Below are 144,179 nucleotides of genomic sequence, written 5' to 3'. Positions count from 1 at the left end.
GTATGGTTACCAAGGGGGTGCTGATTTGACTTATCAGGCACAGGTCTCTGTCTCTCTGTCTCTGTCTGACTCCCTTTCCCTCTCCCTTCCCCCACCTGTGTGTGTGTGTGTGTGTGTGTGTGTGTGTGTGTCTGTCTGTCTGTCTATCTGTCTCTCTCGGTCTTTCTCTGTCTTTCTGTCAGCCTCGCTCTCTCTCTGTCTTTCTCTCTCTTGGTATTTTACTACTTCAGCTAGGTTTTCCTGCGTTCTGCCTAGAACTTGACTGGCAGTTGATAGGGATGGTTGGCTCCTTCTCTACAGGAGTTGTCTCCTTGAATGATGGCTGTGAGGACAGAACTGGAAGTAAGGCAGGTGCTGTCACTCCCAGGGTTATTTTGCCTTTCTGGAGTGAGCAACAGAGACAAAGACAGCAAGACATAACTCCACGGAAGCCTAGGAGAATTGGGGAGAGAATGAATGCCAGGGGAGATCAGTTCTTGAAAAATCATTAAAATGTTCATGCCAAAAAGTATTTGACACCCCATCCAGAAGCTGCAGTCAGTTTGGTGTACATCTCTTATAATGAAAGGCTGGGTTCTGTGTTTATAACAGGGATTTTGTCCATCCTTTGAAATGATCAGGACTGGAATAGGGCCAAGATGTGCCTACATGGAACCAGGACAGAACCAAGGGGCAGAAACAGAGGGAGGATCTGTCTGTTATAGCAATTAGAGCTGACATTTATATAGGTAGCATTTTATGATTGAAATGCCTTTTGTATGTATTCTCTCAGCCCTGAATATGCAGCTGGGGAGCACAGCATACTCACACCAATCATCTCATGATTAAATGTCTAGCAAAACATCTGCTGGGTGCATTAGGGCAGTTGATATGCAAACCAGCCAATCAATTCATCTCAGGTGGTGACATGTAAGGGTTCCTATTGACTTTAATTCATTTGGGCCAACATCATCCCATTGATTATTATAAATTTTTCTCCTGGGTGAATAGTCAATTAGCTGCCAATTTATTATAACAATTGTTCACATTTCCATTCAACCCTTAAGGTTTATATCCTGTGTTCCTCACAGTCCCTGTAGAGTAGGTTTTGGGAGATTTGGAAATGGAACTGTGATTTAATTGGTATTCGTGACTCCCAGTCTGGAAATTTCATTTACAAATGCAAATCTGTACCCACTCTACAACTCATAGATTGGGAGAATTGCCTATTATACGGAGAGATTAAGTGATTTGTCCAGGAGCATAAAGCCAGGATGTATCAAAAGTAGGATTCAAACTCATATCTCCCTCACTCTACAGATGGCTTTCTACTCACTTCATCATGTTTCCTTCAAATATGCTTGCACATATAATCACAGTACCTATGGAGTTTTTCTGAATGGTACATTGCCTTTTTTTTTTCTTTTAAATGTACTGATGTTTTTCTGGCAGATTGAGATTACTATCATAGAAACCCAGAGTTGGGAAAAATCCCAGATGTCACATAGTGCAAAAAAGGATGGAACACACATCCCTTCTTCAATATTCTGACAAGTGATCATTCAAACTCTATTTCAGAATCTTAAGTAGATTCTGGATCTACTTATTACTAGATTATGAATCTTCTTAGATAGTAGATTTCCATCAATGGAGAAATAACTACAGGTTATGGAAGCTTTTATGCAGCTCTAACTAGGAGGGTTCTCTACCTTATGTTATCAAAATCTGTCTCTGAGTGATTTCCACCCATTGTTGTAGATTCTGTTATCTCTGCCCAAGTAGAATAAATGGAATCCCCTTCTTCATGATAGCTTTTCTGGTGTTTGAAGATAGCTATTGAATTATCTTTAAACTTCTCTTTTATAAAAATATTTTCATTTCTTCTAGTCTCATTTCTTCTTTGCCCTCTTCCTCCTCCTCCTCTTCAGTTGTCATTATCATATAGCCTGTTAGTAGAATCATCCCAAAGATGCTTCCAATGAATCTACAGAAGATCAAAAGGGCAGCTAGGTGGGGCAATGGAAAGAGTTCCTGCTCTGCAGTCAGGAGGACCTGGATTGAAATCTGGCCTAAGACATTTCCTAGCTGTGTGATGCTAGGCAAGTCACTTAATCCTATTTTCCTTTTTCCTCATCTATAAAAAAAAAATGAGCTAGAGAGGGAAATGGCAAACCACCTTAGCATCTTTTCCAAAAACACCCCAAATGGAATCACAGAGAATCAGACATGACTGAAACTATAACTCAAAATTCATATTCAATTACACATGACAATCACATCTTCTACCTGTGCAATAATTTGCCATGCATGAAACATTTAAGTATATTTGTAGAATGGTAGCTTGTCCTAGGATCATTTCTATCAAAATCCCATGAGGATAATACCTGACATTTATAGTAAATTTTCAAAATATATTATTTCATTTGATCCTCTTGTTAACTTTGTAAAAATCAGCACTCCTAGAACATAGTCTTTTTGTTCAGCACTCCTAGTACATAGCCTTTTTGTCAGAAAGCCTGTCTTGTCCTTTGATGCTCTCTCTTCCTTTTCTGCTTGTTGACATCATCCAGGTATAAGCTATGGAAATCAATGTCCAGCACTCCCCAAAACTGCCATTAGTATCACTGATAAATCACTCATAGAACAAATGGATTTTCCCAGGAAAGAGCACAAAAATGACTCATTTCAGAGTATATAGATAGTTAAGAGTTGCCACCTTTCTTGTACTGGGACATTCTCTCTCAGAACCTGAATGGTTTCCATGATCTACAATGCTGCCTTGAATTGGATCTAAGCAAGAAAGCTGGACTTACCTACTTACCAGAAGGGCATGGAGTCATGACAGCATTTACTCAAGAGCTCTTCTCCCTTGTTGTTACCCCAGTAAATTAATCTCATTGCTGTCAGTGTCTCTTGTTCCTAGAAGGTTTCTTGGGTCTTCTCTATTCCTCATCTACCAAATGGTGCTTGTTACTATATTTCTGCAACAGCTATACTATGACATAATTGCTTTGGAACTCCAGCTGACTATGTTCTTTCCCTTTTCTACCTTTAAGGCACTGACTGCTCCTGGCCCATTTCAATCTTTTTTTGTTTTATGATGAATCTTGTAGCCTCATGCATCATGTGAAAGGCCTCCTCAGAGATCCATGAGAACAACCCTTTCTTGTATCTCTCAAATAGATCTCTGTTTTCTGCTTGTAGGGTGGTCATGCTATGTCTATTCTACTTAGCTCTTTCTTTTTTCCAACACCTGAGGAATGTAAATTCTGCTTAAGTCAACCTCTCTCACTAAACCATTTGGGATTAGAAGAGGTCCTCTCCCTTTCTTTGCAATCATCTTCTGAGGCAGCTGGACTTGGTTATGCAAACTACTTCCAGACTGTTCTTCAAAATGGAAGAGAGAAAGGTGGGGTTCAGAGCAAAAGGACCAGTACCTCACTATAAAGATTAATATCCCCACTTTACAGAAGGAGAAAATGAGGCTCAAATAGCTTAATGATTTTTCTAAGATCGTATAGCTAGTTGGAAGAACAAGTACTGGAATAAGATGCACTGACTTCAAATTCTATTGCCCTTGTTACTATTCAGTATAGATTTTCTTGTGAGGATATCCCAGATAGAGAGCAATAGGAATGAGATTAGGAATGGGCATTCTCATTATCCAGTGAGGAGACATTGGTCATACTAGAGCATAGGATATTGAGGGACCTATGTGGGTACACAGAGAACTAGCAAATCAATTTACATTTTTTAAAACCATGTACAGAAGATAGAAACAAGGGAAAGTAATGGAAGATGACTATGAAAGCATGACATGTTCCAGTGAGAATAGTAACAGGAATGTTTCACCTACGGAACAGATGGAAAACTTTATGTTCTTTAAGACACAGCAGCCAAGCAGATGTTAATGTACCTTCATTATTGATTTACTTGGCAAACATTAAGTTTTATAAACATTTAAAGCTGTTATTAGGTTATTAGTGCATGTAACCAGTTCATCATATTTTTGATCATATATTTCCTTAGTGACATCCTTTATTCTATTTCCTTATAGTTCTTTATTTGTCCTATGTGATGCCTGTTCATATTCTCCATGCATATATCTATTTCCCACAGGAGACTATTGAATTCTAGAGTTTGTAGCTTGTTTACAATAAAGAAGTGTATATTTTACAAAAGTGATCACCATATTATAGAGGAAATTCAAGGCACATTCTGAATGGAAGGGGATTTCCCAATAGATGATAAAGTCCTTGAGATTCTCTTCTTGGAGGAACATCTTGTGCTAATTGCATAAAGCCCCCAAATAGTGCAGAATCTTTTAGATGAAATCACTACTGAAAAAGAGTTTGACCTAGACATTCACACAGGAAATCTTATATGGATGTAGAATAATTCTTATTCAGATTCTGATTGCCTTATATGAAGAAGTTAAAGAACTGGGTCAGGCACTTCATATAGATAAGTTTAGTTCTTGACTAAAGAGTACCAAAAGAGTGAACCACAGTGATTTGGAGAAATTTCAAAGATTCTTTAATAACCGCAAACTTAAAATATATATCCATCTTTAAAAATCCTCATGATTGACATATTTTATTTTTATATTTCCTACATTTCCCCCTGTATCCTTTCCTCATGCCTCCAAAACCATCCCATTTGACAAGGATTTTTCTTAAGGAAGAGAGGAAAAAAATCAGCAAAATCAATAAACATTAAAAAAAAAAATCTAATGTTATATGCAAAGTTCCACATTTGTGGGCATCTATGCTACAAAGAAGCTAGAAAAGATGTCAACTCAACATTTTTTTCTGGGCCCAAGACTGGTCTTTATTATTTTGCATTATTTTCAATTTTCTTGGGAGTTGATGTTCTTCTCATTTATATTAGTGTCATCATTGTATATATATATATATCATTTCCCTGACTCTGCTTAATTCACTTTTACTCAGTTCATAAAAGTATTTTTATTCTTCCCTGTATTTATTATTTTAAATTTCTTTTAATATAGTAATATTCCATTCTTTCCTATGATGCAATTTGTCTAAACATTCCCTAATTGGTGGACATCTACTTTATTTCCAGTTTGCTACCACAAACTTTTTAAAATGTTGCTATGAATCTTTTGGCACTTATAATCTCTTTCTTTTTTCAATGACTTCCAAGCATATACTTAGCTTTGGTATTTCCAAGATCAAAGTTAGGGTCAGTTTTTAAATACAAATATGCCAATGGTCAGCACCAAACAATAATACAATTAGTGGTTTCTGAAATGGCTAAAAGATTTTACTCAAAGAGAAGTCATTAATGGAAAAAAAGTTTTTTTCAACTATGGGCTTCTGAGTTTGATTTTTGAATCCTAGCAAAATTTTAGAATCCATTAATAAAAAGATCATTAGTGAACATCTAGGAAAAGGTTGAGGGAGTATGGAGTCCTTGTAAGGTTCATCATCAACAGGTCATGAGAGACTAACATCATTCTGTATTTTGACAATATTAGTAAACTGATAAATGAGGGGAATGGTACAGACTTTGGTTTGTCTAATTTTAACAAAGCATTTGACAAGTGTTTGATGATATGCTTATGAATTATATCTTATAAACTTAAATAAAAGATTGAGATAATGGATTTAATGAATAAAACAAATAGGGGGATTTGAAATTGGATGAATAGCTCCAAAAAAAGAGTCATGAATGGGTCAGTGTTAATCTAGAAGGTCTCTGGTGGAATGCCCAAGGAATCTGTGCTTGGCTTTCTACTTCTAAACATTATTTATCAGTGACTTAGACAAAGGCAAAGATCTTGTGCTTATCAATTTTGCAGCTCATACAAAACTAAGAGCTAGAGCCAACATACCGGGTAACAGAGTTTGGACTCAGGATGCTCTTGACACATTAGAACATTATATATAATTTAATAAGATTGCATTTACATTTAAAATCTAATTAATGAGTTTTAAAATGTGCAAATACAGAATGAAGAAGGTGAGAGTGTGGTAGACAGGAGTTTAAAAAGTTTTGGGAATTTCAGTGGACTATAAACTCTGTTTAATTCAACAGTGTAATATGGCATTCCCCCCCCAAAAAAAAAAGTAAAATTATCTTAATCTCTGCATTAATAGAGACATTATAGCTACCCCACTCTCATAATGCCATATTTTTGAAAGACATTGATAAAACAGGTCATTGTATTCAGCTTGTGCCACATTTTACTAAGAATGTAGAAGTAAGGGTCAGTAGCCTAGTACAGAAATTCTTAAAGATTTCTTAATCACAACCCTTTTTCACCAGAGGCATTTTTATGTGAAGTTGGTTGTATTAGCACATAAAATAGGTATACAAATCAAAAATTTACTTATAATAAATCATTAAAAATATAAAACAATTCTTTGGTTAACATATAATTTTATCATTTATTAAATATGAAAACAAATTCACATACTAATGAGATGGATGCACTTCTTTTTTTTACATAAAAATTAAATCTGGGCAAAATGTTTCATCTTTTACTTTTGCCAAATTTTTCATGACCCCCACATTCAGTTACATCACCCCATATGGGATTTCGACCATAGTTTAAGAAGCTTTCACCTAGTGGACCCAGTGTCAGGAAGATCTGAGATCAATCTCTTCTCAGACCCTTACTAGCTCTCTGACCCTGGACAAGTATCAGTCTCAGTTTCTTCATCTGTAAACTAGGGATAATAATGGCACCCTCTTCCTAGGATTGTTGTGAGGCTCAAAGGTGGTAATTTTTGTAAAGTGCTTTTGCAAACTTTAAAGCATTATATAAATGTTTTATCATCATCCTCATCTAGAAAGTATTCAGAAAGGAGCAACTAAAATGGTGCAGTGTCTCAACAGCAAAATTTGGAGTTGTGCTTTAATCCAAGAAATAAAAGTTATTTCCTCTAAATACACAGAAATACTGTATGTTCTCTAAAACAAGGCTTCTTAAACTTTTTTCCACTTGTGACCTCTTTTTCCCCCAGAAATTTTTACATAATGCTGGCTATATAGTTATAGAAAATAAGTATACAAATCAAATATATGGTGATAGTAAATCTTTCACAAACACCACTTTCAGTTACCCATATATGACCCAAAGTTAAAGAAGCTTTGTTGTAAGTCAATTGGAGATATAATCAAGGAAAGAAGACCACGGTATGAAACTGGTTCTGAATTTAGTAACTGTGATCCTGGGCAAGTCACTTATATTCTTCATGCTGAAGTTTTTTCATCTTTAAAATGAAAGTCATAATATAACTACCAAATTTGAGGATTAAATGAGATGATCTATGGCAATTATGACAATGATGATGACTCCACATTGTCAATAATCTCCAGAAGAGAGATTCACTTTAAAATTCTTCACAGATACAAGCTCTTATATTTTTATCTATCTTGTCTATAAGGTGAGTTGGAGGACAGATGAGAAGAGCTGACTTCCCTCTCTCAGGGCGGATTATGGAGGAAACAGAACACAGGGCTGAGTATTCTCTTGGCTCCAAACCCTGAAGACTCCCATTGATTCCATTCCTGAGATCTAGCAGCAGTCCAACCTAATTTAGCCTAATGCCGCCCATCTTGTAACTTCTGAGAAAAAGGCAAGCCCTCCTTATCCATCCTCTTTATCTACCTAATGTTTTAAACTCTTGTTATTATTCAGTCACTTGGTTCTGGGATCCAGACTGCGTCAGGAATGGGCGGTGGTTACTTGGTTCCTGGAAGTAAGAGATCAGAATATACAGCTGATTCATGACAATCCCCCATTGAGGATACTCCCTTTGCATCTCTAACCTAGAGCATGGGGCTCAGAGATCTAGACTTACAATCATCAAGTTCAATCTTGAGGGACAACTACAGAAATCAGAACTCTGGCTTGTTTTATCTTTGCTCTAGGAAATTCCCTTTTCTGGCTCAGATATAACTTGTGTTTAGTTCCCTACAGATGAAAGTAAAAGCATCCATGAGTATTGCATTGCCCATTCGACAGAATAAGAGATATTTTTGGTAGAAGATGGCTTTGACTTGATCTCACAGAGATACCTAAGTGACTTTGATGTTGTTGTTACTGTTTGTTCTTTGGTGGAGCAATGACATAAAGGAGTGATATCTTGACTATAAATTGGATTTAAGTGAGGGAGGATTATGCAAAATCTACTCTGGAGCCATCCAAGTCCAGTGGCAAGACTTATATTAGGATAACTGCTAATGGCCTCGGATGCAATGAAAGATCATGCTCTTAATAAACTAGTTCTCCATTTGTCTGAGGCAACACTCATTCAGTAGCTAAAGGCTAGCTAAGAATAGTGATCAAGTGACATATAAATAAGCCTTGTAATTCCTTCTTTCCTCTCCTTTCCAGAGTCTTACATTGATCCCTAGATCATTATTGACATCCTAAGGTTTGGCTTTTGTTTGGAAGGGCAAGTGAAATTAGAATTGCTAAAAAGGAATCCTCCTTGCTTTCTCATTCCTTCTATACTACTTGAAAAACTATGTCTGGTGATGCAGTGGATAAATTACAGGGCCTGGGGGAAAAAAGACTTGAGTTCAGAGCCAGCATCAGATATGTTCTTGCTGTGTGTCCCTAGATAAGTCACTTAATCCTGTTTGCCTCAAGTGCTCATCTATAAAATGAGCTGAAGAACAAAATGGCCAATCACTCTAGTGTCTGCCAAGAAAGCCCAGATTGGGTCATGGAGAGTCAGGCAGGACTGCACACAACAAATTATATCTAAATTTGTTTTCTGCTTCTCCAACATTGGAGGACGTATGTTTGGCATTCTTCCTAAGAGTCTGGTGTTGCTTAGAGAGTATCTTCTCTTGCTAAAAGGCTTAATTAATCCTTAAATTTTTGAAATTGGGATTGCTGAGGAAAGGGGGATTTCTGCTCTCCCTGTCACATAGAGCTGTGCTATGGAGAAAATGCACCAGGATATCCCAAGGAAAATCATTTCCTCAAGGTTTAGATATGTATCACATTATTAAGTAAAAGAAGAATCACTTTCCTAACCAAGGAATCCCTAGAACGATGCTAGTGATTTGCAGAGATCATGAGATAAACAAGACAGGTAGGGCAGGAGGTCCTTGGAGCTTTAAGGGATCTCCATCACTTCTTCACAAGTCTCAGACTAGTCCAACCCAACCCAAATCTTTACTGAGCTCATGACTATAAGGAAGGGACTTTTTAAATGGGTAGAGCAGTGCTCTCTGACCAAGCCAAAACACAAAATCAGACCAAGCCTTCCCTAAGCCTCTGAAGGATTGCCTGAGTTTAGCCTGAGTGAGGAGCAGGGCAGCACCCCCGAAGCAATCTGAGACCACCCCATCCCCAACAGACCCAGCCTGGCTGAGAGAGCAATCCCAAGGGACTCTGGATGAGAGAAAGACCCTCAGCAAAATTCAGCCTGAGCAGTCCCTGAAAATTCCTGGGAGCCCAGGAGTAGTCTCAAGTCTAAAGGGATAAGAACCCCAAAGAGATTTACAGAAGAGAGAGAACCTAGAGCATTGTGATAAGAAGAGCCTGGGAGTAGAAAAACCCAAAACAACTTCAAACTTGGAGCCTAGTTTGGACCACTTTATTCAAGACTAGGCTACCCTAGTCATTTGTGGATTTTGACTCAAATTTCTCCCACCATGAGCAAACTAAGGATAATTCCAAATACCATGAGCAAATACTGCTATGACCCCTACAAAATGTCAAGATAAAACCTCAGGGGGGAAAATGTATTTTTGTCATAGGGACATTACAATATTGGAGGAAATGAAACAAGACCATATAGAATGGAAAAGCTAGGAAGAAAAATAATGATGAGGAAAAATTGACATCTTTGAACTGATGGTGGAAAATCTTATTCTAAATATTTTAATTAGAATGGGCCAGACAGAAAGCAATGACTCATGAAGAAATATGGAAAACAAAACCAAAAAAAAAAAAAAAAAAGGAAGAAAATCTTAAAAAAATTAATTTGTCCTGAAAAACAGATCAAGGAGAAACAATTCAAGAATTATCAGACTACTTAAAAATGATGAAAAAAGATATGGATATTCCACTTCAGGAAATTATAACTAAAAATTATTCAGAATTTTTAGAACTAGAGGGAAAAGTGAATATAGGAAAAATAATCTACCAATCATCTTTTGAAGGAAAACCCCAAATTAAAACTCTCAGGAGCATCATAGCCAAAACCCACGGTTTCCAGGCCAAACAAAAATACTGCAAAGAGTCAAAAAGAATGAATTCAAATTCCAAGGTACCACAAGTATTACTCAAGACTCAACAGCTGCCACTTTAAAAGAGAGAAGAATGTGATATTACAAAAATAAAGAAGGATAAATTGTTTTTTTGGGGGACCATGTATATAGCACTTATTATCAGCTAATTACTGTGCTGAGCACTTTACAATTATTATCTAATTTCACCTTCACAACAACTTTGGGAACTAGGTGCTATAATTATCCCTATTTTACAAAAAAAAAAAAAAAAAAATTGAGGCAAACAGGAATTATGTGACTCACCCAGGATTGTGCAGCTAGTAAGTACCCAAGGCTGGATTTGAATTTAGGACTTCCTGACTCCAACCCAGACACTCTTATCTATTGCACCACCTTGTTGTCTATAGGCAAAAAAAAAAAAAAAAAAAAAAAAAAAAAGACTTTTAGAATGGTCTTAGAATAGAGGATTTCCAAGCATTCCTGAGGGAAAAAGCAGAATTGAAGAGACATTTTGAAATGGAAGTAAATAAAGCTTCCAAAAGAAACATAAAAAGGACACATATCTAATCGGAAAGGAGTGTGTGTATTGTTTACATATCACTAGGAGAATAAAACAAAAAAGTCCTTTTAGAGATGGAGAGAAGCTAAGCAATTTGTATGAGTGTCACACAACTAGTGTCTCTGATTTTCTTGATTCCAGTCCATTTTATCCATCATGACATTATGCTATCTAGCTGCTCTAGATGAACTTTAATATCTCAGGAAATAATTGAAAAGAATGAAATATTTCATAGAACGAGTTTCTCTTTAGATAGTACATTTTGTATTTCTGTATTTTGATTAATATTTCATTCTGTTCCATAGATGAAACAGACATGACCAACAAGAGAACAGTTAATAAAAATGTCTTTGAGTATGTAAACCCTTGGGTTTAGCTGAGGGACATCAGCATAGGTATTTGTAAGTTGACCACAATTTGGTGGCTGATTGGTATCTTGAAGCCTCTTAGAAGAGGATCTTTTCCCACAAATTCATCAGAAAGTCATTGACAAGGCCTTGCTAGTTCCTCAAGTTCCACATAGTATGAAATTCAGATATTGCAATCAGTTAATTAAAAACTCCTTTGCTAATTAACACAGTCACATTTACAAATGCATGAAAGATTAACAACAAGCTTTCCAATCAATTGATCCTCCAGTGGGTCCAGGTTCATGATAATAGTAAAAATTCACATTTATATAGAACCTTTTAACAAAGCTTTTATAGGTACTTTCAAATTTGATCCAACAAATTCTATGAGATGGGCAGTACAAACATTATTTTTCCTATTTTATAAATGAGTAAAATGAAACTCACTTTTCCCAAATTTATATAGTGAATTGTCTCTGATGAGACTTGAAGATAGAGTGGGATGAGGGAAATAACCTTGGTCTATGTTCTATCTCCAACTCTACATCTCAAATAATCTAGACCTTTGTGACCTTGGGAAAAATTACTTCCCTTTTCTAGGCCTCTTTCTTTCTCTCTGTGAAATAAGGGGTTCGACTAAATGATCTCTCGTGTCCCTTCCAACTCTGAAATGTTCTTGTTCTAAAAGTAAACAGTGGGAAATAAAGAACCTGGCTGATTCTTGATTTAGGAAAGCATGGTGTACCACACAGAATCCTGGACTTAGAGCCTGAGGAATGTGATTCGCATGCTGGCGGTGCATGCTAAGTGAGTCACCTTCCCACCTGGGATTCATTTTCTTCCTCCAAAAGGAAAGGTATTATAAAGTCTCTCCTTGCTCTGTAAAGTTATGAAATTTGGGTTGTTCTCTACATTCTTCTTCCTGGGGATAGGAATATATTTATCCCAAGTCTTATTGGTCTGAAAAAGGGATTGGTAAGAAGAAAACAAGTCATTGTAACATTATTTTGGGAAAAAAAATACCAAGAAGGTGTGATGGAAAGATTACTCAAAAATGTTTCATTTTGCAATATTCTCTTCACAGAATTTCAGATTTTCCCTTGAAGAGAATCTTAGACTCATTGTCCATGATTTGATGGGACAAAGATTATCTTTGTCCTTTCGGGAAGACTTTCCCAGCTATCCCAGATAATGATGAGTGCAATCCAGTTTTTTTTTTTTTTTTTTTTTTTTTCCAGAGAAGATTCCTTAATGTCCCTTGGGAGCCCATCCCAATTTAAAAATGACCCTTTCTGGCATAGTTTCATTATTCCCACTCATCCTGGACTGTTTTCACCCATGGAATTCAACTCTAATTATCTTGTCCCTGAAACACAACCAAAACCCACTGTGGTTGGGAAAATATGGTACCTTAACACTTTTTGGGGGAGGGGGCAGGAATTAGAGATCTGGCATTATGATTGGATTCTGGAAAATTGTCATTCATCTTCCTTCCTTGTCGGGTTACACTCCTGAGTGTCTAGACTTTCTCTATTACGCCTTTCATCATTTACCTTCTTTTAAACTTTATTTTATATATTGTCTTCCATTGTTAGAATGTAAGTTCCCTGAGGTCACGGACTATCTTGTTTTTTGCTTATATTTGCATTCCCAGTGCTTAACAAGAACCTGGAACCTAGTAATTGCCTAATAAATGTTTCCTGATTCAATTCAAGAAGCATTGCCAGTGAAGTCCTTGGATTTTCTAGAGGTGAGAAACCCCCAAGATTATTGGGCTATTTTGTGCCATATGCAATTTTTTGAGTATAGAATTACACAAAGATTAAAAAAAAGATACTGTCCATACTTTCAACTACCCAGACAGAGAAATACATGGTAAAGAGTGATGGGGGCAAAAGAAAGGTAAACAAAGTGTTTTTAGAAATTTTTGAGAAAGGAAGGCATATTTTCATTTGGGTACTTGAAGGGAATCAAAGGAAGGTTCATGGATGAAGTGATATCTGAGTTGCTTGTGAAAGAAGATAAAAATTCTGGAAGCTCAAGTTGATGAAGATGTTTATTTTATGTATTTATTTTTTTTCTGAGGCTGGGGTTAAGTGACTTGCCCAGGGTCACACAGCTAGGAAGTGTTAAAACCGTCTGAGACCAGATTTGAAATCTGGTCCTTCTGAATTCAAGGCTGGTGCTCTATTCACTCCGCCACCTAGCTGCCCCAAAGATGTTTATTTTAAATCTAAATAGGATAATCTATATAAATGCACCGAGGTAAGAGACACCATGTGCATTTTGAGGGACTGCTAGTAGTCACATTTAGCTAGAATAAAACGCATATGAGGAGGAATGTGAAATAAGATTAGAAAATAGGTTAGAGCCAGATTAAGAAAGAATTCAAACAAAGAGTCTGTATATTTTTCAAGAGGCAATTGGTAGTCATGGAAGGATTTAGGGATAGGAAATAAGATTTATGGAAAAGTGCATTAAGATTATTTTTGTAGCAAAGTGAAAAATGGACTGAGTAGATCAGAGCCTGGAGGTAGGAAGAACAAATAGAAACCAATTACATAATCTGGGTGGGAGGTAATAAACAGTTGAACTGGAGTGGTGGCTGTGTGAATGGAGAAAAGGGAGGGAGGTAGATGTGTGGAGAGAAGGATTTTCCCTGTGGAGGTAGAATCAATAAACTTTGCAAATTGGATATGGGGGTGTTAAATAGAAGGAAAAGCAAGAGATGATTTCAAGATCTTGGGCTTGAGTAACTAGAATGATTCTGTAAACAACAGGAATTGAGTCCCTAGGAGTAAGGACAAGTTTTGGTGGGACATGATGAGTTCAGTCTTGCTCATGTTAAATTTAGATGCCAGAAGGACAGTGAGATGGAGATGTATAGTAGGGAGTTGGAAGTTGAATTCAGAATGAAAGATTAAAGTTGGATTTATGATCTGGAGAGGATGAAATCATCAGATATAAAGGAGAGAGAGACAGAAAGAGAGAGAAAGAGACAGAGAAATAGAGAGAGAGAGAGAGACAGAAAGAGATAGAGAGAGAGAAAGAGAGAGAGAGACAGAGAGAGACAGAGACAGAGAGAGACAGAGAGACAGAGACAGAGAGACAGAGAAACAGAGAGAGAGAAAGCGAACGGTATTGGGGGATTGGGCATAGGACTTTAGGGGACTTGCTTAAAGGACACGAAGACCCAGCAAAGAAAACTAAGAAAATGGGTTCATTCAGGAGGAAATCTAATAGTGAACACTATCCTAGGAATTAGAGAATGGGTGAATATTCAGGAGGAAAGGAATAGTGTTAAATGCTGTAGAAAGATTAAAGAGGATAGAATTGAGAAAAGGCCATTTATTGAATTTATCCATTTAGAAGTTATTGTGATCTTATGGAGAATTTTTTTTTTCATTTAACTGATATAAGATATTAGATGATAAGGCAGTGAGGAATAAGTGGATAATGAGAAAGTGGAGATAGAAAGAAATAGACAACTCTTTCTCAGATCTTGTCAGTGAAAGGAGGCAGAACTATAGGATAATCATTTGGAAGTTTGGCAGGAAGAAGAAAGAGAAAAGCTTTTGTTTGTTTTACTTAAGGATGGAAGAGTCTTAAGCATGCTTTTAGGCAGTGGGGTAAGAGCTAGTAAATCGGGAGAGATTAAAGATAAGAGGAGACAGAAAAGACAGAGAAATAGGAGAGACAAAAACATAAGAGGGATAAAGAAAGAGGGAGGGAGAGAGAAGTAGACAGAAGGAAGGGAGAAAAGAGGGACAGAGGAGAGAGACAGAGAGATAGAAAGAGAAAAAGATACAGACACAGACACAAAGAGAAGGCAAAGACAGAGACAAAGACACTGAAAGAAAGGAGAAGGGATGGAGGAAAAGAGAGAGAGAGAGAGAGAGAGAGAGAGAGAGAGAGAGAGAGAGAGAGAGAGAGAGAGAGAGAGAGAGAGAGAGAGAATGCTAAGAAGGAGAAGGGTGAGGGAGAGACAGACAGAGAGACAGAAAATATGAGTGGATAGGGCAAGCTCTCAAAAGACATGGGAGAAGAAAAGAATGATGGAAAAGTAAAGAAGATGAGAGGCATGAAGACATTTTAGTTTTAAGGGATGGTGAGGAGATGAGAAAGGTAAAGATGTGAGGGAGCTCATGTATCTGGTCTCCTTAAAATCATGTTAGGAAAGAAAAGTACAGAGGTAGAAATTAGGGGTTACAATTCTTACCGTCCAACAAGAAAATTGGATTTACACACATATATTGTATCTAGGTTATATTGTAACACATGTAAATGGGATTGCCTGTCATCTAAGGGAGGGAGTGGAGGGAGGGAGGGGAAAATTTGGAAAAATGAATACAAGGGATAATGCTATTTAAAAAATTACTCATGCATATATACTGTCAAAAATTATAATTATAAAATTAATTTTTAAAATTTTTTTAAAAATTGAGGATTAAAGAAAAGTGAGTTTTGGAACATCTGCTGTCCAGAGCATTCTGGGGTTTAATCAGAGATGATCAGTGGATTGTTATATAGCTCTGAAGACCGCTGTACACAACATAACATAATTACACTACAGCTATTATATACTATTTCAGGATTCCTGTAGTAGCATTCAAGGACGGAATTAGAGTAGAGCAGGAAGATAAAAGCTGTCACTCAGAATTGAATAGGTTAGAGTGAAGAACCAAATTTAGGATTTCTTTAGTGTGAGGAACTTCCAAGGTTGAATTCCCACTGCCAAGGTAGGCTGGCATTTTCTCCACAAATTATAGTCTTGAAGAGCTTCCTAGAGCATTGAGAGTTTAAATGACTTGTCCACATTCACACCATCAGAATTTCCCTAGCCTTCCCAAAAGTTCTTTTCTCTTCTCTGTCCTATCTGATAGAAAAATGGGTGCGGCTGTTTAGTCATGTCTGACTCTCTGTGACCCCTTGGACTACAGCATTGGAATATTCTCTGTGAGGCTTTCCTAGCAAAGGTACTGCAGTGATTAATCTCCAGTTGATTAAGATAAACAAGTTAAGTGACTGGAACAGGGTCACATAGCTAGGAAGTGTTTGAGATTGGGTTTGAAGTCAGGTCTTCCTGACTCCAGACCCAGTGCTATATTCATTGAGTTTCCTAACTGTCTCCTCTTGGGTACATATGGATTAATGTTTCTGTTCTCTATTTTAATTTACTCAAAAATCTGTAACCAATGTATTGAGTCCTTGTTCTTACACTTAATTAGCTATGTGACTATGATCAATAATTAAAATATTCCCGAATATCAAAAACATCCATTTTTGCCCAGAGCCTTATAGTCAGGAGATGTGAGATCAGGTCTTCCTAAGTCCAGTTAAACTTTCTGTCCTGTACCTATGCACTTTGACTTGTCCCCACTCCCCCCAAAACCCTGAAATCTGTCCCTCCTCATTTCCATCTCTAGGCTTTCTTCAAGTCCCAGCTAAAAATCCTCACCTGCAAGAAGTCTTTCTCAGTCCCTCTTAATGCTAATGCCTTCTCTCTATTGATGATCTCAATTTATCCTGCATATATCTTGTTTGTACTCAGCTGTTTGTATGTTATCCCTCCCCTCCCCATTAGACTGAGAGCTTCTTGTGAGGAAGGGCTGACTTTTGTTGTTATTTATTATCCCTGGCACTTAGCACAGTGCCTGGCACATAGTAGGGACTTCATAAATGGTTGTTGATTGACAATAATAACAATGAAAACAACACTGATGACAATGATTCTTAGATCAATCTCTGCCCCAGAGGGCAGACAATGTAACAGTTTTCCTTCCTCTCCATAATCAAGTCACTGGGAAAATACTTAATTGTGATAGACTGAGACCTTACACAAATAAAAACTAACTTAACCAAGGGAAAGAGCCAGAATCAATTCCTTTGTTTTTAAACACCATAGTGTGAATGAGGAAACATGCTATCATTGCATGATAACTGGACTGGGAACAGGTTTTTGCCTGTAAACATCTAATAACCCTGGTTCAAGGAGGGAAGGAAGGAATTTGGCCTTTGGGTGGCCACAGCCAAACAAACCAGGTTAGAAAAAGGAGAGTCAGGAATCAAAACTAAAACAATCAATGAAATCAATTAATCAAAATTAAGCAGAAGTTTAATTTCAAAGTGAGAAAAATGCTTGCAACAGAAATTCTCTTGAGAAGTAGGGTTTGTGGCTTGTAGCAGGGATAGGGTTTTTAATGCATGAAAACTACAAAAGATAGGACCACAAAACAGTCATCCTTAGCTCTTGAGTAAAGGCAGGTGTACACATGCAGGTCTTTTAGGGATAAATAGATGTTTTGGGGTCCTCTGGGAACAGTCTTTTAATTTATTAGATTCATAGATCCTTGTGATTGTCTCAAGTCTTAAGGGTCATTGAGCCTCCTGATCATTCAGTAGGATACAGAACTAGAATTAGCATGGGGGTATAAGAGTGCAACACCTGGTTAAGTGCACTCAGTAGGTAGAGCACAGGAATTGTTCAGCATCAGCAAGTGTGACTGATCACTTTCTGCTACAGCATGTTGGCTAAAGCTCCAGCTCTCAGGCCAGGATCTTCTAGGAAACAGGAATAAGCAGTCAAATCATAAATCCCTGTTCTGGAGTTTTTCTGTAGCTAAGATCATTCAGAGATTGAGTGCAAAGAATTGTTGTTATGTCAAGCTCAGGGCACAGTTTGCTCGCTAGATCTTAGATCTGGAAAATAGTTTTTTCTGGAAGGAAGGTAGGAAGGAAGGAAGGAAGGAAGGAAGGAAGGAAGGAAGGAAGGACGGAAGGAAGGAAGGAAGGAAGGAAGGAAGGAAGGAAGGAAGGAAGGAAGGAAGGAAGGAAGGAAGGAAGGAAGGAAGGAAGGAAGGAGGGAAGGAGGGAAGGAGGGAAGGAAGGAAGGAGGGAAGGAGGGAAGGAGGGAAGGAGGGAGGGAGGGAAGGAGGGAGGGAAAGAAGGAAGGAAGGAAGGAAGGAAGCTTACATTCTTTAAAGGTAAATCTGCATTATCATTTTCTTGATCACATTCTTAAATTAAGCCCTTATTTGTTGCAGGTTTGTTTATTTCTGGATGAGTAAACACTCACCTAACAATCAACTCCTGCAACCCAGTCCAAATGGGCTCTAGCACCCCTTCCTGGAGAAACTGAATTTGAAGCCAAGTTTTATTATATAATTTTAAATAGCTCACTTTTCTTTCCTGAGCTTTAGTTTTCTTTTTTTGTCCAATGGTGAAGTTGAACTAGATGATGTGAAAAGCTTCTTCCAGCTCCCTGGGGTCCTAAGTGTCCTTTCTTTACAAGACCCTGTACTTTGTTGAAGGTAAATCACATTTGCAAAATGTGAGTATCCAAACTTTTTATTCCTGTCTGGTGAGAGTCCCCTTGTCTGTCTCCAGACATAATATATATTTTAAAAGTTTTTCAGAGCCTAATATTGTTTTCACCAGCACCAATACAATACTCTATGGCAATCTTTCCACTTCTTCTTGGCTTCCAGGATCACCTGGGAAATTTTAAAGAGCCAAGACTGATCCACACCCAATTGGACCACACCCAAGTCTCCTAAAGGAAACCCAATATATTGAGAACAAATCCTATCAATAATCAAGTATTTCAGAACATAAGAGAGCTTTGTGCTTAAGATTATACCTTCTTTTAAAAATAGTAGAAATTGAATTTTAATTTGAAAGTAATATTTGCCTCCTTGTGAGTTTCAGCATAAGAATTTAAAACTAAATTTAAAACTAAAATAACCATTTTAAAATGACTGCAAGTAGCAAAGAACAGGAGGGGAGGAATACTGGATTGGAAATTAGGAGTCCACCTTTGTTACTTAACTGGTTGTGTAACTCAGGGGAATTTTTCCTTCTCCCAACCTCATGTGAGAAATGGGAAGATGTTACTGGTATTCCTTTCCTTAAATAGAATTGGTGTGAGAATGAAATGTCACCATGATTATAAAACATTATTGCACAAAAATGACATTTAAATGTAAGCTTTTATGTGTGTGAACCCCTGGGGAGTAGAGATTATCTCATTCTTTGTACTTAATTTCCAGTATCTGACACATAGTTGCTTAGTAAATGCTAGTTGATTAATAATAATAGCAAACATCTATAGAGACTTTACAAAATGCTTTATAAACCTCACCTCATTTTATACTCACAATGTTGAGAGGTAGGTCCTAGGATGATTTCCCTTTTACAGAAGAGTAAACTGAGGCAGAGGTTAACTGATTGATGAATGCTACAGGATTGAACAAATCACTTTTTAAAAATCTGGGCTTCAACTTCCTTCTCTAGAAATAATGAAGTTGGGCTGAATGAGCTCTAAGATCTTTTCCAATTAGGCCATTCTATGACTTCACAATGATGACCCTAATTTTACCTCAATATGCTTGAAAATTTTTAAATATGACTTTTCTGCTTGAATCCAATGTTATATCTTTTTAAAAAAATTTTTCCTAAAAATATGTTTTCAATTAAAATGCATTTTCAGAATCTGTTGTCTGAACATGCTGAACTTTTTAATTAAGGTTGAAAGTTTGCCCTGTGACCTCCTTGGGCAAATTTTCCTGTTAAAGCAGTTGAAGGATGATTAGTTTTTCCAAAGCTCAATATTGCCTCCTTGTGGTATTCAAGTGAGGATTCAGCTCCTCTAAGCAGATGGGAGCTTCTCATTCAGGTTTTTGAAAGGAAAACTGAACTCTGACTTCTTTTTAGCTCTTTCTGTCTTAAATTCTCTCTGTGAAGAGCAAACATACAAACAAATAATAAATCATGTTTCCAGAACAAGTCAGTTATTCTGCTCTCCACTGGCACTGGCTAAGTCCTGTTTTCTCAGAAAAAGGTATTAAAAATTTGCCACAATTAAGAGCCTTTAAAAAGGGAAGGGTTGGGGAAATAGTTTTAGCACAAGCACTTTGGAACTGGAAGGAACCTTAGAACATGGATTTCCAGAGCTCAAAGACCCACAGGTTAGGATCTTACCCATTTTTAGAATCACATATTTCAATCTGGAAGGGACCTTAGAGGACCATTTTACAAACCCATGACTGGCCTAAGGTTATAAAGGTAGGAAATCTCTTCTAGTTCTGAGTCTATAGTTGTACACCTTCTGTCCCCAACAATTTTACAAATTGGTAAACTGAGTCACAAAGCCATTAAATAATTTGTCTAGATCATAAAGCAGGATTAGGATGTGAGTGCACTCTTCTACACTAAATGCTGCTCCTTCTTGTCCAAATATCTCACTTTACAGATGAGAAAATTAAGGCTTGATAAAGGATTAGAGTTCTCAGGAAGAAATTGAAAGAACCATAGTTAATGTGAAATGGCACATTCTGATTTGGTAGAAATGAATTGATCTCCTTTTAACTACTCAAGGGTCATGAGAATAACTTTTGAGGATGGCTTCTTTCAAGACAATTATATTGTTTATTCAGAGACTCTTTGGGCTGTGGCTGAATCCGAGTGTCAGTTTTATGCTGAGAGGCTTGGAAGAAAGGATGCCATGGAAGACTTAAGAAGAAAAGAGAAAGTTTGAAATAATGTCTATGGAGAAGTGTGATAGAAAACCTGTTGGAGAAGTTAAATCAAGTTACCAAACAGTTAAATATTTACTATCCATCTGTCACTGTGCTGAGGTTTGGGAATCCAAATAGAAGCAAAAAGATAGTCCCTCCTTTCAGTAGCTTACATTCTGTTATCCAGTTGTCCAGTATATCCACGTTGCTGAAGTGTTTTGGGAGGAGGGGAAGAATTTGGAGAGTCAGAAGCAGAAGCTAAAGAGAAAGAAGGAGTGAACGTGACTGGCCCAGTTCTTTCTGGAAATAGAAGTTCCAGAAGGAATTGCCAAATCAGAAGAAAAGGTCACATGGCCATGGTGAGAAAGCTGCCATAGATGGATGATCATGGCATTTTCCAGGTTCAGAAGGCTGCTGGGGAATGATGGAGAAGGGCCCATGTGAGATCAGCTTACAATCATAGTGGTTCCAATTGGTAAGTAGGAAGCCATTTTTCTTTTTTTATTATTATAGCTTTTTATTTACAAAGCATATGTGGAGGTAATTTATCAACATTGACCCTTGCAAAACCTTCTGTTCCAAATTTTCCCCTCCTTCCTCTTATCCCCTCCCCTAGCTGGCAGGTAGTCCGATACATGTTAAATATATTAAAATATATGTTAAATCCAATGTATGTATGCATATTTATAAAGTTATCTTATTGTACAAGAAAAATCGGATCTAGAAAGAAAGAAAAAAACCTGAGAAGGGAAACAAAAATGTAAGCAAACAATAACAGAAAGAGTGGGAATGCTATGTTGTGGTCCACACTCACTTCCCATAGTTCTCTCTCTGGCTGTAGATGACTCTCTTCATAACTGAACAATTGGAATTGGTTTGAATCATCTCATTATTGAATAGAGCCCCGTCCATCAGAATTGATCATTGTATAATCTTATTGTTTCTGTGTACAATGATCTCCTGCTTCTGCTCATTTCACTCAGCATCAGTTCATGTCAGTCTCTCCAGTCCTCTCTGAAATCATTGGGCTGGTCATTTCTTACAGAGCAATAATATTCCATAACATTCATATACCACAATTTGTTCAGCCATTCTCCAATTGATGGGCATCCACTCAGTTTCCAGTTTCTGGCCACTACGAAAAGGGCTGCCACAAAACATTTTTTCACACACAGGTCTCTTTTCCTCCTTTAAGATCTCTTTGGGATAGAAGCCCAGTAGTAGCACTGCTGGGTCAAAGGGTATGCACATTTTGATAACTCTTTGAGCATAGTTCCAAATTGCTCTCCAGAATGGTTGGATCCATTCACAATCCCACCATCAGTGTCCCAGTTTTCCCACATTCCCTCCAACATTCATTATTATTTGTTCCTGTCATCTTAGCCAATCTGACAGGTGTGTAGTGGTATCTCAGAGTTGTCTTAATTTGCATTTCTCTGATCAATAGTCATTTAGAGCACCTTTTCATGTGGCCACAAATAGTTTCAATTTCTTCATCTGAAAATTGTCTGTTCATATCTTTTGACCATTTATCAAGTAGAGAATGACTTGATTTCTTACAAATTAGAGTCAATTCTCTATATATTTGGGAAATGAAGCCTTTATCAGATCCTTTAACTATAAAAATGTTTTCCCAGTTTATTGAGGAAGCAGTTTTTCAGTTTCACTCAAAAGCAGGTAGGAAGTGAATATTGCATATGGTGAAACTAGACTGGGGTTTGGTAAGGCATGAGTGGTTATGGGCTTGGGGGAAGGGACTGGCAAATACAATAAAAAACACCAATGAAAATGACTCAGATTTCCATGGCACTTTAACATTTACAACATATTTTCCTCATCCAACTGAAAGAAAAGAGTATGTGTCAGTATTCCTGTTTTACAGATGAAGTTACTGGGGCCAAGAAATGTCACAGAGCCAGTGATATATACGGGCTGAGATTTTAGCCTAAGTCTCCCAATACCACTTCCAACACTTTTCTCCAACTCTCTTTGCTCTACAAATTGACTAGTATTTCAGTGTCACCAAAGGAAATATTTTCTTCAATATTTGGAGTTAGTAAGCAGATTTCATAACACTCTTCTTGTGATAGATCAACATCATTCTCTGATTCGTACTAGCTTTGAGACTAGAGAATTCATGTATTTGATTTCTTTAGGAGAGGAGGCAGCTGGTAACATCTTAGATAAAGCCCTAGACCTGGACCTAGAGTAGTCTCAGATGTTTATTAGTTGTTTGACTCTGGAGAAGTCACATAATATGTATCTGCCTCAGTTTCCTCAACTGTAAAGTGAGGATAATAATAGCATATTATTAATAATAATACTAATATTAGCAACAATAATACTGACTTTCAAATAAAATAAGATTTATAAAGGGGATAGCAAATAGTAGAGGCTTAATAAATGTTTGATTCCTTTCTTTAGTTCTAAGAGGAAAATAAATTGTGCTCTCTGTAGCATATAACATCCTTTATCACCTGTTTCTCTTGGATACTCTCCTAGGTTTCTGTGATTCCACTTTTTCCTGGATCTCCTACTCTTAAGTAATCATGGTCTTCTTTGGTACTTGTTTATGTGTTATTCCAAGTAACCTTTTGGGCCTCCCAAGCCCCTTCTTTTCACTTTAGATGATCTCAACAGCTTGCATCATCAACTCTATTCAAAGTTTCCCTCATCTCTACATCCAGATTCTCTTTTTTTGCTGAACTCTAGTCATTTCTAGCTGCCTCTTGGACATCTTAAACTGGATATCTCATAGATATCACAAAATGAACTTGTCCAGAACATCTCCCTCCCCCTGAACTCTTCCCCCTTCCAGCTTTCCTATTGCTTATTTATTATTATTATTATTATTATTATTATTATTGCTGAGGCAGTTGAGGTTAAGTGACTTGCCCAGCAACACACAGCTAGGAAGTATTAAGTGTTTGAGGACTAATTTGAACTCAAGTTCTCCTGACTTCAGGGCTGGTGCTCTATCCATCCCACCACCTAGCTACTCCTTTTTTCTATTGCTTTTAAGGTCACCATCCTCCCAGTTACCTAGACTTCCTAAGAGTTCTTACTTACTCTTACCTTTCTATTTTTCTCCAAGTTATTCTCTTCCATACACAATATAGTCTAGCTACATCAACATAATGACAGTTCCTCAAACATGACAATCTGCTTCTAAGTCTTTGAAACAGTTCTCTGTCTGTCCCCCATGAATGGAATACCCCTTCACTTCCACTTTTTGTTGCCTTGGTTTCCTTCTCACCTTCTACTAGAGACCTTTCCTAGTCCCTCTCCCTTTTTACTAATGTTTTTCCTTAGGCTACTTTCTATCCATTTTGTGCTAGTTTTGTATGTACTTGGTTATTTATTTTCATGTTATCTCTTCCATTAGAAAGTATGGTCCTTTCCATATGTGCAGAAATGTTTGTGGCAGCCTCTTTGTAGTGGCCAGAAACTGGAAACTGAGTGGATGCCCATCAATTGGAGAATTGCTGAATAAATTGTGGTATATGAATATTATGGAATATTATTGTTCTGTAAGAAATGACCAACAGGAGGATTTCAGAAAGGCCTGGAGAGACTGACATGAACTGATGCTGAGTGAAATGAGCAGGATCAGGAGATCATTATGCACTTCAACAACAATACTGTATGATGATCAATTCTGATGGACGTGGCCCTCTCCAACAATGAAATGAACCAAATCAATTCCAATAGAGCAGTAATGAACTAGAACCAGCTACACCCAGCGAAAGAACTCCGGGAAATGAATAAGAACCACTATATAGAATTCCCAATCCCTCTGTTTTTGTCCCCCTGCATTTTTGATTTCTTTCACAAGTTATTTCAAAGTCTGATTCTTTTGTGCAGCAAAATAACTGTAAGGATATATATATATATATATACATATATTGTATTTAACATATACTTTAACATATTTAACAGGTATTGGTCTACCTGCCATCTGGGTGAGGGGGTGGGGAGGAAGGGAAAATTAGAACAAAAAGTTTTGCAATTGTCAATGCCAAAAAATTATCCATGCATATATCTTGTAAATAAAAAGCTATAATTAAAAAGAAAAGAATGTATGGTCCTTGAAGGTTTTTGCCTTTCTTTGTACCCTTCGGTGTTTTGCATGTGTAAAGTATAAGCACTTTATAAATGCTTGTTTATTGACTGACACACAGGCTGAGAACATGGTCAGAGGGCTTGACATCCATACTATTTCCTAGGATAAGACTTGATGCTTCACAGGTGCTATTTGGAACCTCAGCATGAGAAAAAGGGAGAAAAATGGAGGTCCCAAACCTTACTCAGATCTTGAATCATAGGATCACAGAGTTTTAAGTGACCACAGTGACCAGCCAGGCTAACTCATATCTCACCCTTAAAGGAACCCTCACTATACTACATGTCAAGATGCCATGTAGCTTGTAAATGAAGCTCTCCAATGAGGGGAGAACCAAACCACCCCCTCCAAATTCCACTTTTGGACAGCTCTATTTGAGAAAGTGTTTAACACAAGAAATCCATCTGTATTAACATCCATTATAACTTTTCTTCCCTTAGCACCCTAACAGCTTCATTGCAGACCATGTCATTCCTAAAGGCAATTCCTGGGTGTTGGATGAGAAATTGAGTATGATATTAGAAAAGTTGATGTCAAGTGATCATTATCAGAAAACATATTTTTAACTACCTCAAGACATCATCAAATAAATCATTATTTATTTGTTAGGATTACTAAGTGAGAACTCAGGTTGTCTGGACAGTGACAAGGTGAGAATTCAGGTTTTCTGGACAATTACAAGGTGAGAACTCAGGTTGACTTGATAGAGGGGGCAAGCTCATTGGCTGGGGTGGTTCTTCCCAGAAGCCCTTGCATTATCCCACGCCCATTCTCTGGGAGGATAAAAGATACAATATTGGGCCTGGAGAGCAGATCGGCCTGGAGAAGGATAAGAGCTGGAGGAGATTCAGAGCCAGGATTCAAGAAGAGGGTCTCTGCTTACATCAGGCCTGACGGGGCTCTCTGCAGGAAGGGAAGTCACTTCTCTGGACAAGAGTTAACAGCAACTGCCTGGAGACAACGGTTCACTACAGGAAGAAGAATCTGTCTGAGAGATTTGAGTAGACACAGCAGATCTCTTCCCAGAGAGTGATCCGGCAGCTTCTAGAGACGACAGCTCGCTACAATTGGCGCCCAACGTGGGGCAAGGACTTTTGCCTTTCGGATGCCAATACTGAATTTATTTAGAAAAAAATTAGTAGGACACTGAGGCACTTAAATACATACAGAATATATTTTAATGCAAAATAATAATAATTCTTTAAGTTATGGTTACCAGAGAGACATCAATTTGTGACACTGGATTTTTCATATATTAACAAATATATGTCTATAATACATGTGGATTTATCATTTTTTTAAAAAACAACATATAATATAGGGAGGTGATTTCATGCATGGCTTTTGGATACAATCCAGGCTGCCCCCCTGTAAAATTGGCTGGGGGCCAAGTTGATCCTTCGAACATTCAGCTCTGTCGCAAAGGTCCTTGCTTTCTGGTAGAAAAAGAGGGATTTCTCTCGGTCCACAAGAAAGTTGTGATAGATTGTAGCCAACCTTGTATAAATTTTCAGCTGAGCCCTCTTGTTACCTAAATCCATAGCAGCTGCAAGTGCAAGGTGGTAATAGCCAGCAGCATCAAATGGGTCCTGAAATAATAATAATAATTATAATTACAATAAAAATAATAACCATATAACAGATATGAGAAATAGGAAATCAGGTACTCCCAATGTTGGGAATTCCTTTCATCAATATTTGCAACTGGTCTACAACTTAGTAAATAAGTCCTAATGAGTGTCCTAAGACACACACTGGTTATGTAAAATCCAGAGTCACACAATTAGTAAATGTGAAACTCAACAATCTACCCAGCATGCCACACTCCCTCAAAACAGAAAATGTTCTCTTTATAAGTCCTAATTTTGCAGATGAGGAAACTGCTATTCACTTAAGTTAGCTGGCTTGCAAAGGATCATGGACCCAATAAGGACCAAAGCAGAATTCATTGTCAGGTCTTCTGAATCTAAGTACAAAGCACTTTCAATTATACTGCAATCATTTAGCTGTGGAGATCACATGAAATGACAATAGGATTTCCTGAATCTGTAGACATATGGAATAAAGAGATACACTTTCTTCTGGGAAGGACATTCCTATGTATAACACCAATTTGTTATCTCTGCATTTGCTCTCAAGGTCATTTTATCCCTGGACTAGACCTGCTCCAAAACCAATCACTTCCTGCTCTAGGACTCCCCATTATTATTTAGTAACCACAATTATAAAGTGCTTTATAATGGCATTAGTCTGTTCACCAGAGTTACACGACATTGCTTAGTATTCTTTTTGGATAATGTTCTATTTGAGTTTTACAGGGTTATCAGGATTAATATTTATAGCCCCAAATCTGCAATCCATTATGCAGCCCATTAAAACTCAGTAAACATAAGCTTAGACTACTTTCCCTCCCCTTCAAAAAATAAACATCAATAAACATAAAAAACATACACTTAGTTAGGAAATAACTCAATGACAGCCTACCAACTATTTTCATTTATCACTGCTTGTTGGGGGGAATACAACAATAGTCCTGAACTTAAGGATCCTATGATCTATTTGGGCTTTAATTGTGAATGACTCCCAAACTTCATCTTTTCATCCCTGCATTTCTATAGTTGGATGGTCTACCATCACTACACAATCTTTAGTTCAGTATTCTAGGATCTGTTATTTCATCCATGACATTCCTTTCTACTTACTGCCCACCACCCACCTCTACCAATGTGGATCATAGTTCCTCCGAGATTGTTAAATGAATTTTCCTGACTAAACACTTTTATCCACCAGTGATTAGTCTCCTAGTGTTGAGGTTTTCTGAACTCAGCTAGATTGGCCCTTGCTTAGGTGCCTATATCATTTTAACAAAGAGGTTCTATCATAGATTGTTATTTTGTTTATCCTTCCTTCTTGAAGAGGACCATGATGCAGGAGGCTAAAGCCATGACTTGCAAACGAACTAGATTTAAGTGAGGGAGAGCTGTGCAAAGCCACTAGTCTCAGTCTATCCTCTCAAACCAGCTGGGTCCAGTAGCAAATTATAGATTGGAATGCTTGGTTTCAGTGGAAGATTTTGGCTTTTTAAAGTTAAGGTCTTTCCCAGATTTCAGATCCTAGCTTGAAGCAATATCCTTTCAGTGATTTAGACTAGGTAAGAAAAAAAGCAAAGAATGGTCTCTTTTTTCCCCCACAGACCTCTGAAAGTATTCATAGATAGAACAGGGCAGAAATTCCATCTTTAGATTCCTTTGTAATCCTATTTTATTTTATATATTTAATGCCAATTCTGAGAAGGGACCATAAACTTTATTAGACCACCAAAGTGGTCCACAGAACAAAACATTAAGAATGCATTTTATTTCATACACTTAGAAACATGATTCTGAGAAAGATCCATAGGCTCCACCCAACAGCCAAAGGGATCTGGGTCACAAAAAATCTAAGAATCCCTGACCTAGTTCTGCCTCCTTCACAATTTACAGATGAGAAAACTGAGTCCCAAAGAAATTGTGTCTTGTTCAAGGTCACACAACTAATAGCAGAATTAGGATTCAAATTGAGGTACTCTTATTCCTAATCCAGTCCTCTTTCCATTGCAGCACACTGTTTATTTTACAGAATAGAATCCTTTCAATACTTATGGATAAAATAATGCTTTATTAACAAATTTATTAACAAATCAACTTAGAGGACCAAGAACTGTTGCCTTAAAAAAGGCCCCCAATAAGTCAAAATAGTATATAGGTTTTAGAACCTGTAATAATGATAATAATACACATTTAAATAGCAGTTTAAGGTTGACAAAAGGCTATTCTCAACAACTCCATGAAACAGATAATGACTTATTCATCATTGCACAGCTTAGAAGTGTCAGAGACAAAATTTGAACACAGATCTTATCGCCACGACTTTTATTGTCATGACATCATGCTACAGGCTGTATAAACATTCCCCTTATATTTCAGAGGACAATATTGAAGTTCACTGACTTGCCTAAGGGGCTCGTTAAAGAACAGAAATAGGACTGACACTAAGACACTAGATGGTGCTGCAATGGACAGAGTGCAAGGTCTTGAGTTCAAATTCAGCCTCAGACATTTGCTAGCTGTGTGACCATGAATAAGTCATTTAAATCATCTGTAAAATGAACTGGAGAAGAAAATAGCTCACTTCAGTATCTTTGTCAAGAAACAAATGGTGTTATAGAAAGTCATACATAATGGAACAACAAAATGAGTAACAGTTATTGGCCCTTCTGACTCTAAAGTCAAAGGTCTTTACACTATAATTCCATTTTTCTGAGAATCTCTTTATACCCAATAATTCAAAGGGGTTGAGTGCATTTGATCATTCATTTATTCATTTATGTGAAGTTTGACAGGGAAAGGAAAGGTCCATAGCATACAGCATGATCAAGGTGTTAAGATATAAGCACTGGCTGTGCTTGCATCTGTGCATGCTGAGATGGGGATTATAAAGGGACAATAATGTAACGAATTTATTGCCTCTGCTTCCATCCCCAACCCCCCCCCCCCCCACATAGCACAATGCCTTGTTGAATTATATGATGGACAGACACCACAAGTTCAAGCAATATCATGACATAGAGGAAGACCCTGGTAAAACCTGGCACCTAAATTCAACGTCTAATTTAATCTCTTATACCAATATGGTGGCAAGCCATTACCTTTCTGGGCTTCTGTTTCCTCATCTTTAAAATGAAGACACTGGACTAGGTGACTTTTCTGACGCTTTTTTTTTTTTTTAAACCTTTAAATTTGTGATCTTTGGTCTATTTTACAAGCTGACCTTGAGATAGCCATCAGATCCTTTTAGGGTTATTTATTGTTTGGGATTTTATGTGGATCCCAAATAGATCATAGGATCCTTAAGTTCAGGACTATTGTTGTATTCCCCCCAACAAGCAGTGATAAATGAAAATAGTTGGTAGGCTGTCATTGAGTTATTTCCTAACTAAAGGATAGATGTGACATTTTATCTTTGTGCCTCCTGTTGCCTTAATTGTTGGCTTGTATCCTGTGATAGCTCCAAACAATTACAACAACATGGTTCCAAGCACAAAATATAGAGGACTCTCAGTAAAAGCTTATTGAAGGAGTAACTCAATATATTGGGCAATAATAACAAATAACGATAAAAATGGCAGAACTCAAATTTATATACTGCTTCAAGGTTTGCAAAGCTCTTTGTAGCAAGTCACTTCATCTAGAGAGTAAAGGGTATCTGTTAGGGGTCTAAGTTTTCTTCTAGCTTTTCCATTTTATGCTCTTAAGATTTAATAAATGGACATTTAAATGTCTTTTCCAATTAATTTCAGAAGAAGCTGCAGTGAAAAATTCTGGTCACTAGTTGTCGCTGTGTGCTCAGGCAGGGTAATCACTGAGAAAGCCAACATTGAGAGGCAAGTGATACAGGGATTTCAGTTTCATGTCAGAGATAAAAAGACTTCTGAACATGCAAAGTCAGAGATGGAGGACCATCTATTCAACACTCTCAGACTATATAGGAGGAAAAAGATTTGCTCAGGGTTCCACAGAGAGATTTTGAGCTCTAATTCCAAATGTCCAATTAATCACTACATGGAAGAACAACAAAATGAGTAACACTTATTGGCCCTTATGATAACATCATATCAAACTTAACTTGCTTAAAACTAAAGCTGTGAGACCTTAAACAAGCCACTCAGCCTCTCTGTGATTCACTTTTCTCCACTGAAAAATGAGAAGATTTGACTTTTCCCATCTCTTGCTCAAATTATCATTTTATGAATTCATCATCGTCCTCTCCAACTCTGATCTTCTCCTCAACTTTCCTGTTTCTATTGATATTATGTCTGTCAGTCACCAGCCTCAAATTCTCACTCAATTTGGACATTTTCCTCATAGACCAATAGGTCATCATCTAACTTGATAAATGCAATGGCATGTGAAAAGTGCTTTGCAAACCTTAATAAGCTATATAAAAATTTTGTTGTCATTATTAATCAATCCCTCTGTGGCAGCAAATATACTTTACTACCCCCCTCCTCTTGTATACTCTTTCCTGCTTGATTTTTAAACTACTGATCTCTTCTGGATGTGTTCTGCAGGCTTCTTTGTTGAATTATCATCCTCGGCCTGCCCTTCCGAAGCATGGATCCAACTTGACTTCTCTTCTTTCTTCTTTTTATAGCTTATCTTTGGGGTAATTCATTGGCTCTTTTAGGTTCAAATATCTTCTCTGTGTTGTTCAGTCATTCAGTCATTTTTGACTTTTTATGAATCTAAGGACCGTAGCATACCAATACAGCCTGTGGGTACTGCAGAAATTTGCGTTTTTCTTCTCCAATGGATTAAGGCAAACAGATGTAAAGTGCCTTTCTCAGGGTCACACAACTTGTATGTGTCTGAAGCTGGATTTGAACTCATGTTCTCCTGACTCTAGAGCCAGCCCTTTATCCACTAAGCAATCTACTTTCCCCCTTCTTTATATAGATTACTATAAAATCTATATAACTAGCTTGACTCTTTCCCCTGAACTCTAGTCACATGTGATATCTCACTGCTGGATATCTCACCCTTGATTTCTCATAGGGATCTCAAATAGAACACATTGGGGAAAAAAAAAAAAGTTATTATATTGTCCTTTAAACTTGCCCCTTCTTCAAACTTGCCTTTTCTGTCAAGGGCACCCATACTGCTCCATTTATCTAGACTCATAAACTTGGAATTGTCCTAGACTCTTAGTTTCCCTTCGTCCCCTATACTGAATCATTTACCAAGTCTTTTTAATTCTACCAATATATTGTTTATCCTTTTCTCCTTCATAAACCACCCCTTTAGCTCAAAACCTCATCATCTCTTTCTTGGACTATTATAATCACTTAATCACTTCCTAATTATTCTTCCTTCTAGTGTCTTGCCACTTCAACCTGTCCTCTAAGTAGCTGAAAATTTGATATTTTATTGTATGTCTTACAATGTCACTATCTGCTCAAGAAATATATAAAATGCTTTATAGGTTTCTATTGTCTGCAGGACAAAATACCAACCCCTCATCCTGGTATTTAAAGTCCTTCACAAACTGAGAAAGGAAGAAAAAGATAGATGGGCAGATAGGGTTAAAATATGCAGTAGAAAATGGAAAAAAGCTTCCTAATTTTGCACTAGAAAGTTAAGATGCTACTTAAGAAAGGCCAGAATAAGGACAAAATACTCTGAACAATAGGTCAATGGGTGAGGTTTATATGGCATAGAAGCTTTTTTCCAGGCAATGCTAAGGGAGAAAGATGGGATATGGGGAGGGCATTATAGGCAAAACCCACTCATCTCAATATTTTGCCAATTTTTTCTTTTTCTTGACTAACTCAGAATAGCAGTTCTATGAAAGATAACATAATTGCAGATTCCACTATATGGCAAGCCCTAATAGACATGGAGGTCAAAAATCTTGGGTTCATACTTTTTTCCTTCTGTGTTCATCGTTTCCATCCTTTTTATGTCTTACTGGCCTCCACACACTTTACTCTATTGTAATATTGTTTCTCAAACACGATGGTCCTTTCCCAATTCTTGGCACTGGTTATCACCCACACTCAAGATGCTCTCCCCTCTACATCTACCTCTTGGGAAAATCTTCTTGGTTTTCCTTTAAGTCTCAGCTTCAAGGTCCCCTTCCACATAGGTCTTTCTTATTTTTCTCTGAGTTGCTAGTTCCTCCGAGATCACCTTGTAGCTGCTTTTAAATATTTTTATGTACCTATATACATAGTTTATCTCCAAAATTTGAATCTAACCTCTCTGAATGCAAGACTATTACATTTTTGGTTTTGTTACCAGTATCTGGGAAAGGAAGGATTTAAATAGGCATGATTCAATGTTTCTAAACTATAAGGGAAGAGACTTTGTTTATTTTATCTTTAAATCTTCAACCTAAGAATCTAGCAATGAACAAAGGTTAAATGTTTTATAAATATTATCTTATTTGATCTTCACAGAAGCCCTGGGAGGAAGGCGCTATTATTATCTCCACTTTACATATGAGGAAACTGAAGTAATTTGTCCAAGGTCATTCAGTTAGGAGACATACTGGATTTAAACTTGAGACTGCTAAATTCAGCACTGGACCACCAAATTGCTATTCAGTGCTACCTTTCATGACAAGAAGCTTCCTGAATCACTTAACCCACAGTTGAGGATTTCTTTCCCTTCCCCAATCCAAGGCAAAGCAGGTCTTGAAAATGTTGATAAGCAGGAATTATGTCTGTCCAGAACCCCCAGTGTCCAGTCTGCTCCCCATACCTTTAGATCATAGAATATGAGGTCTCCCAAGATCAGGTACACCTTCACATAATACAAAGTCTCTTCATCGAATTCCAGGGGTGATGAGCACAGAGACAAAGCCTTGAGGTAAAAGTGTTCAGCCAACTCACACTGCCCCAGGCGGTGGTGGACCGCAGCCAGCCGATGGTAGGCCACACGTTCATTTAACCGGCTTCCTGAGAGAGGCAACATGGGAGTAGGGGAGGTGAGTTAGATCAGGGATGCTGCCATAAATACAGGAGTCAACCCTAAGGAGGATGTTTTTTCTTGAGCACACCCCAAAAAAAAACCCAGAAAGAGAACAAACAGACTGGATCACCAAAGCTCGAGGAGAACAGTGACCATTTAACAGCCAATCACTTTTTAACAGTATCTTCTTATTGATTATATTCAGAAATTTGGCTGTGAGCAGTGGAGGAATAACTATGGTAATGGCTGGAAGTTAATCAAGAAACTTCCTAATTACATCATTAACTAGCTTTGTGATCTTTTAAGCAAGTCACTGAGTAACTGATTCCTTATCTGTAAAGTGGGGAGTTGGAGCATATACTTTCTAAGATTCCTTCTAGTAATGATAATAGACAGCACTAATATAGTGCTTTTTCAGTGTGTAAAACATTTTTCATGTTATGTAAAACAACCATAGGAGGTAGTTGAGATTATTATTATCCTCATTTCATAGATGAGGAAACAAAGTTTGTTGCTGATCCTTCATACTGGAAGAGGACCAAGAACATCATGATATCGGGGTCATGGTACATTGTGCTTGCCTGTGACTGATTAGTGAATACAAGCTCAGAAGGCTCTCTAACAGGTCAGGCACAATTTGTTTGATCATTTGGAGATGTCTCTGGATTTGTGCATCTCATTTTTCCTTTCTGCTATTTTTTCTGCTTTGCCCAGAGAGCATAGGGAACCTCTCTTGTCTCACAGTTGATGCTAAAGTTCTTCAAAGCGACCTTGAGGGTGCCCTTGAATTGTTTCTTCTGAATATGTTAAATGACTTGTCTGGGAAGTCTGAGAAAGGATTCAAACTCAGTTTTTTTCTGAGGTCAGGCCCGACACTAGTCATTGCACCATCTGTATTCTGTGTTTTAGGATTCCTTTAATGAGTAGAATCTGGGCCTTGAAGCCAAGAGGAATTTTGTTCAAATTTCACTTTTGGTACTTCCTAACAATGTGACAATGGGGTAACTTATGAGCTTCAGTGTCCTCATGTGTACAAGGACAAGAATATCTGGCTTTCTTACTGGCTCATCCTAAAGGTTAAGTGAGATGATGTATCTAAAGTACTTTGCCAACTTTTAAAAATATTATATAAATATAAAAATACATGCTGATGATGGCCTCCTCCTTTTAATAGGCAAATGATATAATATCTATAAGGTTAATTAGCATAACACCTGACAGGGAAAAAGCATTTAATAAATGCCTCCCTTCCCTCTCCCTTCCTTTTATCCCCACCTCCTTCCTTTATTCCCCTTTCTTTCTTTCCCCTTCTCCTTCCTGTCCCATTCTATTCTATTCCATCTCATCCCACCCCATCCCATTTCACATATGCTAACTTACCACCAGTCACTACAATCATAATTCTGACTGTTAGCAAAGGTGGGGCAAAGAACAATAAATGAAAGTAATGTTCTCATTCTAGAAGGCCAGTAGGGCCCAGAGCTTACCTAAGTTTATGCTGAGGGCAAGAGAGGTATGTGCAAATTCTAGACACTCCTCGTGGGACTTGAGAAAGTACAGCAATTCCACCAATTTGTTGCAAAGTCGGAGTTCTGTCTCCTTGTTACCAGTCCTAATAGCAAGAGGAAGAGCGCGGTCCTGGAAAAAACAGCCACCAACACTAGTCAATAATAAGTTGTAACAAATGCTTCTTTCAAACATCCAGTCTCTCAACCTTGGAGTTGCCCTCATACTGGTGTACCAGTGAGTTGCCAGATCATTCCTACTTCACTTCCATATGTCTTACACCAGCATCCTTCTCTATAAAATAATATTTATAAAGCACCTAGCACAGTGCCTTGCACATAGTGGTGTAGAAATACTATTATTATTTTTTAATTTCTTACATCATCAGTCTCATTTAGGTCCTCTACCTTTTTGTCAAGATTAGTGAATTAGACTCCCAACTGCTCTCTTCCATTCTCGGCACTCTCTCCAACATAACCTTACATACACAGGTATGACTATGTTATTTCTCTGCTCAAGAAGCTTCAGCAGCTTTCTAATATCTCCAAGGTAAAACACTAATGCCAGTTTGACAATTAAGGTCCTTTACAATCTAGCTTCAAAGTAACTTTTCACACATTTCATATTATTCACCATTGCATCCTCTTCTTTCCAGTTAAATAGGACTCCTTGCTATTCCCCAAACTCAACATTTTATTTCTCATTTTCATATATTTGTACTGTATCCCCTCCCCCTGTATCTACAATAATTTTCCTTCTCAGCTATATCTCTTGGAACTCCTAGTTTCTTTTCAAGGTTACATTCAGAAACTGTATCTAGCATGAAGCCATTTTTAACATCCCCCCCACTCTTAAGTTATTAAGATAGTCTTTTCCCCTCAGTTATTTTGTATTTTGCATTTATCTATGTTCATATTATCTACTCTCAGAAGAAGAACAAATAAAATAGCTAGAGTGGCAGCCTCCCAAGATTTTGGCAAATTGTGCTTTCACCTAAAAAAATGAAACCTGCTTCCTGGCTTAAGGTCTTACTGTAAGAATTTTAGACTATCCTAAAAGAGAAACACACCCAATAGTGTGATGAGTCCCCCTGTTTTCCACAAAGTAGAACTTTGTAGTATTCATTGTGAAGTTCCCAGTAGAATATAGGTTCCTTAAAGTCCTGAACCATTCTATTGCTTTTCTTTTTATTTCTAATACCTAGAAGAGTGTTTTGCAAATGGTGTTTGATAATAAGGATGAGTAATTGAGTCTTATTGATTGTGACTGAGTTAGACACATATGGATCTGAATAGGGATAAATTGGTTGACTTAGATTGTTGAAGCTCACAGCTACTCCTTTGTTCTAGGGCTGTAACAAAGGTTAGCCTCCTTCATGTGATACTGAGAGTGTTAAATATAAAGAGGGACAAAACTAAGAAAAGACTTGGACCCCAGAAAAGGAAAACCTGGGCATCTTTACAGCAATATCACTCTTCTCCCTTTGTCCAAAATTTGGAATTTCAGAACAGTGTACTCTCCCTCATGCAGCCCAACAGGGTAGTTGCTAGACTGTGGAAATCTTCAAGAATTCTTGACTAATAAAATTCTGAATCTAGCCCTAGTGAAGGAAGGGGACCCTTTCCTTGAGTGGTGTTAACCACTTAGCAAAGAGAGTATCATAGGGAAATGAGTGTCATCATACAGTTAAAGGAAGGGCAAAGTTCTAAATCTATAATATGAGAGATCAAAAGACCTAGCCTAAGGCCTTTGTGCTTACTGTGAATTAGGAGAACAGCAAAGATCTGTTGGTTTGCCATTCTATAATCCCCAAATTTGTTTTCCTTCTGTAAAAGTCCAAATCCTTTGGGAATACTATAAAGTTCTACTTTGTGAAAAACAGGGAGACTCATCACATTGTTGGGGTATGCGTTCTCCTTTAGGAAAGTCCAAAACCCTTAGAGTAAGACCTTAAGGCAGGAAGCCTATATCATCTTTTTAGGTGAAAACGTAATTTGCCAAAATCCTGGGAGGCTGTCACTCTACCTATTTCATTTGTTCCTCTGAGAGCAGTGCAAACCATAGAATAAAGCTTTAAGACTAGAAGACAACTCCTAGAGCAAAGATGGGACTCATGGGAGAAAATTATATTGACCATTTATGGATTACAATGAGCTCTTTGGTGTGTTTCTGAACTTTCCATGAAGTGAATGCATATCTACACTGTTAGCTTAAGTGCTTACATAGAAGTAGGAACTTTTTTGGTCCGTATCTATAGAAATTTAGACACCTGCTATATTGGATTTATTTTCTGAAATTTCCCAGAGGGAACTCTGGGTAGGGGGAAAATGAGCCACAGGGAATGATTTTGGAAAACTAACCAAGATTGAATGTAGGCTAAAGCCCAGAGTCTTGGGTTCAATAGGTAATTATCACACACACACACACAAAAGGAGTAATATAACAAAAGACATTATAGGTCTTTGAATGCTAATATAGCATCTGTAATTGTGTCTGGCCAAAAAGGTTTCTAAGGAGAGAAGTGACATAATGAGGTTTGTATATTAGTAAGGATGTTAACCTGAAAAAATTATACTGGACAGAAAGAAATTTCTTTAAGGTATTTTTCTGCAGCTGTAAAATGGGGACAATAATAGCACCTCCCTATCAGGATTGTTGAAAGGATTGAATGAAATAACCCTTGTAAAGTGCTTAGCACTGTGCTTGGTACATAGTAAGCACTATATAAATACTAAGTTTTTTTTTTTTGTTTTTTTTTACAAATGCACAAACATATGGGCATATACATTCATATACACACAATCTTCATGTAGATATGCTTACATATCTATGTGTGTCTATTATGGCAGTATATATATCTTTGAATATATATGTGATACATATATGTGTATGCCTATGCAGGTGTATATATATATATATTCACACATGCAATACCAAAATACCCTTGTGTATTATGATCCCCACTTTATAACTTAGGAAACAAAAACAGAGAGATTCAAAGTTTTACTCAGAGTTGCACAGAGACTCAATGTCAGTTTCAAACCCAGATTTCTTCTGCCTTCAAGTAAAGAATCTATCCACAATCCCACACCGCCTAGAGGCAAGAAAAAGCACTAGGAAACTATTTTTAAAAATCCAAGCAGATAATACTGAATGCAGAGGGAGTAAAGATGAGATAAGAAATGCTAGGCATGTAACCAGATTAGACTCTCAGGATTATGGAAGCTCATTGGACATGGATGAGATTTGAAAAAGATGATTAGAAAAGGGAAAAAGGGAAGATGGGAGGGAAAGGGGAGAGGGATCAAATGTTTCTAGATTTAGAGCTAGAAGAGAATCCATCTTGTCCAATCCCCTTGTTTTACTAAAGAAGAAACTGCAATAGAGAATGGAAGAGGGGAGGGTAAACAAAGAAAGAAGAGAAAGTCAGAGATGATGGCATAAGAGAATAAGACAGGCCTTATTCCTAAGGAGTTTACAAGTTCGGGAGAATAAAAGTGTGAACAGAAAACAATTCCCTTCTTGCATGTAGCCCTGGTCAAGGTCAAAGGGAGTTTAGATACTGTGATACTTTCCTGGATCCAGCAAGTCATTTGAGTTCTGGCTCAGCTGCCTAATTTTTCATTCTTCTTAACCTTCAAGGAGTACTGGCGCCTACTCACCCTATAGAAAGACACTGCTTTTTCTCTCTCCCAAGAACCATTGAAGAATATGTCTCCAGCAGCTTCAAACATTTCCAACCCCAGGCTGGGATCTCCAGTGTAGAGTGCAGCATCTTGAGCCACCTACAGAGAACAGGGAGCCTTTTAATGAGTCCCAGCTTGTCAGAGTCATAAATTCCCAACCCAAGAGGCCCATTTCCAAGTCTATTAATGGCCCAAATTGGTTTCAAAAGTAACCCTTCTCTCTGATCACACATGGAGGCTCCCTCTTCTCCCTCTTCCCAGTTTTACAAGCCACAAACCCCTGCCCCACCCTCACTGCCACCCCAACCCATATGTACATCATAGGAATAAATTGCTTTTATTTTAAAGTCATAACCTCTTCCTGGTGGTCAGAAAGTAATAGGAGAATATAATCTCTTTGACCACTGTAGTTACCTTCCATTTCTTGAGTATTGCAACGTGCTGTAGCCCTGTGATGTAGGCTGTGTAAACATGATCATTCCCAGTTTACAGGAAAGAAAAATGAGGCCCAGTGAATTCATTTGACTTGGGTGACACAGGTGGGAAATGTCAGAGCCAAGATTCAAACCCAGACTTCAATCTAATCCAATTTTAAAATCGGAGCACAATTAGGTCACAATTTAGTACAATTTAGTTAGCCTGACATGATGGCATAATGAATGGGGGCCTAACAAAAAGTAATAGCTTACTACCCTAGTTTAAATCTAACTAGTTTACAAAGTTCTTTCTATATTTAAAACTTAAAGCAACTGGGAAAAGACAGGGAGGAAAATACTCAAAGTGTATATTAAAATGAGAGACTAGAAGAGACTTGATTCTGACATAAAGGTCCAAAAAGAAGAGGGAAAAAAAATATCAATAGCTTACAGGTATCTATAGCACAGTGTTTTATAATCCCAAAGTGTTTTATCTGTGTAATCCTATTTGAACCTGTCTACAATGCCTTGAAGCAGACAATAGAATTCATATTCTTCCCAATTTAGATGTGTGAAAATCAAAGCACAGAGAATCAATTCATCAATAAACATTTTAGTAAGTGCCTACTATGTGCCAGGTACGGAGGATAGATGATATGACCCAAGTCGCAAAGTAGCAGAGTTGAGATTCAAACTCATGTCTTGATTATAAACCATAAGACTGCATATACTTAAGGACAAAGAGGCCCAGAAAGATAGAACTAAGAACCCAATGTGACTTTAAAGCATTTAGCTGAGGATCAGGGAAATTTTAGTCACATAGGCTTCTCCCCTCATCAGATTATATCTAGAACACTGGAATCCAGAAAGAGACCTGAAAGCCATGTTCTTTAAGGATTAACGGAAAATTAGGAAACTTTAGGCAGAAGATGAAAAGACTTGTTTAGGGACCTGGAGACAAGATTTCAAGTTGATAATATGAAGATTTTTTTAACAGTGAAATGGGTTATAGTAGGAAACAGTCTTGCTCCCCAACTTGAAACAATATTTTCCATGACACTTATGATTTGGATAGGTAAAAGACTTGGTCAACTCTGAATTCTCTTCCAATTGAAGAGATTCTCTTCTATAATACTATTTATTTCTATAGTACAAGAAAGCATTGGTTATATGGAAGTTAGAGTTGCACTTAGCAAATCTGTTCTTTCCTACCTTGGGGTTTTGGCATAGGCTTCCTGGGCAAGGTGGACCCTAAGTTGAACTTTGCTAGAAGGGTGTGTGAAAATTCAGACTTAAGACAAAAATGGTGATTTAAAAAATGTTAACTTAACACACTACTATATCCTAAGTCAATTTAGCTTGACAAAAATTTAGAGAATTTTTGTCCAATGCTTTATTTTCCTGGACAGTTATTCAACAGATATTTTAAGTCCTTATTATATGCCAGGAACTATAGGAAACCAAGATATGAGGAATTGACATGACTTGTATAAAGTCACACAGGTAACAAACCAAGGTTCTCAGATTGCAAATTCACACTGATACCATTACTACACATTCCTCTGCCTTGCGTACTGGGGAGAAAAAAAAAATGAGTAGAATAAAATCACCTGCTCTTTAGAGCTAATAATCTAGTAGGAACTGGGAATAGAGAAAGAAGTACAAGCAAGCCTTTGAGTTTATCTTTAATAAAATAACTTTTAATCTTCTCCCCTCCTGCATAATGGAGTTAGCTAGGTATTATAATGGATAGAATATTGGACAGAGATAGGAAGATATGAGTTCAAATTCACCCTCAGAAACTTACTAGCTATGTGACTGTAGGCAAGTCACTTAAACTTTCTCCCTCAGAATCTTCATCTGAAAATGGTGATAATAATAGTAACTATATTACAGCATTGTTGGGAAAATAAAGCGATAGTTGTAAAGTGCTTATCTTAAAGAGCTATATAAATGCTATTATTAGTAGAACTAGTATTAATATCAGCATGCTTCCTATACTTCCAACATAGCATATTTAAATTTAACTTCAGTAATCACTCATAAACTCAACCCACCTGAATGTATAAATCTACTAATTCAGTCTGCCTCAGAATGTAATAGATCTTTCCTGCCTGGAGCCAGGCATGGGCCTCTTTTTCTTTCTTCTGAAGATCTATAAATATTCCAAGACTTCTCTTAGTATATTCAAGGGCTGACTTGTAAGCTCTGGGGGGAAAAAAAAAAATTATAATAAGATCAAAGTCATAAAACTACTTTTCCACTCATTAGATTTAAGAATGGAATTTCAGAGTGAAAAGGGAAGTTGGAAATCATCTAAGCCTCACCTTTATTTTCTATAGATATAAACAGTCACATAGAGAGAGCAAGTAATTCTCCCACAGTCATACATTGAAGGGCAGCTAGATGGCATCCTAATGGATAGTGCACAGGGCCTAGGAAGACTCATCTTCATGAGTTCAAATTCAGCCTTAGACATACTTCCTAGTTATGTGACCCCGAACAAATCATTTAAATATTTGCTTCAGCTTCCTCACTTGTAAGATGAGCTAGAGAAGGAAATGGAAAACCACTTCAGTATTTTTGGCAAGAAAACTCTTAAAAGTGGCATAAAGAGTAAGACGTGACTAAAAAACAATGAAGCAACATAAACATACAACTAACAAGTGATAAAGGTGGGATTTAAACCTCAATCCTCTGACTACAAACTCAGTACTCTTCCTATCATAGGCTACCTTTTGCTAAAGACTATTTTTCAGATATATTGTGAACTTTTTCTTAATGAATCTTCAAGAAAATCATGCATTATTTCTTTCTCTCATCTACTACTCCATGCTGCCAGGAATTAAATTCTCATATATAGTTTCTTTCCACTAAATACATTGTGATGAACAACAGCCAAAATCCATATATTGGGTGGTCTCCCACATTAGGGCTCATAATTCATCTGCTGTGAGGAAAGGCTTTAATTAGAGAAGGATGGGGGGAAAACACATTAAAGAAACAAGTTCACATTGAGAGAGAATATGATAGTTGCAATGTACTTAATTTGCATCATATTGCATCAGAGATGACTGGTCTAGTAGAGGGAAAAAACATTAAAGGCTATGGGTCCAACATTAGGCATTGCTGCTGAATAACCTATGGGATCTTGGGTAATAATAACTAGCATTTATCTAGCAAATGTTTGGCAAATAGCCAGATCACTTAAGATGGAGAACCCAAGTGAAGATGCCAGTCCTCTTGTCTCCTAGAAGGAGACTCTAATATGGGCACCTCCATCTTAGGAAATATTGGCATGCTCTAAGTACTCTCTACATTTACACAGATTTATAACTTTTAAAGATTTACAAAATGTTTTATCTAACTTATTTCAATTGATTTTCACAATAAATTTTGGAAGTAGATATTCTTTAAGGGATAGTTTACTTCTTAGATCCATCAAGAAGGAAAAAAAAACTTATGACCAAATAAGACAGAGAACATTATGAAATGCCAAATGTATTATTTATTTTGATTATAATAAATTTTAAAGGTTTTGCAGAAAGACAATGCAACCAAGATTAGAAGGAAAGCAGAATGTTGGCAATTTTTACAGCCAATGTTTCGGATAAAGGTCTTATTCCTAAAATAAGTAGAAATCCGAGTCAAATGTATAAAAATATAAGCCATTCCCCAACTGATAAATGGTCAAAAGATAAAAAGTTAGCTTTCAGATGAAGAAATTGAAGCCATTATCGGTATATGAAAAAGTGCTCTAAATCACTATTGATTAGAGAAGTGCAAATTAAAACAACTCTGAGGTATCAGCTCACACCTATCAGATTGGCTAAGATGACAATAAAAGATAATGATTAATGTTGAGGAAGATGTAGGAAAATGGGAACATTAGTGTATTGTAGGTAGAATGGTGAATGGATCCAACCATTCTGGAAACAGTTTGAACTATGCACAAATAGCTATAAAACTGTATACCCTTTGATTCAGCAATAAAATTATTAGGTCTATATTTGATAGAGACCATTAAAAAGGGAAAAGGACCAACATGTACAAAAATATTTATAACAGCAAGTTTTTTGTGATGACATAGACTCAGAAATTCAGGGGATGCCCATTAATTGGGGAATGGCTAAACAAGTCATGATATTTCAATGTAATGAAATGCTTTTATGCTATGAGAAATGATGAGAAGCAAATTTTTTAAAAACCTGGAAAGATTTATAGCAACTGATACTAAATGAAGTGCACAGAAACAAGAGAACATTTTACATATAGTAACAGCAAGATTATGATGATCAACAATGACATTTTTAGTTTTCCTCAGCAATGCAATGATCCAAGACAATTTCAAAAGACTCAATGAAAAATGCTATCCACATCCAGAGAAGAAAACTATGGCACTTAAATGCAGATCAAAGCAGAGTTTTGTTGTTTTTTCCCTTTCTCATGTTTTTTTTTTCCTTTTGTTCTAATTCTTTTACAACATAAGTAATGTGGAATTTAATATTTGTACATGTACATGTATAACCTGTATTAGATTGCTTGCCCTCTTGGGGAAGGGAAAAGGGGAAAGAAAGAGAGAAAAAACTGGAACTCAAAATCTTACAAAAATGAATGTTGAAAACTTTCTTTCCATGTAATTGGGGGGAAAACAAATACTATTAGATGGGAAAAATTAGTCTTGGCTCTGCCTTCAACTTTCAATGTTAGGCAACTCAATTTCTCCCCTAAATGTCTCACATTCTTTCTGTTAAAATTAAGAAGCTGGACAAGATAGTCTCTAAGGATGCTTTTAGCTCTTCTCAGTTGATTTTCAATCATGTTCAACTCTTTGGACCTCATCTAAGGTTTTCTTGACAAAGATACTGAAGTAGTTTGCTATTTCCTTCTCCAGCTTATTTTACAGATGGAGAAACTGAGGCAAACAGGATTAAGTTATTTGTCCAGGGTCACAGAATTAGCAAGTGTCTGAGGTTGGATTTGAACTCATGTCCTCCTGACTCCAGGCCCAGAGCTTTATCCATTATATCACCTTGCTACCTGATTTTAGCTCTAACATTCTATATGTTATAGTCTCTTCCAGTGCTGACATACTGTTTCTATGTGACTATATGCAAAAGCATCCAACCTCACCAGTGAACTCCCAAACTATTCAGCCTATTTAGTGGTTCTCACCTTTCTGTACCTAAAGAAAGATACAGCTGACTAATGGTTTCCAATAGCTGCCCTTCCAGCACTTTGTCTGACATCCTCCTTGCCAAAGAGAGTTGATATTCATTGTAGATGACACATTGGGCTTCATTTGGCATGATGGTGCTATAAAAATGACACAGCAACTGGATTGCTTGAAGTTGGCCTAGAAAAGTCAATAATAAAGGAAGAAAGAAATAGTGAGGAGCAAAGCATGATGCAATCTTATCTATAGCCAGATTTTGATTATAATTCAAGAATTATGACTAGAAATAAAAATGGTCTGGAACAGATAATGTGGTGGTGGTGATAGGGGATCCATAGCACATAACAATGGCAGTGCATATGTCTTTTGCACTTTACAATTATGATTGAATTGAATTGAATTTGCAGTTTTCCTCCTAGCTGCTTTGTGGAGTAGGATATGCAAAATATCCCTATGTCTATTTGAGAGATGAAGAAACTGAGGTTTGGAAACTCGACCCTTACTGGGCAAAAAGTGACAAAATGATTCCTTTGAGGTATGACATTTTCAGTCAGTATTTATTCCAAGTTTCACAAGGAAATATTTCTGAATTGGATCTGGAAAATGGGTCCAAGAAATTACTGGAACTCGGGTATAAATTTTTCTAGAAGCTCTCAGAATTGCCTGATTATTGCCCCAATGATCTCATGTTCTAAAGTCCCTCCTTAGAGACCTTATCTTTGATGTTCTATGGTTTTGTACCCAGACCTGTAAGCAGAGAATTATTGTACCAAAGGCAAGGGGAATTCAAAAAGAGAATTCTTACTGTGACCACTGAGGGGGCAGAAGGTGGGAGACAGAAGCATGAGATTTCTTTGATGCTGAAGGTCTTCTTGTGTTGTCAGTGACGTTTAAATCTCAGCACATTAGGACAAAGGCCTGCTTAATCTTTCATAATTATGACCTCTACCTGTGCTTCATGAATCACAACTATTTGTGAACATGCCTTTCCAATCAACAATTAGAATGTCATTTCCTAGCTATAGCAAAAGGAAAGAAAAAGAAAATGAAAGGATAGCCAAAAGAAAAAAGGAAGAAAATGTTGAAAAAGAAAGAAAATGCTGAGAAAGGAAGGGAAGAAAATGAAAATGAAAGGGGAGGAAAGGGAAAAGGGAAAGTAAGGAAAAAGGAAAGACAAGGAGAAAAAAAGGCAAGGGAAAGGAAGGGGGGGGGAAGCAAAAAGGGAAAAAAAGGTAGAGGAAAGGAGAGGGAAAAGTAAGGAAAGAGAAAGAGAAGTAGAATGGAAAAGAAGAGAAGAAGGGAAAAAAAGGAAGAGGAAAGAGGAGGGGAAGGGAAGAGGAAAAAAAAGGAGAAGGGAAAGGAAAGGAAGAGAAAAAGAGAAGGGAAGGGGAAGAAAAGGGAAAAGGAAGAGAAAAGGAATGAAGGAAAGGGGAAGGTGAGAAGAGGAGGAGGGGGAGGGGAAGGGAAATGGGAGAGAAAGGGGGAAGGGAAATAGAGAGGAAGGAGAAGAGAAAAGGAAAAGAAGAAAAAGGGAAGAGAAAGAAAAATAGGAAAAAGAAATGGAAGGGAAGAGGAAGGGAAAGAAGAGGAAGAGAAAATGAAGAGGAAGGGAAAAGAAGGTAAAAGAAAAGGAGAAGGAAAGGGGAAGGAGAGTGGGATGAAAGGGGATAGGAAGAGGAAGAGAAAGGAAAGAAAGGAAGAGAAAAAGAAATAGAAGGGAAAGGAAGAGGAAGGGAAATGAAAGGAAGAGAAAAAGAGAAGGGAGAGGGAAGAGAAAAGGAATGAGAAGGAAAAGAGAAGATAAAAGGAGGAGGAAGAAAAGGGAAAGGGAATGGGAGAGAAGAGAAAGGGAAGAAAAAAGGGGAAAGCAGAGAAAATAAAAAGGAAAAGGGAAAGAAAAGCCAAATGTGGTAGAACTTCAGGCAGATCCAAAAGGGAATAGAACAAAAGCATTTCCTTTGTTTGTTTATTGTTGCTTTGTTAGATCCTGACCTATTTTAGAAGTGTCATATATTTAGAGTTGGAAGTACCTCAGACATTAGTCCAACTTCTTCATTTTACAGATAAGACTAAGTTTCATGTAAGTTAAGTGACTTGTCCAAAGTCACTTAAGTAGTAAGATAGAACAGGGATTTGAACTTAGGTCCTTTGATGCTAAATCCTATACCCTCTCCCACACTTCCTCAATACTTAACTCTTCAGCACTACAGGCAGCTGTCTGCTGGTCAAACCTAACTGTGCCCTGAATTAGGAAAAAGACAAATATGTTCTGACTCTGGGGGGTGCCCAGGGGAAGATGGAATCAATACTTACTTTCAAAATGGCTCATTTCCATGGCCACCAGGAATGCCCACTCGTAGTAGCACTTTCCTTTCTCCTGTTGAGCTCCGCTAATATAATGCTGCCCCAGCCAGAGGAGAGCTTGGACGAATTCTCGACCACACACAGTACTTGGAAGTTGGGAGAAGAGTTTTACTGCTTCAGTGAAATAGTGTTCGGCCAGACCACTGGCGTTCAAGTGCAGACACAGTGCCCCGAAGTTCGCCAGAACCACCGCCTGGTTGTGCACCGCGCCAAGCTCTTTGGAAACACGGAGTGCTTTGTAGTAACACTCGGCTGCTCTCTTTGTACTGTTCATTCTTTTCAGAGCGATGGCGGCCATGTTATAAATGATCCCTAATTGTTGAGGACTACTTTCAGAGGACTCTACAATGGACTCTAAGATGCCCAATGCTACTGGATTTTGCCTGCAAAGAATGTGTAACCAAGCGAAAGAAACTAAGTTGTTAACAACCTGGCCAATGCTGGTCAAACCATCAGCTTCCACGGCTTTCCAACCGTACTCAATGGCTTCTTCATATCTCCTGTGGTGGCTATAGAGTTCTGAAAGACTGCGGTAAATGGCCCCACAGAGCCTTTGTTCCTGAGAAGTCACGGCAGAAGACAACGCTTGCTTGAGGTAGTGTGCGATTTGGGATGGAAGCACATGGTGCACCTTCCTTAGGCCATAAAGTTTGGGGGTATTCTGAACGACCAAGTGGGCACTCTCCAAGGAGCTCTTGAAGGTTTGAGAGCTTTGGAAAGAGGCAACTTTGATGCAGCTCAGTGTAAGGTGAGGCAGACATTTTCTGCTGTAGATCTCCCCAACGTGGAGGTAGCAATCTGTAGACCATGAGCTATCCCATAAACCCAGTTCACCATTCAAGAACAGCAGCCTCTCTAGGAAGGGCAAGGCTTCTTCTGACTGTTTGAGGTTAATATAATGCTTGGCCAGCAGGAAACAGACCCTGGCTTCGGCCTGTTGGCTGTGCTGGCTCAAGATGACCATCTTCAAAACAAACCTGAGGAGATCTGCCTCCATTTCAGTGCTGCAAATATAGCTGGGAATTCCCAGGAGCAGAGCTGCTACCTTGCCAAACACAAGGGTGCATTTCTCTCTGTTTTTCTGCTTCAAATAAATGGCAGTAAGATTGGTGTAAATAGCAACCACAAGGAAAAGGTCGCTGAAGCTGCCTCTCAATGCTCCCAAAGCTTCTTCAAAATAAACCCTGGCTTGGGAAAGCTTGAGTTTTCTGACACATAGCCTCCCAAGAAGAAAGCACAATCTTGTCAGGGCCATGGGAAGGTTAGCCTTCTTGGCGGCTACCCTTGCCAGCCCCAAGGAATAGACAAGTTCTTCCTCCTCGGTATATTCCTCAAACATGGTGTTCAGACATGGAAAAGAGATATCATACAGGCTCCTGTAGCATGGCTTGTATTCATCCTCATTTAGGAACAATAGCAAGAGGAGAAATCTTTCCGGGTTATTGTCATCTTCTTCAACCTTGAAGTAAAAATGGGGCTCCTCAGGCATCGGTGAGCTCTCGGGAGTTGATGGCTGGTGGTCATCCTCTCCCTGAATGTCTGTCTCTTGAGGACACAGCTGGAGACCCTTGTACCTCTCTAATACAGCTTTCACCTTGTCAGTCACTGGACTTGGGTCAGAACTGAGTGGAAGCTGAGACACTTCTGCAAGTTAGAAGAAGGTTATAATGTGAATACTTCACATTTGTATGACATTTTAAGGTTTGAAAATATGTTCCCATTTTATTCTCAATACAACTCTTGGAAATAAATGCTCTTATTATCTCTATAGAAGTTAGGGGTATAATGCAAAGCTTCTTAAACTGCAGGCAGGACCCCATTTGGGTCACATAACTGAATGTTGGTCACAATAAAAGGTATCAAATATCCCACCAAGATTTAATTCTTTATGTAAAAATAAGCAAGCACATCTATCTCATTAATATGCAAATTTGCTTTCATTTTTAATAAACAATAAAATTATATATTTATACCAAAGAATTGTTTTAAAATGAATTTCTTAGGGGCAGTTAGATGGTGCAGTAGAGAACCAATTCTGAAGTCAGAAGAACCTGAGTTCAAATCCAACCTCAGACACTTAACACTTCCTAGCTGATAATAAATCATAAAGAAATTTATTTTATTTAGGTTTGTGTGTGTGTGTGTGTGTGTGTTCTTTATGATTTATTATCAGCAAATGTTTGATTCAAATACCTACTTCATATACCTATATACTCAGGGTCACATAAACATTTCTCAAGTGAACCAGGATCATGAATGAAAAAAGTTTAAGAAGCCCTGAATTTGAATTCTGCCTCAGGAGCTTACTAAATATTACAAGCTACTTAATCTGAATCTCAAATTTCTTCATCTGCAAAATTGTATGTTATAATAGCACTAACCTCTCAGGATTATTGTAAGAAATAAGACAAGATAGTAATGCATTTGCAAACTGCAAAGTGCTAGATAAATGCTACCTATTATTACAGATGAGCAAACTGAAGCTTAGACAGATTAATTGACTTACATTGAGGCACAGAGCTGACAAGTGTCTGAGGCAGGATTCAAACTCACTTCTTTCCATCTTTGGATACAGCACTCTATGACAAAAATTTAAGGTTCTAGTACGTACTTCTTGTTTGTTTAAAGTGATCTCATTTTGAGGAAAGATACTGAAGCATCACCACACAGATTTAATAAGAAAAGAATACTTTGCCAAGCTCTAGATAGACTAGAGAGCAGTATATTTAGTGTTTAATGGAAAGTCAGCCTTTGAACCAAGCTATACCCAATTATAGACTAATATTCCACATGTTATATCATATTTCTTTTTAAAAAATCTCCTGGGGCTCCCTATTCCCTAGTAGGTAAGTGCCTACTTTACTGGCACTGGGGGGGATGTCACAGCCTGATACTTCTTTATCTTTTTGGTAAACCATACCTCTTTTACCAAACTGGACTTCTCTCTACTTGGATGAATACTCTCTGTCTACCATGTTATCTTTTCTTCTTTGCTTATTGAGATCTTTCATTTCCTTTAAATGCTTATTGTTTATTGAATTTTTCCATTTTCTTTAAATGCTAACTCCTCCACGAAGCCTTTCCCAATTCTCTCCCAATTGTGATTGCCACCTGTATTGTATCTCACATAACACTCAAAGAGCACTTTAATAAACTATAAAAGGCACTATGGATGGGGCATGGTGATCTATAATTGGGATCTATCCTGATGCTAGGATATTGAGCTCCAACAGCCCTATTTTAACTAGACTTTTATCTTTTATGCAACTAGCAAATTGTTCTGTAAACAGCAGATATTTAATAAATGCACTTCATATCAATCAGTAAAAAGACACTGAACTAAAGAGGACCATGTTTGGAAGAAAAGAATAAAGACTAGAAACAGACTCATCTGCCTTAGTTCTCCAAAGGGGGAAAATATTCAAAACAAACTCTTTAGTGATCTCTATAGATATGGGATAAAAGTACAAAATTTTGTTGAGCAGCCAAGTTTTAAACTGTTTTTCTTTATTAGATTAACTCATCAAGATGCAGCCAGCTCTGACAGCCAGGAAACAGCTGCCAAGGTTTGTGCTTTGCATGTTTTCCTCTAAGCATTTTGATAGCCAAGGAAGTCACTATTTCTTTTCTTGCCAAAAGGAATTTTGCAATATGCAGAATTTTACACCTTAAAAAAATATCATCACATTTTCTCATTTCCTCCAACAACAAACAATCTGAATTGTAAGCAGGGGGAAAGAGTATCTAAACCAGATGGGTTTAGATGGACCCATTCAAGATTTAAATGCTATGCTTAAAAATTTCTTAAGAGTCACAACTCAGATTCCACTCGGGTAAAGAAAAAAGAATCTTAGGTTTGTCTTGATTTGGTTTCTTTTTATTGTTCAACACATTTCTGAAGGCAAATTGAATTTTTTTTTTCAAATAAGTTGCAACTGGAGAGTCTCAATAACCAAATTATATATCAGAAGAAAATAATCATAGCTCAACTTGAAGTAGGTATTTTCCTACATCATCTTTGGGACAACACAAAGAGTTTGACCCACAGCTAAGGAGGGCTCTTAGTGTGTCAAGTTCTTTTTTAGTGTTAGAAAAATGTCACCAGTCTCACTTGTAGGGATTATAAAATCTCAGAATTGGAAGAAGCCTTTGAGTTCACCTAGTCCATTCACTTTCCATCATTGATGCATCTTTTATGCATAAGATTATTTCAACCCTTCTAGTGAGGCTGAGCTTATAACCTCCCCATTATGGGGGATCATGATCAGACATTTTTGCTTAAGAATTTTTTCTTCCACTGAGCTTTCTCCCTATGATTTCCCCCTTTGCTTCATAAATCAAAAAAACAGCATAAACTGAATCCCTCTTCCATATTTTAGCCATATAATTGAATAGATGAATACTTGAGTGACTGTGCATGCCATTTCACTTTCCTAAGTTTCTTTTTTCTCATATTTAAAATGGCATTATATTTGCTGGACTGGAGAATCCTTGAAGGTATTTTCTGACTAGCAATTCTATGACTCACTACTCCAAGCATGTTCTTTGTCTGTCCCCCATGTCTGGACCACTGTTCCTCCTCCACTCTGATAACTGATCTTTAAGTCCTAAGTTAATAGAGATCTTACCCAACCCTCTTAACCCCAGTGCCTTCCCTCTTTCTTGTACATTGCTTGCTTTGTATATGTGAATTTACATGTTGTCTCTCTCAGTATAAGCCCTTTGTAAGTAGGGGCTATCTTTTGTCTCCTTTTGTATCCCCAGCATTTAGCAAAGTGCCTGGCACATAGTACTCAATGAAATTTTTATCGATTGATTGATGGGTCCTGTATATGACTGAATGAATAAATTTAAAATATTTATTGCTTATTATGTGAAAAGCACTGCATAATGCTGTAAGTAGAGATAAGTTTCAATTATTTCACAAAAAAAATTTCCTTTGAAGAGATGGCATTCTTCACATTCACATGCCTATTTCCATTGTGCTGAAACCATTAACAATATTTTATGTGAATTATAACTTTAATAGCATAAATTTAAATATATGTAACCACTGCAGAAGACCATTATTCATATTAATTGGGACCTAACTGTAGGTTCAAACCCAGCAGCCCCTTTTCCTTGAGTGACAATCTACATCCCCATCTTGGACTAGCAAACATATTAATATTTCAAAGGTCATACCTTGTTCTCGGGATTTCTGAAATTCCATTTCTTCTAATATGTCTGAATAAGAGAGAGAGAGAAAAAAATGAATAAGTTAACAGCTGGTTTATAGTGGAAAGAGGATTAGAACTAGAGTTAGATAAAATTGAATGGAAAAAAATTTAATAAGATGTTTTCAAGTACTAGCTATGAGCCATTAACTAAATCACTTCCCCTGTATGCCTCTTAATTTCTTGGTTTCCTTGTTTGTCTGAAAAATGGAGACAATGAGAATAACAAAACCTGATCTGTTTGCCTCATAACATTGTTGTGATAGATCCAATGAAGTCTTAGAGCTTTTGCATGATGTCTGGGGAGTAGAGTTGGGTTTGTGAACATATTATACATGCTACATTCATTACTAAGTTGAGTCACATGGGATTCATTTATGAAACTGTTGATGGCTATATGGCTCTGCACTTGAGAACTTTCCTTGGGATATGCTATAGGAAGGACAGCACATAAATTATATACTTACCCATACTGTATGCTGTACAAACAGTAGAAGGGGCTGTTTTCTTTAATAACTGGATCACATCATCTTCTGAAAAATTTTTTTTGTTGATGAAAAATGACCTTTCCTCTTCATCCAAAAAGATCACATTTGCTAACCTGCAAGTTAGGATATATATATATATCGCACTGATTTTATTCCAAGTAACCAACATGTCTCCATTTTCTTGAAATTTTATTACCATAAAACAAAATCCCATTTCTAAGATTCTTTGGGAGTTTAAGGCCCTAAGTTTAAAATAGTATATATACATAGTATACATATAGTGCATACTGTGTGTGTGTGTGACACACACACACACACACACACACACACACACACACACACACACAACTGTCCATCACCAGACAAGAGCATATGGCAGTGGTCTGAAGAAGAATGTATATTTCTCTACTCACCTGGAAGCTTGATTACATGCTTGAATGTGACTGGTCTTCACAAAGCCGACCTGACCAGTCGTCAAATGTCTTCCTAAAAACCACCCAAGGCAGGAAACAAGGACACCCAGGATCTCAATCTGATCCCCATCCTGGAAACTCATCTCCTCTGGTACTTGACTATAGTGATCCACTATGGCAAAACACGTACCTATAACTGTAGAAAAAGGACCATTTTCTAAATTAATGTTTTAAGGCAATAGAAATGAGGCTTCTGCCAAGCCAGAAAATCCCCTTCCAAACAAAGTAAATGTTTTCCTTCTCTTGGATGTGTGACAATGACCACTGTTCCAACTAATGAGAATACATTCAAGATATTTGCATTGTTTCAGGCAAAAAGATGGAGGGGGAAAGCATGGATATGTATCAGAGTCTCAGAGCTGGAGGGAATATTGGAGCATTGATATTCAACATAGTACAATCCCCCCCCCAAAAAAAAAAGTTGTGATGTATTGTCCCTTTTTCCAACTATAAGTTCTTTGAGAGCAGGGTCAATATTTTACCTAAATTTGGAATCACTCCAAGTTCCTAGCGTATACTTGTACATAGTAGATACTTAATTTCAATTGTATGTTCCAATTTGTCAAAGTTCTTATTAAAATGTGGAATATAGAAGAGAACCTATGAGAGTTCTTTAGCTGTAGTATTTATTTAACTTGTAGGAAAAAATCTAGTTTGGGAAGAGAACAGCAGGGTGTTCAAATTCTCACCTGTTGTTGAGAGACGACTATATTAAATTATTTGCTGCCTAGGAGAATGGGGAGGTAAGAAGGGAGGGAGAAAAATTTGGAAAACAAGGTTTTGCAAAGGCAAATGTTAGAAACTATCTTTGCATGTATTTTGAAAAATAAAAAGCTATTATTATTTTTTGAAAAACAGGGTGGATAAGCAAACAAATATAGATAAAGCAAGTGACTTGACTAAGATTCCTTAGCAGACCTATGTCAGAGCAGGCATTGGAATCCATATGTACCAACTTTTAATTTACTACTCAAAACATAAACTCATTAACTCTTGGAGTTCAAAGGGAAATACATAAAAGGTCATCTTCTTCAATGGTCCATCTTAGGAAAGCAGCCCTTTACCCTGCTACCTCCTGACCCACCCCAAAAGTGGTGATCAAGTCTTTGCTTCAACAGCTTTAGGGACAGGAAACTTGTACCCAACAAGACAAGTCATTTGTTCTATTTTTGGACAGGCCTTATTTTAAGGAAGTTTAATGTAGAGCAATAATTATATCCTCAGTACAAAAGTCAAGAGTGATGATAAAATTATAGTCCTAATATATTTGTGTAAAGATATAAATTAATCTGTCCATTTCTCTTTTTTTCACACCATTTTTAGGTACTAAAATTTCAAGAGTAGTTATAAAATTGGGGGACATGAGGAAGTATGATATAGTGGAAGACCACTGGAGTAATAAGAGTTACCTCTGGCTAGCTGTGTTAACATAAGTAAGTCACCTTCCTAAAGTAGTATGACAAAATAGAGAGAACCTTGGATTTGGGCTCAAAGAACCTGGGTTTAAATCCAGAAAACATAATATCCTGAGACAATTAGTGAGTTTTTGGAGGCCTCGGTTTCCCCCTTTGAGGATGGAATCAGAGGGCTAAGATCCCTTCCACTGCTATCTCCATTGATTCCTAATTGTTTTCCTTCTTTACGTCTCAGTTTTCTTTCCCATAAAATGTAAATATCTCTGGTTCAGTTTATCTCACAGGACTGTTGTGCATAATTTATGCATAAAAAGTGAAATATTATTGAAGTGTAGACTTGAAAGCAAGCTACTGCATCTGAAGCCTACTTCTTCTTAAATCCAGGGGAACCCAGCATAGATTAACTTGGATTGAAATTTCATTTCATAACTGCTTGGACATATATACATATATTATATTTAACTTATACTTTAACATATTTAATATGTATTGATCAACCTGTCATCTGGGAAAGGGGAGGTGGGAAGGAGGGGAAAAGTTGGAACAAAAGGTTTGGCAATTGTCAATGCTGAAAAATTACCTATGCATATATCTTGTAAATAAAAAGCTATAATTAAAAAAATGAAATTATACCAAAAACTTAAATTATCTTAATTTTGTTGAATGTGGTTGGTGAATCTATTTTATTCATTTTTGGATACTGGATTCAACAAAATTAGGATAATTTAACTTTTTGGTATAATGGGATTTTTGTTTGATTTCAATCTTAGAATAGTATTTGGTTTTGGTCTGAAAATGATTTAAGAGTTATATAAAAGGGGGCAGCTAGGTGGCGCAGTGGATAGAACACCAACCTTGAATTCAGGAGGACCTGAGTTCAAATTTGATCTCAGACACTTAACACTTCCTAGCTATGTGACCCTGGGCAAGTCACTTAACCCCAGCCTCAGGGGGGGAAAAAAATAAGAGTTATACAAAAAATAAGGAAAGCTAGTTAAGAATACAAGTCAAAAAATATACTCAAAATATTTAAATAATCAATACTATATGAAACAAAAGTGTTTCATTTGTTATAATTGCTTAAATATATCAAATGATGTAAAAATTGTTATATTTGCTAGAAATATTATTAGTGGGAAAGGAACAAGCAAGCATTTGTTTAGCACCTTCTGTGTGCCAGGCACTGTGCTAAGTGATTTACAAATATTGTTTCATTTTTTTCAAAGATTCTGAGTACATTAGGGCCTCATACTTGATCCTGATACAAGTGAAAATTGTCTTAAGTGGGGAAAAAAATTTTTGGAAGGTTTTAATGAAGACTTTTAAGAGCCATGTGACCATTTGAGTGGAGAGAGCACTAGTTTTGAAATGAGGGATCTAAGGATCAGTCTTAGCTAGGACATTTTCTATGTGACCATGAGTAATTACTTCGCTTCTGACTCAATTTCCTCCTCAGCAAAATGTGCCATCTCCTCCAGCTGTTCTGAAGCAAATGTCTATTAGATATTTAAGACATAGATCTACAAAACTTATAAGACATAAGTGCCATAGAAACACAGAACTGATGATCATTCATAAATGAGGTCACAGAATATCAGAACTGGAAGAGTCCTTCAGCAATAATCACATGGTCCTATCCTTCTGTTTTACAGAAGGAGAAACTAAGACCAGAGAAAAGAAAAGATTTCATGATCGTAATAGATGTCATCATTATTAAATTATCTTTCTTTGAAAAAAATTTAGGATTTTGTTGTTTTTGTTAAGATACAATAATCCAATAAAAGGTTATAATAACTTTGCTGAGTCTACCCCAGCGCCAGTGCAACATCTCATCATCTTATCTATCCTAAGTGATTCATATATACTTGAACACTTGGCAGTTCTTTCAGACACATTCAGTCCAAATTAAGTTTCTCGGTTCAACTGAAATTAATCACACTGGGCAGAGAAAGATAAACAAGCTTTTTTTTTTTTTTTTTCTTTCTTACCAATTTGATTGCAGATTGTGGATTCAGCAGCCAAGACACCTACAGGATCAGATTGTACTTTAAGACACCACCTTGGGAAGAAAACAAGAGAAAGTTTTAGAAAACACATATGAACACCGAAGAGACGACCTAAAAGTTAGCTGGCCAATATCTTTCATTATCATCGTAGTTTCCTAAACAATATAAAATTCTATTAACTTTCATCCTTCCAGTGGAATCCATCTAAAAACTTTTATTAAGTGTCTATTGTATGCTAGGCAACCAACAACAAAAGCAAAAACTAGTCCGTGCCTTCAAGGAGCTGACAGTGTAGTGGAGAGAAATGGGAAATCACATGTACATATATAGATATATAAAAACAGACAAAAATGCGATTTTGGAAGGGAGAGTAATAGAGCCTGAGGAGGAAGGGGAAAATGCCTTCATGTAGAAGATAGTACTTGAGCTGAGACTTGAAGGAGAATGGGAATATTGGGGGATGGAGGTGAGGAGAAAGTACATCTATGCTTCGTGCAAATCCCCATTTGGTATACATCTTAAGAACAATCCTAAAACAATAGATTTAAAGGAGGAAGAGACCTTAGAAGTCATTTTGCCCAAGCTTCCCTCTGCCACTTTTACCATTTTATAGATGAGGAAACTGATTTTTGAGTCCCTTCCTCAATCTGATATATTATGTTCTAAATTTCCTCCCAACTCTGACATTCTATGTTCTAAGGTCTTTTCTTATTTACTTCTCACTAACTGAACCTCAATTTTCTCAACTGTCCTTTGGAGATAATGAGCCATATCTTCTTCAGGGGACTATTGTAAAAATTAAATAGTCATTCAATTCAGCAAACATGTTTTGGGCACATACTTAGCCTGCTTAGCAAGGTATATAAAAGATATAAACTAAACAGTAAGATATTCCTTTTCAATATTCTCTCTAATCCTCCCTCCCACCTCACCATCTCCATGTACAAAAATACAATCTGATAAGGTGTGAAATGTTTTTGTTAAAATCCTACAAATATAAGAGAAAATTTATTTCGGTACCTACTGATGAAATGGAATCAATAGTTCCTCAGAGGCCCCCTCAGTTGACACAGGAAGGCTATTAGACAGTGGCTGAGCAGTCTGCGTCAGTGCCTCCTGACATTTTGGTGATGCAATCCGACAGGGCTGGCCAGCCTTCCTTTGGCTTCTTGAAGACATGATCTCTCTTATTTGGTTGTCAGGACACAATACAAAGAATGACCCTTAAAATGTACCAGAGGATTTTCTTTCAAGTCAGCAAAAAGAAAAAATTTATTGATATATTGTATGGTTTCATTTCTTCTGAGAATTTGTTTAAATCTTTGCTTAATCTTATAAATGTTATTATAACTTTAAGGTGGTGATCTTTAGATAAGACCTTTAATGGATCAAATTGGTTTCCAAACCCTATTCATTGATTTATATTTTACATAAATAATTCTCACCAAAAGACTGTACCTTGTTTTATAACAGTCTTGCCTTTTTTTCTTCTAAAAGTAGTGAGATTCTTATCACAGGATCATTAGCCAATAAGCTTAATTATCATATACCAGGCATGATACTAAGCACATTTCAAATATTACCTTATTAGATCCTTAAAACCAACTGGCCACATGTAGTGTATTACATTTAATTTAATATTTTATTTCCCCCAGTTACATGTAAAACAATTTTAAGATTTGTTTTTAAAACTTTGAGTTCCAGATCCTCTCTCTTTCTCCCTCTCTATCCCCCGTCCCAATGAGTAGCACATGTGAAGTTATACTAAGTATTTTTATAAAAGTCATGTTGCCAAAGAAAATATAGATTCCCCTCCCAAAAAAGCCTCAAGAAAAAAAAATAGATTTTTTTTTTTAAAGTAGGCTTTAATCTATATTCAGACACAATCAGTTCTTTCTCTGGATATGGATATCATTTTTCATTACAAGCCCTTCAGAGTAGTCCTGGATCATTGTATCATATGCAATGTATCACTTGGAGATATCAGAGCTGTATAAGGTGATAAGTCTGATTTTGTATGTATGCTCATGGAATCAATCTCATTTAAAAAAATAATAATTTAAGGTACTTCCACTGATTTCCCCATTTCTGTCAAGGAAAATGTCAAGAAGCACTGGGGTCAGTGGGGAATGAGGTTGAGTTATTCAGCACCTCCAAAACTGGAAAGCTCCCAGGTAATGGCAACTGAAGATGGGCGGGGGAGCTAAGGAGTAGGGAAAGAATACTTAAGAGTTTGGATAACATAACAGAGATAGAAATAGAGATGGTGAAAAAAATATTGTCTATGAAGTTAGAGGATTTCAAAACCTTATTATCTAAATGACTTTGAGCAAATCACTTTACCTCCTTTCTTATCTGTAAAATGCAGAGATTGGACTATATGACCTCTGAAAGTCCCATCCAGCTTTTAAATCTGATCTTATGATATCCAACTTTTCTGATCCTGTGATAACCAAGTCACCAATGACAATATCATCAAAGGATTCCTGTCCAGATAACAGAGCACTTCCTTACCACCCCAACCCTTATGCCATCTAAAGTGGGCATATGCAAAATTATGCTAATACAGATCCAAGAACATAACATGAGAAAATGACAAAAGTTGTGGCAAACATTAGGGCCTGACATACTATTTGAGGTGGGATGAGAGAGGGAGGACTGACATCTGAGACTATTATGGAAGATGGAAGGAGAGAAACTATATTATTAAATCCTAGGGAAAACTGGAATTGGCTTCTGTTGGTATAGCAGGCTTTTCCCCTATAGCTACTGGTTTGTTCAATGAGTTTGATAAAATATCTGGATAAATCCAGTTCTCCTTGGCTTTATTCTAGATCCAAAAATCATCCCAAAGGGAAGTGAGAGTTTCAGATATTGATACCTTCTAGCTACAGTATCATGGGAAAGTTCACTTAATCTCTCTGAGCCTTAATTTCCTCATTTGTCAAATGAGAACAATACTTGTCCACTTGTTTTTGTGGAGTTGTTTTGAAGAGAGCCCTTTGTTCTTAAAACTCTATTGAAGTGTGAGTTATTACTGTAGTTGTTGTTGAGAGGCAGTGGAATAGTGGATAGGGAGTCAACAATTGAATTAGAGAAGATCTGTGCTCAAGTCCTATCTCTGGCAATTTAACTCCAGACAAATAATTTAACCTCTAAATGCCCAAGGCAATTATCTAAGACTACTAGCTGCAGTAAGCTGCTGATCTGCATTCCTAGAAGGAGTTTCTTCACCAGGGAGCCCCCTTCTCCAAGGAAATCAAAGATCCAGATCAAAACAAAACATTGCAACAAAAATTTTCTGTTATTACTACATGTTTCCTAAAACAATTTTAGCCAAAGAACAAAGCTGAGTAATAAATCAACCATCATTATCTGTTATTAAGCAATTCCTTAGAATTTTAATGTCAGAAGGGCTAAAATGAGTTACTAGTTCAGGCCTTCACTTTAATATACCCAAAGTCAACTCTGATGATCTTTTTTCAGTCCTTTCTAGATTATACTGCTTTCCTACTATATCCTCTGTCTTCCTCGGGTTTTTATGAAACAACTCACTATTTTCTTAATCATCCCCCCCTTTTCTCAGCAGCTCTATTATGTCATACAATCTAACTTAGGATATAGCTCAAAATGCTGTTCTGGACCCTTTTTTCTTCTTTCTCTCAGTGTCTTCATCAATTCCAATGGGTTTAATTATCATTCCTATATAGATAACTCAGAGTATATATCCAATCTGGATCTGAGTTGGGTCCCAGTTCTACATTATTCATTACAGATAAAGATTTTCAGACTAGATATCTTGAAGGAATCCCAAATTCAACATGACAAAAACAAATCATTATCTTTTCCCCAAAGCCCTTCCTTCTACTAAACTCTTCTATTTCTATTAAGAAAATCACCTTGCTCTTACTCTCCCAAATTTATTGCTTTGGCATTATCCTTAACTCCTCACCCTCCCATATTTAATTGGTTAGTAAACATCACAGCTTTCGCATCAGCAAATCCTCTCACATATAATTCCTTTCTATTCACACAGCCACAATCTTCAGGCTTCATCTCCCACCTGGAATATTGCAATGGTTACTAACTGATTATTACTTAAAGTTATATCCCACTCCAATCCATCAGATCTGGACTATTTCAGTGGTTTTTTAGTTAATCTCTGTACTTTGATACTCTCTCCACACCAATGTATCCTCCACAGGGCTGCCAAAGGCATTCTTTTTTATGCTTATTCCAATCCCATCAACTCCCTTATTCCATAAACTCCAGTAATTGCCTATGACCATTAAAGTAAACTATAAACTCTTTTTTTTTTTTTTGCAACTTTTAAAGACCTTCAACTTCTATTTCCAGTCTTATTGCTTTCCAACATTTATCCTAAACTCACACTTTACAGTCTAGCCAAACTGAGCTTCTTTCTGTTTCTGACATGTCAATCTATCTTCCAACTGTATGCCTTGGCAGTGAGCAACCCCTTCAACTTAGAATATCTTGCTCTGTCACTTCTGCCCCAAAGAGACACTCTTCTCTTCAAGACTCAGTTCAAAAATTGTTTTCTACACAATTTTCCTTTCATAATCCTTTGAGTCACCAGTGCCTTCCCTTTTGGTTTTAGTTTTAATTATCTTGTATTTATTCTGAATATATTTCTATATGCATGTGTTTGGTCCCCCTATAGAGTACAAACTTCCTGAGAGCTAAAATTATTTATTTATTTTTTGTTTATATTCTCTCAGCCTAGGACACTTCCTAGATCATAGTAGATGTTCTATTTATTGTTAAACTTCTACAATGGACCTCACAGGCCTGAATTTTTATTTAGAAAGCTCAGCTCTATTATTAACTAGCTGTGTGACCTTAGCCAGGTCAGTTTATTTCATTAGGACTCATTTCCTCCTCTGTAACAAAAACAATAACAATATTCATATAGACAGCAATAATAATAATATTAATATAGATGGTACTTTATAAATGAGAAGGTTGTATTTGATGGTCTCTAAGATCCTTGCCAGTTTTATCTGAAATGGTCAGACAATTGCCCCATCTTCAGTGACAGGGAATTTTTCAGGGCAGCCAACTCCATTTTTGTACAGTTATCACTACTAAAAATAACTGAAAAATTTAGAACCTCAAAATTTCAAGGTATACATGGATTTTATTTTTATCCCTCATTTTTCCTAGTATTGTGAGGGTGGAAAGAAAAACAACAGCCTTCTAAATATACCTTTATTCAGGCAATCCTCACCTTCCTGGATTAAGAGGCTCTTGTGCATTAACTGCAAAGCTTCTTCATCAATAAAGACATCAATCCCAGCATCGAAGTCTGAACTGTCCCCATTGCTCTTGTAACTGGAGAGAAGCCAAAAGTTTTGGTCCATCAACAAGTTTTCCATGCAGTGGTTTATGAAACCTAACCAATAGAAAGATAAAATTAGAAAGCCTTTTATCTTTTTTAGACTCTTTGCAAAAGGGAGGTGAATGTAGCCATCTGCTAAGACTACAATCAGAATTCAGTACAGGAAAACTATTTCAACATTTGCAAAGAAGGGACATGCCTTAGTTACAAATGTACCTAAGAAATCCTAGTAATATATTGGATTATTTGCCATCTTGGGGGGAGGGAGGAGAAAGGGGAAATTTGGAACACAAGGTTTTGGGAGGGTCAATGTTGAAAATTGTCTATGCATACATTTTGAAAATAAAATGCATTAAAAAGAAAAAATCCTGTTAAGAGAAGTAAAATTATGAGAAAATAAGTGGAAACAAAATTATGAAAAAATGAGCTCTGAGCCAACAACAGACATACTAATGGATGATCATTATCATGGTAATGTAATACATATAGCTTTTTAGAGTTCACAAAGCATTTTGCTAACCTTATCTCATTGGAACCTTTAAAGTACCATATGAAGTAGAAGATGTGTTGTTACCCTAATTTTACAGATGAAAAAAGAGTAAGAGAAGGAACAAAAGCAATATTCAGAGCACCAGACCTGAAATGGCAGTATGGTAGAATGAAAAACTTAAGGAATAAAAAGGTCTGGATTCAAATTCCGGCTTTGGCAATTATTACTCTTGTGATAACTTTGTGAGAGAAAAGCAGCAGAGTATAGTGAAGAGGGAGCTGACTTTGGAGCCACTGGTATAGAATGGTGGTATGGCCATGATCACTTTTGAGTGCTTGAATCAGCTCTTTCAGACTATAATGCTGAAGGAGGAGAGGAGAAGTTAGGTGGAACAATGCTTAGAGCACCAGTTCTGGAGTTGGGGGACATGAATTCATAACCAGCCTCAGACACTTGACACTTATTAGTTGCATGATCCTAGGCAATTCACTTTACCCTGACTGCCTCATTGGGGAAAAAAAAAAAAAGATTATAATGCTAATCTGCATTAGTCTTTGTTGGGAAGTTCCCTATAACGATGAAATGACAGGTCTAGTTCTTATCCCTGCCCACTATATTTTTATGTGATAGAGAAAATTGTTAATCTCCTTTCACTTTAGTGTTATCCAGTAGCATCCAACTCTTTGTGACCCTATGGACAGTTGTCCCTGAGGTTTTCTTGGCAAAGATATTGGAATAGTTTGCCATTGATTTTTCCAGTGGATTTAGCAAACCATGTGCCTAAGGTCACACACACTAAATGTCTGAGGGCACATTTGAATACAGGTCTTCCTAACTCTAGGCCCAGAGCTCTATCCACTGAGCCACCTATGCCACCTATCTGTCCCTTGGTTCAAGTTCCCTTAAAATGAAGGTGGTAAGGACTGGGTGAGCTTTAAGATCCTCATCAACTGTAAATTCCCATAAATACTAATGTCTTTTGCATTAAACCATACTATCAAAGGTTCATTAAAAATACTTTTCCCAAGGGAATATCCTGGAGTTAGAAGATATATTTATGTGTGTCTTAAATGTCAATTTTTTTCAGCCTGGGAAACTGGTCTCTGAAAAGTGAATGAGTTTTCTTTATTTTATTCAGAACCAGGGAAGCTCACCATTTCCTGACCATCTCCATGTCATGTCTTGACATGAGTTTCTCCATAACCCTCACTCTCTTTCAGGTTCTTTTTTATGTTTTGCCTTCTCCTTTTATAATAGTTCCTATTGGCTAAGGAATGCTGTTTTGTTTGCTTCTCTTTGTATCTTTAGGCAGTTGCTTAGTGTTTGGCATACATTAAGCACTTAATAAATTCTCTATCTTTCCGTGCTTATAGTATTATCAAATGATAGCAAGAGCTCTGGACTTGAAATCAAAAGGTTAGACTTGTGACCATGGTCAAGTCATTACAATTCTCTGATCACTGGTTTCCCTATCAATAAAGGAAAAGAGAGAATAATACCTTTATTATTTAACTTAAAAAGCTGCAAAAAGCAAATGAAAAATATTGTGCTTGAGAGCATCATTAAAATATCATTTATTATCTGTTTTTGAAAAACTACTGGATAAGTTTTATTAGCAGAAATAGTCAAAAATACAAGTGATTATTACTATTGCTAAATTATTATTTTTAAATAGTTATCTATTAAAATATTTTCCCAAAGACATTTTTGATAAAAACAAGATGAGAAGAATGATTTTTATTTTTTTGTTTTGTTTTGTTTTTGGAATTCTTTATAATTTCACCTTTAACCATCCCCACACTGCCTGTTTTAAGGTCAACAATTAAGTAGCAGGATTTTGGCACTTTTAAAAATAGCATTATGTTTTGTGTCTATATAGGTATACACTCATAGATGTGTGTATACTATAAATATATATTATATACAAAATCTTCTACCAGTCTAAATTGCATTATTTTTATACTAGCATAGAAAGAGAAGAATGCTTTTTATAATGATAATTGGTAGCATTTATCCAGAGGATTACGGTTTACAAAGTGCTTTAGAGATGTTAACTCATTTGGTCCTTATAACAAGACTGGGAAATAGATGATATTATTATCCCCATTTTATAGCTGAGAAAACTAAGACTCGGAGAGGTTAAGGGAGTTACTCAGGATCACATGGCTGAGACAAAAGTCGAATCCAACAAGGATAATGAGAAACAATTTAAGATTTCTCCCTAGGATTTTAAGCGCCTTACCTAGGCAGTAATAGGTAGAAAACTTCCATATTTCTTCAAAAGTTTTAAATGTCACTAAAATAAGGTCCTGGTCACTGTGAATGGACAGCAACCTGGCTGACAGCTCCTGAAGAGGAAAAAAAAAAGGAAAAAATATTTTGATACCAAAGTTGGATTAATCAAAGGTTAGTTTGGGGCTATTATTAAAGTATTAATGATCAAATAGTCAAGCTTGTTAGTGGAAAATGGGAAACAGTAAATGTCAGATTACAAATTATCTTTGACAAATATAAAGATCTCTAAGTTTTGATTTGTGCTATTATCTCTCTTTCCTTTCTGTTGTTGTTGAGTTGTGTCTGACTCTCCATGACCCCATTTGGGGTTTTCTTGGCAGTTTTTTCTTCTCCAACTCATTTTACAGATGAGGAAACTGAAGCAAACAGGGCTAAGTGACTTGCCCAGGGTCACACACCTTATAATCTGAGGCCAGATTTGAACTCAGAAAGATGAGGCTTCCTTACTCCAAGTTCAGCACATTATGTACTATGGTACCACTTAGCTGACAGAAAGGGCTATTTAAACCATTCTTTGTATCCCCTTGTCACCGTTCATGGTACATAGGAAACATTTAATAAATATTTTTGATTAGTTAATTTCCTCTAGTCCTTCAACTAATTTCCCACTTGAAGTCAAGGATGGATTATAATAACGGTAATAATTGGTTATAATAAAAAATAATAATAATTAGCATTTATGTAACACCTATTATATACCAGGCACTATGCTAAGTGCTTTACAATTATTATTCCATTTTATCTTAGAGACAATCCTAGGAGGCATACACTATTATTGTCACCACTTTATAATTAAGGAAGCCAAGGCAAACAAGTGTTAAATGACTTGCCCAGAGTTATACAGCTAGTGATACTTATTTAAGAAAGTTAGCCTGTCTACCAAGTTTAAAAGTAAATTAGAATTGACTCCAAGCCCAATGTGTTATCCATTGAGCCACCCACTGACCGTGTGACCAATGGTGCTACCAATCTGCTTTCCTTTCTGTTATTGTTGAATTGTGTCTAACTCTCCCTGACCCCATTTAGGCAAGGCAATCCACTTTTCTCATTTTCCTCCAATGTAAAAGGGAAGATTGGAACACTAATATTTTCATTTTCTATCTCAGAGAGTTATGAGGAAAGTGTTTTATACATCTTAAAAGTTCCAAAGAAATGTGAACTATTAACACCATCACCATCATTCCATTGTTTTCAAATATAAAAAATTATATAGATAGATATAGATATAAATATATATAAATTATAAAGATCACAATACTTTTACTTTTTGCTCCACAGGGGCATTTGAGAACATTAGAAGTATGAGCTGTTAACTATCACCATAAGGGAATTCAAGGAGGTGATTAAGGGGCAACAACACAAAAACCTTGCCTTGGATGTGATTTGACAAAATCACTTTTCCCAACAAAGATGAGTAAGCATAAATTGCACAATTGACTAAACAACTAGAATTGTACGTAAGAAAACCAGCTTTTTCTCATTTTGTGGATCAGTTACTTTCACTCAAAACTCAACTCTTTGACAAAGCGGCATGCATTTATAAGAAGATCACCTTAAAAGTCGTCTTGAGAAACCCAGCCCATCCAATGTATTTCGTAGCATTTCTACAACACAGATGATCCTCATAGCATCTCTCAAAGGTAGGTGATATTATTATCCCCATTTTATAAAGAAGGAAACCAAGACTGAGAGAGTATGTGACTTGTCTACAGTCACAAGCTAGTAGGTATGTCTGAAAAAGTATTTCACCTCAGGTCTTCCTAATACAAGTACAGCACTCATTTTACTACTTAGTTGCTCCAATAAATAAATGGCATGTGATCAGGCAGAGACTAAATAACCTTCCCATTTTGTGGATCAGCTACTTTCACTCAAAACTCAGCTCTTTGACAAAGAAGCATATATTTATAAGAAAATCACCTTAAAATCATAGTTAATTAGTTAGGTAGACCCAAGTTTACCTGGCTTAAGGTCAGCCATTTCTCTACTATACCATGACTCGGGAAGGAGAGTTATGGGAATGTCTCCATATTCTATAAATTTAAATGATTAGGACTTACACTGAACACAGCTGAAACTTCCCTGCTGTCATTTTCCAAAAGACGGAGTCTTCGTCTCAATTCTTCCTGCAGACAAGGATCAGGAAGGCCACTCTTTGATTGCACCATAATGAGCTTCAAGGAAATGTCTGGAAGAGATTACATTATGGTCAGAGGTATTAATTGAAATAGATTTCATTGCAGAAAAGGGCAGATCATGTGACCCAATTGAGGACCCAAACAGACCATTAATCTCCAGGTCTAGGAATGGTAGAAGAGCCCTTCCACAAACTTCCCTGTTTTCAGTCAGTTTGTGATCTTGCTCTACCCTTTTCTGGGACCTGCCTTCCCTTTTAATCTCTGGGGAATAGGGGAGCAGTTGGCTAGTGGAGGGCAGAGAGCTTAGGAAATACATCTCTGAAATACATCAGAGAAAATTATATGCCATTCACCTATAGGAAAGACATTTCTTTCTGAATGTCAGGACCAGGGACAAGGATCTAGTTCTCTTATTTGAATTATACATATCATCTAACACATATGACTTTTCTTTACTCAGGGATATAATCCCTGAGAGTTGACAACAGTTATACTGTCTTAGAAGGAAGAGGAGTCTATTTTCATAGATTCAGGAACTCTGAAATCTCTATCATTCCCAAACCACTTAAAGAATTGAAGTATACAATTTTGAAACAAATCCCTGGTATTGTTTCTTAATCATTTATTTCTCCAAGTATTGATAACTTAGGGAACATATTTTTTAAGTAGATACTTGTATCATTGTTGTTGTTTGACTAGCAATGGATAGAACAATGACCCTGGAGACAGGAGGACCTGAGGTAAAATCCAACCTTAAAAAAACCTGAGTTAAAATCCAACACTTACTAACTGGGTTATCCTGGGTAAGTCACTTAACCCTATTTATCTCAGTTTTCTCATCTGTAAAATGAATTGGAGATGGCAAACCACTCCAGGATCTTTGCCAAGAAAATGCCCAATGGCATCATGAAAACTCAGACTGAAATGACTGAATGACAAAAAATGCAGTCTAATGGATAGTGAATCAGCCTCAACTCCAAAATAACTTGGGCTCAAGCACTGCCTCTGACATAGAATGCCTATGTTACCCTTATTATTATAAGTGACATATGGGCAGATTATTTACCACCCCAGTGCTCTAGGCAATTGTCTATACCTCTAAGTTGAAAGAAAGGGGTTACATTAATAGAAGATTTTTTTCACTGGGACATTCCCTATAAGAAATACTCATTATTTGATATATATAATTATGAAAAACATAGTGTTTATATCAAGCATGGTTCAGAAAAAAGTTACTGTACTTGTTTAATTCTCTGATACTTTTTTTTTAAATAGCTTTTTGTTGTTCAAAATACATGCAAAGATAGTTTTCAACATTCATCTTTGCAAAACCTTATGTTCCAAATTTTTCTCCCTCTCTCCTTCTCTCCCTGTCTCTCCTAGACAGCAAGTAATCCAATAGAGAATAAACATGTACAATTCCTCTACACATATTTTCACATTTATGACAATGCAAGAGAAATCATATCACAAAGGGAAAAAATGAGAAAGAAAAAAACAAAAACAAGCATGCAAAAACAACAAAAAAGGTGAAAATACTATGTTGTGATCCACATTCAATTCCCACAAGCCTCTTTCTGGAAGCAGATGGCTCTCTCCAACTCTGATGCATTTTTTTTTTTTTCCTGAGGCTGGGGTTAAATGACTTGCCCAGGATCACACAGCTAGGAAGTGTTAAGTGTCTGAGATCAAATTTGAACTCGGGTCCTCCTGAATTCAGGGCTGGTGCTCTATCCACTGGGACACCTAGCTGCCCCCCTCTGATGCATTTTTGAAATTTTTTTTCTGCAAAATTTTTTGCATGTATCATAAATACTCTCTTAACATTCTCCAGTTCCTTTTTTGTGATGACACACACTACACTGAGGCTATAGGAGGGATCCACAATTTCCTCCCATGCTGGAAATACTTCAAGTGCCAGGTATAGGGATGAAGTCTAAGTCTATTGTCATATGATTGGATAGGATCATCCTGAGCTTAGCCATGGAATGGGAAATACTTTGACTCAGGAAGAATAACTGCTATGTTACAGGAGGCTCGCAATGTGCTCTGGTAAAGGGGAACACTCATGGTAATACAGTAATACAGTCTCTTGGACTATGGAGAAATTATCATGAGTGATGATAATAATAACAGTTGATGTGCATGACTTGTCTTTCTATTATGTTAATTAATATAAAATAAATGGGCCAGGAAAGAACAGCCTTTCACATTATGATACTTTATTGCTTCTAAAGAATTCTGAGATAACTTCACTTGAGAAACTATTACAGGAAATATAATAATCATTATCTTTGTTATTTATTGTCATCATTATAAATATTATAATTAATAGCACAATTACTATACATGAGGCATCTAGGTGGTACAATGGATAGAGCATTAGGACAACACAGATGATATAAGTTGAAATACGGTTTAGACAATTATTAGTTCTGTGACCCTGGAAAGTCACTTGATTCTGTTTGCCTTAGGTTCTTCCTCTGTAAAATTAGCTGGAGAAAGGACTGACAAACCATTCCAGCATTTTTGCTAAGAAAATCCCAAATGGGCCCATGAAGAGTCAGACATGACTGAAATGATTATACATGGCTACACTAACCTTGGATAGTCAAAAAGATGATTCCATTAATCCTGCATCATTCCATTTCTGACCAAGAATGCTAGAACATTTGTGTCTATGTCCTTTTTGACATATGCCAAGATATCTACATTTCTCTTCCCCCTCAAAGAGGGTTTCTACAAATGGAAACCTAGAGTGTGGAAGCTTGAAATACCTAGAATCTATTTTTATGATATATTTATACACTATAAAAACATATTAAAATATAAATATTTATATATACATTTATTTAAAAAAAATTTTTAAAGGACATGTTTAGCAGCAGATTATAATCCCCAATCTTTCACCAGAAGGTAGAAGCAGGATAGGTCAATGGAGAGAACTTTAGACTTAATCCTCCCTCAGATACTTAGCAGATGTGACCCTGAGTAAGTCAACCTCAACTTCCCCATTTATGAAATGAAAGAATAATAATTGATGACCTTTAAGGTCCCTTTTTATATGATTGTGTTATCCTACAAGTTTGATTTTCTGAAAAATATTGGAATAGGTATTTCTGAGATCCTTCTAGCTATTACCTCCTATGTTCTAAGGGCTCTTCTTGCATTCTATGATAATTTGTCCAATCAACAAACCATCATTGTGATATAAAAAGAAATATAAGCCATAGTTACTACTCTCCAGCAGTTTAGCCGTTTGGAGAATGTAAGGTACCTATGTTACGGGTGTTGAATAAAACAAGGATTTCTTTTGTCACTTTTGTGTTCCTGTCCTTAAAGACTGAAATGCTTTCAAAATCGGAATTTACCCAGAATAGGCTGGCAGTACTACATTGTTGTCATGGCAAGATCTGCTTGGCCCTTGACCATTTAGGGAAATGGATACAACAGGGAGGCAAGACATGAGAAAGAGAGGCTAGTACATGGCAGCACAGGTTACTTCTCACCATAATGGGGCCATATGCATTGTGCTGGAGGACACTTCTACCCTAGGAAGTCTAAACCTACATTTTTTATAAATTCTTTCAGTGATTCAGGAGGGAGAGGTAGCAAAGCCATACATGGGCTCCCTTTGCAATAGGTTTTGGAGTTTACAAAGCCCTTTCTTTCCTCACAACCAGCCTGTGAAGCAGATAATTCAAGAAAAAGCTTAGAGGGGAAAAGAAAAAAAATGACTTACTAGTAATCTTGGGCAATGATCAAGGTCAAAGGTGGGATTCTCTCCATTCCCAGTCCAGTGTTTTGTTTTTGTTTTGTTTTGTTTTTTTCCTTTCTTTTCTCTCTTTTACTATACTGTGCTGCTCCCTCCCTATCTTCAATAATCCTATGAGCAATTCCCATCTGTGTTGTAAATCATAGGGAACTACTTAAAATCAAGTTATTATTACCATCTTCTAATAAATTTCGAGTTCATCATCACTTAGTTGAAGTTTGTTGACTGACTGAGACCTTCTGGAGACCTTATCACATAAGCCCAAATCAAATATTAAAACCAGCATGAAAAAACCATCAGAAAGAGGCTAAGGAGCTGGGCGATTTTACCTTTCTAGATCTCAATTTGCTCATTTGTAAAAAGTCTGAATTGACTGTCTATAATAGTAATAAATAATAACAATAACACAGCTTTTTAAAGTATAAAACACTTTATAAATATTATTTATTTAATCTTCATAACAATTCTATGAGACAGATGCTATTATTATCTCTACTTTGTAGAATGGGAAACTGAGGCAGCCAGAATAAATAACTTGCCCAAAGTAACATAGCTAGTAAGTATCCAAAGCTGAATTTGAACACAAGTCTTCTTCTGATTACACATTCAATGATCATGTCCACTGTACTAGCTAGCTGTTTCCGTGATATTATGATTTCATCAATTGTCCATCTCAAACCACCAAGATCCTGAGTTGTTTTTTTTTTTTTTTTAAAGGAATAATTATCAAGTCCTATAAAGGAGGGAAAGGGTGATAGTGCTGGAGAAAGACCCAGAGGAAATGCTTCATGAACTTTGGGGACCTCTAAGCATGTACTTTGTGTATCTCCTAACTAATGTGTCTTTGGCTCCACATAGAAGAATCCTTTAGTCTCTAGAGATATGTAAGTAATATAGCTAGTAGAAAAAACCACTGGATTGGGGCTTAGAAGATCTGCATTCTAATTCCACAAAACTACTTACTATTCTGACCTCAAGCAAATTACTTCATTTACTGGGTTTCAGTTTCCTTACTCTATAAAATAAAGGAATTGAATTACATAACTTCTTGGACCCTTTGACTCAAAATTCTGAATCTGTGACTATCAAAGACTAATAACTCTATTGATTATTATTAAAAAAAAAAAAAAAGACTACTACTACTCTCTCTCTCTCTCTCTCTCTCTCTCTCTCTCTCACACACACACACACACACATACACACATACACACACACACACACACACACACACACACACACACACACACAATTCAATGAGAACAAATTGGTTATTTTGACTCTTTGGTCTTTCCTTGTGTGCAACAATGAAGCCAAATGAATAAACTTCAAAATTAAGTCCCATTTTTCTTAACTCCTGTAGTACTTATTGACTTTAGTTTTGTTACTCATTGTGGTCTGAAACAGTTATTGAAGGCTTCATACAGATGATGGTGCTTGCAATAATTTCACTTTGGACCTTACTGAAAAAAATACTTAGAGAGAAAACCAGAAGAAGGACTTCCCTTTCAGTTCTGCAGTTTCTGCCTTTGGACCTTGCTGTCTAGATGGGTGAGATCCTGACTACATCTGGGAGGGATCCAGCCATGTTTCCCTCAACTTCCTGATCGTCATCTTGTCATTTGCCTCATCTCCCATTCCCACCTGCTTTTTGGTTCTGGAATCATAATCAAATCAATATAATCATTGTTATTAGAAAGGGTGTGTATCAATTTCTTCCTCTATTCAACAAACCATTCCCCCACCATTCCAAACTGAAGTGACCACAGCTTTGCTGGAGGTATTGTCTAGTCCCATCAGGATATAATCTCATTGGAAACAGTTACTGTCTTCACTTTTATATCTATATCCTCACCTCTCTGAACATAAATGCTTAACAAATATTTTTTTATTCATTCATCATTGTAAAAAGGAAATTCATAAATTTCTCTGATGAACCTTAACAGATGTTTGAATTAATTGACAAGCAATTCTCTATATCTAACCCAATTTCTTCTTTCTGTAGTTCATATACTACATATCTCTACTCTCACACAAGAACATATATGCCCACTGTTTGCTGTCCCTCCCTTAGCATACATGAAATTTTACTGCCTCTTTGTAAAGTCTTAGTTATTCAGAGTTGAGATGCTGGAAATATCCCAGAACACAGAAGTAGAAGGAAGTTGAGAGCTTAGCTTGCCAGAGTTAGAAAAAGCTTTATAAAACAAAGAGTCCAAATTTTTCATTTTACAAATAAGGGAACTGAGAGCTAGCAAAGTCAGCCAAAGTCACAGCATGTTACTAGTTGGCAAAACTTCTGAAAAATGTCTTGTTCCAATACAAAAGGGATCATTTAGCTTAATAATTATTACTACAAACAGAAACTGTTGTCACAATACATGATAAATTTATAGAGATGCTGGAGTTTATTTTGCCTAAGCCATGAAAAAGCATTTTGTTTCTAAATTAAATACAGGGGAATATTTGTGGTCACTCACCAGCCATTCAAAGGACCAAAAAACCCTAGGAAATAACCATCTTTATCCTGTGCTCATAGTATTCCCTTCTTCTATCTGCCAACTACTCTTCTCACTTTCCTTCAGGATCAATTCAGAACATCCATGGAGCCCTTCCTCACCCCAGACATATAGAAGATGAATCAGGGGATTGATTATTTATGTATAGAAATAGTTTTTTTGTTTTTTTTTTCCTGTTGCAAAAAGACTCACCCCAAGTACTCTTTAAATAATTGATTTACTGGGTGTATTTAAATTAAAATTAAAGTTTGATGAGCTTTCCCAGGAACACCCATGTTATAAGAAGTGAGGGATGCCTGCATTGTGTCTGAGATAAAAATAGACCCTGTGCTGAGGTTTCAGAGAGCGACTGGCCTGGTCTTAGATGTGGCTTTTTACAGAAATGAAAAGAGTCAGTGAGAAACAGAAAGGAACCCATATTTCATCCATTCTTAGATTCAGAGCCCAAGCACTACTATCTCAAACAGAGTAAAAATATCATGCAAGTGATGTTAGAAGAGTTAGTAAACCTAAACTAGACATTTTGGTGCCCCCCAAAAACTGCATGAAAGCAAAGCACCTTGTTCCTTTAGGGTGTGAAAATAATAAATGAAATAAAACAAAGTTAGTCTATAAACATATATTAAGTGCCCACTATGTGTCAGGCACTGTTCTAAGTACTGAGCTAAGTTGTTCCATGGGATACTGCTAAAGGAATGCATGTATTAAATATATTCACCTTCTAAACTTCTGTGACTAGGAGAAAACCCTAGTTATCCCACCCTAGTTAAAGCTGTTACTATGTAATGCTTGGTACCTGTTGGAAAAGTTCCCATTGGGCCGAGAGATGTCCCCGCAGTGGCCCTGCAGCCATCAGAGAGTCGAGTATCTGTAAGAAAAGAATTGTGAAAGTGAACAAAGTTTCACAACCAAGTTAAGAATACCAAACTTCAGCAGCATGAGAGGACTTCAGCTTTCTCTGTGTGTCTCTCTCTGTATTTCTTTTTCTCTGTCTCTTTTTTTCTCTCTCTTCACTGCTCTGGTTTTTTTTTTCTCTCTCTTTCCATTTCTCTCTCTCTGGAGGAACCCTTCAAGATACTCTGTTCTAATACCCTGATTTCCCATGGATACAGAGTCCCAAAGATCAAAAGCTGACTGGCCTAAGACCACACTGTGAGTTACAACTACACCTGGCCCAGAACCCAGTTTAAATCTAGCACTTTTACAGCCACATTTTCTTTCCTAAAGTTCTGTTACAATATTACTCCTCAGCACACACGTGCGCGCGCACACACACACACAACCACCACCACTTTTCCTTAAATCTCTGCTTGCTACATACTAGAGACATTAAGTCATTATATAGAATATCTGATACAGGCCCTTCTCCATTGTTGAAAAACCAGCTTTGATAAGTCTGGAGAGACTAACTGAGTTGACAGGATAGTCAGTGGTTAGACAATATGATGTAGTGGACAAAGAGCTGATCTTAGGACAGGAAGACCTGATACAAAGTCCTGCTTTCATTGTGATCCTGAGCAAGTTATTTAAGCTATCAGTGGCCAAGTCAATCCTTCCAGACCAAAAGCTGCATTGGAGCTGATCTTCTTTGGTAGAAGTTCTCAACTTAGAGCTCCCTATACTGATAAAATCTTGAATCCTGTGTATATGTGAGCGTATGTGTGCACGCACATGTGTCTATGCATTTGTATATTTATATATACAATGTATGTATATGTTCTATGCATATATATTATACAGTTATGTATATACATGTGTTTCTATGTAAATATATGCATATGCATATTGGCATACATTATATATTATGAATTTATACACATATTTATATATAGGCATTTTATATGTATATTATATATATGTGTGTGTATTAAGTTTATATATTATGTGTATTTAAGTAACACACATATATATTATCCATTTGATTATCTATCTGTTATTGTCTATCTATTTATCTATCTATCTCTCTTATAGCCAATGGTCTTTGAGCATTGCTAAGTTGTATAGACTTTGTGATCCACTTCGATAAAAGCAGGGTTTGCCATTTCTTTGAAGCATTAACTCATGTATGGGGAGGGAAAGGTTGAGCATGATTGGTCAAAGACTTAGACTGTACTCACTATAGATTCAAATGTAAAGTTGTCTGATTAAATCCTGACACTGTGCTCTCTTTTAGCTTTAATAAGAGCACTCTTTCCACAAAATTGGAAATAGAGACTATACTTAAAATCTTATTTTCCCTGCTTAAGTTGTTTCTAGCTCCCCCAAGGCCTGCCAAAGAATACTGGATTTGGAATCTGGGTACCTGGATTTGCATCATAGTTCCATTATTTCCTCTGACCTCCTTAACCTCTTTGAACCTTTTTCCTCATCTATAAAATAATGCATCAGACGAGATCACTCCTACAGCCCCACCTCTCCCTATAAATCCATTATCCCAAAATGCCTGTGCTTGACACTCAAGATCCCGCCAATGTTATCACAACCAAAACTTTCCATCTCCTCCCCTTTTTCACTATTCTTTTATGCATGAGCAAATCCCTCCAAAGACAACTATTTAGTGCCTCTCTGCTCATAAATTATTCTGTTCTGTTGGAACACTTTGCTCCCATCTCCCCACTGATCTAAACCCTTCCTGTGGTTTGGTGGAAAAAGTAGCACACCTATTGTCAGAAAGACTTAAGTTCAAATCCAGCCTCAGATATTTACTAGTGATGTAAAATCCATAATTAATTCATGCCTTCAACAGTTTCCCCATCTATAAAATGAGGATAATAATATTAGTACCTCTTTCCTAGGGCTAGTACAAGAACAAAAATAAGATAAGATCTGTAAATTGTTTAGAAAGCATTAAAGTGCCATATAAATGTAATGAGGATGAGGGTAAGTATGATGACAAAGATGAAGATAATGATGTGAGCTCCTTAAGGACAGGGCTTTGTTTTGTCTTTATGGAAACCTACATCTGGTACTTAGTAACTTTTGCTTAATAAACTGAACTGATTTGGAGTTTTCAGGTCAAATTTTCTTTCCCCTATTAAGTTTCCCCAACCACTCCAGCCCAGGCTGATTGGTCTTAGCTGAAAATTTCTCTAGCCTTTAATCCCCACTACTACTTATTTAAGAGTTTAACATCTTAGTTTCCTCTCAAAGTTACTTTCTATCTTCATTAAGACTTTAATTGCAAGTCAATCTTCTGGATGATGAAGCAGATTGTTGGGCCACTACTCAAGCCCCACCTCTCTAGAATTTCATAACCATGATGGTCTTTGATCCTTTTAACAATGTTATGAAGGCACCATGATTGCACACCCTTCCCTGTCCATTGAGGGAAATGAAGGTCAGAGGGGGTTAAAAGATGATTTGCCAAAGGTCATCTAAGTGGCAGAGACCACATAAATGAACCCAACTCCCTTCTTCAGAGAATTTGGAACTCAAATTAAAAAAAATAAAACTTTTTTTTTTTTTAACATATAACTGGGAAATATTTAAATAAATAAAGCAAAATATATTTAAAAAGTAAAATGCATAGGCACAAAACCTAAGATCTGCCATTCATTGGCTATAAGATTTTAGTATGAAATAAGGCATAATAAAAGAAGAAAAATGAGGAATTATAATAAACAAAAGATAGTCATGATGTCAGTTTCTGTGGTGTGGGATACACCTGGTAAAGAAACCATTATACAATTTATAGAGAATTGGAGAATGTGAAAGATATAGGGGCATAGAGAAAGTAAGTACCTTGCTTAAGGTCATTCATTTTTTGTGGGCCTTGAACCTAGGTTTTCATGATTTTGAGGACATCTCCTGATGAATTATACCTTGTTACCTCTCACTAAAACTTAAAAATAAATAATCCTTTATTTCATTTAGATACAGTATATTTCTTTAAAACTTTCAGAAAGAGAGAACAACTCCTTAGCTTCACACAATATTTTCTCCTCTCACTTGGCTGCCAAAGATTGGAAAACTCCCATTTGAACTGGAGGTTTGGCTGGTATTTCAGAGGGACTTAACAGGACAAATACCAACACAAAAATGTGTGTGAACATGGGCAAGTGTTTTACCTTCTCACCCTGGGAGAAGAAAAATTAAAAAAAAACCAAAACAAAATAAAAATCAATGCAGTAATTCTGGGGCAATCAAACTTGGCCAGCTTTAGTTTGGCAGATTTTTAGCCTTAGCAAGAGGGTGAGCTGAGCTTAAAGGAGTTTGGGCTGGGCTGTAAGTCACATTTCCTAGTTATGCTGTCACCTTTCTCTCTTGATCCACTTCCCCTAGTGAGTCATAACCACATGGGGAAGCAGCTGAAGTAACCTCTTCTTATCTTGTCCCTGCTTATCTACAGGGGTGGAGAGAGGACCTTCCTCAAAAGCAGTAGGTGGAGTTTGAAGCTAGAATTTCATAGAATCTGATGTTAGAGAGCAGGGAGAAATCATCTAATCCAAGAATTTGTAACATTTTATGTGTCAGTGGGCCCCCTGGGATGGTCGGGTGGACCTTAAAGGCCCACTTCTTAGAATCAACTTTTAAATATATATAAGAAAATGTATAGGATTATAAAGGAAAAGCAATTATATTGAAATACAAGTATCAACAAAAAAGGCCAGGGACCCAACATTAAGAATATCTAAATCTCACCTCCATTCCCATTGTAAAGTATTAAGAACTGGCTCAGAAAGGAGACTGAGTATGTTTATAGTGACCCTGGAAATATAGGTATATAAAGTAGGTATATAATTCAAACATTTACTTAAAATAAGTCAAAATTTTGCAACTTTCACATTCAGTTACATGACCCCCAAATGGAGTCATGACTCACAGTTTAAGATGCTATAATTTAAATCATCTCTAAAGTCTCTTCCAGATCTGAGTCCTAGGATTCTAAGAAACTATAGCAAAACAACAATATATTAAATCTGTGAGTCAGACATTGAAAGAGCATCAATCAATCTTCTATTGTATTAGTCCCATGCAAAAATCATAATTATACATGAGATTGACATCCCTCACATCTCTACTATCCCACTCCAACTCAATTGAAATCATTGCAAAGCTCATTCCAATATGGCTTTTGAAATCTCTATTAGCAGTAAAGTCCTTAGTGTCCTAAAGCTTTTTTTTTTTTAATGGAAACCCTGCACTCTCATTAAGGATACATATTATATTCCTGGCAATTCTCAGGGTTTGTTTGTTTGTTTTTTTCTCTCCATACTCCCAATTTGCAGACCTGGAAAAAAGGTCTGTATTCCAGTCACCTCCCTGTCATTGCAGCTTTGCTATGATACACTACTTGACACTTGTATATCTTTGACCAAATGCTCTATATCTATCATCCTAAGTCACTAGCCCTCTCTTGATCATAATTTTCTGCTCTATAAAGGAGATGGTTGGACTTGTTAATCTTTAAAATCCCTTCCAGGTCTAAATAATCATTCCCCTTTCCATCATCACCCAGAGAATATTCATATGAATTATTTGTGTCCAACCAGTGATAGAGCTTTTCAAGCTCATAACGATCTGATCAGCCATAGTTAACACACTGAACCTGAATTCTGACACAGCATTTGGACATTTTCAAGAATGAGGGACACTAACTAACCAGCCAACTAATCATCACTCAATTTATCTTTTTAGGTCCACAAAAATGTGTTGTATCAACAACTCCTACTATTGCTGTCAAATACTAACTTTCAAGGCACCATTTTAAATGACTTTAGTACCTGGTTTTTGGTCTTCCTCTCCACTATACCTCATGCTATATTATTATCATATCAACAAGCTATTAAGTAATTAATTAACAAGCTTGTTGATGTCACTTATAAAAATAACTGAACCAAGTGTAATTCCCAATATGGCCTAATCAGGGCACCTTTCTTATTCCTTATAAGCACCATGAAGACAAGCACTTAAAACATTTTTTAAATTTGAATTGAATTCAACAGGAGTTAGGAGAGATATCAAAGACAGGCTATATCCTTCTAGAATGCCATTGTTCTCTTCTCATTAGGTCCCCATAGAGAAAAAATTTTCAACCGGCCTAATTATACTATCATCAAGTATCATTTCCCATCTTATTGCAAAGGATATAATGATGGATTTTGTCAAACATCTTCCCAAAACAAAGGTCAATTATATCATTTTATATATATATATATATATATATATACACATACACACACATATAAATATACACACACACATATATATATGACATCTTCCTGATCTACCTAACCTTTTTTGTGTTGATGACAGTGGGAGAAAAGTTTGAACCTGGTATTTTTTCAGCATGGGGAATGCCTGGTAACAAAATTCCCTCACTTAGGCAACTTTTATATATCTTATCTTTTTAAAAGAGTTCCCTAGGCCACTTGGTTATGATAGCATGGCCTATATAAATTAAATCCAGGACTTCCTGAATCCAAAACCAACCCTCCACCCACTATGCCACACTGTACCCACCAAGTCTGATGATGTTCAAAAAAAAAAAAAAAAAAAAAAAAAAAAAGGAAGTGAAATTAGTCTCAAATGACTTGTTCTTGCTGAACTCATCTTAGTTCTTAATGAGCATGGATTCCCTTCCTAAGTACATACAAACCATTAATGTCATGTCCTACAATTTTGTCAGAAATTGTCATCAAGCCCATAGTTGATCATTTGGAAGTTTTACCTTCTTCCTTTAAAGAAAAAAAGAGATGGGGGAAGGAGAATTTTTGCCCTATAGGATTTAGATATGGGAAAGCCCACTAATTTTACAATAAATCAATTATTATCCAGAAAATTGAATGAGTTGCTCAAGATCACACAAGTAAATTCAATTTCAGATCTCTGATTCCCAATATAATTTTCTTTTCCCTGTACCATGTTGCCAGCACCTTTCTACGTCCTTGCTTTTCAAACATTTCCAACTGGATTCAAAGATCAAAAAAAAAAAAAAAAAAAAAAATTTCCAGTTGGAAGATATTTTTTAAAATGATTCCCAACTTACAGGATTCCAGACCAATGGTATCCAAACTCTGCTTGAAGACCTTTAATGAATGAAAACCCATTACCTCCCAAGGCAGTCCATTTCATGTTAGGACACTTCTAATTATTGGGAAACTCTTTCTGTTATCAAGCCTAAATCCATCTCTTTATAATATCCCCAGTATCTGTCTCCTGGATCTTTCTTCTGGATGCAAAGAGAACAAGTCTAATCCTTCTTCTGAGAGTGCTACTTCAAATACTGAGAGAACAATCATGTTCCCCCTGAATTTTCAATCTAATTATCCTAAATTCTGATGGTTTTCATACAGCATGGACTCTAAATTATTATCCTTTTAGCACCATAGTTTATAATATGTTCAAACTAGCTGCTTTCAATTGACTGAAAGGAGCTTGAGATTCTCCCAACATCAATTACCTTATCAAATTCACTTTGTCCTGTGTTTGAAGTCTTTCTGTTTTTGTACAGAGCATCAAAGAATTTCAGAGTTCACAAACTCTCAGAGCAGCAAGGGAAATAGATTTTAGAGAAACTTCCTAATCACTGAAGCTAATCCAAGCCAGAAAGAGTTAGCTTTGATAAGTAGTAGGTTCCTTATTGCTGGAAGCATACAAGTGGATGCTGGGATGCTATTTCTCTGCATATTCAGTGAACAAATGACAAATTAATGCCAGTATTTATTAAGAACGTATGTGACTCCAGTCTCTGGCATAAGAACTCACTATATGGCAACAATTGCTGGGGAAACTGGAAGATAGCATGGCAGAAACTAGGCATTAACCAACACCTAGCACCTTATGCCAAGATAAGATCAAAATGGATTCATGATTTAGACATAAAGGGTGATATTATAAGCTAATCAGAAGAATAAAAGATAGTCTGCTTCTCAAATTGGTGAAAATGGATTTATAGCCAAAGAATAACTAGAGAACATTATGAAATGCAAAATGGATAGTTTTGATCATGCTAAATTTAAAAATTTTTGTACAAACAAAATCAATGTAGTCAAGATTAGAAGGAAAGCAGAAAGCTGAAAGAAAAAATTACCTTCAATGTTTCTGATAAAGAACTCATTTCTAAAATACATAGAGAACTGAGGTAAATTTATAAGAATAAAAGCCATTCCCCAATTGATAAGTGGTCAAAGGATATGATTTTCAGATAAAGAAATTGAAACCATTTTTAGTCATATGAAAAAATATTCTAAATCACTATTGATTAGAGAAATGCAAATTCAACAACTCTGAGATAGCAATTCATACTTGTAAGGGCCCTTTAAATGAGTGGACACAGTGCATCGGGAGATTGAGGCCCAGAAGTAATTTCTGTGGATATTAGGACTGCCCTTGGGCGGGATCCTGGCCATATTGAGATAGTTTTGTAATGGGTGACTCTCTCGCTGATTGGCTGTGTGTGTGACCTCACAGGCCCTATATAAGCCCACTGCAGGCAGCAACCGCCCTCTTTAACCTCGTGCTGTTCACCCTGGCTCCTAGCCTGGGTGGCCAAGCCAAGATGGGTAGCCGAAAGAGGTAAGGATTTTGGTAGTGAACACATGGGTCTTCTGACCAGGTGTTCACTCAGGAACCAACAAGTCAGGGCATCAGCTAGGGCATTATGTGAGTAGGTATAATAAAGGCTTTTAAGATTACACGTGGTTGTTCTTGAGTGCGCTACCGGTTATTAAGCTATAGATTCAAGAGATTGTGGCCAGAGACCTTAGAAGGCCTCAGAGGAGGCGAGCCGGGTAGAGCTCACACTGCAAAGGACAGTGGTCAAAGGTACTCTGGTGGGTCTAGGACAGACTAGTAATTGTAACTGCCAGGAGAGCACGTTACAAATGGCGCCCAACGTGGTGGACGCATCAGAAATTATCAGGTTTTGAAAATATTTAATATTCAGAATTAAGATTCTGAAAGATCCGGTAGAAACGCCACTTAAGAGGGAAGACAGAGAAGCAATATGGACCCAGGTAAATCTGGGATCAGACTCAAGGACACAGCTGAACATAATGCTTATTATATAAAGAGGTTAAAGAGCCAGATGGAAGATCTTTTAACAAAGATCACCACTGAAGAACAGCAGGAAGCTTGTAATCAAGCTCCGAGAAGGCTATCCCCACACCCATTAAATATAGCTCGGAGAGGGAGCAACCTAGAGCTAGTGCGTATGTATGACAGTATAGAGTACAAAATGCCACAGCAAGAGTTGCTGGAATTGCAGGTTAAACTACAGATTGAGCTAGAGAAAGAAGAAAAAGCTAGGTTACTACAGATAGAACAGGAAGAGTTCAAACCAGTGGCTGAAACTAAGGAAGGAAATAAACGAACCACATGGATTTCAGTTGTAGAAATTCTTCTTAGCGTTTTGTTGGTTTACCTCGTGCATTGTTGTTTTAAGGAATTTATTGATTACTCTTTCATTGAGAAGAAGTTTAGTTCTTTTTATGTGCAAAGCTCAGGTTTGATTTTAAATCAGCCTTTGGGGAATTTTCCAATTCTTCTTCCCTCTGCCTCACCTTCTTGGGCCAAGGGAGAAGGGGGAGGAGGAAAAGGAAGGGCGATAATATCATCAGCACTGCCCATTAATCCATTTAAAACTCCTGTGTCTTCATTTCAAAGGACAGGAGTAGGCTTTATGCCCCAAGGCAAAAAGGAATTGTGGGGTATTGACTATAATCAGAAAAGTTTTAAAAATACAGTTCAGTTAATTTCTAAGAAACCTTACAGGGACAAGACCTTGCAGTTAGAGAGAGTGGAGTTTTATACTTGTAAAACTGCTAGGATCGTCTTTGGAGAGTTGAAACTCCTCTTTTCTTACCTCGTGGATTTTCCACTTCCACAGGTGAGCTTGATTTCCCAACCCCCTACGGGTACTTATAAAACAGTGTTTATGTCTAGAATGGGTTGGAAAATTGCTGTTTTAATCACTAGAATAAATAGACAGTGTGTGATCTTTGACCCAGGAGGAAAATATCAGATTTATTGATTCACACTCCTGGAGTACAATTCGGTATCAGAAACTCAAACTTTGATTTTTAGGCAAAAGAATTCAGGGATATAGCCGAGTGTTAGTAAAGTCATTACTGCACAGACTATCCCCAAGATCTTCTCTTCTAAACAAGAGAAGGGAATTTTGGGATATGTGATTGCTTACAATTTTAAATTTTGATTTTACATTTTTAAACATTTTTGGTTTTACATCTTCAAAGTATTTTGATTTTACATTTTAAAGTTATTTTGGTTTTACACTTTTAAATTATTTTGGTTTTACATTTTTAAATTCTTTGCATTTTACCTTAGCAATGCACTTCAGGCATACACAGAAAGTGCAGCTAAGTGACAGACTGACTTTTGTCTGACTTGTTAATCTTTTTTGACAACAACTTTGTTTCCACTGTGATGTGGAAAGGCCTGGATGGCATTTGGAAAGGCCCAAGTTGGGCCCCGGGGACATTCCTTCCTAGGTGCAGATCCAGCAGCAGAGTTGATCCCCACCAGAGACATTTGTAACTTGGGGATCCAAGAGAAGGACCAGACAACAGTCCAGAGAGACCAGCCAGATGTCCGCAGCCCTTCAGACGCTGATGGCAGCGATGCCCCTCCTGACCGTGACACCAGAGACAGCAGACACAGTTCCAGTGTTGCAGCTGAAATGGACTGTTTTGGGTGATACGCAATATAAAGACTGTAAATGGACAATGGGCCTGCTTGCTTCTCCCGTGGCCACTTGCCATATGGTGGCCTGGGAAGAGGCTTTGCCCTATGCTTTCTATTGAAGGACTATGCTTTTAAATTAGTGGGTGAAAAACCAACACACCCACCTGCCATTGTTATTGAGACAATGTTACTGGACATGACTGCTTATGTGCACCTGTGAAACTAGAATTGTTCTAGAATTGTGAAAAGTGCAATAGAGAATTGTGATAAGCTAGAATTGCTCTAGAATTGTGAAAAGTGCAATTGAGAATTGTGATAAGCTAGAATTGTTCTAGGATTGTGACAAGTGCAATTGAGAATTGTGATAAGCTAGAATTGTTCTAGGATTGTGACAAGTGCAATTGAGAATTGTGATAAACTAGAATTGTTCTAGGATTGTGACAAGTGCAATTGAGAATTGTGATAAGCTAGAATTGTTCTAGGAGTGTGAAAAGTGCAACAGAAAATTGTAAGAAACTAGAATTGGTCTAGAACTGTGATAAATGTAACTAGAATTGTGACAACCTACCTACTGATATTTGTTAACTAGAATTGTGATGTTTTACCTTGTTGACTTCCCACCTCAGTGTTGACATCCTACCTCATTGGCATCCAATCTCTTTGGCCTATTATCTCGAGTATGACTTTGATGAATGGGTTGAACATTTGGGCCACTGTTGAGCCTGGTTCTCATTGTCATACTTCTGTTTACTGATCTGCTGCTTTGTACCTCCTTGGGCATAACATTGTCATCTCATGGATCAAGTGAACTATAGCTGGTGCTAAAAGTTTAGCTTGGTGAGATGTGCGGTTCCCGCAAAACAAGAGAAAGGGAATTGTAAGGGCCCTTTAAATGAGCGGACACAGTGCATCGGGAGATTGAGGCCCAGAAGTAATTTCTGTGGATATTAGGACTGCCCTTGGGCGGGATCCTGGCCATATTGAGATAGTTTTGTAATGGGTGACTCTCTCGCTGATTGGCTGTGTGTGTGACCTCACAGGCCCTATATAAGCCCACTGCAGGCAGCAACCGCCCTCTTTAACCTCGTGCTATTCACCCTGGCTCCTAGCCTGGGTGGCCAAGCCAAGATGGGTAGCCGAAAGAGGTAAGGATTTTGGTAGTGAACACATGGGTCTTCTGACCAGGTGTTCACTCAGGAACCAACAAGTCAGGGCATCAGCTAGGGCATTATGTGAGTAGGTATAATAAAGGCTTTTAAGATTACACGTGGTTGTTCTTGAGTGCGCTACCGGTTATTAAGCTATAGATTCAAGAGATTGTGGCCAGAGACCTTAGAAGGCCTCAGAGGAGGCGAGCCGGGTAGAGCTCACACTGCAAAGGACAGTGGTCAAAGGTACTCTGGTGGGTCTAGGACAGACTAGTAATTGTAACTGCCAGGAGAGCACGTTACACATACTTCTCAGATTAGATAAAAAGACAGGAAAAGATAATGATAATTGTTGGAGGGAATGTTGGGACACTGATACATTGTTGGTAGAGTTGTGAATTGACCCAGCCATTCTGGGGAGCAATCTGGAACTATGCCCAAAAGGCTATTAAACTGTGTATTATTCTCTTTGATCAAACAGTGCCTGTATCCCCAAGAGATTGTAAAAAAGGGAAAATTTTGTGCCAAAATATTTGTAACAGCCTTTTTGTAGTAGGAAGGAACTCGGACATGAGTGAATGCTCATCAGTTGGAGAATGGCTGAATAAGTTATGATATATAAATGTTATGGAATATTATTGTTGTATAAGAAACGATCAGCAGGATGGTTCTTACATGAACTGATGCTAAGTGAAGTGAGCAGAAACAACAGAACATTATACACAGCAACAACAAGATTATTCCATGATCAATTGTGATGGATGTGGCTCTTTCCAACAATGAAGTGATTCAGGCCAATTATAATAGACTTGGGATGGAAAGTGCCACTTACATCCAAAGAGAGAACTGTGAAGATTGAATGTGGATCAAAGTATAGTATTTTCCAAAAAATACTTTTTTTATTGGTGTGCTGTTTGATAAACAATAGTATTTTGTTTAGTTGTCAGAGCCTTCATGACCCCTTTTGGGATTTTCTTGGCAAAGACATTGGAGTGGTTTGCAATTTTCTTCTACAGTTCATTGTACGTATGAGGAAACTGAGGCAAACAAAATTAAGTGACTTGCCCAGAGCTACATACTTAGTATTTTGATGTCAGATTTTACCTCAGGAAGAAGTTTTCCTGAGTCTAAATCCATCATTCTATCCACTGACTGAGCTACTTGTCTGATAGCTTAGGTTTATAGGCTTTAGTTTCATAACATTTATTGCATGTTACTTTAAGGTTAGCAAAATGCTTTATGCATGTGATCTAATTTGAACCTCACAACAACCCCTGTAAAGTGGGTACCATTACTACATCTATTTTACAAATGAGGAAACAGAGGCTAAAAAAGGTTAAAACTTGCTTGGGATCACAAAATTAGCAAGTATCTGAAGCAGTTGAATTCAGATCTTCCTGTCTCCAAGCCCAGCATTCCGTCCACTGAGTCATTCAATCTCCAAAATCAACCCACTCAAGTAGGTGCTCGAAAAAGGTCAGAAAACCTGTTTTATCACTTACTTGATCTGTTAACAAACTCCACTTGTTCAGACTTTCTTGACGATAGGCCAATTTCTCCAACTTTTTCTCACCTTTTAAAAAAGTCACGTCCTCATGGCATAATAGAAAGAATAGGAACTTGGATTCTGTAGTTTTAGATTTTAGTCCTAGCTTTGCCTTCAGAGTTGTGTGACTTGGGAAAACTGCATTATTTACTGACTCAATTCTCTGAATTTTGAAATAAGGGAGTTGAAAGGCTTTTAGCCTTTCCCCCCCCCTCCCCCATCATAGTGCCCTTTGGAGATGTGATGAAATTTATGGACCTCTTCACAGAAAAATGCATTTAAATATATAAAATAAAATCCATAGGATTACCAAAGAAGCCAATTATATTGAAATATATTTATCAAAATATCAAACAAATACAAGTTCGTGGACCTTAAATTATTAATCCCTGGATTAGATGATTTTTTTTCCCCTGAGGCTAGGGTTAAGTGACTTGCCCAGGGTCACACAGCTAAGAGGTGTTAAGTGTCTGAGACCAGATTTGAACTGGGGTCCTCCTGAATTCAGGGCTGGTGCTCTATCCACTACACCATCTAACTGCCTCTGGATTAGACGATTCTTAAAGATATCTCTTCCAGCAATCCTGTACATTTTAGCATGTTATAGGGATTATGTTTTAAATTTTCTCCCAGTTCTAAATATTTGTCCTTCTTCTGTGTTCTAAGGACCTTCAAGCTTTAAGATTCTGTGATACTAATATTCTTTCATTCTGTTAACTACAATAAATGCCAACTTTCTCTTTCTTTCCCCTATCCCTTGACTATATCCACACTTTAGAAAAGGGAAAAAAAAAAAAAAAAAAAAAGGCATGCCCAGGAGAAGATATCTGTCACCCTATGAGGAAGAAGACGAAAGGAAAAAGAAAAATCAGGGAGGGGAAAGCCAGTGGAGAGGAATGGAATTCTTACCCATTTTTCTGAACCCAAAAGTTTCTTCATTTTCCTTTTCTCCTAGAAGCCTGGGAGCCTTGATGGATCTGGTTGGTCCCTGAAGGCCATCAAGAATATTCCTCCTCCAATCCTGGTCTCTCCTTTCCAAGGACCCCATCAGCTTTTTTCCCGTCAGGGGAGTCAAACGCTGCTGCCATCCTTCCTCCTCTTCCTCCTCTTGGTTAGGCTGGGGCTCAGTGTCTTGGATGAAACATTTTATCGTAGCATCAGCTGGTACCACTGGCCCCTCCATGACTTGTTGATTCACTCCTTGCTATAAGATCTGCATGACCAACTGTGCAAAGGCAGAAAGAAAAAAAAAAAAAAAAAACAAAAACAGTTTTCAGAGAAGAGGATCATGTAGGGAAATATCCTGTTGTTTAAAAATCACCAAGAGAACAGGAAAGAACTTTCCTTCCTTCCCGATTATGTGCAAACACTGGGATTCCATTTGTCCTGCCTGATTCTTTTCTCAGTAACATGGGGGATAATTACTTGCTTCCACAGACAATTCACACCCATTACCAGGCTAAATTGCCAAGTAGAATCACAAAACAGCAGAGATTCTCATTTCACAGATTAGAAAACTGAGACCCAGAAAATTTATTGACTTGACCAAGTTTTTAATATAATGAAAGCAACAGCAACAGTATTTACATTTTACTTTGATTTTACGATGCTCTTTTCTCATACCAATCCTGTGAGACAGAAAAAAACAAGTATTCTTATCACCATTTTGAGGTGAGGAGATAGGCTCAGTGCCGAAGGTCATAGAACTAGAGAATGACCAGAGACCTACTTCAATCCATTCATCAACAATCCATCTGCCAGGGACTCTGCTAGACACTGGAAGTACAAATACAAAGAATAAAACAATCCCTATTCCCAAGAAGCTTGAGATCTAATAGGGAAGATAATCATCCTGACCTTTGCCACTGAATCAATCTTTTCATCTATAAAATGGATAGTAACACTTGTTTTATCTATCTCATAAGATTGGTATTAGAAAAGGGCACTGTTCTTGGATAGGCCAAGCGAATATAATAAAGATGACAATACTCCCCAAACTAATCTATTTATTTAGTGCTATACCAATCAGACTCCCAAGAAACTATTTCAATGACATAGAAAAAATAACAACAAAATTCATATGGAAGAATAAAAGGTCGAGAATTGCAAGGGATCTAATGAAAAAAAACTCAGAGGAAGGTGGTCTAAGTGTACCTGATCTAAAGCTATATTATATAGCAGCAGTCACCAAAACCATTTGGTATTGGCTAAGAAATAGACCGGTAGATCAGTGGAACAGATTAGATACAAAGGACAAAAAAGGGTACATCTATAGCAACCTAATCTTTGACAAACCCAAAGATACCAACATTAGGGATAAAAATTCATTATTCGGAAAAAACTGTTGGGAAAACTGGAAATTAGTATGGCAGAAATTAGATATGGATCCACACTTAACACCATATACCAAGATAAGATCAAAATGGGCCCATGATTTAGGCATAAAGAGGGAGATAATAAATAGATTAGAGGAACAGAGGATAATCTACCTCTCAGACTTGTGGAGGAGGAAGGAATTTATGACCAGAGGAGAACTAGAGATCATTATTGATCACAAAATAGAAGATTTTGATTACATCAAACTAAAAAGTTTCTGTACAAATAATACTAATGCAAACAAGATTAGAAGGGAAGTAACAAATTGGGAAAATATTTTAAAAACAAAGGTTCTGACAAAGGACTCATTTCCAAAATATGTAGAGAACTGACCCTAATTTATAAGAAACCGAACCATTCTCCAATTGATAAATGGTCAAAGGATATGAACAGACAATTCTCAGAGGAAGAAATTGAAACTATATCCACTCACATGAAAGAGTGTTCCAAATCACTACTGATCAGAGAAATGCAAATTAAGACCACTCTGAGATACCACTACACACCTGTCAGATTGGCTAAGATGACAGGAACAAATAATGATGAATGTTGGAGGGGATGTGGGGAAACTGGAACACTAATACATTGCTGGTGGAGTTGCGAAAGAATCCAGCCATTCTGGAGAGCAATCTGGAATTATGCCCAAAAAGTTATCAAACTGTGCATACCCTTTGACCCAGCAGCGCTACTACTGGGATTATATCCCAAAGAAATACTAAAGAGCGGAAAGGGACATATATGTGCCAAAATGTTTGTGGCAGCTCTTTTTGTTGTAGCTAGAAACTGGAAGATGAATGGATGTCCATCAGTTGGAGAATGGTTGGGTAAATTGTGGTATATGAAGGCTATGGAATATTATTGCTCGGTAAGAAATGACCAGCAGGAGGAATACAGAGAGGCCTGGAGAGACTTAAATCAACTGATGCTGAGTGAAATGAGCAGAACCAGAAGATCACTGTACACTTCAACAACAATACTGTATGAGGATGTATTCTGATGGAAGTGGAAATCTTCAACATAAAGAAGATCCAACTCACTTCCAGTTGATCAATGATGGACAGAGGTAGCTACACCCAGAGAAGAAACACTGGGAAGTGAATGTAAATTGTTAGCACTAATATCTGTCTGTCCAGGTTACATGTACCTTCGGAATCTAAAGTTTATTGTGCAACAAGAAAATGATATTTACACACATGTATTGTACCTAGACTATATTGTAACACATGTAAAATGTATGGGATTGCCTGTCATCGGGGGGAGGGAATAGAGGGAGGGGGGGATAATTTGGAAAAATGATTACAAGGGATAATATTATAAAAATATATATATATAATAAAAAATTAAAAAAAAAAAAGAAAAGGGCACTGTGAACTCTAAAACAATATATAAATGTGAGCTGCTTTTACTAGTATAATAGTAATTATAGGCAGTTAGGTGGCTCAAGGAGTTAGAGCATGGGGTCTGGAGTCAGGAAAATCTGAGTTCAAATCCAGCCTCAGACAATTATTAGTTGTATGACACTGAGCAAATCACTTAATCTCTACTTTAATCCCCTGGAGAAGAAAATGGTAAACTGCTTTGATATCTTTGCCAAGATTGGGTCATGAAAAGTAAGGCAAAAATGAACAACAATGAAATAATTATTCAATTGAATTTAAAAATTAATTTAATTGAATATTTAGTTCAATTAAGAAATAAATTTTCAAAAAAATAATAATTATCATTTCATTATATCCTCAGAATAGTTCAGATAGATAGATGCTATTATTACCCTCATTTTACAGATGATAAAACTGAGGTAGACAGGTGTTAAATGACTTGTCCAAAGCTAGTCTGAGGCTATATTTGAAATCAGGTCTTCCTGACTAAGCTCAGTACTCTATCTACCATGACACTAAGCTGAATAAATATAAAGGCCATAAATAAAAATACATATAAACTAGTTAGATGCAAAATAGTTTAGAAGAGAGGGTATTAGCAATTCTGGGGATTATGAAAGATTTCATGCAGAGGCTGGTGCCTGAACTAAATCTTAAGGGAACAGAGAGACTTTAAGATGCAAGAAGAAAAGAGAGTGACTTAGAGCAATAAGAGATAGCCAGTATAGGAACAGAGGGAGGAGATGGAAGGTTATGTGAGAGGAAAAGGGAGAAGAGCAGCTGGTTTGGGGAAAACCTCAAATGTTCTTCCTCATTGTCACTGACACTCCTAAAGCCCTCCCTCCTCATGCAGCTCTTTCCCCTTCCTCCCCACCTGCAGCCCCTAATTGATCCATCATCCTTGGGAAAACAATGACAACAAATGTTCCAAATCTGTCTTTCTCTTTATTTATTTTCTCAATGCCTCAATGAGAATAAAACATCAGAGAATATTAAAACTGGAAAAAAACCTTAACCATCATTCAGTCCAACCTTATTTTATAGAAGCTTTATTAATGTTTTATAAAATAACTTTATTATATTAAGCAACTATTGATACTTTATTAAGTAATTTTATTAATGCTTTACTAAGTACTTATTGCTACTTTACTAAGTAAATTTATTAATGCTTTAGTAAATAATTGTTGATGTTTTATTAAACAAATTTATTAGTGCTTGATTAAGCATTTATTATGATACTTTCTTATTAATGCTTCATTAAGTAACTATTAATGTTTTATTAAGTATTTACTGTGTTTACTTCAAATGACTTTAATTAATAAACTTAATATAGCATGAATAACTTAATGCTTTGTTAAGTTATTAATGTTTTGTTAAGTAACTATTAATGCTTTATTATTTACTATGTTTACTTTAAGTAATCAATAAACTTAAAGCTTTACTGTAAAGGGCTAGAACTGAGCAAATGCACTTGGATAATGAAGCACATGAGACTAATTGCCAATTGGACAGTTCCCTATTAACTTGTTTGAAGGTTGACCCTCCCCAGCTGTTCTGAGCTGACTTGATTGGTGGGACAAAGAGGGGGAAGTGACGTGGTGGGGGGGGGAGGAGGAGGAGGAGGAAGAGGAATTGAGACTCTCACGCTCAGTCTCTCATGGCGTTTGAGGGAGGAAGGTGTATGTGAGATTGCTAGACCTAACTCCCTGACCTTGACCATAAAAGATCAAAAATAAAGACGTTTAATGATCCTGACTCTGGCTAATTTCTGGGAAGACAGAGTTCCAGGACTTTATTAAGTAATTCTATTAATGTTTTATTAATTAGGGATGCTTCATTATGTAAGTTATTAATGCTTTATTAAGTAACTATTAATGCCTTATTAAGCATTTAAGGATGTTCTAGTTCCAGAGTGAATGGCACTGACTCCATCTGTAATGTCCAGGCGAGCTCTCTGGAGGACCTCAGGATCAGCCACAGTCCTTGGTCTTTAGGTGGAAAAGTGAAGGAAGGAGAGCCGCCTGGACTCTGGAGTCTGGAGCTTGAATGAAGTCTTGTCTGGCTGAGAGCACTGTGGCCATGAGAGCTCTGTGTTCCTCCCCCAGCCCTTAAATCCTTCAGGACAATAACCTCACCACATCACACTGAGCATGAGCAGCCACAAGCACCATGCTGTGATTCAAGTATACCTTTTCAGAGTTCCAGCAGGCTACATCCTTCCTGTCTTCACAAGGTTTCAATTTCTTCTACTAGGCCTGTCTAGTTTAGAATCCTTTTAATCCAAAGGTTTGGGATTTGGATTTTCAACCCAAAATTGTGCTAAGTTTTTATGAATTAATATTAAGTCCAGGAAATTGAGTGCAGATATATTTTGAGTTTTTAAAATTATTATTACATTGGTCCAGATTTTGAATTTCATCATTATGGCGGGGGAAGGGAGCATGATTCCAGGTATGGAAGCTCACTCCATTGATGCAGATTAACAACTCACCGTAATTTATATTCTTTAGAAATGCTCAGGTTTATGAAGAGGTTGAGTAGCCACCCATATTCACAGAGCTAGTATGTATCAAAGATTGAATGGAACTGGGGTTTCATTCCACGATCGTCCCTCTGTTCAGCATTATTTAGCCTCCTCTTGTATTTTATATAAAATTATCAGATTATTCGTATCACTGTGAACCACTCCTTCCTCCTGGACTCTATCCTTTGGATTTTGTGACAGTGTTCTCTCTTAGTTCCCTTCCTGATTGACCATTCCTTCTGAGTTTCCTATATTCACATCAGCCTTTTCCTACCCTTGGAGTGTGTTAGAAATGTCTTAGACCTTTTCTTGGAGCTATACTTTCTCTCTTTATGATTTATGCAGAATTCCCCTAATTCTACATATCAGGCCCTCACTTCTCTCTTATGCTCCAGCACCATATTACCAATAACCCATGGACATTTTTGCCTAAATCAGGATCTCAAAATCTTAATAATTAAAATGAGACAACCGATTTCCCCCAAAACTTTATCCTGTCTCCAAACTTCTCTGCTTTTGTGGAAGTCTATCTTTCTAGTTACCAGACTTACTACCTTGGAATCATCCTTAAGGCTTCTCTCTTACTATTATAGCATATTTAATCAAAGTCCCACTCCTGTTGCTTCTAAGTCCCCTTTCTCATCAATTTCCCATAACTCCCATAACCTCTTCCCTATCTTTATCCCTTATCACCTCTCACCTGAATTATTGCAATAATCTCCTAATTCATCTTCCTGCTTCTAACCTCTTTCCTCTCTAATTTATTCTCTATACAGCTACCCAAACAATATTCCCAACATACAGATCTGATCATATATATACTCCTACTCATAATCTTCATTATTTCCTACCAGCTATTGAAAAAAGCAATACAAAACCCAAAGTCTGGCTTTGAAGGCTTTCTTCAATCTGAATCCCCACCTATTTTTCATATATCTCCCATCTGAATTCTCCATCCTAAACAGAATGGCCTTCCTCATGCATGAAAATCCATCTGTGGCCATGAAGGACTTTGCACAGGTGAGTTGCATTTCTTCCTCATTGCTGTCTTAGAATCCCTAGTCACCTGCAAGACACAGTTCGGATAGTGTTTCTTAAAGCCTTCCTAATTGCCCTAATTGCCCTAGCACTCTTACCTTGCAGAGATTACAGAATGGAAAAGGAGAGAGCAATGTGCTCATGGTCAGGCACTAGGGCAAAAACAGAGCTAGATTTAGGTCTCTTGTCTCCTAGTCTAGCATCTTGTCAGCTGCTCTGTGGTGCAATGTTTCTCTGACTAGTTTATTGAAAAAAAGTTGACTTATGACATCTTTTAGTCTGTTCTTGGCATTTGCAGCAAATATTTAGTTTGGGATTTACAAAGACTCACCACAATTACGAGGTCCAATATTTCATCTGCTCAAAACAAAATTATTGTACATACTTTAATTAATTTAACTGTGGCTATACTCCTGTCACCCCACTCTAGTTGAACATAATCTCCCTGATGTCAGAGAAAGCTGGTTTTGTAGTTTCTGCATCTAGTGTCTGGTAAATATCAATCATTTATTCAATAAAATAAAATAGGCACCTCTTAGGTGCCTATATGTGTTAGGCACTGTGTCAGCTTAATTCTTAATTGATTTAATTGTTGACTTATGTAGTATGTTATAATTTAGGATATATTCTCATGTACATGATCTCATTTCGTTCTTTCAACACTCCTGAGAGGGAGACAGATGCAAGAATTATTAGTCTCATTTAACAGAGGAGGAGATTAAATCCCAGGATGGGGAAATTATTTGTTGAGGATCATGGATCTGGTCAACAAAAAAAGTCAAGGCTTTTATCCAAGTCTTCTGACTCTAAGACCAAAGACTGCTTTAGTCTAGATGGGATTTATGATCTGTCAGCTCAAGTAGTCTGTGTATTTGAGTCAAAATGGCAAAAATCGAGAAGAACCCTTTCTCTGATCCTCTGGTTTTCTGACCAACCTCAGATTGGTCCCTACCATACTGAGTCTCGCAGCACTGACAGGCCTTTAATCACAGCCAGGAAAGGAAATATCCCTGGTGCTGAGAAGCCACCAGCTGTGGGAGGGAGGAAAGGAAGGAAGCCAGTAAGCAGATCTGTTTTTGCAGAGTTAGATAAAAAATTTTAGCAAATGGTCCTACACATTGGGAAACATCTAAAAGGCAATTTATCACTTGCAAGAGGAAAGAATCTATTTTATAAGGGGGAGGAAGATAGAGGAATTACAAAATAGCAATTTGTGTTAATAAAGATGTTTTAAGGGACTATGTCCATGGTATTATGTTAGGTGATGAAGCTACAAAAACAAAAATAAAATGGCACACTCCTTAGGAACATAGATTTAACCATGGAAGCAATGAGAATAGGGAAAGGAAAAGAGAACAGAGATATATAACATGCACATATTTCAATGGATCTATGAGCTCACTGAAAAGAATACTTCATCGATTATGCAAAACACATTCTATTTGTGTCTTTTCATACAGGGTGACTTTTGACCATTTTCTCCATAAGCAATCCAACTAACCCACATAGGGATCCTTCCTCTAGATCTCTGGAAATTGTATGAAAGTCTACGGAGCAAGCGATCTGTCCATTGGTCATCACTCACTCTTGCTATATGACCTAAAACCTTTCTTTCTCAAGCATATAGTTTCTCATCTTTTCATGCTGCTCTTCATGCATGCAGTAATTACTAATGCATTTAAACTATTCCTGCACCTACGATGTGCCTGTCCATTGTTTTTGAGTAATGGACAATTTTATTCCATGACAATCGCAGAGCATCAGGGGAAGAATATCACTACTCTTTATGCCTTTAAGTTTTTGTGTGGATATAAAGATATAATTTGCTGTAGTGCAGCATTTGTTAATGCATGGTTGTTTCCTTTGCAAACGGTTATCAATTATACATGGATTACTATTGTGAAAACTTTATAGGATTAGAAATAATCATGTATTTAGATTGGTCATTCTTGATTTTTGCAGTTGCCTTTTTGGAGTAACAATGTTTGAATTTCTTAAAAAAATCCATTTACAAACATTTATTAAGCCCACACCATTTGCTAGGTACTGTACTATATACTGGAAGTATAAAGACATAAGTGAAAAAATACCTACCTTCAAGGAGTTTACATTCTATAGTAAAACTTATAGAATGCCAAGTCTTAGTTATCTTTCCCTCTTCCAGATACCATGAAAACTGACTCCCCAATGCTCTCAAAATTGTGATGCTTTTCTGAGTTTTCTCTTCATGCTCAACAAATTGCAGATGGCAAAAATAGGAACAATCAGTGGAGGAGTTGGGGAAAAGCAGGGGACACTAATATACCATTAGTAAAATTATGAATCATCAATAATTCTGGAAAGCACGCTGCAATTAATACTAAGAAAGTGACTAAAATGTCCATAGCCTTTAACTCAGAGATCCTCCTATTGGACATATTTCCCAGGGAAGTCGTTATGAAAAAGAAAGATTCCATATATACCAAAATCTTTTAGCAGCATTTTTTGTGTGAGTAAATAATTAAAAACAAAGCAGGTATCCCTTGACTGGGAAATGGCTAAACAAATTATACTATATGAATGGAATATTAATGTGAAACAATGAGTGGGATGACTAGATACATGGAAAGTTCATATGAACCGATGCAAAGTGAAGTAAGAAGAACCAGGAAAATGATATATTTACAGCAATGCAAGCAGACAGTAGCAAAATAATCTGAATGTGGTGATCAATCTTGGCTCCAGGGAATAGCAAAAGCTATAGCAGCATTAATTTTAAGGTTTGCAAAGTACTTTACAAATATTGCCTCATTTAATCCCCACAACAACCCTGGTAAGGAAGGTGTTATTATTAATTTTATAGATGGGGAATGGGAAAGAAAGAAACAAACATTTATTTTGTTTTGAGGCAGAGTTAAGTGACTTGTGCAATGTGACACAGCTAGTACATTCTGAGGCCAGATTTGAATTCACATTCTTTTGAGTCTGAGGCCCAGTGCTTTAGTCCCTGCACCACCTAGCTGCCCCCCAAACAAGCATTTATTAAGTACCAACTATATGCAAGGTGCTATGCTAAGCATTTTACAGATATTTGATCTGTAAATCATTTGTACAGATCATTATTTGATGGGGGAATTATAGCTGAGAGAGGTCAAGTGAATGGTCTGAAATCATACAACAATTAAGTACCTGAGGCACACTTCAAAGCCAAGTTTTCTTCACTTTACTCAAGTCCTGTAACACACTATACACTATGACACTTAAAGAAGTGATACAAAAATATACCTTCCTTCCTTCTTGGAAGAAGTAAGGAATCATGAATATGGAACACTGAATATAATATCAGCTTTGGGATGAAATTTGTTTTGTTTTGTTTTTCCCTCTCTTTACTTTGTTATAAAGAAAGAAATGTTTACCTTTTCTGGTGTGTGAACCCCTTTGACAATCTGGACCCCCATTTCAGAACAATATTTTTAAATATATAAAGTAGGTTAAAAAGAAACACAATTATATGGGAATAGTTATCAAAGTATTTGTTTAAGTTCATGGATCCCCTTTTATAAAAGAAGAGTTTGTTGCAAGGGAAGATTAGAGGGAAATTATATTGGTAAATATGAAATAAAAACAAAAGATACTAACATTTTTAAAAAAGTGTCTTACCTAAAAAAAAATAATACCTTAGGAAAGGAGTCTTAGAGCCAGAAGCAAAACTCATTGAGGTGAACTCCTATCTGAACAGGAGTCTCTTCTCTATTATCCCTGACAATCTCTAGTTTTAAAAAGTCACCTAAAGTTTAGCCCTTAAAAAGTTATTCCAGGAATACTGCTGTTAGTATCAGACCATTATTTTCAGACCTTTGGTGGCTTTCATTCCTGTTGTTTCTATCTGCTCTTCATGTGCCCTAGCATCCCTCATCAACAGTTATGAAACCTCTGAGAAGCCTCCCTATCAAGATTTCTTGTTTCTTTTCAATCACATTGAAAGCAATGGCCCCAGTCAATCTTTCCCTCCTTTGAACTCCCTAGGACACTTCAGGTATGTGTATCCAAACCTTATCTTCCTTATAAGAGCAACTGGCAACCCCTCTTGCTATCTATCTTCTCTCTTCCCCCAATGCCCTGCACATGTGCCAGCTCTGTATATGTTAGATGAATGAATGTATTTTGAACTCCAACCAAAAAAAGAGGACTGGGAGAAATATGGAAGAAATTTTCTTACCATTATTTTATCTTTTATTAAACACTCTCCAAGGATTATAAGCAAAGATTTTTTATCGCTTAGTAGCATTTAAAGATTGGAAGGATAGTTTTATGCTTTTAAGAAAATAAGCTTTTCCTTTATCACTATACACACAGCTCTAGTCCAGTCTTTAAAAACCTAGATTTTTCAGTTCAATGTAGAACAAGTAAGATTTTGTGTCTCAAATCTCAATTCTTGCAAATTTTGTGACCTTGGTTTTCCTAAGCCTTGTTTCTTTGTCTGTACAATGGTGAGATAATAGTATTTCTACTTTCTATCATCCAGGGTTGTTGTGAAGACCAAATGAGAATCCATTTAACAAATATTCATTGGACACCAACCACATGTTAGGCACTAGGAGTGCACAGACAAACTTGAACCAGGTCCTGCCCTCAGGATTTTATATTCTATAATGGCTATAAAGTACTATTTTAAATTTTTTAATGGAAATATGTTTAAAGTAATTATACATGTATGACCTATATCAGATTGCTTGCTTTCTTGGGGAGGGGAAAGATAAAGGAGAGAGGGAGAAAAAAATTTGGAACTCAAAATCTTACAAAAATGAATGTTGAAATGTAATTAGGAAAATAAAATACTACTAAGAGAAAAAAAGTATTTTATTTTATTTTATTTTTATTATTATTTTTTTTTTTTTAGTATTCACTATCAAGTCTTTTCTCCTTTGATTTTATACAAGGAATTCCTGTCTCCAAAGTATTACTCTACGTAAATAATTTTAAGACCAAAACTCAACAAATAAGATGGGGTGGGACAGAAGGAAGATGATAAACTTGAGAATGGGAAGAATTAATATCCTGCTTATACTCCGCACAGGAGAAGCAATATAGTGTAGAAGAAGGGCAGTATAGGATAAGTGCAGTAGATAAAGTGCCTCGAGCCAAGAAAACTCACTGTTGTAAGTTCAAGATTGGTCTCAGACATTTAACTAGCTATGTGAACCTGGACAAGTCATTTAACCCTTTTTGCAGCATGATAAATGAGGAAATAGGTTTAGAAGAATTGTACATATTTAACCTTTATTGGATTATTTGCTGTCTAGGGGAAGGAAGAGATGGGGAGGGAGGGAGAACAATTTGGAACAGAAGATTTTTGCAAGGGTGAATATTGAAAACTATCTTTGTATAGAGTTTGAAAAATAAAAAGCTACTAGTATAAAAATAAAATAAAATAAATTTTAAAAAACAATAAAAAGCAAAGATATGTTTAGGAGGGAGAAGAGGCTGTTATGAAGGGCACCAGAATATTTTGTATTTGATCTTAAAATCAATAGGGATTAATTCCAATTGATCAATGATGGACAGAATCAGCTACACCCAGAGAAGGAACACTGGGAAATGAATGTAAACTGTTAGCATTTTTTGTTTTTCTTCCCAGGTTATTTTACCTTCCAAATCCAATTCTTCCTTTGCAATAACAACATCAACAACAAAATTTGGTTCTGCACATATATATTGTACCTAGGATATACTATAACATATTTAATATGTATGGGAATGTCTGCCATCTAGGGCAGGGGGTGGAGGGAAGGAGGGGAAAAATTCAGAACAGAAGGGAGTACAAGGGATAATGTTGTAAAAAATTACCTATGCATATGTACTGTCAAAAAAATGTTATAATTATAAAATTAATTTAAAAAATTTTTTTTAAATCAATAGGGATTCTTTGGAGTTTATTGAGTAAGAAGGGTGAAAAGGCCAAAAAATCCCTTTGGGGTAATCACTCTCACGTGGTTGAACTCAACTAGCCATGTTATCTTCAGCTAATCATGGTTCCTTTCTAAACCCTAGTTCCCTCATGTGTCATATGACAAGGCTGAATGAAAAGATCTAAAGTCTCTTCCTGACTTAACTCATTAGAGATCAGCTTGCGGGCAAGTCTCTCTAGTTTCCAACAAAATAGCAATCCACAACTTGAGGGAAGTGAGTCAGAATAAAAATTAGGAAGCTAGGCAAAAAATAAATAAAAGACAAAAAAGGAAAGGGGGCTGGATATCACCAGCTGTTGTTGTTCAAAGCTTTTGTCTTTAAATGAAAGAACAGAGAAATTTCTTTTCTAAACATGTGAATAGAATACCTAGGCATCTACATTATATTTATATGTTTCTATTCTATTAAAAATCTATTAACTACTATCTATCTATCATCTAAAATCTACAATCTACTATCTTGAGTATCTTCCTATACTGAGTAGTGGGGTAGGGAGTGTGGAAAGAAAACTAACAATCTCTGACTTTAAGGAGCTTCTAATCTCATTGGGCAGTAGAAATGATATATATGTCCACAATTAAGATTCAAACAGTGGCATAAGAAGTAAATTGAGGGAAAGGATCACTTCTAATTGGAGTGGGGGAATGACTTTAGTGCAGGACCCTGGGATCCCAACTCATAAGTAGGAAGCCCTGGAAAACTTATGTTCAAAATATTTCTTTGAGTCTGTTCCCTTAAAACTATAGGTCATATGTATACATATATTGTATTTAATTTTTACTTTAATATATTTAACATGTATTGGTCAACCTGCCATCTTGGTGGGGGTGGGGGGGAAAGGAGGGGAAAAATTAGAACAAAAGGTTTGGCAATTGTCAATGTTGTAAAATTACCCATGCATATATCTGGTAATTAAAAACTATTAAAAAACAAACAAACAAACAAACAAAAAAAAAAAAAAAAAAAAACTATAGGTCATGAGTCCCTACTGGTATATTTATCTTCAACAGTCAGACAAGTATAGTTAGCTCCAAATCAAGGCATTTGCTAAAATGGCATAGTAAGAAAAATGACAATATATATTTTCTTTTTTTTTCCCCCTGAGGCTGGGGTTAAGTGACTTGCCCAGGGTCACACAGCTAGGAAGTGTTAAGTATCTGAGACCAGATTTGAACTTGGGTCCTCCTGAATTCTAGGGCTGGTGCTCTATCCACTGCGCCACCTAGCGGCCCCCAACACCTATTTTCTCATACAAAAGAGACCCACCATCTTCTGCTTATCATCACCAACACCAATTATTGCAGACCATCCCGCCACACATAAGGCAGGCAAATTAGACTAGCTAACTTAGCAAGGTACCATGAGGGAGAGGCCAGAGGCAGCATGTGCTGGGCAGGCCAAACACTTGCTGCCATTTTGATCACCACCTCCCCTTTTACTTTATGGGAGCATCACAAGAGCCATTCCAAGACACCAACCATTCTTCTTAGCCCATAGCCAGTACTCATTGATGCGGGTTGTGATCCCTTTAAGAAACTAATCCTTTCAGATGGATTTATTCCTTTCTGATTCCCAACTCCTCCTAGTAGATGCATTATCAATTCAAGAAGAATTCAATTCAATTCAATTCAAGAACCTTTGATTCACTTCCAATAGGAGATATCCGGGCACTCACAACCCCCACCCACATCTGAGCCAATTTGGGACTCCACCCACAGGCCCCTTTAGCTAAATCTCTATTACAAAGAGCCAAGCTGAAGTCCTCTCTTTTCAGAGGTTCCAAACATGGCAGCCTTACGCCTGGTATGCCAAGGATCTCTGGCTACTGAAATCCTGTTTCCGGTGTCCTCTTATCTCTACCTTCAATTTTACTAACTAGATTTTAACTTTACTTCCAAACCCCATAATAAACCTCTTTGACCAATCTAGGTTTTTGGGTCTGTAAATTCCTTTACAAGGGACTCTTGTGCCACCACTAGCCTCATTTAACTCCGTATTCTTGCGCCGAATCCAAAGTGATTGCAGGAGAGCTCTATTTGACTCCCTGTACCCCGAACCTGCCATTAGACCTAATTTCATTTAGTTATCCCAATTCTAAACCTCATCACAGGGACTTTATTTTTTTTTTTTTAATTTGTATTGCCAGTGTTCAGCACACATTAAACATATAATAAATGCTTCCATTCATTCATTCATCAGGTATGGATAGAATTGTTTGTCATGTAATTCCCCTTCCTATCCAAATTCTATGAAGTGACTTGCCCAATGACAATTACTGAGTTTATAGTGGATCCAGAATGAAAATCCTTTTCTACTCTCCATCCCTTACCATATCTCTTATAGTATGTGCTAGAGTATAGGAGCCAAAGAAAAAGCATGGTAGAGTTGGAAAGGAAGTCAGCAAAGGCAGCCTGCTATAGGTTAAATAAGCATACAGAGTATAGGGGGGGTTGGAGAGACTCAGGAAATCAACCCCCCAAGGACAGATCCTCCAAAAGAAGCAAAGTGCCCATTCCTGATACAACCCCTTATTTCTACTTGGTCATGGCTCTCTGCTAAGTCACTAACAGTCTCTGAGCAAGGCTAGCCTTGTATAAAAACAAGTAGTATAATGCAGGCAGAGAAAAGAAAAAAGACACTTCTCAACACTAACAGGGATATCACAGACCATTAAATCCAATGTCTTCATTACACAGGTAGTAAATGGAGACCCAGAAAAAAGTTTTCTTGATAATGACAGAATCACAGATCTCTGCGGATCCTGGACCTTCCTCTAGGCAGCTCCAACAATACAGGGCAAGCACAGATACTTTGGTCACCTTTCTAAGGGAGGCCCAGGAAAGCCTGGAAAGGAGAAAGACTCAGCCACTGCCCTCTCCTCCCCACCTCCTCCCGGGGCAATGGAATGTCTCCAAATACATTCCAAAGATACCATACCACTGTACTTCCTGAACTGGGGCGGGGAGAACCTGAAGAACCACAATAATCTAAGTAACTAATTCAGTCTCACTTCAGTGACTCTCTCTGACCCCCTAAATCTTTGTAGTTAGAGGTCAAAATTCCTGCTCAAACAAGCTATATACAGGAAAAACTGGAAATAATGAAGGTACTAGAATCACTATTCCCATATTCAAATATAGGCATAGAGTTGACTCCCAATTCTGCCTACTGGATTTCAAGGTCAAGAATAAATAAGACCATAGGGTTTGGAGTTTGGTGGGACCTCAGAAAGCACCTAATATTACCTTTACAATGTATTTGTAGATGAGAAAATTGAAACCAAGAGAATAAGGAATTTCTTCAAGGTTACATAGCAAATTAGTAGGATTTTAGCGATGAGGCAATTAGCACAGTGGATAGAGCAACGGGCTTGAAATTAAAGACTCAACTTTCTAAATTTAAATCTAACCTCACACTCTTAGAGTTGTGTGATATTGTTTCCCTAAGTTTTGTCATCTATAAAATGGGCTAGAGAAGAAAATGGCAAACTACTCCAGTATCTTTGCCAAGAAAATCCCAAATGAGGTCATGAATAATGGGATAAATCTGAAATAATTGAATGATAACAAATCAACAGGGACTAAACTTGTGATTTCATTGAAACAGGGAACTCCCTAGTAAAGACTAACTCCCTCTACCAGGACAGATGAACTTCTCAATTTATAATCCTAGAGAGCTCCCTAATACACTAAATGATATTCCTGGGGTCACACAGTCAGGATGAGTCAGAGACACATTTTGAATACAAGTTTTTCAAGCTGGCTCTCTATCCATTATTCCACATTGCCTCTGATTTTTAGAAAGGCAGCATTTTATAGAGGAAAAACAAAACAAAGCAAAATGCTGGACTAGAAGACATAAGACCTTGGTTAACTATCACTTATAAATTGTGCAAGTCATAACTCCAGATGAGCCTTAATCTCTTTCTTTTTGCACTGGGAATAATAGAAGTGAATCAGCTATCTCATAGGATTGTTGTAAGAAAAGGACATTTTAAGCTTTAAAGTACTACATAAACTTAAATTACCATTGTTATGATACAGTTGATGACAAAGGACCCTTCTTCCTCTGAAACAGTGACCAAGCTGGTCCATGGCAATCCACCTTTCACTCAATCATCAAATTGGTTTTCCTAAACTACTAAGTCTAATCACATTATCAGCCTGTTTAGTAAACTCCAGTGAGCCCCTAATACCTTTAGGAGCAAATATAAGGAGCAGCTAGGTGGCGCAGTGGATAAAGCACCAGCCCAGAATTCAGGAGGACCTGAATTCAAATCTAGTCTCAGACACTTAACACTTCCTAGCTGTGTGACCCTGGGCAAGTCACTTAACCCCAGTCTCAGAGAAAAAAAAAAAAAAAAGGAGCAAATATAAAATCCTCCGTTCAAATTTTAAAGCCCCTTTTATTCCTCACTACCCTTAATATACATATTCTCCTCATACAATGACACTGGCCCCACACAGTACACTCCATCTCCTAATTCCAAGCATTTTCAATGAACATCCTCTATATCCCTCTCATTTCTGTCTGCTTCCTGTCTTTCTTGGCTTCCTTTGGATCTCAGCTAAATATATACCTTTTACAAGATACCTTTCTTAATTTTCATTAATGTTAATGCCTTCCCTTTATTAATTACCTCCATTTTATCCTCTACATATCTTGTTTGTACAGAGTTTTTATGCTGCCTCTCCCATTCAGTTGTGAGTTTCTTGAGAATAAAAAACTGTCTTTTACCTTTTTTGTATTTCTATCATTTAGCACAGTATCTAGCACGTAAGTGATTAATAAATGCTTATTGACTGACTGGTTAATTTACACATTTATTTATTCCAATAACTCCTAGAAGTAGATAGTGCAAGAACTGTTTCTTTTCCATAAAAAAGGAAACTTCTTAGAAGCTGCAAAGTAATTTGCTCAGATTTACAAAGCTAGTAGTCAAAAGTAGTATGGTAATGCAAGTCCTCTGACTTAAATCTAATATTATCTCCCCAAATATTTGGGGATTTACAAATATTTTTTAGGGATCATGCCTTAAACCCAAAACACTCAGGCTCTCATTGATTGGCCAACTATTGGTCCCAATCAAGTTTCATTTGGTCATTGTTTGAATTTAGATGGTTCAGAATGAATGTAATAGCATACTTCAGTATGGGCCAGAAACCCCATAATCTTCCCCTTCCAGATTGACTTTGGTTTTTTAAGTAGATAAAATAAGCTATTTTTTGCCTCAGTTTTTTAAAACCTAGTCTTAAACACTGAATGCTTGTTGCCTCAAACTAAGACTTTAGCTTAAAAAGGCCAAAGAATATCATTCCCACTGCATCTGGGAGATGTCCTGCCATGCTGATTTATATCTCTACACTGAACCCAGATAACTCCAGAGGAGAGAGTGAGACTGGAAACTTTGCTGGGAAATAGCCCACCCTCACTTAAATCCAATCTATTCACAAGTTATGATGTCTCTTTCCTGATATTATGGTCCTCTTCAAGAATAAAGGACAAACAATAATAACAATCTTGTTTCCTCTATATGTTTGTGTGTGTGTGTGTGTATATATACATATATATATATATACACACACACATATGTGTGTGTATGTATATGTATATGTATACATAAATATTTCCACTATAACATATATAATAGTAATATGACCTAGTATATATCACACAAAACACTCATTAAATATCCTGTTACCCAAGGAACAAGACAATTAGCCTACTACTTTCTAGACTACAGAAACCATTCCACCTCTTTAAGTTTCTCTGAGTATTTGAGTATCTGTCTCTCTTTCTGTCTCTTCAATGCCAGGAGGCTTCCTAGATCTGTTCTGAAAGGAAAAAATACAAGTCTGGAGTCTCAGATCACATTTAAGTGGTCACTTAGATTGACTGGTACCAAGGACCTTAATGGCCAAAATCTTCTCTCTTTAGGGCAAGTAGTCAAAAGCAACATCGTGCAATAAGTTTCTTGGTGCAATGAAAAGAACCCCAAGTGTGTAGTCAGAGGACTTGGAATAAAATTCTATTTAGTACTTGTGCGATTTTTGAACAAGTCTTCCCTTTCCGTAGAATTCATTTTCCTTACATATAACATTTAGAGGGTAGGGTTTAGCTTCCTTCTGCTTCCTATGATATAAAATTTAGGTTTCATTTTGACAACTGAGAATGATAATAAGGAACTGAGACAAGTTTGGGGGATATTGCTATTTCTTGAATATTCCCTCTTCCTTAAAGAGGAATTTAGAGTTGCAAGATGGCAAAGGTAGAATTGGAATTCAGTGACATAGAATGTTGGAACTATTGGATGTGGAAAAGTCCCTAGGAGCCAAGGCATTTTGGATGTTAAAGCTAAAGAAGTTGAGGACAGAATATTAAAGACAGAAAGTACTTGAGAATGTTGAACATAAAATGCTGCCTAGAAGGGAGCTTAAGACAAAGAATGTTAGAACTTAGACAGTAGAGATAGAATTATCCCAACTCCCTGGTTTCATAGATATGGAAACCAAAGGAAGGCAAGTGAATTACCCTTCCCAGGACTACACATCAATTAATCACAGACTCAAGTACCCAGGTCCTCAACTTTCCATTCTAACTTCTCTCTACTGCACCATCAGTTTATCCATTTGTAACATAGCCCTTGCTATGCTCAAGAAAGAGCCCTCACCCCAGATATAAGAGAATCCTTTGATGGCTTGACTTTATATATACATTGATTCGTTAAGAGAAAAAAAAGTATTAAGGTATATTTTGAGATAGGCAGAAGTCTTGACATCATCCATACCAACAGATTCCATGTGTTATCTTTAGTTAATTTATTATCATGAGATATTATAGTACTCTTTCTTTCATGGCCAAGGACATGGACAGCAGAAGAGGATATACAAGCTTCAGGATAGGGCTGAGAGTGAGGAGTTTGGGGTTTACAAAGACTCACCACAATTATGAGTTCCAATATTTTATCTGCTCAAAACAAAAATGAGCAAAACAGAAAACAAAACTTAATGAATTATCATTCTGAAATAACAAGACACACCCTTCTTCAATACAAGTACTCCTTCCTAAAAAGATGATGGCTATTTTAATCAGTTTGCTAGAGAACCCTACCACTGACTTAGGAAGCTTCCAAAGGTCACCATAAAACAGAATGGCACACATTGGGTTTACGCTGGGTTTAAGGAGTCAAATGTCCTAGCTTGACCAGTCACTAACTACATGATCTTGGGTAAGTCATTGAAAAGCCGAGAGAAGTAGGTAAAATACTACTACTTCCATTTCAGAGAGGAAGTAACTGAGGTTCAAGAAGGTTGGGAGGAAAATCATCCTTGTAAGCTACAGATTATATCATTGAATTTGCTACCATTATCCTTTGAATTGCTGTTTTGTTTAGTCGTTTTCAGTTGTGAACAACTCTTTATAAACTGATTTGGGGTCTTCTTGGCAAAGATATTGGAATGGCTTGCCATTTCCTTCTCCAGCTCATTTTACAGACAAGGAAATCGCGGCAAACAATAAGTGGCAGGCCTAGATTCATTCATACAGTCTCTGAAGGTATATTTGAACTCAGGTCTTCCTGTTCCAGGCCCAGCACTATCCACTGCCCCACATATTTGCCCTTGAAGTATTGTAGTTAGCTAAAATTTTGCCTTTTTACCTTGTCTTCTAGTAATAATAGATCTATATAATTGTACAAATGTGTTCTCATATATTGGCTTTAACATATATAACATATATTGGATTACTTGCCATCTAGGGGAGGGAGTGGGGAAGAGGGGCAAATTTGGAACACAAGGCTATGCAAGGATCAATGTTGAAAAATTATCCATGAATATGTTTTGAAAATAAAAAGCTTTAATAATAATAATTTAAAAACAATAGATCTCTTGTTCTATATCAGTTCTCACCCATAACAGAAGGATTTTTCCTTCAGAGTCTGACAATAATATGCAATGACTGAAGCAAACTACCTAAAATACTACCTAATATTTCTGTAATACTTAATTTTTCATGGGACCATGAAAACAACCATGGATTTGGGGTCAGAAAATGTGAGTTAATGATCCAGCTTTGCCATTGATCAACTGAGCAACATTTCCCTTCCTCTGAAATTCTACTTTCTTCATCTGAAAAATGGTTACATTTGCACCTCACCCTATGGCTTTGAGGTTTGAATAAAATAATGCATGTTAAGTACCACATTTGGACTTTTAAGTACTTGGTAATCATGTCATTTGAGGAAGACAAGGAAAAAGATCTTTGTCACCATTTCACAGACAGGGAAAGTAATAAAGTCAAGGATAAAATGAAGTGATTATCCTTAGGTATCTAGTTTTGGGCAGCCTTAAGAGACAACCTGCTGTTTAATTAGGTGCACTGGAGACCTCAGATGAGTCTCCCTGTTTGAGCCAAACCAGGTTTAAATACAAATGGGAAATATTTAACAAAAGAAATGAAAATATCATCAAACATAGATAACATTACATTTTAAAACTATTAGTTGGTATCCTGTGGGTATGCTTATATATGGACTAATGGCCCCTATTTCTGTTTGACACCAGTGATATACACAACAGCAGACTTGAGAGGAGAGCCCTTAGACATTGGACACCCAGCCTCACTACATTCCTTTCAGTTATATCTATTATATCAGGATCAGTTCTCCAAACTTCAAAAGGCCCTCCTTACATCTGAATCAAAAGTACTTGTCTGCAAGATTTGAGAAGAGGGAATGATTCATAAGTTGGCAAGCTGGGTGGGAAGCCAGAGATTGGATTAGGTATGGGAAGAGAGTTATGGGAGCTGAAGTGTCAGGAATTCATTCACTTTCTTTTTTTATTTATTTCTTTTTAATTTTTTTTTAATTAACTTATGATTTCAGGGGATTCCCAGGTGAGAAAACTCCCTTTATCAATTCAGATCTTCATTCGATTTATACTTAAAACCTTAGTGAATTGTCTAGGCCACTTAAATATTAAACCAAGATTTCAAAGTAGAACTTGGTCATTTTAAGGCTTCCTCTCTGCCCACTATATCACATCTGTCTCTCCTGGAATTAATTTTATTTTAAAATGAGTGACAATTAGGAAAACAACAAAAGGAGGGGAAGAGAAAAGAAGGGAGAAGGCAGGGAAGAAGACGAGAAAGGAGAAAAGAAAGGAAGGAAGGAAAGAAGAAAGCTTCTTCCTGCTAGGAACACCGTCAGCCTTCAGTCACCCTCTGAGAGATCACATCCAAGAGCAGAAAGTACAGGGCCTCTTGTTCAACAATTACACAAATAATTTCTCTCACGCACTGGCGACCAGAGCCCACCCACTCTACATTTGCTGCCCTACCTTGTCAGAGGACGCTTCATCCTTCCCTGATCCTGCTGCCTGTACACAGAGCCAGCCCAGCCTCAGCTCCAGCCCCACAGAGACTTCCCGTATGTGTACACATACCTTCCTGCCTGCCCTTTTTCACCTGGCCTGCCAAGGAAATGGGAAGCTCAGAGTAGTGGCTGGCTGGCTGAAGAGTTGATCATTAACTCATCGATGTTCCCATCCATTCCCCCAGACAGCCTGCTCATTGCACCCCTCTCTCCAGCACTGATTGTTTCAGAGTACCCTTTTTTTTTTTTTTGAGATGAAAGCCACGCCAGAAGATTTCCCCTAGAGAAAGGGGAAATCAGTGGTAAAGAATTGGGGAAGTCCATCTGCCTATCCTTCATTCTGGATTGAGTCACACATCTCCCCCCTCCCCCTTTTTACTATACAGTATCATGGAAAACACTTACATGTTTTCAATAGTCAAAATATTCTACCCGTTCCTTGGAAGAATACCTTCCAGGACTTCTTGACCTATTCCACTTGGTCTGCAAGTTTCCTTTTGGGCTTTTTTAGGCAGCTAGGAAAAACAACACTTTTACTTGGAGCCAAAGTACCTTCAATGGGAAGAATACAGGATTTAGTGAGTCTTGAGTCAGGAAACCTGAGTTCAAATTCAATCTTTGCCATCAACTAATTGTATGATTGTGGGCAAATCATTTCATTTCTCTGACCATCTTTTTTTTTTTTCCTTTTTTTTTAAATTAATTTTTATAATTATAACATTTTCTTTGACAGTACATATGCATAGGTATTTTTTTTTTTTTTTTTACAACATTATCCCTTGTACTCCCTTCTGTTCCGAATTTTTCCCCTTCTTCCCTCCACCCCCTCCCCTAGATGGCAGGCATTCCCATACATATTAAATATCTTATAGTATTTCCTAGGTACAATATATATGTGCAGAACCGAATTTTGTTGTTGTTGTTGTTGCAAAGGAAGAATTGTATTCGGATTCTCTGAGCATCTTAATGTTTATGTTATAAAAACTGGAAAACAATCCATTTCCTGCTTTTTACTTTATCTTTTTAAAAGTGGTTTACTATTTTTTTTTACACCCTTCTGCTGTTTACATAATCATATTTGTACAGCTGAAACGAAAGCCTTCCCTGATCTTGAGGAGAAACTAGCTAGGAGACAGCTTGATGTAATAACAAAACATTCATAATTGGATGACCTGGAATCTATCACTTCATTCCTTTAAACCTCAGTTTATCTACAAAGGGGAAAAAGGAATAAGATTAGATTAATTAGCCCTCATAGTCCCTTCCAATACTAAATGGGTGATCTTTGACTTAGGTTTATACTAAAAAATGTTCAAGAGGAGATTGTTCTAGTATTCTCTAATTGTATATTATTTTGATTTACTTATAAGCAAAACACTTCGTAAATTGTAAAGCATTTAAAAAGTAAAAAAGCATATAAATATAATTATAATTAATTAATAAAATAATATAAAATATAAAAATATATTTTAAAAAATAACAGCTATTTATTATTATTTGGTGGAGGAGGTGTCATATTTAGTTTTAGAAAGTACTGTATCAATTGCTTAGTCCAATCCTTTCAATTTATGTATAAACCAATGAAAGTTCTGTGAGTTCAAATGACTTACCAGAGAAGGTCTCTGGTTACTCTGACAGTCTAAAGTTGGCTCATCTAGAATTCATTCTAGAATAGTGTACAGAGATCACATGCTAGGGCTCATGGTACTACATTCTTGCATAATATTAGTGAAATTTGTTCCCAGCTTTGCTGGCTTTCCTGTGCTCGCATGCTCATTAGGAGCAGAGGAGCCAAGAATCATGGAATTTGGGTTTTAGAAGAAGGAGGGACCATAAGTAATACTGAGATTTAGACCAGTCAGGGCATAATAGAAAACAATAAATTTGGCGTCAGAGGTTTTGGGTTTGGTTCCTGCTTCTTTGTCTTAGTAGCCGAGTGGAGTTTGAGCAAAACATTTTCCTTATTTAGACCTTGGTTTCTTCATTTGGGAGATGAAGGGATTCTACTAATTGGTGTCTGGGGATCTGCCTGGCTCTAATCCTGTAGTCCCTATGATTCTCTCTCCATCATCAAAATAAAGGAAAGACTATCGTTTTATAAATGATTGATTTGTGTATATACCCATCATTTTAGAGCAAAAGCTGGATCTTCTAGTTCACTGGTCAATGTTCTAACAACAATAATACTATACCTATTAGTTCTAAAATGCTTTTCAGATATAATTAAGAAGCATGCCCACTGCTGCTATCATTAGACACCAGAAACATTTATTGATCACCCACTTTCTACATCATGTTTATAAACTCTCAGAGTGTTTGTACAATGCCTTATACCATTATGTATCCTAATGATTGGGTTGAAAGCAATGAGTGACTGTCATTCAGAAGACAGGTTTGATCACTAGTTTTGAACCATGGACAAATCACTTCATTTCTCTGTGCCTCAATTCGCCCATCTGTAAAATAGGGATAGTATTTGTTTTACCTCACAAAGTTGTCATGAGAACAAAAAAAAAAAAAAAAAAATACTATCATCAAAATTAGAAGGACTCCCAGAAATCATCTAAGATCATAGAACTTAGAGCCAGAAATGGCCTAGAATGGTATTGATAATGGTTTGCCATTTCCTTCTCCAGTTCATTTTATAGATGAGGAAACTGAGGCAAACAAGGTTAAATGACTTTCCCAGTGTCATACAATTAGCAAGTACCCAAGGCTGAATTTAATTTTATAAAGGTGAGTCTTTTTAATTCCAGGTCCCAAGCTCTATGGTACTATGAAGTCATGTAGGAGTCTCCCAGAACAATGAATACTGGACATGAACTCTGTAAAACCTTAGATATATCCTAAAGCCCATCATTTCATGGAAACTGGGAAGTCTAACACTATATTGTGATTTTACTGGCAAAGCAGAGGAAGGAACTCTCTACAAGGGAAGAAAGGATGAGTAAACTATTAAGCACTTACTATGTGCCAGGAACTGTGCTGAGTACTTTACAAATATCTCATTTATTTGCATAATTCTAGAAGATAGGTGCTATTTCTTTCCATTTTACAGTTGAGAGGTACTATATTCTCTTTATAGTTGAGAAAATTAAGGCAGAGAGAAAGAGATACAATGAATTGCCTAGAGTCACACAACTAGTGAGTGTCTGAAGCTGAATTTGAACTCAATTCTCCTTGGCTCTAGACTCTGTGCTCTATTCATTGCACGACCACTAGAACTGGTCAACACCTTTTCTTCAAGGATAATCTAGAACATTAAGGGGTTGTATATGACTTGTCCAGAGTCAAGATATATCAAAGGCAGCAACTGAATCTAGATCTTCCTAGTTCTGAGGCTAGCCCTTTATCTACTATACCATAATAACTCTCATTTTATAAAATCATTTAAGATGATTAAAAACTTTACAAATAGTCTCTCCTTTGAGTCACATCATAGTCTGATAAAATGGAAGCTCTAGTATGGTTACTTCTATTTAACAAAGAAGGAAACTGAAAGGAGAATGATTCAAATGTCCCAAATTGGACAAGTGAAAAGGAGGCGAGCCCCACTGTAAGTGGTCTAGCTGTTCTCAGATATAAACAAAAAGTATCCCCATTGCTGCTCTCATTATACACCAGAAACATTTATGGATCACCTACTCTATACATCATATTTATAATCCCTGCTTATGATTCCTTCTGCTGGGGGAGGTTGAGGCTGGTAGATAGCTCAAGCTCAGAAGTTTTGAGCTTCAGTAGGGATAAAGACAACTGGGGCTGCACACTGATTTAGTACCAATATATTGGGCTCTGTGGAGAAAGGGGGAGGACCATCATACTAGTTAAGATTGGGGAACTGAACCAGATCAGAAACAAAGCAAGTCAAAGTTTCCCCACTGATCAGCACTGATATTGAGCCCATTTTGGCTGGTACATTTCCAGACAAGGAGATATACGGAGACCCAGCTTTAAAAAAAAAAAAAAAAAAAAGTTATTGTTCTCCCTTGAAAATAACCTAGTTTCTTTCTTTTTTATTTTATTTTTTTTATTACGGCTTTTTATTTGCCAGATATATGCATGGGTAATTTTACAGCATTGACAATGGCCAAACCTTTTATTCCAATTTTTCCCCTCCTTTCCCCTTCCTCCCCCTCCCCCCAGATGTCAGGTTGACCAATACATGTTAAATATATTAAAGTATAAATTAAATACAATACATGTATACATGTCCAAACAGTTGAAAATAACCTAGTTTCAAAGGCCATCCCCAGAGAAGCACTCAGTAAAGTTAGTCCTGGTCTTTCTTGGTCATGGTTCAAAGTTTACTCCACCCCTCTCTTCCTATTGTCCCCACATTCCTTGGACTCTGCTTCTTCGCACCATAAACACAGTGCTGGGCTAGGAGTTTTCTTCCCCAACTCCCCAAGAATGTCAGCACTGAATAGGGCGTCAGAGAGCACCCAGGCCTGCCCCACCCCACTAACTTAACCAGAGAGGAGCCAGATCCAAAGACAGCTGAGCACTCTCCTAAAGTCATATAGCCAATTAATGACCCAGTTCAGTCTTGGCTGCTATTTCCCTTATATTACAGTTGCCAAAATAAACATTGCAAATCATAGATAAATCTTCTCTTTTCTCAAAGCCTCCCAATACCTAGGAAAGTAAGTCAATAAACTAAAGATGACTCACAGGTAAGCAAGAAGTGGAGCGTGACACTGGGAGGTTCAGTCTCAAAAGTTCCAATCCTTGGATTGGATTCATGACCCATTTGTGGTTTTCTTGGCAGAGACACTGGAATGGTTTGCCATTTCCTTGTCCAGCTCATTTTCCAGATGAGGAAACTGAGGCAAACAACGTTCAATGGCTAGTCAGAGAGCTGTTAAGTATCTGAGACCAAATTTGAACTCAGAGCTGAGACTTCCTGAATCCAAACCCAGTGGTCTATCTGCTGTGCCATCTCACTGCCCACCTGGGAAGGGATAGCTTCCCTTTCATTTCTGGCTGTCTCCTCTTTGAGACCCCAGGTTTAAATGGCTCATTACAATTGTGTTGACCACATGCAGGTCTGGCACAGGTATTTCCTACAGAGGTACACTTTAGAATCTAGGAGTAATGTATGTAATTCATTGTAATTTTTTACATTGTAACACATAAATTCATGTGTAAGAAGGAAAGTTTTGTGTGCAACAAAGTTATTGAGAATCTGTGTCTTTCAAGGCCACTCTGGTAACCGGCTGGTTATCCTGGGCCTTTGTGTTAATGTGTGACCAGGTAACCTCTCAGCTTCCTTCCAGCTCCGACATTCCACAGGCTCCATTCTACAATCCCTCTGAGTTACTGATATTATCCAAAGCTGCTTCTCAGGGCTGACATTCAGCAAGTACTTTACATTCTCTTCTGTGCACCAGCACCATTAGAGAACCCCTTCCTGGTTCTGAGGTTGCTACATTTCACTGCACCTCCAGCAATTATCAGGGACATGGACCAGCTAATGGGCTTCACTAATTTGGGTTAAGCAAAAATCGGATAGTGAGGGTAGGATATACAGCAAAGGCAGCATAATAATGGTAGTAATAATGGTGTTAATAATAGTAGTTAACTTATACTTTAACATATTTAACATGTATTGGTCAACCTGCCATCTGCTGTAAATAAAAAGCTATAATAAAAAAAAGAAAAGGAAAAAATAATAGTAGTTAACATTTATATATGAGAACTTAAAGGGTTATAAAGCACTTTATGTATCTCATCAACTATCATACCCACATCAATCATGGAATGTAACTGCTATGCTCATTTTACAAATGAGGAAATTAATTAAGGCTGAAGGTGACTTATCCAAAGTCATATCATTAGTAAGAATTTGAACTCAGGTCTGACTTCAAGTCCAGCAGTCTAGTCACTGAAAAAACCTAGCTGAAAGAATACTACTTAAGGGGAAATAGGGAAAGAGAGGGAAAACAAGAACTTTGCTTTAAAGGAACCCAGGGATTCTATCTTTTTTGGAAGTGGTGTTAAGAGGCCAGGAACTGCAACCATCAGAGGGGTCCCAGGATATTTCCTTTCCTCACTGTGTCCCTTTGGCATTATTACTCAGTTTCCTGTTTGTAAGGCTCTCCACAGCTGCAGGCTTGGCTAAGAATAAAGGGGATTTTTTAACAGCCATTGGTTTTTCACAAGTCCTGAAAAGCTCAGAGGAGGGTGGGGGAGGCAGGGAGGATGAGCCTCGGTGTCCAGGAGAATATATTGCAAAATAGCTAACTTATGCTCCAGCCTTCTCACTGGTCCCTCTGCCTCCAGTCTCCCAATGTAATCCAGCTGTTATTGAGCCAGCTGTCAGAGGATGTCTTTCTTTAAAAAAAAAAAAATTAGTATTTTATTTTTCCAATTACATGTAAAAATAGTTTTCAATATTTACTTTGAGTTCTTTTTTTTTTTCCTCCTTCCCTCTGTTACATATACTCTTGATCCAATGTCACTGGCTTTCTGTCTGTTTCACAAAGAAAATACTCCATCTCATCCAATTGTTATTAGATTGCCTCCTAAACTACCGGTATTTAACTATTTTGCATTTATTCTTGTGGGTGTGTGTGTACCTATCCCCCATTAGAATATAAATTATTTTAACAGGGATTATTTCTACCATCATATTTCTATTTGCAGCACTTTCTAGCAAATAACAGCTATTTAGTGGATGTTTATTGATTGATCATACATTAAAACTACTTATTAACACCTTACTAATTCCAGGAAAGCAGCATAGCATAATGAACAGAGAGTTAGCCTCAGAGTCAAGATAAATGATTGTGGGACCCTAGTCAAGTCACTTAAGCCCTTGGGGTTCTAGGTTCTAAGTTGTAAGGCTATAAACTACAGAGAAAGTGTCCATGTGCTTTGGTGAAGAGAATTTTCCTTTGGGAGTTCCCTCTTTAATGAAATCATTGCTGTAGTCCCTATCCCAAAATTAAAATGAGGATCGAAGCCACCTTGCAGAAGAACTTAATTGCCAGACCAAGGACATTGGGCTTTATTATGGAGGCAATGAAGATGGCATAGATTTCTGAGCAAGATTATATCAAGATAACATTTTAGAATGATTGATCTGGCAGCTGTGTGAAAGATAGAACAGAGGCACAGACATCAGCTAAGAGGCTATTAATATAAACTAGGCAAGAAAAGGGCCTGAAAGGGGTGATCACAATGTGAGTGAAGGTAAAAGGACAGATACCTCAAAGGAGAAACTGAAGAGACTGACACAGATGTACATGGAAACTATCCAATAACTTAGATTTCAGGAAGGATGTTGATAAGCTGGAAAACATCCAGAAGAAAACAAGATGGTGGGGGGCTCTGAGATAGGAGGCCCCTTTTTTGGCCTATTGATCTGAAGTTAGGAGACCTCAGAGGCTATGTAGTCCAAACCCTCGTTTTACAGATGGAAAAACTGAGACCTAGGAAGTTGAATGGCTTGTTCAACTACAAAAAAGCAGCTAGCATCCAAGGTGGGATGGATGGGAGATCCCTTGACTCCATAGCTAGTCTTATTTCTAATATATCAAACTACCTACTTTGAAGGATCTATTTATCTTTTTTTTTTTTTTTTTTTTCCCCCTGAGGCTGAGGTTAAGTGACTTGCCCAGGGTCACACAGCTAGGAAGTGTTAAGTGTCTGAGACCAAATTTGAACTCAGGTCCTCCTGAATTCAAGGCTGGTGCTCTATCCACTGCACCACCTAGCTGCCCGTGTATTTATCTTAAAGAAAAAAAAACACTTTAGGCAAGTGGGGAGACCAGGAAACTTCTCTTCTAATATTTGAAGGGTTGTTTTAGAAGAGGGATGATCCTAGGTAAAAGAACTAAGAACAAAGAAGGGAGTGAGAAGGTGGGGGAGCAATGGATTGACCATTTAGAGTGATCATTTTTTTCTTTACACCGATTCTCTTTATCTCTGCAATACCACTCAAACTCCTTGGCCACACATTCAAACCTGCCCATTATTCCTCTGTGGTTCCTAGAAGCTGTAGCATATATAGTATATATAGCATATATAGCATATAACCATCTGATGGTTAGAGGGATGTCGATCCCAAACACGTGACAACTGCCCCCATTGGAAATGGTAGATGCAAGCAATTTGTTCCAATTGGCATGAAGGCAGCAAATCAGGCACTATGGAGCACTTAGAGCTTGGTCAGCTATCAAAGATCCTAAGGATATCCAATGCATCCTGGGTCATTGCCAGTCATCCTGACTTTTGTCTGGCTACTGCACTTTAACGACTGGAAGAAAGAGTGACGCACATGGCTGTGCATTTCTGTCTTATTTACCCAATTCACTCACAAGTCAAGACATCACTCCATAACGTCATTGGTCCTTTTTGAAAATGAAGGACAAACAACAACTCTCTGAAATATCTTTTCCAAAGAAGCTGGTTTTCTTACTAAACCTAACCCCATAAATAATGCCTTCATAATTATGATCACATTCTCCATTGTGGTAAGATTTTCACTCTCAACTCCAAATCCTATGCATCCTTTAAGTCCCTTGAACCCCAAAGGGGTTTTGCCATTCATGACCCCTTTTCACCCAAGATATTTTTATATGACCTTGGGTATATAAAATAGGCATATAAATCAAACATTTACTGATAATAATTAATACATTTTATGGCCCCCTACATTCAGTTACAAGACCCGATATGCGATCCAAAATTTAAGAAGCTGGGATTTAGAGTACTCAAAATTGTAGTCCTGACCCAATTGCTTAGTTTCTGTGACTTGAATAAGTCCCCTCTGCCATTGGGGCCTCAATTTCCTATCTATAAACTGGATTAAATGATCTCTCAAGTCCTTCCCAGATCTGATATTCAATGTCCATTAAGAAAAATCTAAAATTAATTTTATCCCAAAGATTCCAAAAGTGCTTGGGCATTTTAAAGAATCCCTACAGTATAAATTACTAGAGTAATTGTGCACTAACTCTGATTTTTTGGCTCATAATATTTATGATTTCTATAATTAAATTGTTTTAAAATCATTAAACTAAATTATACTTCCTATAGCTTTTTAAATTTTACAAAGTATTTTCCCCAAAACAATTCTGAGAAGAAAGAAATTAAAGTATTACCTTCATCTCACTGATAAAGAAATGAAAATTCAAAAAGAAGATGCTGTTTATTTGGGGTCACTCAGCTAATAAAAAAGCAGAGTCAGATTTGGATCCTGGTCACCTTGGTCTAAATCCAGAGAGCTTTCTTTTTTTTACTAAGCTGTCTCCCCTACTTTTTTCCAGCAGGTTGGCAAATGTCCCAGGATATGCTAGTCAATTGGTCTAATTTATAAAGGTATCTATGAAACCAGTCAAGGAAGGGTTTCTAAGGAGAAAAGTGGAGGCTGGCCAAATTCTAGGCTCAACCTCCCTCTTTGTTCTTATTTTCCTATTCTCCCTCTCACATACCCCATATTCCAAATTGTTATTACTTAATCTTCTCTTAACACACTCCCTGGTCTCTTCAGGCCACAGAGATGAAAAACCTTCCTTCTAAAGACTTCCCAGAATTTATCCCTTCCTCCAAATGTGATTGCTCTTTGCTTTGAACCCTTAGGAAGACATTCTGTTTTTGTCCCTCCAGGGCTGGGCAGATGTTTAACCCTTTCTAGATGACAATCTTCTTGAGGGAAAGGGCTATGTTTTAACCTCTCTGAATCACCTCTTCCCAAATCTCCCACAGACAGCAGTTGACATGCAAATATTTGTTGAATAGCAAACCATTTGAAGATTCATTGCTTTTCTTTGTCCCCTAAACTTGTATTGAAAACCCTTTTAATACCAAAGATTAATACTAAGAAAAAAAATAATACCACAACCCCCCATCATCAAACCATTCCTTTTGATGAAGGAAAACAGGTAAGCAAGATCACTGATGGCTGATAGCACATACAGACCTGTAGGTCCTCACTCTCTATGAAAATATGTTACTGCAAGAAAATGGTATTTACATACATGTATTGTATCTAGGTTATATTGTAACAAATAAAATATAATAAAAGAATCCTGTCAAAAAAAAATAAAATATGTTGCTGTAGTTCTTTAATAATTCACGGAACATCTAGTTTATAACAGACTTGAAAGGTAAATGATACAAGTGTTGATTCCTACCTTCCAGATGAGTAAATGAAGGGACAGAAAGGATGAAATAAATGATTTACTCTCAGGATCACAAAGTTAATATGTACCAGGGCCAAAATACTGTCTCAGGCTCATGATTCTAAATCCAAGCATTTTTCATAATTCATAATTGTTTGATTTTTTTAATAAGTCAGAAAATTATATTCCTTTGTAACTCCAGGATATGGAAACATGAATCCCCTTCCTAGTCTGGGACCTTGACCCTTCATTCTCCCTCTCTCCTCTCATCATAATTCTCGTATACTTCTGCAGGAACTTTTATTATTCCCTTTTCATTTATAATGGTTTATATAGCATTCATCTTAAATCTGGCCAGTTTTTCCTTTTCATTAAGTTTTCATTTTCCCTGGGTAATTAGTGTCTTACTAACAGATAGGAATTAGCACCTTGAAATTCCTCCAAATAGTTTAAAACAGGTCTTTGCACAATCCTGCTCAACTCTACCTCAGCCCACAAAACAAATCAGTTGTCAAATAATGCTTTTCCACAGTGTTCCAGTCTCTTTCCATTCACACAGCTACTACCTTAACTCATTGTCAAGCTTGATCAGATGATTGCAAGAGCTGTACCTAATTGGTCTTTTTTCCTCAAGTTTCTCCCACTCCAGCCTAACCTACACACTGGCGTGTATGGGGTATAAAGTGAGGAGTAGTACTTCTGGTATGAGAACTGCTCATCTACCTTTGACGTCCATCTGATTCACCCAATTCTTACCTGTGGGTCTAAGAAGCTGTAACATGTACAGCAGCCAGACACCAGTAAACTATTATCAGAGAGACTAAATCAGATAGAAGGCAACTTACAGACCTCAAACCCATCAGTGAATTAGGAGGGTGTCTCTTGGAGCATGTGAAGAGTTATTCTGACAGAATGGGTGAATAAGAACAATTGTGGCAATGGTCAAGAATGTGGCAGAAGCAAGTACTTTGCTCTAGCATATCATTCATTGGTCATCTTCAAAAATGAAGGACGAACAGTAATACTGTACACTGCTGCCAAAGTGATTATGTTTAACTAAATTTGTGACCTTGTGATTCCCTCTACTCAACAATTACTTTGGTTCCCTATGACCTATAGGAAAATATTTTGTTTAATTTATAAAGTCTTTATATAACTGGGCTCAAATCTTTCTTTCCTGCCTCATTGAAAATTATTCCTACTCCTCCATTCTATGAGTGGAAATTTAAATTGATTTTTCTTCTTCACACAGCACACACTAGATCCTATCTCCTTACCTTTGTAATAGTGGTCCAGTAACTGGAATACATTTTCTACTCTGATTTGCCTTGATATGAGGCCTTTTTCCCTTCAAGATATAGCTGAAGTACCACTTTTTTCTTCATACAACTTCTCCTCAACTACCTTTATCTCCTCAAATTGACTTGTATTTGTTTATATTTCTACTGTAAAGAAGAAATGAATGATTTTTAAAAAGCACTTAAGTGCTTACTTTGTGCAAAACACCATGCTAAGATCCAAGAATATAAATTCTAAAAGGCAGTCCTTGCTTCCAAGCCACTCACATTCTATTCAGAAGACAATGTCTATGAAAAGTTCCACTGACAAAAATCCATTGATTGTTAAGGGACAGAAGTAAAGCAGATGATAATCCCTCTGCTTTAATGTCATTTCTGTTAATAACATCATATCAGTTTCTGATATTATAGCATTTGACAGCACCAAGGATTTTGGTGCAAGAAATTTCTTTTCTGAGTCATCAGTAGCCATGACAGCAACATGGGCAGAAGCATTTGCCAAGTCATATGTCCATAAAGATTGCTTCCTAGAGTAATAACTAGGGTAGTCTGGGCTCTTGGGCTTAACTTACTCATTGGTTGCAGTTGGTCAATAATTGTTACTAGTAGTAACTGATTTACTTACAAGGATAAAATAAGTGACTCAAGATTCAAAGGATTATCCTCCCCATTTTATAGGTGAGAGAAACTGAAGACTTTTACCCAGGCTCTGTGGGCACACTGACTACAAGTCCATCACATTTCCCACTCCATTGTGTAACATGCCCTCCTGACAGTTACAATTACTAGTCTGACGTAGGCCCAACAGAGCACCTTTGACCACTGATCTTTGCAGTGTCAACTCTACCCGGCTCGCCTCCTCTGAGGCCTTCTCGGTCTCTGGCCACGATCTCTTGAATCTATAGTTTAATAACCAGTAGCACGCTCAAGAACAGCCATGTGTAATCTTAAAAGCCTTTATTATAACCACTCACATAATGTCCTGACTTGTCAGTTCCCTAGTGAACACCTGGTCTGAAGACCCACGTGTTCTCTACCAAACTCCTTACTTCTCGGCTATCCATCAGCTTGGCTTGGGTTGGCTACCCCAGGCTAGGGAGCCAGGTTAAAGAGAGCAACTGCTGTCTGCAGTGGACTTATAAAGGGCCTGTGAGGTCACACACACAGCCAACCAGAGAAAGAGCTGTCACCCATTACGATGCTATCTCAATATGGACAGGATCCCACCCACAGGGCAGTCCTATATCCACAGAGAATACTTCTAGGCCACTCAAATCTCCTGTTGCACTGTGGTGCCGCCCATTTAAAGGGCCCTTACAATTCCCTTCTCTTGTTTTGCGGGAACCGCATCCTTATACCATTGCTTTCTGATGTGGACACCATCAGGTCACCCCCTTGGCACAGAACCTTAGTCACTAAGGCTATTGGGAGATGAAAGAAATCTAAGTACTTCTATTCCCTTCACAGGAAAGTCAGATCTGAGACATTAGTGTTATCTGCACTGTCTCATATATTCCAGGAATCAACAGAGAACTACAGCTGTCTAGTCTAACAGCACAACTACTTTGTGCAAATACCCAGGCTTACCATAATGCTCCCATCCAGCTCTTTTGACACATTTACAACATAGAATGTTAGAACTGGAAAAGACATTGGAGATAATAAAATTCCACCCCCCTCAGGAGACAGGGGGGAAAAAAAAATCTCACAGAGGTGAAATGCCTTGTCTCCCTTTACACAGCAAATGAATAAGTCTGGTATTTGCACTGTATTTTAAACAAGGGAGATGATTCAGGCTTAGTGAAATAGAGGAATAGGAAAGCTAGGAAAGAACCAGATTCTAGGCTGAGTTTTGCTGCTATATTACTGTAGTGAGTTTATCAGAAAGAATACAGGAGCCATCAGACTAGGGTTCAAATTCTCCCTTTCTTGGTCTAACTAGAAGAAACTTTGAATAGGATTAAAAAATTGGTAATTGAAGGGAATTAATAATCAGACTGAATACTCTTTAACATTTCAAGCAGTGATTAAGACACAGAAGACATGTTCATCAAAACTGGCAGAAGGCACAAAGTGGAGAGAGATGGCTGATGTAGTGGATGACAGTCAAAGTCCAAAAGGGACAGAAGACATTTATCCTCCTGGATTTTCATCTTACCTGATTAGCCTTAAATCTTACCTTTGGCCTCAAACAATCAATTTGTATAATCAGAGAAGGGAGAGGAAAGGCCAGAGAGAGGGGGGGGGGGGGAATGAGGAGTAGACGGTAAGTTCTATATGAGTCAGCAATGTGGTGAGGCAGCCAAAAACCTAAGGCAATCTTGGGTTTCATTGAGGAAGATCAGCCGCTTCCAGGAATCAGAAGGTGGCAATTACCCTGTTCTCTGCCATGGTCAGGCTACCTTTAGGATATTGTGTTTAGTTCTGGGTGCCAGTTTAGTAAGGACTTTGATAAACTGGAGATAAACTGCAGAGGAAGAAAATGAAGATAGAAAATGTCCTGGAGTCGAGGTCATAAGCCATAGGAGAAAAGTTTGCAGGGGGCAGTGTAGCTAATTAGCTTCAAGTTCTTAAATAGAAGACATTAATTTGCTCTTTTTGGTCCCATTGGATCTTTCCTGCAACAATGGATGGATTGAGCTCATTTATGATTGATAATAGGAAAATCTACCTACCAATTAAAGCTGTCCATAAATGCAATAGGTTGTATCAGGTGTGAATGGCTACTGGGTCATAGACACAGGTCTTCAAGCAGAGCCTGGATAACTCTTTTTAGGGGGTGAGGTGGTATATGTAGCAGGGGACTCCTTTTCAGGCATGGATTAAACTGAAGTCCTTTCCATCTCTCAAATTCTCTTAATTTCTCCTTTGTATGTCTTCCTTTCCTTAGCTATAATAAAGAGAGATTTTCAGCACCTTCATTCTACATCCTGTTATATTATAATCTCTCCCAGCTCTAACATTCTGAGTCTGTTAGATGTCCCCACTTCCCAAAAGTCATCAGGTTCTTCTATCTGGCCATTGTTCTATGCTTCAGGGAAAATAAATAGTTCAGAAATTCAAAAGCGTGAAACTCCTCTATGGCCTGTATAACCAGCCTTGTCACCTAAAACAATAGTAATAACCTTCACATTTCTATAATCCTTTAAGGTTTACAAGCACTTTTCACAGAATCCTTCTGAGAAGGAAGGGCCACAAAAGCATCACTGTCTTTATGTTACACACACACACAAAAAAAAGACATGGAACTGAAACAGAGAGGGAAATGACTCAAGGCAAAGTCAGAGCTAAATTTAAGATCTGGAATTCTGACATTAATTAACTTGAATCTTTTAAACAATTATTTTTAATGAAGATGTTTAAATATACAATTAAAAAAAAAAAAGCATATTTTATCAAGTCATAGTGATCAAAAGTAAGGAAGGAGTTAAAAGCCTGTCCAAAATGTTGTCTTTATTTCCCATGCCAAGAGATTCATGTGCCTTATTTATTTATTCCTACCCTAAACACTTATACACATGCACACACATACACACACATACACATACACACACATATACACATTTTTTTTGGTAAAACAGGGGAAGAGAAGTGACTTCATGATCTGTATCAAACTGTAAAAACAGAGACCAAAAGAGAAAAATACAGAGTCCAGGGTGTGAGGAAATGCTGTCGCCCAGCAGTCTAGAGGATAATGCTGTCATCAGAGAAATCCAACTGTGACAGGAGCATACTATAGATGACCAGATGCTGAGTTTCTTGGAGGAGATGGGGAGAGAAATCAAGAAGGAATAAAAAACAAACAATAACAGTCGCAGCAGAATCTTATTTATCTGCCATCCAACATTATCAGGAAATTAGTAACAGCTTATTATCTGTGGAACAATTCCTAATTGACAATGCACTATGATGGAAAAAGTGAAGGATTTAGAATCAGAGACCCCTAGTTTACCCCCTGTGACTCCTTGATTAAAAGATGTCCCGGATATCAGCTTCCTCATCTTTAAAATGAAAAGTTTGAAGCTCGGTGGTACAGTAGATAGAGTGCTGGGTTTGCAAGCAAGAAGACCTGAGTACAAATCACACACTGGTTATGTGATCCTGGGCAATGCATTTAACATTTTTTCTACCTTAGTTTCCTCTTCTATAAAATGAGGATAAATCTAATCATCCTTCCACAATGTAATTTTACCTGTTGCAGATTCTATATGTCACAGGTTGCATAAGAAACTAGAAAGGAATTTGGGGGAAGTTGACCAAATACTTAAATGAGTATTTGGGGACAGTTTTGTGGGAGCTGCAAATGACATTTGGAAGCTAATGGAGCCTCTGACCAAATAATTTAATGGGAATTTAAGGGGATTTTTGTTAAGCTGTAAATGACACGAAGGCCAACAAAGTTTATGACCAAATAATTAAATGGGAATTTGGGGGGAGTTTTGTGAAAGCTACAAATGACACATGAAGGCCAACCAAAGTCTATGACCAAATACTTAACCAAATTTTACAATAAGTTGTTGAAAACATTGCATAAAAGAAACGGATAAAAAATTCAGACATCTTCTCTGATATGAAGGGAATAACCAAAATATTTTACATGGATTTTCCAGATCATGGGACATTGGCCTCTAACCCCAACGATGTGGAATGAATAAATATAATAGCACCTACCTCCCAAAGTTGTTGTGAGAATAAAATAAGATTTTTGTAAAACACTTCTTAAACTTTAAAGTGGTATAAATGTGCTAGATGTTGTTATTGTTATAATTATTTAATCATTTAATTATTATATAATTATTATTATTAATTATTGGTATTGTATTTCTATTACAATTCTAAATTTAGGGACTTTTTTCATAGTTATTACATTACTGGCAATTTACTAATGGAAAAAAAAAAAACTGATAATCAGAAGAATAATAATGCCATAGCCAAGGTCACATACAGAACAGATGTTAAGAATTATGTTACATTGATTCTACAAAAAAAAGAAATCACTGTCAACTAGGGAAAATCCCTGGATTTCATGGAAGAGTTAACATTTAACTGGGCTTTGAAGAAAAGGATTTCAACAAGCAGAAGAGGAACAAGTGTTTTATAAAGCTTAGAACAATGCACACAGTAGGCTCTTGATAAATGTTAGCTGATTGGTTGATTATAGATTGTAGAGATGAAAGATATTCTGTCCAGAATGAGGAGATGTAAGAGTGAGATCAGTAATCTTGGGAACACATATATCAGGTCAGTAAATACGGTCATCAAGATTTTTAAAATGATATTGGAGGAGGGGAAGGTGAAAATCTATAACATATAGCCTTTGAATTTGCAAAGTTTTGTCATTCCCTAATTTCATTTGATACTGACAATAACCTTATATATATAAAAAAAAAATCAGACAATTGGGGCTGGCTGAGGAAATTAAAGGCAAATGACTTTTCCAAAGTCAAAGACTCAATAGAAGCCCTATCTTTGGACTCAGTTTAGAATGTTTTCCATTATATTATTAACTCCAATTTGAAGTCACAGAAAGAAGAGATCAGAGTATCAAGTCTGAGAATGTGATTGTTGTCAGTTGGGGAATTTCTGGCACTTGGGAAAGTCTTAGGGAGTTGACTACAACTGATTTCAATATCACAATACTGGTGAATTCCAAAGGCAGAATTTTAATTCATACCTTTCTTTTTCATAGTGCCAGAAGTTGTGCTAGACCCTAATTTACAAATAATAAGAATCCAAATTCTGAAAGTACTTACATTCTACTGAAAAGACAGCAATGACATAGACACATGACATGTATAGCTGAAGCAACATGGCACCTAGGAGGTAAGACAAGAATCAGCATATGCTAGCTAGCATTTTTCCACATTACCTCTGAAATATGGGACATCATTTACTTGAGGTAATATGGTTGCTTAGAGCAATGTTTCTTGAAGTCCAGAGAATTGTAGAGGTCTCTGAGACCCTTCAGAGAGTCTACAATTTAAAAATTATTTTTATTTCTAATGTGGTAAATATATATTATCTATCTATCTATATTTATTTTTATTTCTAATGCAGTAAAAATATATTTATCTATATATATTAACTCTTTGGATGGATCATCAATAATTTTTAATAGCATAAAATACTGAAGACAAGTTTGAGAACCACTGGCTTAGAGGGTCAGTAGAAAAGTTATGATTTTGAGAACCCTTCAGAAACTTTCTGTAGGATGGAGCCCAGGATTCAATTGGTTAATGCCAAAGTCAAAGTTGACATTAGAATATTTTGATACTTAATTTCAGATGGTGGACATAATTGTGTGGGTTAGCTTACATTTCTAGTTTATGTGAAGTTATGGTATCAAAGTATTAGTATAATCTTCATAGAGTTGACTTGTCACCAATTGAAATTCAAATTTTCTGAAAGAATTCTGTATCTTTCCTTTTTTCTTATTAAATCTGACATTGTAGCAAACTAACTTAGGAGTCCATTATATCTATCTCTTCTATGAGAATGGAAGAACCTTCATTTTTTATAGGCTCAGAAACACAGATGTGAAAGAGATCTAATTTTAACCACCTCATTTTATAGATGTGGAAGCTGTGACCCAAAAAGATTAAATTACTTGTTCACATTCCCACAGGTATTTAAGTAAAAGAGGTAGAATTGAAATTCAGGTCTTCTTGTATTATTCCTTCCATTATACCATGCTGTCTCCTTATATGCCCTCTCTCCAGCCTAGTAAAAGACTCTATCTATCTACCTACCTATAGAGATATTAATATTAATATTAACCAGATTTAATCAATAATATTAACCATAATTAATATTAACCATAATTAATATTAACCATATTAATCAATAATATTAATAATTAAGCAGTAAGTACCTAATATACATTTGTTAAATGGAAATAGCAGACTATTAAATAAACATTGAAGATATTAAAAGGAGACTACAAAATAAATATTGAAAATATTAATGCCACCTGAATGCAACTATATATTGGATACAGAATTGAGACCAAAAGGATTTTTCAAAAAACTCACTGCTAACCTCTTCACCTTGTAGAGGAGCAAAGGGAAACCCAGAGAAAGGAAGATATGTATTCCTCATCAAAAAATAACTAGTTGGTTATTGGACGGATATAGTCAGTTAAATTAAGTCTCTTTTCTTATGGGGAGTGGGGAGGAGGGTATGCAGGTGGAGACAATAGTGATAAAAGAATACATAGGAATACAACCCCTCAATCCAAATGAATTCCAGAGCTTGAGCTCAAAAGCTTTATTTTCTTACTCCCAGATCAGTTGCATTCTAATGTTTATGAGCCTCTTTTATCAGCTCAGAGAATCACAGAATTGCAACTCTGAAAGGGCCCATATCAGTCATCTCTTCCAACGGATATCCCAAAAAGAATCTTGACTATACTCCACCCAACCCATTCATTCTCCAGGTTGGCTAGAAGATCTCCTTGGAGAGAGAATATGCTCCCCACCAAGGGAGCATTATACTTAGACATGAATATTAGGAGACTAAATTGGACAACTTCTACCCATTGTGCCTTCTGAAGTCAAACAAAACAAATTGAATGGCTTTCACATTTTCAGTACTTAAAGATGATTATCCAATTTTCCCTCTTCTACAACCTTCTCTACTTCAGGTTAAAACATTCCCTTTCTTTCAATGAATTTTCTTTCATATGTCAGACTCAGATCCTCAACCACTGGGTCTTCCCCTGGACAGCTGCTCCCCAGATTATCAATGTCTTTTCTAAAGCTGCCATGGCACACCGGCTTCAAAGCAGATGTTGTTTGATGAACAGAAAACTTCATTTTGCCTGGGAGCCATTCATTCGCTCCACTATCAACAATCATTTATTATCGCACATGCCTAGTACTGTTCTAAGCACAAAGAGAAACACAGTCTGTCCTCAAGGAATTTAAAATCTAAAGCTCTACTTTGTTTGGAATTACTTATTAAATTAGCCTTATTAGGTTTGGAGGCTGCTGAAGTACAGTCCTCCTCTGAATGAGCTACTTATTCCCTAGAATCTGGGGACTATTAAACCCAGGTTGGGTGTGAGGGAGAGGGAATAAACAGACCAGCAGGTGGATATAGAAGCATGACTAATGAATATGCATGAATACAGACTTTAACTCCAAATAAGTTCCAGAAATCCTTCAATTTAAAATACCAGTGGTCAGACTATTAGCTGGAATAGAGTGGCCTTTGGAGTAGTTATCCATGCAGCTTCATAGCTCTGGACTTAACAATGTGTATCAATGAGGTGGGCCAAAGATAAAGAGATGCTTTTTTTGTACCTTCCCCATAAAAATATGTTCATGTGGTTGTATATATATATTATTCAATAAACCACATAATTATATTACCTGTTCTCAAATTCTTGACTCTGGTTAACAAACAGGCTACTAATAGTATATCAAGTACTTTCTACAACTACCCACCAAAATATCACCCTCTATTTACCCCATCAGTACCTGGGACCAACCATCCAGAATATTAAGGCAATTTTTGATGCAAAAGTTGTACTTTTGTTAAGTTCCACTTAAATGGAAACCTCTCTGGTACTCAGAAGATTATTATCAACAAATATTTGTTGATTAATAAGAAAAAAAGATCAAGCCCCTAGTGCACTCAGTTCTCTAGAGTGGAGACATAAAAGCTGATAAACTCTTGGAACTGGCAATTCTTATTGGGAGGCACTAGGCTATATCCTGTCATAAATGGATCACAAGACCTTAAAGGCTAAAGAGGCCTTAAGACAGAACATTTGGGGCAGCTAGGTAGTGCAGGGGATAGAGTATCAGCTCTGAAGTCAGGAGGACCTTAGTTCAAATCTGATCTCAGACACAACACTTCCCAGCTGTGGGACTCTGGGTAAATCACTTAATCCCAATTGCCTCAAAAAAAAAAAAAAAAAAAAAAGGACAGAACATTAGAGTTGGAAGAAACCTTAAGATACAACCCTTTTTCCTGTAATGGATTCTTTAAGCAATCTGATAAAACCAGTCATAAAATCCTTCTCAGAATCATGTGTGTATATATATATATATATATATATATATATATATATATATATATATATATATATATATATATATATATATATATAAATTGTTAAAATACATTGGATTATAAAGGAAGCTAGTTATATTGAAAAACAGTTATCAAAATATTTTAAAATTACAATTTAGAAACATCTAGCAAATAGTTTAACTGCCATAGTCCTTTCAACATACTAAAGAATGCAAATAATATTTTGAGATATTTACAAATATGCTGTGAAAATTCCTATAATTTCTACTAGAGCTAAAGGCATAATGCTGTGTCATGATTTGCTGCCATTCACAGCTGAAGGAAATAATAAATTTCAGTTAGAGGTTGATGAAAAATAGAGATGATTTTTTTTCCCCACCCAAGTTCACATCCCCTAGAATCTATTCACGAAGCCCTTAGGGGTCCATGGACTACCACAAACTAATAACCACTGATCTAGGCCAGGCATGGTACCAAACCCTGTAATTCCTGCTACAAGAGAAGCTGAGGTTGGTGGTTCACTTGAGTTCCAGAGTTCTGAGTGGTGGTGGTAGAGATAAGCTAATAGGGTATTTATAGTGTGTGGCACTAATAAAGTAAACCCCTAGCAAGGGAGGAGTGCTAAGAAAAGGATAATATGTCCCAAAAAGAGCCAAAAGGTCCACATCATAATAAAGCAAGTCAGAATTCTTCTGCTGATCCATTTAGTTGTAGGGTAAGGCTCTTTGAGGAGCTGTGGCACTTTCAACTTGTCCAAGGAGAGGAAGAAGAGAAGGAATAACAGAAGATGACAAAGAGAAATATTACCTTCATTTGGGGAAAACTGAGATTTCTTATAGAAAAAAAAAAGCGTTACCTAATAAATTGAATGGAGATTCAAATATAGTTCTCATCTGCCTCAAAATCTAGTAGGAGGAAAAGGAGATGGAGGGAGACTCCGGTTGTAGTTCAACATCTTCACTTACAGGAATTACAAAGAATTGACTTGCAGGAATTACAGGAATTGATTCCTAAAATGCAGAGGCTGGAATGTAAGCTTTTAATAAGACTGGGACTATTTCATTATTCTCTTTGTATCACCAACAAGCAACAAAAGCTAGTTGATTAATTTAAAAAAAGATCAAGCACCTGATGCACTCAGAAATTCTCTAGGGTGGAGACCTAAAAGCTGATAAACTCTTGGGATTGGCAAACTAGCAGATCCACTTCTACATAAGGCTCACATTCCTGCATTTCCCCTCTCAAGAGGTATTCTCAAAGGGACCGCATATCTTTGGGAGTGCACTGCTGAAGAGACAAAAGCACTAGCTTAGCAGTCTCAGTCAGCAAAGCAAAAGTCCTGGAGATTTTCCTGTTATTACTCCTAAGGAACAGGAGTCAGCAACATAGAGAGCCTCACAGGAAGGAAGGGGTGTTCATCAGGCACCAAAGTCCCCTCAGTGACTGTCACACCCATGCAGACACACACACACACACACACACAAATAATTTGAGCCTTATCTTTTCAGAGCAGGTGAGTATTGGGAAATTTGTTAGTCTATTGAAAGCATGCTGATTTATCAAGTGGCACAATAATTAAACCTGAGTTTAATCTTGCCTAAGATACATGCTAATTGAATAATCCTGAGCAAGTCACTCAGTCTGAACCTGTTTCTTTGTCTATAAAATGAGGATATTCAGCATCTATTGTTCAGTATTTCAATCCTTTTGACTCGTAGTAATCCCACTTGGGGCTTTCTTGACAAAGATATCTGGAGTGGCTTGCCATTTCCTTGTACAGCTCATTTTACAGATGAGGAAACTGAGGCAAAAAGGGTTATGTGACTTTATGGTTAGTAAAAATAGTTTTAAGTTTTATTAGTTTAGTATCTTATGGGTGTCCTGAAAGTCTGAATATAATTTTAAGGTATTGAAATTTTAGTAACTTAAAACTGCATGAAGATTTTTGGAATAACTCCCCAAAGAATTACAATTCTTATTTTATAATATAAATCCATATTTACAATGACTTCTTCCTATCCTCTCTTGGCCAATAAGTTTTACAAACAGTATTACCCCCAGATAGGAAAACTAAGGCTTAAAGGGATAAAAGTGAATTGCTTTAATTTTGCATAGATAATAAATATTACAGTGGAGACTCAAACCTAGATATTCTTGATTCAAAATTCATTGTTTTTATCTATATGTAAAATATGTTATAGCCAACATTTAAAAGAAGGGGAAAAAAAAAAAACTCACCCAATTAGCATGGTGCCAAATGACACCTCTTGGTTAATTCTGAGATCAATTCAGATAATAATGGCTCAGAGCAGGCAAAACCTCACCCCAAGTTTCAACAACTGTACCTCCCCAAATGAGCAGGTCTGGTTCTGTACAAGACAGAGGTAAAAGGAAGTAGACACAAAGAGAATTATTTATAGCAACCAATACAGTTTGTCAAGACAAAGTCCCTCCTTCTGGCGATAGATTCAAAACCAGGATCCAACCTACCTCCTATTTTTAGATGAAGGCTTCATATCTAAAGTGTGTGTGTTTTTTTAAATGAGGAAGAGAGGCTTATCAATACCCAGTGGCATTTTTTATTCTTTGGGAATAGGAAAAAAAAAAAAAGTAATCTGTACAGCTCCTTCAGTGAAGATTTCTTTTAAAATGTTATTTTCTAAAAGACTTTTCACCACAAACTTTCTCAGTTCTAAGTTCCCTTCCAACTGCAGAATTGACTTTTTAAACTCTTGGGTTCCACATAAATGTGAGATGCCATTTTTCCCTTTCCTAAACATCTTTCCAGTTGTAAAATTCTATGACATATCAGCATGGATAAGTTATATCCATTCTCTCCTTATGCATCCTATCCACATTTCCCCCTCCCCACGGATGTATTTCTTCTCATTCATTATCATTGTTCTTTTGCCCAAGCAAATTCCAAAAGTTTCAAGCAAACTTTTGTAATCACCCTTTGCTGTATGTTAGAAGGAATTATATTCATTTTGGTCTTTCTGGTGGATATGAATAAAATGCATTTTGTTGAAGGGAAACGAGAAATTTGTCTGACTATAGCTGGAATACACAACACAGATAGCCCATCTTGAAGCTAGAAACAACAGATTTCAAACCCTGGCACTGTGTGAACATGGGCAAGTCAATTAACTTTTCTGTATTCTGGACAACTCTCTAAGACTATAAGCTACATACAGAGAAGGTGCCAGTCTGCTTTAGTAGAGTAAGCTTGCTCATCTGGGAACTCCCCATATCAGTTATACCACAGATCAGTCAATCATAGATTTAGAGCTGGAAAGAGCCTTAGACATCATCATGGACAGCTCTCTCAATTTAATAAATGAAAAAACTTGAGGCTCAAAGAAGTAAACTGTCTAAAATGAGATTTGAACTCGTCTTCCAGACAACAAATTCAAAACTCTACCATCTATGTCACCCCATCCAGTTCCTGTTCCTATACCTTATGCACAAAGAAATATATAATTCATCATTGCATATATTTATATATGATATTGTACATTTGTTTCAAAATATTTGCACTATATATGCATAAATATATTTGCATACATATGGATATCTTAATATCCATATATATAAAACACTTTTGAGATCTACAAAATGCTTTTTTCATGACAAAATTGTAAAGTATCATTATTTCCTTTTGTAGGATATAGACAGAGGCAAAAAAAAAAGGGGGGGGGGAAGGGAATCATTTGTCCAAATTCCCAGAGTCAAGAAAGTCTGACTGCAGACTTTTTTTTTTTTTTAAGATTTTGAGTTATTTTCTTTCCATTGCACCATGTTGTCTCTTGGTAGCTTCATATAATCAAACCCATATAGAATGGTAGGGCTGGAAGGGATGTCACAGGTCACCTAATCTAAACCATGGATGGCTTCACTAAATCGTACTTCCAGGCTATCCTTAGACTTTTCGTGTCTGATAAGCCAGAGTATCATAGTCCCTCCATTCAAATGCTTCACAAATGTTTTAACTCAGTCTTGCAAACAAGGAAAGCTTGTCTACTCATATTTGAAGAATTAGGAGTCCCCAGACCCAGTTCCTCCCCACATCACAGGTACACAAGGAAACCAAGTCACACTGATCATAATTCTTGCCTCTTCCTTTACACTGAATCATCATTCCATGGAAGCATGTAGATCTCTACATTTCCTTTGCTCAGAAGACTGTCTCAAACATGGCTTATGTAATTTAGAAAATGATGAAAAAGAGCAATGTAAGAATTAGGGTGGATTCTCAGTAAAAATGTGTAGTAGACCGAATTTTTCTTCAACAACTTCCATTTTTTTCACCTTTGCCTTTCCCCAATTTCTTTTTTCTATCCCTCTCCCCCAATTCCAGCCTCCCTTTTATTAGCCCTTAAACTCCAGTTTCTGAAATAAGAACTCACTATTTCACAAAAATTGCTAGGAAAACTGGAAAATAATGTCAAAAACTCAGCATAGACCTATATCTCATATCCCATACCAAAATAAGGTTAAAATTGGTACATGATTTGGGGCATAAAGGGCGATACCATAAGCTGTTTAGGAGAGCAAGGGATAGTTTAATTAGCAGATCTTTGGAAAGGGTAGGAATTTATGACCAAAGAAGAACTACAGAAAATTATGAAATATAAAATGGGCAATTTTGATTACATTAAGTGAAAAAAATTTTGCACAAACAAAACTAACACAAAGAAGATTAAAAGAAAGTACAAAGCTGGGGAAAAACAATTTACAGCCTAGTTTTCTGATAAAGTATTCATTTTTGAAATATATAAAGAACTATGTCAAATCTATAAGAATACAAATAATTTCCCAATTGAAAAATGCTCAATGACAATTTTCAGATGATAAAATTAAAGCCATCTATAGTCATATGAAAAAATGCTCTGAATTACTATTGTTTAGAGAAATGCAAATTAAAACAACTCTGAAGTACCACCTCACATCTCTCAAATTGGCTAAAATGACAGAAAAGATGATATGTGTTGGGAAGAATGTGGGAAATCTAGGACGCTAATACATTGTTAGTGGAGTTGTGAAATGATCCAACCATTCTGGAGAGCAATTTGGAATTATACCCAAAGGGTGATCAAACTGTGAAGACCCTTTGATCAGCAGTCTCATTACTGGGTTTGTTTCCCAATGAAATGATAAAGGAGGGAAAAGGACCTATATGTGCAAAAATGTTTGTAACAGCTCTTTTAATGGTAGCAAAGAATTGGAAAATGAGAAGATGTCCATCAATTGGGGAAGGGCTGAATAAGTTATGGTAATATAAAAGTAATGGAATATTATTGTTCTATTAAAAAAATGAATGAACGGATTTTCAAAAAGGCTCGGAAAGATTTGCATGAAGTGATGCTGAGTGAAACAAGCAGCACTAAGAATACATTGTACACGTAACAGCAAATTTGCTTGATAACAAACTATGAAAGACTTGGTTCTTCTCAGCAGTTCAGTGAGTGATTCAAGGAAATCTCAAACTTTGGATGGAAAATGCCATCTGCATCCAGAGAGAGACCTATGGAGATTGGATGTCAATCAACATATATTATATTCACTTTTCCCCCTTCTTTCTTCTGTTTTTTTTTTTTTTTTCCTCTCCTGGTTTTTCCCTTTTGTTCTGATTTTTCTCTCCCAGCATGATTCATAAAATGTATATTTTTAAAAATGAATCCACATATATAACCAGAAAAATAAAATAAAATAAAAAGTCACATTATCTGACTCTGGAAGTCACAGCTCTTTTCACCATACCAACCCACAAATACCATAGCAGAAGAGTCTCTTAGAGCTATCATCTATTCCAACCCCCTAATTATACAGAAACCTGGGAAGGAAAGTGATTTATCCAAAGTCACACAAATTGCAGGAATCAGAGTTAAGGCTATATAACTTATCATCTGAGTCCAAGATCACTGTTCTTTCTACGTTACTAAATTTCCTTCCTCTTGCGGCTTTGAAGGAATGACGGAGTTACTGTTCCCAAGCTCCCCCGTCTTCCCCAGCCCTGGAGAAAACCTTCCAAGACATCCCAGGTTCAGAAATCCTTCTGTTTGCCCAAACTGTGCAAAATGCCAGGGCCAAACTTTGGGCCTCTATACTCCAAATAAATAGGCTTAGTTCCAATAGCCAAACCTAGGGCTCGAAAGCAAAAACAGGAAAGCTTAGTTGTTGGAAACAGCCAACAGGAAAGAGGCCTGGGCAGAGAAATACATATAAATATATATACCTCTCTTCACTTTTCAAGCAAGAAGGGGAAAACACACACACACACACACACACACACACACACACACACACACCCCAAAAAAAAAATGTGACAGAAAGCACAATTACCTGGGTCTTCTTCAGGAGGCACCAAGGATTTCTGGCCAGGAAGACACTACAACTTTTTTTTTTTTTTTTTTTTTTTTTCTGGGCCAGCCCTCATTATGAAAAACCAGTCAGTTTGCATTGGTAATTAAGGCATTGTTATTGGTTACCGCTTTCCAGCCCCTCCCAGCATAGGGAAAGTCCCAGAACTTCTCTATTGTGACCTTCCTCTTATCACAAAGCCCAAGCATGTTATTTCAAAGGTCAGCAGGCTTGCCCTGGAGCTGAGGGACTGCAGAGATTGTTCTAAGAATGGCAGAATTTATAGGGACACCTTGATTCCCCATCTATTAATTTCTATCCCCACCCCCCCCAAAGAATTAATTTTAAGAGAGTTCAGAGAGTAAGGTATTGAAGCAAAGACACACACATACACACAAACACACACACGACTCTCAGTTGTGCAGATTTCTAAGAGTTTCAGTGATTTTCCCAGGATCGTATGCACTTTATGGGTCAGAGGTGGGATCAAAAATTAGGCCTTCCTGGCTTCAAGGCCTCCTTCAATGCCTTACTCTCTGAACTCTCTTAAAATTAATTTGAGTCAAAATAGAACTATTCTGAGGCAGCTAGAAGAAGCAGAGGACAGAGCACCAGCCCTGAAGTCAGGAGGACCAGAGTTCAAATATGGCCTCAGACACTTAACATTTCCTGGCTGTGTGACCCTGGGCAAGTCACTTAACTCCAATTACTTTGTAAAACAACAAAAAACAAATATCATTTCAAGCCTGATTTCTTCCATGCAGTCTTCCTAGATGATCTAGTCGGAGCGCTTTCTCTTCTGGATTCACAACAGTTTCCATCCATACTATTTCACAAACTAGCTGCTTGCTACTCCAAGACGTTTCTTGCTTTCTTATTTAACTCTTTTATTTTTCTTCTTGTGCATTTATTTGGTCCTATTCATCACAATTAGATTGAAAATGTTTTAAAAACCAGAAACCACCTTCTGATGCCCAAGACAGTGTCAGATACACAGTGTCTATTCCAGTAAATAATCACAATTAAACAAAGATGTCTGCTATAATCTCAAAAAAATTCCCTGGCTCAAAAACTGTTAGTGGGTTTCAAAAATTAGTAGCCTTTAGTGTAGTAATTCAAATTCTCTTCACTCAAGCATACAGGCAGTGATTAATAATGGCAGACTTTGAAGTCTTCTGACTCTTCTACTAAACTCGATTGCCATAGCCAAATATTTAATTGAGCTGAATTGTTGAAATATTAAAAAATACATACAATATCCTCATCCCCTAAACTTAATCTTTTGGATTGGTGAAGGCATTAATCATGGCTAAATTTCCATTTGGGACCTTGGATGCTTAACTGTCTCTAATTCTTCAATTTCTAGGATAATAATTCTTGTGCTATCTCAGGGGGACTTTTCTGAGTTTGTGTCTCTTATTAAATCACCATATAAATCTGAACTACTATTCAGAGAGAAAAGATTTGTATGCAAATGACAGCTGACTATGACTGAAGAAAAAGTCAAGCAGAAAGGGCTAAGATTCGAAGAAGCAGGATCCCTTTGGTTACTGAGCTCAGGGTAATCGATCAGTCAATAAATCTTTATTAAGTCCCTACTATGTTCCAGGTACTGTGCTAAGTGCTGTGGCTACAAAGAAAGGCAAAAGGCAATCTTTACTCTCAAGGAACTCAAACTTAAGCAGGGAGAAGAAATGTAAACGAATAAAAACATTTATTAAGCACCTACTACATGCTTGAAACTGTGTTAAGTGCTGAGGATTCAAAAAGAGGCAAAAGGCAACTCTTCTCTTCAAGGATCTTACAATCTAATGGGGAAGACATCATGAAGACAAATTTATACAAAGCAAATTATATATGGGATAAATAGGAAGTAATTAAAAGAGTGCTGGAGTTAAGAAGGGTTTGGTAAAGCTTCCAGTAGAATGTGGGATTTTAGTTGGGATTTAAAGGAAACCAGGAAAGTTATTAATCGGTATACAGGGAAGAGAACATGACAGATATGGGGGTCAACTACAGAGAATGGCTGGATCTAATGTCTTTCTTGTTCATAGAATGACCAGGAAGCCACTGGATCACTTGATGGAGTTTCTCCTTGAACTTGGCCTTGAGGAACATGAAAGGCTAAGAGAGAGGAATAGGGAGAGGCCATCAATGGAATCCTATTGAGATACTGATTTTTCCAAAGTTAGCCAATTTACAACATAGAATTTAATCCTTAAAACAATATGCCAAAGCCCATGGGGTACAGGGGCAGGAAGTACACTGATATAAGAAGTTTTTATTATCTCTGTGTCATAGGACTCACTTTGGACTTTCTTATTACACTCATAGAAAGTCAGGGCAATGCACTGTCATATAAAGACTAGAGTTCTCTTCCTGCCTCTACCATTCAATGGCTATAAAACAATTGGCAAGTCACCTCCTCTCTCTGAGCCTCGGTTTTCCTCATCTATAAAATGGGTTAGGAAAAAAAAAAATTCCTGTCCTGTCTGTCTTCCAGAGCTACTGGCAGAATCTGATATGTTAATCATTGTCTGAAATTTATAAACTATGAAGTGAAATAAATAAATGAGAAAGAGAGAGAGAGAGAGAGACAGTATACACACACACACACACCATTATTAACATTATTAATACTCTAATGTTTGGAAATGACATTTCTTAAGTGATCTTCCATAGATAAGGAGTACAAATCATAGAGTATATATGATACCAGGGAAAGACATTCTTTATGTAGGGATTTTAATTGAGGCAAAAGAATAGTTTGGGTTCAAACACAGCTGCCTTATTCTTGACACAAGAAGGATTTGCTTCCTCTTTATAAAGAAATCAAGATAATTCTTAATCTTTTTAATGGGCAGAAACTAGCTAGGCTTACTGCTGCCATCTAGTGATAATTTGAAGAATACACCCTTTAAAAATATGGGTAATTCAAGCATTTAATTATGATTTCTGGATGGATAGAAATCACAAAATAACTAAAATGGAAGGGATCCTGGATCCAGAAGCAATATTTAGAACAAAGAATATTAGGATTATAAAGCATGCTAAAGATATTCTGGTCCAACACCTTTGTAATTATTGTTAAATAATCATATAAACCAGTTATTATTCAGGGAGAAAATATTTGCATGCAAATTATAGTAGACTATAGCTGCAGAGAAAAGTCAAACAGAGAAATATCTATGTATCTATATCTATCTACATGGCTATTTTATTTACCTATTTTTAAAATTTTATTGTGTTTTATTTTTATAACATTATTTTCTCTAATCAGAGTCTTCTTTTCCCCATCTTCCTTGGAACAAATAACAACCTTTAACATCTAAACCATACAGCTAGGTGATTCACTAGATAGAATGCCAGACTTGGAGTCAGAAAGTCTCATTTTCCTGAGTTCAAATCTGGCCTCAGACACTTAATAGCCTGCCTGCATGAACCTGGACAAGTCACTTAAGCCCTTTTTGCTTCAGTTTCTTCATCTATAAATAAACTGGATAAGGAAATGTCAAGCCACTCCAGTATTTCTGCCAAGCAAATCCTATATGAGATCATGAAGAGTTGGATATGACAGAAATGACTCAACAACAACAAATTAGCCACAGCCTGAGAGTGTATACAGCATTCCATATCTCTTTTCTGAGAGGATAAAGGTGTGTGTTTCATCAATTATCAAAGACTAAAATCATTCATTATAATCCACCAGAGTTTACCAGTTATATCACTATAAAAGCCCCCTTGACTGTGTATCTCTCATTCTTTAACATATTATACAAGACTCCTCCTGCTTCTTTGAATTCTTGGATAGTCATCATTTCTTCCTGCTCAATTATATTTGATTACATTCATATATCATGATTTATTCAGCTATAAAAATGGGTATCTGTTTTTAGTCTTTTAGTGCTGTGTGACTATTTTTGTTATCCATTGAACTAGCTTTTCGTTTATTGATCTCCTTGGTTTATATGCCTACTAATGGGATTTCAGGATTAAATTCTATGAAAAGTTTAGTGACTTTTTAACCTATTTCCAAAATATTTCCCCCTCATCTTACTGATGGGAAAACTGGAGCTTTAAGAAAGATGGCTTGCCTAAGATTATGTGGCTAGTTGGTGTCATAGCTGGAATTGGAAACCAGCTGTTAATTACCTCTCAACGAGGCAAATTCACCCACCACATAAACCCTATTAAACCAACATTCACCCGAGAGCATGTGTTAATGGCACTTCACCTGCTGCCCTTACTAATTATCTCTATCTCACCTAAACTTATCTTAGGGCCTACATATTGCAAATATAGTTTAATAAAAACATTAGATTGTGAATCTAAAGTTAGGGGTTCAAACCTCCTTATATGCCCGAGAAAGTTACAAGAACTGCTAATTCTTGAATCCATGTTTAAACCCATGGCTTTCTTACTTTTAAAGGATAATAGTCATCCATTGGTCTTAGGAACCAAAAATTTTGGTGCAATTCCAAATAAAAGTAATTAATTATCTACTAAATTCTTCACTTCTTCTTTCCATCTCCATACTAACCTTTCCCCTAATCTATAATATTCTTCTCCCTCATAAATCAAGCAGCTTCCCAGCCTTATGTAAAAATACAGTTAAACTCGCCTTCTTTATTAGTATTATTCCATTTACCCTGTTTATTTATTCAGGACAAGAAGCTACAATTACTAACTGACAATGATTCTCAATAAACTCATTTAACCTTACAATAAGCTTCAAACTAGACTACTTCTCTATTCCCTTTATTCCAATTGCACTATATGTTACATGGTCTATCTGGGAATTCTCAATATGGTATACACACTCAGCACAATGGTTGTAGCTGGTATTTTCCTATTAATCCGCTTTAGCCCAGTTATAGCATCTAACCAAACAATCCTAATCATCATACTCTGCTTAGGAGGAATTACCACCCTATTTACGGCTATCTGCGCTATTACACAAAATGATATTAAAAAAATTGTAGCCTTTTCCACATCCAGTCAACTAGGTCTAATAATAGTAACCCTAGGCCTTAATCAACCACACCTAGCATTTCTCCATATCTGTACCCCAGCCTTCTTCAAAGCAATGCTTTTCCTCTGCTCCGGGTATATTATTCACAGTCTTAATGATGAACAAGACATCCAAAAAATGGGGGGACTACTAACACTTTTACCTATTACCTCCTCAGCAATTATACTAGGAAGTCTGGCCCTCATAGGTACACTTTTTTAGCAGGGTTTTACTCTAAAGACTCTATTATTGAAGCCATAAACACATTGCATGTAAACACTTGAGCCCTACTTATTACCCTAATCTCTACTACTTTAACAGCAGTCTACAGCATACGAGTAATCCACTTTGCCCTTTTTAAAAGAACCTTGATTCCTCCCAAAAAGCCCTCTATATGAAGATAACCCCCACCTAGTTAATCCAATCATATGACTTGCCCTAGGAAGCATCTTTGCAGGATTCTTACTAACTTCTAATCTACCTCCAACTACAATAATCCCCACAACCATACCTACTTTTACAAAACTATCTGCCCTTATTGTTACAATCTTAGGCATCTTAGTGGCTATAGAACTAAACTCACTTACAAACAAAATGCCAAACAAATCTCTAATCCATACTCACAACTTCTCAAATTTACTAGGGTACTTTACACATATTTTCCATCTAGTAAATCCATTAGCAAATTTACATATAGGCCAACACATCTCTACCATACTAATTGCTGATCAAAGGGTCTTCACCTGGTGATTATCTAAGGACAGTGGAGCTGCTCGCACTGGACACTGCCCTTCTGGTGGATTATAAAACCTGTCTGCCAGAGCCATCTTTGTCAAAAATTAGAAAATTAATGGTATAGAGAACTAAATTTAAAAGTTCTCTAGGGCTACCTGTGGCTCCCCCTTTCTTTTGTTTTTAGAGGAGTGTCTTAATGTCTCTGTTTCTTCTCTCTACTATTGTCTGACCTTGTGGATTAAAAGGTATTCCAGTGGAATACCTTTTAAAGTATTCCATACTTTAAAGATTGGGAATATTTTGTCATTGACTCTGTGAATTCTTCTATGGACTTTACAAATATTAATATTATCCCTTAACATCAACAACAATATTTGATGATGATGATGTGAGTCTTCATGAAGTTAGATAGCCTTTTGGAGTCTCAGTATCCTTCTCAGTAAAAATGAAATAGATGACCTCTTAGACCATATTATTATATTGACAATTATAATGATCACATCTATCTCTGAAGACTACAAAAATATTGGTATACATTAATCACTTTTGTTCCTCAAAACAAATCTATCACATAAATACTACAGAATTCAATGTTTTCATTTTTAAAGATAAGGAAACATTTTAAAGATAAGGTTAGATGACTTTCCAAGTCACATAGGGAGTAATTGGTAGAGTTGAGATTCAAACACAAGGACTCAGACCCTCTATATAGTTTGCTTTTTTGTTACTCCATGCTGCCTCTCATAAATGGTCTCCAAGAGATACTGTAGTCCCCCAAATCCATCACTATGTGATGAATATTTCTAGTTTGATCCTCATTGAACTTGAGAATTGATTGTACAACATGGGAGATACTGGAACAGGACCACCCAGCATGGTGTGCTCTCATTAGAGAAAATCCTGTGGCCTATGAACAAAGCAGAATAGAATTAATCTGAAAAAAAAAAAAAAAAAAAAAAACCACAAGATTTGCAAAGTTAGAGAAGCCAGCCCAAATGTATATAGAGACTATTTATGTCCGACCTGTGGCAATGCGTTCCAAGCTCGTATTGGTCTGATCAGCCTCAGTTGGACCCATTCTAATTCAACTCAACCATAGGAATGTCATTTTGGTCCTCTATGAGAATGAAGGGCAACACCCAAACAGTCCATCATGGGGTCTATGCCTAATGCCAGGCCATTTTGGTAAGACCTTCCAAAACTTGCATTCTCCTGCTCATTAAATTATAAGCTCCCTGAGAACAGGGACTGTCTTTCACTTCTCTAATGATCTGAGTTTTTTGAGATGTCCCAAATCTTGGATGATTGTACTATTGGTTGGGGAATTAACATTAAAAGAATAGTAACTACTTGCAGAAGGTACAGGACAATGTTTTCTAGCATCAGTTCTGAGTCTCACCTTCTTTCATATTCCCATGTCAATGAAAATTAATTCATCCTAAAAACGATATCAGTGGCTGCTCAGAAATGGTCAACCCTTTTGATAATGTTGGCCAGCTGTAGACTTCAAAATAGAACAGAGATATGGGGAACTTTAGGGAAGGTTCACGTTTTGATCCACAAAAAATGTTTGCACTTGAATGCCTAGAAAAGATGAGAGGGAAAAAAAAAAAAAAAAAAAAAAAGGAAGAAAAAGGACTTATATTTCAGTGTGCTAGATTTCATTCTAAGGAGAGTTAGTTTAATGCTTAATAAGTTGTCTCCCATACTTTGAACATGCTTCTAAGCTCTGCTGGTTAAATTCTTTCTACTTTTAAGGCTTATTCAAGTCCCATATCTTTTATGAACTTTTCCTTGATTTCTCCAATTAAAACTCATGTCTTCATTAAAAATCTTTGTAATCTCTTCATTAAAAAACATTGAAGTATTTTCCTCTATCTCAGTGATTCTCAAAGTGTGGTCTAAAGACTCTAAAGGTTCTCAAAAACCCTTTTAGGGTCTCCAGGAGCTCAAAACTATTTTCAAGTAATACCAAATTATTATTTGCCTATTAAAATGCTCTTTCCTCTTCAAACTACCTATATGAGAGAAACCAGATTTTCTTCATTTACTTTAATCAAAATGACACATCACAACAGATTGAGGACAGAAGCAGACATAAAAATCCATCTGTTTTCCATGAAGCTAAATATTAAAGAGATTTACAAAAATATGGTAAATAATGTCACTCTTCTCACTATTTTTTGAAAGTGTGGATGTTTTTCATAAGAAATATGCTAACATGTAATAAATGTACCCTTATTATTTAAATGATTTAATAAATATTTAAACTGCATTAATTTTATTTTTAATATGCCAAATATCAATTTAAAAAAAGCTCTATGGAGTGTTCTCAATAATTTTTTAAAATGAAAGGGGTCCTGAGACTAAAAAAAAAGTACAAATAGTTTGGAAAAAAAGGAGTATTTTAAGCATAAGATTTGAGGAGAAGACATTAGTTTGGGTAATTTAAAAATTATTAATAGCATTAAGGAGAGTAATTTCAGATGAATGATGAATTTGAAAACTAGATTTCCAGGAGTTAAGAAGAAATGAGAGATGATGAAACTGTGAAATGTACCAACCATTTTAAAAAGCAATTTGGAATTATATTTCACACAAGGGAGTGGCTTGTGTATTATTTTGTTGTGGCCAAATAGGTTATGTAAGTCTAGATGGATCTGTCTAGATGTGGCTCTTAGTGAGGCAAGAATAGACAATTCTACTGTCTCCTCCCTTCACCCTTTCCCAAGGAAAACTTTGATTCCTTCCAGGTAGGGAAAACAGGAGGTTGGAACTTTTGGTTAGCCAGTCTACTATGCTCAGAGAAAGGGATATCAGGCTAGAATTATGTCTACTTATTCCCTTAAATTTTGTTAATCTAGGGAAGAAGTTTTCAGGTTCAAGATACAGATCCTAATAATTATTTTTTTAGTGAGCAGGAATGTTCCAAGTTATATATACAAAGCTTAATGCCCTTCCCACCAGATTTCAGTTCAAGAATTATGGCACATAGTAAATTGCCAATAAACCCATTTATACAAACAGATAACAAAAATTTAGTAGAGAAAGCATAC

The 144,179-nt window shown here is 36.9% G+C and overlaps 1 protein-coding gene across 9 annotated transcripts; it reads right to left on the bottom strand.

Moving 5' to 3' along the window:
* Positions 1–25,902: 25,902 nt before the first annotated feature.
* On the bottom strand, positions 25,903–135,428 carry SH3TC1 (SH3 domain and tetratricopeptide repeats 1). 9 transcript variants are annotated; one of them, XM_074276609.1, is made up of 18 exons: positions 135,360–135,428; positions 86,824–87,139; positions 73,373–73,444; positions 66,208–66,335; positions 64,095–64,200; positions 61,231–61,416; positions 57,028–57,226; positions 55,986–56,056; positions 52,523–52,718; positions 52,089–52,222; positions 51,590–51,631; positions 46,355–48,049; positions 44,041–44,221; positions 40,923–41,073; positions 38,426–38,548; positions 34,745–34,895; positions 33,048–33,244; positions 25,903–26,336 (listed from the first exon to the last, which is right to left on the bottom strand). In XM_074276609.1, the coding sequence occupies exons 2-18, from the start codon at positions 87,095–87,097 to the stop codon at positions 26,079–26,081; spliced, it is 4,164 nt and encodes a 1,387-aa protein (XP_074132710.1). In that variant the 5' UTR covers positions 87,098–87,139; positions 135,360–135,428; the 3' UTR covers positions 25,903–26,078. The 9 variants fall into 9 exon arrangements, with proteins under 9 accessions (XP_074132710.1, XP_074132714.1, XP_074132711.1 ...); XM_074276613.1 differs by lacking the exon at positions 135,360–135,428 and adding an exon at positions 134,448–134,469; XM_074276610.1 differs by lacking the exon at positions 135,360–135,428 and adding an exon at positions 131,256–131,406.
* Positions 135,429–144,179: the final 8,751 nt, after the last annotated feature.

This window comes from Sminthopsis crassicaudata, chromosome 6 (genome assembly GCF_048593235.1).
Source record: "Sminthopsis crassicaudata isolate SCR6 chromosome 6, ASM4859323v1, whole genome shotgun sequence".
Lineage (NCBI taxonomy): Eukaryota > Metazoa > Chordata > Mammalia > Dasyuromorphia > Dasyuridae > Sminthopsis > Sminthopsis crassicaudata.
Note: the sequence above shows the minus strand (reverse complement) of the source record. Positions and strands in the feature narration are given on the sequence as shown.

What these genes read in the sequence shown, in the direction of transcription:
- SH3TC1 (XM_074276609.1), bottom strand. Translation starts at nt 87,097, where the DNA reads ATGGAGGGGCCAGTGGTACCAGCTGATGCTACGATAAAATGTTTCATC. An exon ending in TGAGGATTGCCTGAATAAAG is followed by an intron (nt 57,227 to 61,230) that starts GTATATTTAGAA and finishes GTACATTTTAAG; the next exon opens with GGTCATTCTTTGTATTGTGT. An exon ending in CACAATCTGCAATCAAATTG is followed by an intron (nt 52,719 to 55,985) that starts GTAAGAAAGAAA and finishes CTTTTTCTACAG; the next exon opens with TTATAGGTACGTGTTTTGCC.